Here is a 144,179-nt window from a genome sequence, read left to right on the forward strand (position 1 = left end):
AGTCTATGATGAATTTAATTTATAAGTAGAAATCTACCTCAAAGTAGAATTTGTCAAAATGTTTATGCTTGTCATGCACAGCATGCCCCAAATTGGTAACAAACCCTTAAATGTTAATCTATATTCGTCCATAGCTTTGTCTGTTAATTTTAAAGAAAAAAAGAAGAAGAAAAAAGACTGAGCTGATGGTGTGTAACCATTTCTTAGCTTTGGTTAATTTGGCAAGTGACTAGCTTCGCTGCTGTCTGAATCAGCCCCCATTAATGAAACTGTATTTCCTCAACAAGGTTAGCTTAATCCCTTTGTTTAGGATTCACTCATTCACTAGGATTACACATTTGTTATCATTCTTTTCTGCATATTTCAATTTCACATATCCACATATCATGTAATGCAGTGTGTGAGCAACTTTTGGTGACTGAAGGTTGTGCTTGGTTTGATGTTACACAGTGTATTGTGATCTTCTGCGTGCATCTAAACAGTATACAAACATAATCTGAGCATGAACACAAATGTGTGTCCAACATCAATGTTCTTTTTACCATCTTCTATTTCAGTATAGGAGTGGGTTAAAAAAGATTAAAAAACAAAAACAACAAAAAACAAATGAAATTCGTAGGGACGTGCCTACCAGATAAGCAGAAATGTTAAACATGACTCACAAAAGAATGACTAGTAAAATGGGTTGCTCCGGAATTAGAGTGATTCTTTCTTAAAAATGTGAATTATGGGGAATTTTGTCCACTCCAATAACAGGAAAAAAATAATAAATAAATTATGCCCCAAAATTACATTTACAAACACTGAGAACGTTCAGCTTACTACTGGGCTTATAAACCCTTTTTCAGTTGTACATTTCTTTCATGGGAGTTTGCCCATGATTAAAATTCAGACATCATGAATTAATACTTTTTATTTTTTACCACAGAAGATTACATGATGATCTTGTACATCTTGATTTAAAATCAGATCAGAATGAAGTCAGAAAAGCAAAGGCATTTGATCATAAGGGAACCAATCTGGTATGGAGAAGGGACCGGGGAAATATAACGTATCTGCTTCACACCAAGCCAATGCTTAGAATTAAAACTATATTATTTCTATGAATAGACTGTAGAGTATAGGATTATACAAGAGAAAGAGAGCAAGAGAAAGACAGAGAGAAACCATCAAAACAACAAGTTGCATGGAAATCACAGCAGATTCAAATGCATTTATGTAGTACACTACATAAATTCACATTGAACAGTTTTCATAGACATGGAACATGAATGAATTTTGCCATGTCACTGTGTTTTAAGGACAGAATGTAACATAAATATATCTGTCCCTGAAAATACAAACATATACAGAACAGAACAGAAGGTATTTGGTAGATTATTTTAGATAGACCTTTCTGAAATATATTTAGATTAAAATAATGTTCAGCAAGTGATGATGATGTTGACGATGACATGCCAATGTTGGCATGTCTGCACAAGCAGGGACATTTTGTGGCAAAACATAAGTATAACATTATTTATATAAACCAGTGTTTAAAAAATAACATATTTATTTGCCCCATGATGCAAACATGCATGCTATAGTAAATATGTGCTGCATGAATTTTGAGGAGACACATTTGATATCACAAGTTTACTAACCTCCAAGCTTTTTTTTTTTTTGGTAACACTTTTATTTTTTAAAGTGGGGCTTAACATTTAGAAACTATAAGTGTATTCATTATGTTATTCTTGTTCTTTAAACTAACAACAACAGTAAATCTAATAATAACTAACCCTGTCGTCAATATGTTTTATTTTATTTTTTATGCTAAATATGTGGCATGGTCAAGGTCATCAAGCTGCAATATTTTGTCTGTGTTCAACGTCCAGATTCACCATAGAGTAGGCCTACACTAATACCAGAGATGACATGTTGCAGTAAAGCAAATTAACCACTAGATGCCCCTAATAACCAGTTACTGTCCTTCATCGAGCAGAACATGTTGTGCTGAGTTCGCATGCACAGCAGATGGCGTAACATCACTAATAAAAAAATCACTGATTCCATTCAACGTTAAAAGGAGCAATTATTAGATTCCTGTCAGTCAAAAAATATATAATGGCAATATATAATCATGTCACTGCTACATTGTAAGCTGTGAAGATTTGTCTGGAGTATTTGCTTGAACAGATGAGGAGCTGTCCAGTAGGTTGTGGTCCTGAAATTGAGATGCAATGATAACATCCCCGCTAACATTTACTGATATTAATAATAATATTAAAAAATCTCTTAAATTCTTCTTCTTGGTAATTACATAAGTTTGATGTTGCTTTGTTTGTGAATGAAATTATATTACTCCCAGTATTGACATTTAAAATCTTTGCATGTCAGAAAGAATCTCCGCTTCCCTGTTACATAATACATGCAGTCCCATTCATAAAATAACATGTGATCAAATAAATGATCCATTTGGCCCATTATAGCCTTCTGTGATTTAATTATATCAACTATCCCACTTTAGTTAAATTACTTTACATCCTACACACTATAGTAGGAGTAGGGGGTGACAGTCATTTTGGGGGTAGATTGCACAGTCATTGTCCTTGTGAAATTTGTGTAATTTCTTGTCTATTCTTTTCCCAGTCTAATTTTCCGTGAAAATAAATCTTATATATATATATATAAATTATAATAATAAAAAAGTAGCCTATAAAGGTGAGCAAATACAGTCGGACACTAATAAAATAAACTGTCTAAAAAAATTATAATAATAAGAAGCATAATAATAAACTCCATAACATCTCAGAGAATTGCAAAAAAAATCGCACAGAGGACGTGTGTGTGTTTGATGCCATATCTCTTATTGAGAAACAGCAACTGCCAGGAATCTTTCTCAAGATTCAGCACGTCTGTCAAGTTCTTTGACAAAAGGTTTGTGGTCCTTAGCTGTTTCAGCAGCTCGCTCAATATTTTGAAGTTGAATTTTTAGCAAAGCACAGCCTGACGCTACTGGGAATATGGGCTTGACGTGTTAAATTAGCATAAAGACCAAGCTGGTGAGGAAACCACTTGAGGGGGTAGCAAACAGTGCGTCACATCTTTGGAAAAAAAAGAGGAGTGATTCCAAAGGAATCAACATGTAAGCGCATCTACATTGGGTGGCATCAATAAGAATACAGCTGAGGAGAAATGATGGCACTGCGTTACAGGTGAATTCATTTATCCCAGTTCATCCGAGATACAGAGTCCAACAATGACGGGAGGAAAAACAAGAAGGTGAATTTTGACCTCAGTGTGAGTTTTTGAGTTGGCGTCCTCACCCGAATCAATGACGGGGCATGATACTATGAAACAACACTGCCTGACAGCAGTCACGAGAGAGGAAATGCACGCGCAACGAAGGACTGCAGCGGCATGCGAAGGTAAAGCGGAAAAAGTTCGTCCGCGCGCTGAGGCTTGACTATTCCGGGAGTGCCTAACAACCCAATGTGCGTAGACAGTGCACTTTCTTTGGGAGAATAGCATTGCATAGAATAGAGTTAAGAGTCTTTTGCTGTTAAACTGAGAAAAGAGTGAATCATGGCTACGGGGGAAGCTGGTGGCTTGGCGCAAACCGCCGCCGTTAAGTTGTCAGAGATGGGCGAAAGAACTAAACAGTTTGGCACGGCAATCCAGGATCCAGAAAGACAAAGAAGGATTATTCTAGTTATTGTATGTGTGGCACTTTTGCTAGACAATATGCTTTACATGGTCATCGTGCCAATTGTGCCAGATTATCTCGCCCGTTTAGAGAGCGAATCAGAGCACGCGCATATAACGGGGAACTTTTCAAGCAACAGAACGCAAAATCAAGCGCAAAATGAGAATTTTGACGTGCAGATCGGCGTGCTTTTTGCATCCAAAGCCATTTTGCAGCTCCTTGTCAATCCTTTGACCGGAACATTCATAGACCGCGTCGGCTATGACATTCCACTTTTAATTGGACTCAGTATCATGTTTGTCTCAACATGCATTTTTTCCGTCGCCGAAAACTACGCTACTCTGTTCGTAGCCCGCAGCCTGCAAGGTCTCGGCTCAGCGTTTGCAGACACATCTGGAATTGCCATGATCGCAGACAAGTTCACGGAGGAGGCAGAGAGAAGTCGCGCGCTGGGTATTGCCCTCGCTTTCATCTCTTTTGGAAGCCTGGCGGCGCCCCCGTTTGGAGGGGTACTGTACGAGTTCGTGGGCAAACGATTCCCTTTCATTGTGCTTGCCTGTGTGTGTTTGGCTGATGGTATATTATGCTTGACTGTCCTCAAGCCCTTTTCCAGTAGGACTAGAGAGAATATGCCGGTTGGCACCCCAATTTACAAACTAATGATTGATCCCTATATAGCAGTTGTGGCAGGAGCTTTGACAACATGTAACATCCCACTTGCTTTTCTGGAGCCCACCATCGCCAGCTGGATGGAGGAGACCATGAATGCATCCCAGTGGCAGATTGGCCTCACCTGGCTACCAGCCTTCTTCCCACACATATTAGGTGTCTACATAACTGTCAAACTGGCAGCACAGTATCCACATTTACTGTGGTTTTATGGGGCACTCGGTATGGTCATCATTGGCGCTAGCTCCTGTATTGTGCCGGCATGCAAAACCTTTGAGCAACTTATCATACCCTTATGTGGCATTTGTTTCGGTATTGCATTGGTAGACACAGCTTTATTGCCGACTCTTGCTTTTGTTGTAGACGTCCGTCATGTGTCTGTATATGGTAGTGTGTACGCAATTGCAGACATCTCCTACTGTGTTGCCTATGCGCTGGGGCCCATTGTGGCAGGTAAAATAGTACATGACCTAGGTTTTGTGCAACTTAATCTGGGCATGGGTCTGGCAAACGTACTTTACGCGCCAGTCCTGCTGCTACTGCGCAACGTGTGCTTAATGAAACCGTCCCATTCCGAGAGAAACATGCTGCTTGAGGAAGGAGCCACAGGTCTCTACGATACCATAAAAATGGAGGAACGCCAAAGAAAGAAGCAAGGCTATAATTCATCTGGCAAATGTGTGCCTGTCGACGAAAATGGGACATTTGGACAATCAAAATCATACTCCGAAGAAGAGACATCTGAACCAGAATGCATATAGTCCGAGTCCAATGTCCTAGTTCATCTATCTGTTACAATCCTCTATAAAAACCCTCTGATGAACATAAATGTTTTTCATTAATTCACTACATATTAACCTATTTATGTCCCGAGGAGAACCATTGGTGAACAGCATACAATCCGAAATGATGTTACGCAATTTACTGAAAAGATAAGCTCAGTTAAATATATATATATATATATTTTCCATTACAAGAAATGTAAAAAAAAAAAAAAAAAAAAAGTTAAATGTTGAATTTCACTGTATAGTATTCCGCTGTATTAAGTTGTATTCAGGGAAATAAATATGGTGCAAAGATATTAATTATGAAGATGCGCGTCTACGTATTAAATGGGCCTGAATTTATTTCGCCGGTTTTGTGCTGTTATAAATAACATGCAAAATGTCACCTGACACAAAAAAAAAAAAAAAAAAAGAAAAGAAAAAGGAAACTGGTGTTATTCCTGCCTTTTCATTGTCTGTTTCAAGTATTAAATGTTTAGGGTGTATTTCTGGAATGCATTACTGTATTATGGCATATAATGCGTACATATCAAAATGTACATAATTAAAATCTGTGAAAAACAATTGTGAAACGTCGTGTTTGCTTAATCTGATTTCATACATCTACAAGTTCAGATTCAAACCGATAATAACCCATACATTTACATATCTGACTACATTGAAAATGTATGTATTAATTTATTTCGTTTTGATTTAGAATACGATTTATTAATTTTATTTACATGAATTTTTCTTACAAAAGCCTATACATTACTATTGATGGTTAGAAAGAAGTATTACATACTGATGAAAATAAATGTATACTTCCAAAAGCGTAAAGCCTTAAAAGCTACTGTCCTAAAAAAAATGAAATTGCAAGTAATAGTAAAATATCACGCATACAGCACTATAGTATAAATATAATATTGGTTAGTAGGTATGCACAAACACATGTTTTCATTGATTTAATGACATGGGTAGTAAAATTCCTGTTGCTCTGTAGTGAAATATAGATGAAAACTTTTCTTTCCACCAACAGAAATATTCGTAAATTAAAAGCAAATTAGGCCTATCAAAATAGACTTTAATGAAAAAGAAGTTAACAACACTTTTTACACAATTGAGGTAAATTCGAACATATTTAATACAGAAGAAAAAAATATAAATGCGCAAGGTTGCATATAAATCCATATTTAGTTTTAATTAAAGTATCGAGCGCTATCATGCGCGGACATTTTCTCCTGTCCGACATTTGGAATGGTGTACATAAATTTCGCTCAAGGACTCAACTTCAAAAAGTATGGGGTGGGCTGGCAAGATAAGAAGACATCGAGCGAATGGAGTTTGGTGGGAGGAGTCTGAGCAAGGTACCGCTCCTTCAGCATCCTTCCTAAGCAGCATCCTAAGGAGCTCTTGGCTTGCAATGAATGGAACGCAAGTATGCTACCTGAAACAGGACGGTCACCATTAACACCACGGAACTATACATCTGGATAAACCCATTGAGACACCTTAGGACTCGACAAGAAGTTTGCTTTTTTGGTGAGTTTTGTAAAATTAAAAAATATGTTATGAAAAGCCTCCTTTTCAAATAAGGGTTCCATGGAACTAGAAATGAGTACATTAATATTGACAGCAATATTAGGCAATAAACCACAGACCACTCTAACTGATGTGAAATCATGTAAAAAATCATGTTAGATTTTATGGATAAGATTATTCTAATCGTGAAGGGAAATTAGGCTATGTTGAAAACTTTGGATATTTGAATTGCAATGCAAAGCTTTTCCTCACACTTGTGTGCCTGTTCCAGAGGCAACAGTCAGTGGAATTTTATCTTGCTTGACTGAACTCTTCAACTTAAAGGATGCCAGTTTTGAAAAGGGAACAATCAAGAGACAAAGGAGATCCCAGTGTAAGCACTGTTTCATATTTGTATTTAAAAACATATTACATGATTGAATTGAATTTAATTGAAACAATGTTAAATGTATTCAAACTTTACCTTCTTTTAATAATCATATAGCATGCAAACTGTTGATTATAAATCTACAATATTGATCATATGGTGCTGCATGTACAATGTAAATGATGTTTTTATATAATTTTGTAGAAGTGGTGTTGCTTTACTTTCCTGGGTAGAGCCAAAAAGGGCAACAATTCTTTAAAATAATATTGATGTCCGGGCACACTTGAATCAAGACAGATTTACCGGGACACTATCAATACCCAAGGCTACTTAGAAAATATATATATATCTTCCACAAGAAAACCGATGCTATTGAAATATTATGTTGTCTCTGACATTCTGAAGAATGAATGAATTATTTGGAATAAATAATTTCTCAATATATCGGTTTAGGGCCTGCCTAAACTCCCAGTGCCTCCACTGCAACAAACCCTGGACAATTATCTGAAGTGCATGAGTCATCTGGTACCAGATGAAGAGTTCCGTAAGACAAAGACTATTGTAGAGAAATTTGGAGCACCTGGTGGGATGGGAGAATTTCTTCAGAGAAAGCTTCTGGAGAGAAGTGAGCGGAAAGCCAATTGGGTAAGGACTGAGCACTAATAAAAGAAAATTGTGATTTTGCTGAAAGTAACTTTGCTTTTAAAATTTTTGGTAATACATTTTTGAATTTTATTTATTTACTTATATTCCCCGTCTCTTTTGATATTTTTTAAGGTATATGACTACTGGCTAGAAGATATGTATTTGAATAACAGATTAGCACTACCTGTCAACTCCAGTCCTGTTATGGTCTTTCCCAAGCAGAACTTCAGGGCTCAAACTGATGCCCTCAGGTACTAGACTCTAGGGATATAGCAGGGTGCGCCTCCATCTTAAATCTTGTGTCAACGAATTGAACAAATGTAGACAAGGGTAGTTTTCAATGTTCACTCTTGTCTTCGATCTGAATTTTTCTATAAACAAAATGTCTTATAAATGACCCCAGCTCTATTATATTTCATGTCTTCATTGATATGAATCTGTTTAACAACAATGAGTTAGGGATATATGAATAGGGACTGCTAAAAAATGTCAAGACTGTAAAAATGCATGCATCATATATGATCTCATTCACCAACTGTTTACCTCCATATGGCTGTGTAATTGAGGGTCTCGTTAAGCAATACTTGATTTCATATTCAGCAGCATTTAATGTACAGATTAGTAAATGTGTAAACAAAGAGTCCCTCCCAGATCACCTTGATGTTGATTTCAGTCTGTATAAATATAGCTTATATGGGCTACAGTTATATACATTTATATTCATGATTTTTCTAATAAACAAAAAGTTCACACAAAAAAATAAATAAATACTTTCATCATTACCTCCTGTCATTCCAAACATGCATTACTTTTTTCTTGTATGCCAAATAGCATCCTAATAATTCAGCAAGATATCTCCTTTTGTGTTCCAAACAAGACAGAAAAGTCAAGCAGGTTTGGAATGGCATGAGGGTGAGTAAATTAGTTTATTATTTTATTAACTTTCACTTTAATCTAAATAGTTTAATTATTCTAAGAAACAGTCTTGAATTAGTATCTTAGTATCTCTCAAATCTAATAGCTTTGCTAATAGAACCCAATTGATTAAGTGTTGTTCTAAAAAAAATGGCACCTGGCAACCACATTCATTACCACAACCTCATTGCCTACCCTTCAATATGTAAAATGGCCTAATTTATGTTTATATTAACAAACTCTTGTATATATTTGTTCACCAGATTTGCCGCACATCTCATTTCTGGCATATTAGAGTACAAATCTCTCATTGATGGGTAGGTTATACCCTTTTCCTTTTCAACAAAAGAAAAACAGGATTTTTCCAATAACTATTATTCTGAACATGAACGTATGCTTTTTTTGCAGACATGCTCTCCCTGTAGACTATGCTCGGGGCCAGCAAGCTGGGGTACCTCTGTGTATGGAGCAGTATAACAAGGTTTTCACCTCCTACCGTCTCCCTGGGCCAAAGACTGACACTCTAGTGGCTCAGAAGAGCACTGTAATGCCTGAGCCAGAACATATAATAGTGGCTTGTAAGAATCAGGTAGGCAATACTTCAACTGTTAGTCAATCTTGGTGTGATCTGGACAGAATTTGGGAGTAAAGGAATACATGTAACAGGATTACATATTTAAAATAAAAAATATTTGTAACTGTATTCCACTACAGTTCAATGTCGTCATATCGTGAATATGACGACATTGAGGAACTTTCCATTGGGAACTTAATAGAGGAGATGCATAATGTTTCTACAGCTTAAAAAACAGTTTCAAACGGTTTGACAGATAAAACATAAATCCAATAAATACACCATTACATGCATTGTCAATGTTTTTTTGTGCTGTTATGATATTTTTTACAAGAAATGCTAACCAATGTTGCCTGTAACATCATATAGAAAGCTTCTGCCTCATTCTATGAACAGATTCCACATACGATCAGAAAAGGATGTCGTTGTGTACACTCTGTGGTTAACCTTGTGTAAATTGTCATTGAAACATTTAGCTTTATCACATTGGAGCATAACTTTATTTCTCTCGTAAGACCTTTGAGCAAAGATGTACTGCAAAAAATATTTTTGAAGAATTGAATATTGTTTTCTGTACAAAAAATAAAAATTATATATATATATATATATCCTTAAAGGTGCACAAAGTAAGATTTTAGCAAAGATTTAGCTGGCACTTACTCGCTTCATCGATCTCAGAAGTAGTTTGCGGTTTTGGACTCTATACTGACACCCATTGTCCTGAGTGCTGTCACTTCTTATCAAATGTGTTTATCATTTTTATTACTTTTAATGTGTTTTAACCATCTCATATTATACACATCCATTTAATGGACTATATAATATAATATATCAATATAATTCTTGTATCCAATCAAAATTTTTGTGCATTGTTGCGCTGCGCACTGAGACTGGACAGTCGCGACTTGCCACTTTGTGCCGGCACTTGGTGTTTTATGTCGCGATGCTTATCCGTGATCCGCACACAAAAACTTTTTAAAACAAGAAATATTTACTTTAGCAAAACTGCATAAAATACAAAAAAAGTTTATATATATATATATATATTGCCATTGCTGAAGAAGTAATCCAAAGTATTTAGATGAGGTTACTAAATCTAACGGAATATGTTACAAATGTTATTTTACAGCATGTACAATGTAATCTGTAGTGTAATACTTTTTAAAAGTAACCTTCCCAAACCTGGATCTGGACTACAATATAAGAAAATTATACTTTTCCATCAAGTCATTAATATTCAAGCTCTCTGACAGGTGCTCGTTATTTTGGTGACTTGTTGATGAAATCTTTATGCTTCAGTTCTTTCTAATTATCCTAATGTTTGTCTTAAAATGTCATAAGTGAAGTTTATACTTTAGCAGTCTGGGCTCATTAGAGGATGTTTGTCAAGTCAGTGTCAAGAAATCCTTCGCTTTATGTATAAAAATAATAACCTTAAAAATATTTTTTTAATCAATGTATTGTGTAAGGTAGGAATAAATTAGTACTATAGAGTACTATACCCTAAAATTGGACATATTGATGTGGAAATATGAGCTGTAAGGCAACGTACCCAAACTCTAGAGCAAAAGATCTGATGCTGTGGGATGCCATGCTATCATTTAATTTTCAAGCCTGTTCTGTGTTTGCAGTTTTTTGTTCTTGACGTGGTAATAAACTTCCGCCGGCTTAATGAAAAAGACCTTTACACTCAGCTGGAACGAATAAGGAAGATGTCAGACAGTGAAGAGGAGCGTCTGCCTCCTATTGGCCTCCTCACATCAGATGGCAGAACAGAGTGGGCCGAGGCACGCAGTGTACTGATCAAAGGTCGGACATCACTTAACCTCAACTATACAAGATGTATCTGTCACTAGACCAGCAATTTGATATTAAAGTTTTCAAGTTGCCCATAAGAAACTAAACAACTTGAGTTTATCTGGAATAGGGATCACTCTCCCCTATAAATTCCCCCGATAATACAGCAAGTTTTATACAGGTTAATGGAATTCACTCACATATAATGTAATACTATACACTCTGGTGCAGATTCTACCAACAGGGACTCTCTAGATATGATTGAGCGCTGTCTGTGTCTGGTGTGTTTGGATGACCCGACTGGCATTGAGCTTACTGACACCAGCCGAGCTTTACTGATGCTCCATGGAGGGGGCACTGACAAGAATGGGGGCAACCGCTGGTACGACAAGCCAATGCAGGTAGAGAACTCACAGAGAGCTCTTAACAAATGGTATGTGATTATGAAGATTGATTTTATTATTCAACTACTGTAACGATCTCAGTTTGTAATAGGTGCAGATGGATGCTGTGGTGTAGTCTGTGAACACTCCCCTTTCGAAGGAATAGTGCTAGTGCAATGTACAGAATATCTACTGAGATACATGTAAGTCAAATAATTCACTTAGTAATTCTCTTTTAATAGAAATGCATTTCAAAGTAAATCATGACTGCCCAGAGGGCACTGTTGGTTTGGCAAATTCAATGAATACATTCACATCTGAAAGAATCTGTAATAATGTCTTACTGCTTGTTTATTCTCACTAGCACTGTACAGTTACACTTATGTAATTTAAATGCCTATTTAAAGAGGCATAAAGGGATAGTTCACACAAAAATGAAAATGCTATGGTAATTTACTCACCCTCATGCCATCTGAGATGTGTATGACTTTCTTTCTTCTGAAAAAACACTTTTGAAGATTTGTAGAAAAAAATCCAGGCTCAGCAGGAACTTAGAATGGTTATTACATATTGTAGGTTAAAAAGCACAGATAGTCAGCATAAGAGTAATCCATCCTATCTCCAGCAGTGACATTAATGTCTTCTAAAGCAAATCGATCACTTTGTGTGCAAAAAAGAACTATATAGACACACTTTTTCACTATAAAAGATAGCTTTCAGTCAGGTGTTGACAAATGGCCCAATTTACCCGAGTGCTCCTGTGATACAAGCACGTCAATGAAGTGAAAAACTCTAATTAGTCATTTTGAGATACATTTACTGAGCACTTTATTAGGAACACTATTGTCCTAATAAAAGTTCCTGACGTGGTCTTCTGCTGTTGGAGCCCCATCCGCCTCAAGGTTCAACATGTTCTCTCACCTCTCTCACCAACAAGGCATTTCCGTCCACAGAACTGGCGCTCACTGGATGTTTTTTTATTTTGGTACCATTCTGAGTAAACTCTAGAGATTGTTCTGTGTGAAAATCCCAGGAGATCAGCAGTTACAGAAATACTCAATCCAGCCCGTCTGGCACCAACAATCATGCCATGGTCGAAATCACTAAGATAACATTTTTCCCCCATTCTGATGGTTGATGTGAACATTAACTGAAGCTCCTGACCCATATCTGCATGATTTTATGCATTGCACTGCTGCCGCACAATTAGAAAATTGCATGAATAAGTAGATTTACAGGTGTTCCGAGTAAAGTGCTATGTGAGTGTATATACGCGTACAGCCTGAGAACAGTACATAACCTAGTTCAAATACGATATGATGGCTATGATTGTTTTTCTAACAGGAGAGGCAGCCCTTCAAAACTGGTGAGAGCAGCCAGCATGAGTGAGCTTCCTGCCCCTAGACGACTGCGCTGGAAGTGCTCTTCAGAAATCCATGCTTTCCTTCTAGCATCGGCAGATAAATTACAGAGGTAAATCAACAAGACAGATGTTAAGCCAGAGTAGCAAGTTCTATCAGCCGGCTCTCAGGGAAATGACGTGACTGTGAGAAAATATTTGCAAAATTATATTACGTGGTTCCCTTATATATCATATCAGTTCTGAAGTGAAATGTCCACTGTGTGGTGCAAAAAAGAAGTTACATTTTCTGCAAAACAGATTAGGTTTTTGAGGTTAATACTCTTTTTAGTTTAAATTCAACTAAACCTCCCTACCCTAAACCTTAAATCTAATTGGACGAGGAGCTGGGTGGAGCCGGGCCGCACCCAATCAGGCAAATCAGCCAACGAGAGGGATAAAGCCCAGCAGGATGTGGCAGTTCGAGAGAGAGAGAGGGCCACACGCAGCTGCCGTGTGTGTGTGTGTGTGTGTGTGTGTGTTTATGTTTTTTGTTAAGTTTTCATTTTGTTTAAGGTTTAATCTCTCTTAAGTATCAAAGGTATTTTAAGAGAGAATAAAGGAAATTTATTTATTTGATTTAAAGGAATATATATATATTTTTTAAATATATTTTTGGTTCAGTACAAGTGCATTTGTGACAAAATGCTGAAATATTGGGTTACAGTGGGGCACTCACAATGGAAGTGAATGGGGCCAAACAAAGTAAAAATACTTGCGGTTTTAAAAGCATATCCACAAGATGTAAACGGTATGTGTGTTAACATGATTTTAGTGTGATAAAATCACATACTAACCTTTTCTGTGTAAAGTTATATCCAATTTTACAACTTCTTTACCATGATGACATAATGCTGTAAACTGTAAAACGATTGTAAAAATGATCATTTAAACAAATTTACAGCTCAAATAATATGAATTGTAACAGAATAATTCATATAAGTACTTTTAGAAAATTATAAGTTTCAAATTTTTGCCTTGAAACCCTCCAAAAATTGTCCCAGTGCCCTTCCATTGTAAGTGCCTCTGTGTAACCTCGATTTTTGCTTTTAAAAAAGGAGGAACAAGTATAAATTATTTTGTGTGGTAATCAACATTATGCCGTAATATTCCTTTAAGAGAGTTTATAAACAAAGAAGAATGTAAAGGTGTACTCAGTAACTTTTGTCTTTGAGTCATCTTGTACTTAAAGCATCATATTAAATCAATAGATTTCAGTTTCAGATGCCATTTTAGAAATGTAGTATTCACAGTCAGCCATGAGTACTTTAATCAGTGAGTAAAAGTGTCAAATAAAAGGACAGGTACTGAGATTAAGCAAGTAGTATTCAGTTGGTCATGTGATTCTAACAAGGCAGTCCCCATGTGCGGACCCTATCCATGTAGAATAAAACAACTTTTATAAGGTTACTGATATGACTGGAGTCTTCATTTTAATGTGAGTGCTCATGATTCTGTATATATTGCAAAATTATAATTCATGTCTTTAGGAGTAAAAAATAAATAAAATTACATAAATGAGTGTTTATAATTAAATGTTTATAAGATGCAATAAATGTTTTAGCATCTTTTGATTTTTTTACATATCTACTGCCCACAGACTTGTCAAAAATCTGGACATGAATGTCCACAAATTCACCGGTTATGGCAAAGAGTTCATCAAGAGACAGAAAATGAGCCCTGATGCTTATATTCAAGTTGCCCTGCAGTTTGCATTTTACAGGTTAGACTTCTCTATAATGAAAAAAAAAATATATATATTACTATAGAGGGAGACTTCATTCTTGACATTGTTTTTTTTTTTTTCTTTTGCTCACAGATATCATGGACGTCAAGTGCCAACGTATGAGAGTGCATCAATACGGCGCTTTCAAGAGGGACGAGTTGACAACATTCGCTCTGCAACACCTGAGGCCTTAGCATTTGTGAAAGCTATGACCGATAGCTCTAACTTCACTGTGTGTAGTTTGGCCTGTTTGCATTACATTCATTCAAATAAATCATATTGCCCAACATTTTATGTCAGTGCCAGCTTTTTTGTAGAATACAAGATTCAGCAAGATGCTTGCATTTTTTTTTTTTTACAGTAAAAAGATTCTACCCGTCTGCCTTTATTTATTTAGGAAGCTGAGAAAATGGAGAAGTTTCGGACTGCCATAAAAGCCCAAACCAATTATACAGTTCTAGTAAGTGAAACAGACTGCTGAATTTGAACCACAATTACCAAACTGTCCGTTAAAGTTATGTGTGATAGTTATTCTAAAACTGTGATTGTGCTCTACAATAAACATTGCTTCCACTCTGTGGAAACAGGCAATCACAGGAATGGCAATAGACAATCACTTGCTGGGACTGCGAGCGATTGCCAAGGAGCTGAAATTCGAAAAGCCTGAGCTGTTTTCTGATCCAACCTATGTCACCAGCAACCAGTTCATTCTCTCTACAAGCCAGGTTCTCTTAGAAGCCTCATTTAAATAATGAAATATATAACACCTTGCAATATTTACATAAGAAATTAATTTGTACTCCACAGTATATGCATATCATCTGGATTCGATTAGATCTAGAAAATCCTTTACATAGCTCTAGACCACTAAATCTTCGAATTCGAGTTCAAATTCAAGTTTTTATGTTTGCATAGGTCCCAACCACAGAGGAGATGTTCTGCTGTTACGGTCCTGTTGTCCCTAATGGCTACGGAGCCTGCTACAATCCTCAGACGGACCACATCATCTTCTGTGTGTCAAGCTTCAGTGACAGTGCAGAGACCAGCTCAGATTTGTTTGTGAAGGCTCTTGAGGGGTGTCTAAAGGAAATGCAAGATCTATGCAGGAAATGCCACTTTCAACCTACACCAGCTGACTCCACAGAAAGGAAGGAGGGAACCACGAAGGTAATAAAGAAAGGAAGCAAGTCATAGCAAGAATCAGGAACCACCCATTGGCTCATCCTACAGTACACGTTTGAGCCATGTGCTAGATGCAAGCAAGATGATTGAATGAACAGAGTTCAGATTGGGAGGGATTTAAGGAGTTAATATCTACAGTATGGGCTTGCACCAAGATAGTGAAGCTTATAAATCATATATACTGTCCAAACACATTTGCTGCTTTCAGAAAGGGTCATGTTGTCAAATAATACAGGGTTGGTTATGGCAAGAATAAGAATAATTTGTTGCTGCACAACCAAGCTGGTTGTAACTGTGTATAGCCCATTGAAAATAACTCGGAAACACATTGAGGCGTTAGGATACTAACCCTACTGCCACCTAAATCCCATCCCAACCAGCTGAGCAGATTGTCTAAGAGTGTATTATAGTTAACAGTGTCATAGGCACCTCTAAGATCAAATAATACCAGCACTGACAATTGGGCAGTATTTACTTAACATCATTAAGTATCTGTATGAAGACTGTCTCAATGTTGAAGAAAGAAAGCAGTCTGGAAACTGCCCAAGTAGCCATTTGAGTTCAGAATTTCAATTTGTTCAGCTGACTGACAACCTTATAACCTTGCCTATTAGATAGTGCAATACTTGTTTTCTATGCATATGATGTTACTATTATGAAAAAATATTCTATAGCGGTTTACAATCTATCTCAAATTATTTTAACTGTCATGTCAGAGTTACAATACGGCTATGGATGTTGTGAAGAGTCTTTGAATGACGGCTCTATACTACTGGATCAGAAGCTGCTGTCTTTGTCTTTGTCAAAGGTATATGTGTTTAGAAAAATATAGCAAAATAGGTCTATTTTTAGTCTGCAGTATTCATATTATAGTTTTAAAGTGCACTGTTCTGTATGTTCTATACATTTCTCAATGGGGCATATTATGAAAAGCATAGACTGAGATCCTAAAAATAAGCTAGTGTGAGTAATTAAAAGTGTGCATACATTTTAAAAGTACAGTATATTGTCTATTGTGCATTGGCACATTGCATGAATGTTGTATGTGGTTCCATTCTGTGTGTCTTGGTTTCCAATGCAATAATAGTAACAGGGGTTTTGATTTCCAACGCAATAGTAGTTTTTACCACTTTTAAGCCATGATGAAGTTGTAGTTACTATAGCAAACTAATAAATTTTTTTAAAGTTACAATTATCGTTATATATGTGAAAATACGCTTCTATGACTAATAAGAATTGACTGATATGCATTGCACAGTATATATCTTAACATAAAAAGGGTGTTAAACAAAATGTAACTGTAATATTATGAAACTGATTATTTCTTTAGTGTGTGTAATTTGAATATACTATGTGTTGTGTTGATAGTTGTAACCATAATTGTCAAAGCAGAAAAATACAAAAAAGGTTAATATTCAAAACAATTAAGACTTGAATAATGTATTTTAGCACTTTATAAATAAATTATATATATATATAATACTAGATAGACTACATACAAAAAGAATATTATAGCCTTAGCCCAAGTACTAGTAACAGGATGTGTAATTTGTACATTATAGCCTGATGTTAGGCATGGATACTGTACTTGAGGATGGGCAATGTTAACCAGAAAATAGATGTGAAAGCTAGGATGCAACAGAATGTACTTTGTTAAATTGTTGGTGAAGTGCTTAAACTGTAATGCTCTTATTTTTAGATATTTATTTTTCTAAGTTTGGGTTTTAGATATATGAAAAAATATATTTGTTCTAATTATGAATAACACTATATTGTATTGATGTCATTAAAACTACTAAACAAAAAAGCCTAAACATACACTGTTTATCAATTCATCAACTGGCTTTAATGTTTACTGTGACACAAGATTTTTATTTTATTTTTCTGTTGACAAAATAAAGGGCAACCACAACATAAAATAATTATATTCTGCTTTTACATTTATTTTACAGTTTGCATTAATTATACAAAGTGATCATGTTGATATGTGCCAATCAGGGTTGTGTAAAATTTAGAATTTCACATTAACTCCCTTTTAATTAATGAGTAGGAATTCAAATTGAATTGGCCATGCCCCACAGGAAGTTGAATTTGAATGATAGGAAGTGGAATTTACTGAATAGCAATTCAAAGAAATTCAACAGTCACACTACACAATTTCAATAATCTAAGACACATTTTGTGGCATAATTATTTCCTAATAAGTACAATACATTTTCTAACTTAAAGACTCTCTCTAAACAGTACAACCATACACTGTAAAATATGTCTGTAATTGTAACGGTAAATGACTGTAAAAATGCTACAGAACTGTAAAATTTACTGTAACACATTTTAATATATGTTAAAAGACAATACATTAAGTTTTACAAAAAATACGTCAAAAAGATTTACAATCAAAAAGTATGATTTTCCTGTATAATAAATGGTAAAAATTGCCATTGTTTAACAAGAGTATATGTGCTTTTTACAGAAAATTCTTCCTAAAATTACAGTAAAAAACAATAATCAGGCATTTCCACAATTCCCTGCATGACCCATCATATTTAATTATATTTCATGTGAATAGTTATGTTTCTTCTTATTTTTAATATCAGTTACATACATTGGGGTGTTCTGTTATATATTTAATTCGAATTGCAATTCTACATGCTTTTTGCTACCTCAAATTAATTGGCATTCATTCAGTTTTAAATGGTGCACAACCCTGGTGCCAATTACAAGTACTTTTCATAATGCATACACATTTATCCATAGCAACATACAAATGAGGAATGCCAAGTGAAAATGCATCTAAACTTGTAACAGTAATGGACTAAGTTCATCGGCGGTTATGAATCAAGTGCTCTCCTAAGGGTTTTGTCTTGAAGATGGAACTCTGCTGTTGTATTTCAGATTAGACTGTACAAACATTCACATATTATCTTTAAATGGACATACTTAATATACTGGAACAATCACTAATACGATAAAGAAGGAATGGAGTGTCAAGACAAGTCAGGATCAAGGAGAAGGCAAAACGCCATGACATTTTACCAGTCTTTTGTCATACAAAAGACATATGAATAGACAGAAAACGTTTAAAGGGGTCATGACATGAGGAATCAAATTTTCCTTGATCTTTTGATAAGTGGTCATTGTACTTAAAAACATACAGTACTGTAAGTTTCAGAACTCAAAACTTCCTCCTTGCTGCCAAAAGAGCATTTGTTGAAACCAAGCTGCCAAAACGACTCGTTCTCTACTTCCTCCACATTAGGATGTCGCACTGTTGTAGACATTTGCATCTGACCGCCTCCGCACAACACATCAACACCTACTTAAACTTTGATCACTTCTGCAGCCCCGCCCAGTAGCAGTAAGATGGCAAGGAGAGAGAGCAGGTCAGTGAAGAGCAGAGAGCCTATAAGAACAGTGGGTATTTACAGTTAAGTCTTTGTGACAGGGCGGAGGGCGGGTCGGGTTCTGATTCTGCACACCCGGCCCCTAATCGGGATAATTAGCCCTCAAGAGGGATAAAGGCTGACCGAAGACGGCAGTGCAACAGAGAGAGAGATTTATGGACAGCTGCCTGCATGTGTTTGTGTGTGTGTCTGCGTGCGTCTTTTTTTGTTAAGTTTATAATTTAAATATTATTTATATTGTCAAGCCGGTTCTCGCCTCCTCTCCATTAATCCCTTTACAGTCTTAAAGGAGAAACATCAACAAAACCCAGCTGGAAAGAATGAGGGTAGATATTTAAAAAATATATAACTGTTTTTTGTGCATAAAAACTTTACTAATGTTACACTGTAATCCTTAAAGTTGTCTTAAGTATTACTTGAAGTTTTTGACACAAAAAGTTAAGTTCATTGAACTTATTTTTCTTAAAAACCCATAGACTTAAGATTTGAAGTGATAATAACTCAAACTATTGAGTACAAAATTGAGGCTACGGGGAATACCCACAATCCCTTGCTGCTTGAATTATGTTTCCTTGGACAGAGGCACTTTTGTTGTATTATTTATGCTTTGTTGCAAATAAATGTTTGGTGTAATGTCACCATAGGGTGATCTGTCTCTCTTTGGTCAAGTTGGACCCTGGTCCCACTTTCTCAATTATCTTTTAAAAAAATATTGAATAACTGACCTAGAATCAGTTATCATCTATATTTGAGCTGTGCTGTTGTTTGATCTAATGTTAAATCAATTAAATTAAAATGTACAACAGTTGAAACCACAATATTCAAATTCAAATCTGAGTTAAGTCTACTTGCAGGTAGTTAACTCAACTTAAATAGTTAAGTTCACTCTACTTGAAAACCAAGTTAATTGAACTTAAATACTCAAGTTTTGGGCCACATTAATCAATGGAGTTGAGGGAATGAGTTTACTTAATCAAATGAGAGCAATTAACTTATTGGGGTTTTCAGGGTATAAGTGAACCTCAAGGAGAGATAATAAAATTAGAATAATAAAAAAATGACCTCTTTAATATTGAAGTTTTGACATAATCTACAATCATGTTTTCAAAGCACTAAGGCAGCTAAGATTGTGCGTAATTTAAAGTGATTTAGTTAAATGGACAAACTAAGCCTCTTTCTTAAGGTTCACTTCAAAGAAACCAACCCAAACCCCTAACAATCAAGACAAAAGAGGCAGTGTACTGTATAATTTCCTCATATGGAAGGGTTAAGATGCAAACCAGCAACACATTTTTTTTTCATTGAGTGCGTTAACATGCACGTTCTTACACTTATTATGCTTAATAAGCTGACAAAATGTGAGGTAATGTAAATGCAATAAACCGCATTCATTTATCACCATAAAGGCTGAGAAATGAAGGCGTAAAGGCCATCCTCGACTTCCTTTCAGATAGATATCAGGTGGTTAGAATGGGCAGCAACATCTCCTCATCACTGACCCTCAACACTGGAGCCCCGCAGGGCGGTGTTCACAGCCCACTCCTGTATTCCTTATATACACATGACTTTGTGGCAACACACAGTTCCAATGCCATCATTAAGTTTGCTGATGATATGACGGTGGTAGGTCTGATCACTGACAATGATGAAACAGAGAGGAGGTGCACACTCTGACATGCTGGTGTCAGGAGCACAGCCTCTCCCTCGATGTCAGCAAGACCAAGGGGCTTGTAGTGGACTTCAGGAGAAAAGACAGGAGAACACAGCCCCATCACCATTAATGGAAGAGAGAGTCAGCAGCTTCAAGTTCCTCAGTGTCCACATCACTGAGGAACTCACATGGTCCATCCACACTGAAGCCATTGTGAAGAAGGCTCACCAGCGCCTCTTCTTCCTGAGATGGCTGAGGAAGTTTGGAATGCACCACCACATCCTCACACGGTTCTAAACCAGCACTGTAGAGAACATCCTGACTGGCTGCGTCACTGCCTGGCAAGGCAACAGCACCGCCCTCAACTGCAAAGGGTGGTGCGAACAGTCAGGCACATCATTGGAGATGAGCTTCCCTTACTCCAGGAGATCTACACCAGGTGGTGTGTGAAAAAGCTTGGAGAATCATCAGAGACTCCAGCCACGGGCTGCTCTGACTGCTACCATCAGGCAGGTGGTATCACAGCATCAGAACCCGCACTAGCCGATTTCATGACAGCTTCTTCCCCCAAGCAATCAGACTTTTGAACTCTTGATCGCTCATGATACATCTATCAGCAATGCACTTTTATTAGCCTCAGACTGGTCTCACATTTTATTCTTTGTTTAATAACACACTGACAACTGACTATAAACTGACAGCTGAATCTCAACACAGCACTTCCTATTTATTTCCACTGATTACATGGGGGGTACAGTGTATTTTTATTGTATACAGTCTTCTTATTTTGTGTATAATGTATGTTGTATATTATTAGGTGTATATTGTGTTTTGTAAATCAGATGTTTATTGTAATTGTCATACTGCTATATTGCTTGGAACTGCACCCATGACTTTCACCCATTTTTGCCCTTGTGTTGTCATGGAGTCCAGTTCCACAATCCACCCCACGTCTTCCAGTCCCCACACTCGCTCACTATCCAGTTCCACAATCCACCCCACGTCTTCCAGTTCCCACACTCGCTCACAATCCCCTGAATATTAGTTTCACCTGCGCTGTTTCTGGACTCTATTTATACCTGCCTTGTTCATGTTTAGTTTGTTGGTTATTGTTTGCACATTAGCGTTCTTTACCAGCTCCCGTATACTCATCTAGTTATCACCCTGTTTACTCTCATGTTTGTTTGCCCAGCCCTGTTTCCCCCTGTTTGTTATATTACCTGATCTCCTGGCTTGTTGACCTGTACCCTGTTTTTGACGCTTCTCTGGATTTGCCCTTTTGATTAAGTCTGCCATTAAAACCTCTTCTGCATTTGAATCCATCTCGTCCTGATTCATCACAGAATAACCAACCCTCATTATGGATTCAGCGGAAAACCTACAAAGCTCCCTTGAATGGATGTGTACAGCGATTTCAGCTCAAGGATCTACAGTTGGAAGGCATGACCAGGCATTGACCACTCAAGGACAGCAAATCCAGGAGATATTACAGATGGTACGTGCTTTATCTGATCAATTAAACCCCGCACCTGTTCAACATGAATCTGTCCCAGTACCTGTAGAAATTCCTGACACGCTGCCGAGTGCTGCTAGTTTTTTACCTCCTGAGAGGTTTGATGGCTCTTCAGATAATTGCCGGGGATTTCTCATGCAGTGTAGCGTCTTTTTGCAATATCATCCCCATCTATGTTCAGACAGTGAGAAGGTTCATTTTTTGATCTCCCTGCTTGTTGGCAGAGCTAGACAGTGGGCCACTGCTCTATGGACAGCTAATAGCCCTGTTCTATCCTCGTATGTTCAGTTCTGTGATCAAATTGCCAGGGTATTCGATCACCCAGCAGCCGGGAGAGATATTGGTAGCCGCCTTATGGATATCAAGCAGGCGTCGCGTACCGCAGCTGACTATGCTGTAGACTTTCGCACCCTTTCCGCAGGGAGTGGATGGAGCGAACCAGCACTATTAACTGTTTATCGCCGTGGTTTAAAACCGCAGTTACAAATGGAACTTGCCTGCCGCGGAGAATCATTGAATTTGGAGGAGTTTATCCAGCTTTCAATCTCGGTTGATAACCTGTTGCGCGATCGCACATACAGACATCCTTCCAGTGGTTCCGAACGAACCGTGCGCCCTTACCCATTATAAGCCTCACCTGTGGAAGATGTTGCTCCACTTGAACCCATGCAACTTGGTGGCTCTCCTCTAACTCCCGCTGAGCCGAAGGAGGCGTTTAACGCCAGCACCTCTGCTTATACTGTGGTCAGCCAGGACATCGTATTGTTTCATGCCCTCTGCGGCCCCGTCTTCATCCTCCATGAGCCAGGTCAGAACCTCTGTCATTTTGGGCATTACTCAAAAGCAAGTTACGCTTCCCGTCATGTTGTCAGTTAACGATGTCTGTTTCTCCACTCCAGCCTTAGTCGATTCGGGCGGCGGGAATTTCATTGATGAACATTTGGTTCTGAGTTTAGGTATTCCCCTCTGTTCAGTTGAGCCGCCCCTCAAGATTAATGCATTGGATGGGCGCCACTTGGATCGGGTTCGATCACCCACCGTACGGTACCACTGGCGCTCCAGGTGGGCCTTTTCCATGAGGAAATTATTCAGTTTTTCATTGTTCGTTCTCCCAGAGACTCTGTAGTTTTAGGCCATCCTTGGCTTAACCTCCATGACCCCCATATTTCCTGGCGCACAGGGGAGCTGTCAAGCTGGAATGATTACTGCTTCTCACACTGTCTGGGTTTACCTGTTCGTTCAACCTCCGTGGAAAGTCCAGAAATTAAGTTTCCTGTATCCGTCCCCTCTGAGTATTCTGCATATGCTGATGTTTTTGCTAAAACTCCGGTTGCCCTTCCTCCACATCGTAGCTGGGATTGTGCCATTAATCTTCTTCCGGGGTCTCCCCTTCCTAAAAGCAGAGTGTACCCCTTGTCACTTCCAGAATCTAAGGCGATGGAGGCCTACATTGATGAGGCACTAAATCTTGGTATAATTCGTCCTTCGACTTCCCCTGTAGCATCAGGGTTTTTCTTTGTAGAGAAAAAGGACGGCGGACTACGTCCTTGTATTGACTACCGTGCCTTAAATGATGTCATGGTGAAATTCACGTATCCCTTGCCTCTTATCCACCCGACGCTAGAACTTGTCAGTAAAGCCCAGATTTTCTCTAAACTTGACCTCAGGAGTGCTCACAACCTCATTCGCGTCAGGAGAGGAGACGAATGGAAAACTGCTTTCGTCACCACTAGGGGGCACTATGAATACTTGGTTATGCCATACGGCCTCGCTAACGCCCCCTCAGTATTCCAATCCTTCATGAATGAGATTTTTCGAGACATGATCGATCGGTTCCTGATCATATACATTGATGACCTACTAATTTTCTCCTCTAACCTGTCTGAACACATGGATCATGTGTCTCGGTTGCTACAAAGGCTCAAGGAGCATTCCTTGTTCGTTAAAGCTGAAAAATGTGAGTTTCATCGTGCATCTGTCTCTTTTCTGGGCTATGTCTTGTCTGCCGGCACCATGAAAATGGAGACCAACAAGGTCTCAGTGGTCCAGTCCTGGCCTGAACCCAAGACGCTGAAAGAGCTTCAACGTTTCCTGGGGTTTGCAAACTACTATAGACGTTTCATCAGAAACTTCGGAACGATAGCCGTGCCCCTCATGACTCTGACACGTGGTAAACCCAAAACTTTATTGTGGACCCCTTCAGCCCAACAATCTTTTCAGGCCCTCAAGGATGCATTTACCTGTTCCCCGGTGTTGAAACAGCCTGATCCTTCTCTGCCCTTCGTTGTAGAGGTCGACGCCTCAGAATCTGGCGTGGGAGCCGTTCTCTCACAAAGGCACGGTGAGCCTGCTAAGTTATACCCCTGTGCATTTTACTCCCATAAGATGTCTCCCCCCGAACAAAATTATGATGTTGGTAACCGAGAGCTGCTGGCCATCAAGTTGGCCTTAGAAGAGTGGCGTCACTGGTTGGAGGGCTCTAGGTATCCTTTTGTCGTTTTTACCGATCACAAGAACCTGGAATATCTTCACTCTGCTAAAAGGTTAAATTCCAGACAGGCCCGATGAGCAATGTTCTTTGCTTGTTTCAACTTTTCAGTCACCTACCGCCCAGGGTCCAAGAATACCAAGGCCGATGCCCTCTCCAGGCTTTATTATAATGACTCTCAACCTACAGAGCCTGATACGATCCTTTCTGCTTCATGCCTTGTGGCCCCAGTTAGATGGGAACTATTGGAGACTATACAACGTGCCCAAAGGTATGAACCGGCACCACCTCAGACCCCCCCCGGACAAGACGTATGTGCCAGCATTGGTTCGTCCCCAGTTGATGCAATGGGTGCATACATCACTTTGTTCTGGTCATCCGGGTAACACTCGTACTCTAGAACTGCTCTCTAGAAAATTCTGGTGGCCCTCTGTGGCTGACGATGTGCGTGACTATATTCTGTCCTGTCCTATCTGTGCCCAATCCAAAACGCCTCGCAGCCTGCCTGCTGGACTCCTTCAGCCATTACCCATCCCTAACCGACCATGGTCACACATCTCCATGGACTTCATTACTGATCTGCCGCCTTCAGACGACTGCACTACCATCCTGGTAGTGATCGACAGATTTTCCAAAATGAGCCATTTGGTTCCTTTGCCCGGACTGCCCACGCCACCCAACTTGCAGATATCATAGTTAACCACATATTCCGAAACTTTGGCATTCCTGAAGAGATTACCTCCGACAGGGGAACACAGTTCACATCCAGATTCTGGTGTGCCTTTTGTGATCGACTAGGAATCCAGCTCAAGTTCTCTTCTGGATACCACCCACAAACGAACGGGCAAACAGAACGGCTGAACCAAGAAATTGGCAAATATCTCAGAGCCCATTGCTCACAGAACCAGACCACCTGGAATGCCTACCTCCCTTGGGCTGAGTAGGCCCAAAACTCTCTCATCAGTTCGTCCACCCGACTCACCCCGTTTCAAAGTGTCTTGGGTTATCAACCCCCTCTGTTCCCGTGGGAGGCCGAACCCAGTGACGTTCCTGCCGTGGATACCTGGGCCCAAAAATGTACTCGAGTATGGAGAGAAACCCATGATCGCCTGCAGCAGGCCACTCAAACCCAGAAAACCAAAGCTGACAGGCGACGCAGACCCACACCCATCTTCCATCCAGGCCAGCGGGTCTGGTTATCTACCCGTGACATCCGTCTCCGGCTCCCTTCCAGAAAATTAAGTCCCAGGTATATCGGTCCATTTAAGATAGTCAAAAGAATTAACCCTGTTACCTATAAACTTTTGCTTCCATCCCGCTTTAAACTTTGTCCTGTGTTCCATGTTTCCCTGCTCAAGCCAGTATTCTACAGCCCGATGGTTCCTCCTACGGCCCCTCAAATACCACCTCCTCCACTAGACATAGAGGGTCAACCAGCCTATGCTGTCCGGGCACTGCTAGACTCCAGACGAAAATTTTTGGCCGAAAATGGCACTTTCGGCACTTTCGGTTTTCGGCCGAAAGAGAAAAAAGGCCGAAAATATATACCTCCTCGCCCCGCCCCTCAGTGCTCTGATTTCAATCTGGATCGATCTAGCCCTTATCACGGCTGTTAGATAATTCCACAACGGCACTACCAAACAAAGGCCGACCATGTCAGCGGTGTGGAAATTCTTCAAAGTTTCTGATAAGGACATCAAATTTGCGATCTGCAGTGTTTATTCAGCAGAACTTTCAAGATATATATATACAGAATACAGCAAGAGATTCTACAGGAAAATGTCACAACTAGCGCAGCTACAACACAACTTGAGACGTATAGCTGAACTACACTAGAAGCGACAATCCCCTTGACTACGGTCGCATAAACAAAGACGGCTTTCCATTGCTTGCACGGATTGCGCACAGGTATTTATCTGCCCAAGCAGCAGCACAGAGAGAGAAAGACTGTTCAGTGCAGCATCTCATGTTCTTGATGAGCTTTCAGACAGGAGAGACTGTCAGAACGTTTAGCAACTTTTGTTCTTGAAGAGAAACCTGTCACTTGTACTTAAATAGAAAGCGGTCCAATATGATGTGAATAGCAATTACATTACACTTGTTCTTCACTTGAGGATACATCTGTCGTTTACAGTTGAGGTTGGATTTAGTTCAATTACTGCTGTTTTGCACAATCATTTTCACTTAAAGTGTACATACGTTTACATAAACCGAATAGAGCACTGATCTATATATATAATTATATATTATAGTTATATATAGATCAGTGGAATAGAGGCCCTCTGCCATTCTGTGTTCTGCCTGTTGTTTTAATTAAAATTACTGTTGCATATTTAAACTTTTTGACAGATGTTAGCTAAGTTCATTTCTTGACTCTTGTTTTGCATATAATAGTTTTCTAAAACTTTACATTATTTGGATAATTGTTAATAAAATCTGTAAATTAGATTTTTACAGAACTGAAAGAAGAATAATATTTAATATAGTTTTAATATATTTTTTGTCCAATTTTGGTGTTACTTTCAATAAAAGTGTGATTTATTTTATTGGTTTGTAGTTTTTAAATTCAGATTCATTAAATTCATGAAATTAATGAAAAAGTATAAAATGAATACAATTATACACAACATTTTTTTTTTTTTTTTAAATAGGTAAAAATTTCGGTTTCGGTTTTCGGCCAAGTGCATCCTGGATTTTCGGTTTCGGCCCAGAATTTTCATTTCGGTGCATCCCTAGTACTTGGTTGACTGGGAGGGCTACGGACCCGAGGAGCAATCTTGGGTGCTGTCGAGGGACGTCCTAGACCATGAGTTGAAGGAAAATTTCCACCTTCAGCATCCGGATCGACCTGCACCGCTTCCTAGGGGCCGAACTCCTCGTCACCGAGCGCGGTCGTCTGGAGCCGTCCGCAGAAGAGGGGGAAGTACTGTCATGGAGTCCAGTTCCACAATCCACCCCACGTCTTCCAGTCCCCACACTCGTTCACTATCCAGTTCCACAATCCACCCCACGTCTTCCAGTTCCCACACTCGCTCACAATCCCCTGAATATTATTTTCACCTGCGCTGTTTCTGGACTCTATTTATACCTGCCTTGTTCACGTTTAGTTTGTTGGTTATTGTTTGCACATTAGCGTTCTTTACCAGCTCCCGTATACTCGTCTAGTTATCACCCTGTTTACTCTCATGTTTGTTTGCCCAGCCCTGTTTCCCCGTTTGTTATATTACCTGATCTCCTGGCTTGTTGACCTGTACCCTGTTTTTGACGCTTCTCTGGATTTGCCCTTTTGATTAAGTCTGCCATTAAAACCTCTTCTGCATTTGAATCCATCTCGTCCTGATTCATCACATGTGTATATGGTTGAGTGACAATAAAGCCATTTGATTTGATAAATAACCCTGTAAACATGGGTAGATTTTTGCACATTACGCTGATTTTGTGTGCCATGTAAACCCCTTACCTGGTGTTCTTACCGGCTCATCCAATGTGCGCACATGTTGAGCGCTTGCCTCTTCATGGTTTGATGTCAAAAGTACAGAATAATACGATGATTTCAAATGCCTTGTAAATGCGGATTTCTTGCCTTGTCAGATTTGTTAAATAAGCTGATTTTGAAGTATAATCAGCGTATTTGTGTGCATGTAAACAGGCTCATTGTGTTGAGAGAAACTGAGATTGAGACAAAACATTTCAGAATGGCATATAATCTACAAAGAGAAACTGAAATATTGTTTTTGTATTGGAGGAACATTGCAATTCCAGTAATAGTGTTGAAATGACCAGTGGAAACTGAATTGGAAACTTTAAGTATTACTATAAATGTATAAATATGTCTAAAAAAAGAGAGAATTTAAAAATAGTATCAACTATTATATAAAATAAAATCTGAATGTCTGAGTATTTATTGATGGGTGGGCTAACTTGCATTTCTATGTGCTTGCTTCCTGTGACGTGTTTGAATGCTTTGTTGACTCTCAATGGTTACTATGGTGAACAGTACACACACACACACACACACACACACACACACACACACACACACACACACACACACACACACACACACACACACACACACTCAGTTTTGAGAACAGAGACATTACTTGTGCTGGCTTACAGATTAACTGATTTTATAACAGTTTAAAACAGTCTAGCGTTAAAGGAAATGCCTTCAAATTCAGTGGTAATAATACGATATGGTCCATATGCGTCGTGTGGTATTGTCATGCACAGGACATTTCGCCTGACCGGTTTACAAGGTAAACGTTCCAAAGATTTACCCTGATAAATACAGTGCAGATATTGTTTCTGTAATAAACCAGCTTATTATGTGATCTCCATGAGACAGTGTTAAATACATTAAGGATCTTTTCAAGTCATTTTTCTTATCTTTTTAGTTGACAAAGTTGGCCATTTAAGTTTAAGATTTTAAGTTTTATAAAGTTTACCAAGTTGGTTCTAAATGCACTAGAGGTGATGGCACTGATATTAAAACACAACTACTTGTTGAGCTCAGTCGATTAAAGTTGATTATCACAAAATATTATTTCTATTCGTCCCTCTTTAAAAAGAGAAAAATCGAGGTTACAGTGAGACATAATGGAAGTGAATGGGGCCATGTTTTTGAGGGTTTAAAGATAAATTTGAAGCTTATAATTGTTTTAAAGCACTTACATATATTTTTCTGTTAAAACTCATGCATTATTTGAGCTGTGAAGTTGTTTAAATCATACGTTTTACAGTTGTTTAAGGGGTTTGTTGACATATCATCATGGCTACAAAGTTGTAAAATTGGCTACAATTTTACATAGAAAGGGTGAGTAAGACATTTTATCACACTAAAATCACGTTAACAAGTATATTGTTTATGTCTTGTGGCATTACCTTTGAAACTGAGTATTTCATTGTTTACAAAGTAGTCCCATTGACTTTCATACAGTGGCTCACTGTATCCCAGATTTGAGCTATTTTTAAAGAAAAAGAAGGGCAAGTCGAAATGATTTTGTGTGGTGATCAATATTATGCCACTATGCTATTGATTGAGTTTAACTTGTATTGAACCCCGAATACTCCTTTAACGTTACAAACGCAACTAAACGAAAATAACAGCGAGATGTAGCACAACGTTTAAAGACGTCAGTCTCTTGCATGTTTTTTACATACTAGAGAAAAAGGTGTATAAAAAGCGCAGATTAGCACAAAAACGTGTTTAATGTGAATGGCCCGTTACGTTTCCACCCTTCCCTTCTAGCGGCCCTAAAAGACGCTGGCAACCAGTGTAGCCTTGAGGAAACAGATGACTGGAATATTGTACAGCTCAGTGTCAATGGAGAGTGCGTCTACATGTGCAACATTACAGACCTTGAGTTTGGTAATTTGCGTCAACATTTAGATACCTCTGCATTCTGAGATCTGGATGATACGGGATGTACTCATATCTTTCAAACTCCTTTCAAAGGGGGTGATGGACGACTTGATCCGCTGTGCAAGGAGGCAATTGACGCAGTGAGGGACGCATTCTGAACATCCGGACCGTGGCTCACAACCAAGCGAGCTGCCTACCTAGACCGCATTTTTGAGTATCATGCGCACTGTCCGAGTCAGCTGACTATGGTGCCCTAAAATACCATCTACTGTATATACAGTATAGGCAGAACTAGGTTTGAGACAGCAGATGTGAGCACACAGGTAAATGTTACATTATATAACCAAACAAACAGCCATTGTGGGTTAGTGACACGGTTTATTGCATCACTGACAAGGAACGTACACCATTCATATTCATTCAATATATGATATTGTTACTTTTTTCCCAGAAATCTGTAATGTGTGAAGTGCTAAAACCTGTCTAAAATCTTCTGCCCTTTACTATGTAACATTAAAAAACTATTTCTATTTAACTTCACTATTAAAGTGTCTAAATGTATATAGATTATTGCATAGACAAATCAAGTACTTGCAATTTGATTAAATTACATAAAAAATACTCGTAATCGGATTACAGTTATTTCCTTATTGATTACATGTTTATTAGGGATCATCGGTAAATTGTTCATTAAATGGAATTTGTTTTCTTTTTTAAAATCTTTTAAATTTTTCACTCAGTCTAACTACAATATATGTTCAGAAAACTTTTTGAGTGTTTTTGGTAATTGGAAGAGAGGGAGGGTTGTCAAACTGCACACAGATCTGATCCTCATCATTAGCCAGCTGAAGATGGAGTGGTCTAAACTAGCATTTGATCATTGCATGTACAGAGATAATTTCACTTTTAAGGTGACACAGGAAAAAACATCACTGTCTCTAAACTCTGTCTTCCAAAGGTTAAAATTCTGTCAACTGCAAAGGATTCAACATCAAATTTAAAGAGGCATTTGAAGATATGTTAGCATGTTTTCTTAACCTAACTACTGATGAACACTTTTTAAGCATTATTTATATTGTCACTACGTATGGAAGGGTATTGTCCATCAAATGCATCAAAATGCCCAAATACACATCATTTCATATTCTCAATGTAATACAATTGCATTAGCAGCGTGGAATATAGTTTCATGAATTGCTTTTGTACTCACCTTCAAAATGTACTTTTGCTTTAGTGATAACATTGAGGCCGTTTTTTTGTGCCGCTGATTCCGAAATATAACTGGTCTTATCTCTAACCACACAAGGATGGCGCTTGTAAATTGCCAAAATTACATGACCACATTTGTGTAACGCACCCCGGGAATGTGTCCATATTTCTAGAAACTTCAGTAAGTAATGCAAGTGACATTAAATTAAAGAGTTAGATTGGAGGTAATCCAAAAGTAATCGGATTAAATTACCCCAAAAATTTAATCTGTGAGATTACGTTACTGACTGCAATATTTGTTAAGTAATTTGTAGCCAGTACCCAATTACAATTCATAAGTAATCTGCACAGCACTGCCACGCACAAGTAAAAGTAAATTTTTAGTGTTACTTATTTCAGCTTGAGCTTGTTTGTTTAAAAGCAGTGTGCTGACAGTAACATTTCATTGAAAGATATTGCATTAATACACTAACAATTGTGTTTATTTGACTGATGGTATAAATCATTTTTTTTTTAATTTTTAATCATTTGTTTCCCAGTGTTTATAGCATTTCAAAGTGTTGATGTTATAGTTGTTCTAATTCCCACAAGCCTAAAATGCCAAAAGGACCATCAAATCTAAAAAGGAAGAATATTTTGTGGAAGCTACAGAGAATATTGCCCCTGCCACAGAGAATATTTTTACTTGTCTACACGCCATCTGTTTTACATCTCAGGATGAAGCCAAGTGTGACAGTTAAGAACGACAAATAAATGAATAAGAACACGGATTACTTAACACAGTTACAGGAATTCTGGTGCAAATCTACACTTCGATAAATCAGCTATAAGGGATTTTTGCTCAAATTGACACAAAACAGTACACATATTGTTATGTTCTATATGTATGGATGTAATTGAACAATTTATTATACTTAGGTTAAAATGGAAACTTTATTAAAAAATCTACCACATACAAAATTGTGCATTGATAGCGAAACCTACATTATATGTAATCATTTCTAAAGTATTATTTTAACATCTGACAGCATAGCATCAAAAACTCCTGCCCTTGAATGCCTCAAGGTTAAAAGCAGTGTCCAAGAACCTCTTTAGCTCAGCCAGATGAGTGAAATTGTTGCCTGTGGCAGGGGCTGCAGCAGGGTCATGGCCAACATACCTAAGAGCGAGTGTAAACATTTCCATTTGAAACGTATAGATTTGTTTTGGCTGTACCATATCTATACCTGAATCCTGACACTCACCATATTGGATTCTTGTTTGACAGCACTGTGCAGAAGTGTGGCCTTACATAGTCATAGTAGCCCATGTTCTTATGCTCTTCTTGACACCATATGAGTTCAGCGTTGCTATACTGCTCAAGCTCAGCCTTGATGAGGTCAAAAGGGAACAGCGATATCTAAGAGGGGGAAAAGTACTTGATTTTGAAAATGTTTAAAGGAATAGTTCTCCAAAAAATGAAAATTCTGTCTTCATTTACTCAACTTCATGTTGTATTAAACCCATATGACTTTTTCTTTCATAAACCACAACAGGAGATGTTTATCAGAATGTTCAGGCTGCTCTTTGCCAAAGGGGACTGCGGCTGAATATATAAATGTACTCGAATGAAAATTATATTTGAAAGCTAGGGCAGAGTAATTTTTTGTGAATAATTACATTTGGTCTGTTTCCTAAACAAAGTGGCAGTATTGCTTCAGAACACTTATCGTACTACAACACATAAGTCATATGGACAACTTAATTCGTGCTTTGTGCCATTTTTAGAGCTTGACAGCAGCAGAAGCTAGGGCATACTGCTGAATTTCTATTTTTGAAATTTTCTTCACTATACTTATAATCAAGTAACCATGACAATAACCTGTTCCAATCTGACAATTGCAACATCCTCCTCCAAGTTCAGCTGTTTTGTCTCTTTTGCCAGCTCATAGTAGACTTTGCCAGTGCAGAAGATGACCCTTTTGACCTTTCCTGGGTGTATGGATGCAGGACCATCATTTGGAATTATCCTTTGTGATGTTGTCACTGCAATATAGATACATTAGATGTGACCCAACTTTGGAGTCCACAAAAGCTAAAAAGAGATTAAATGATGAGAGAATTAATCAAATTCTCTCATCATTTACTCACCCTTATGCCCTTTTATGCTGTCTATGTATCTCCTTTTTGGAGCTTGAAAGTGTTGGACCCCATTGACATGACTTGCACTGTATGGATATATTTACACCATCTCCATCAAAATATATTCATTTGTGTTCTGCAGAAGAAAGGAAATCATACGAGTTTGAGATGGCTTGAGTGAGAAAATATTCAGAAAGAATTCACATTTTTGGGTGAAATAATCCTTTAAGGTCATTTTAGTGATAAAATGATTTGTACCTGTGATCAATTCATTAAAACTGGAGCGGGCCTCATGCAGCCTCAGTAAGGACTTTGGTGTGAAAATAATCAACTGAATATGGATATGAAAATGTAATAAGTCAAATGAAAACACTATTTGAAAGTTGAATTTAGGACAACAATCAACTTGGGGAAACTTTAAAAAAAGTCTAAGGGATACAAAAAAAAAACCCCACAGCTGTGAATCCAAGCAAAACAATAAATTAAGAGCACTTTCATACAAAACAAACAATATCATCCCCAGACGCTCACAGTTTAATTTGCTCAGGAAGAGATTTTCTCATGCTCCATAAACCTTTGCATTTATCTTCAAGAGGGAATAATTTTAGACAATTATAGTGGCTCCGAATCAAAAGAGCGTGGGGAGATACTTCAAACTTTCCATCAAACCTCAGTCGTGTTTTACGTTTATAAAATCCATCAAAACTGCCACCAAGCCCTTTGCTGTTTACCAGAGCAGCTGTGTTATTAATCTCATAGCTCATAGGTCTAAATCTATAAACAAACTTAATACCAAATATAGCACCAAGTACTAGAACTCTCAAAATGAGAATTACAAATTAATATAATTATTTGGTATAATAAATATAAAAAATAACTTCATAATAAAATTTCTTTGTTTTACTTTTTTTTTTTAAATCCTTAACCTTTCTGTTTATTCCCATGTTCAAATTAGAATTTGAATCCCTGATTTTAAATGTGTTCTCAGACTTCTGGACACTACTGTATATTATATCATGAATCATGTAAGGACAACATTTACATCATACAGTAATTCCAATCAGATATTATAAATGCTGAATACACATAGAAGCGAAAAAGTATTGTCTTACTGGCTTCCTGAATGGTAACAAAATTTGCCTTCTTAACACATGAAAGTACCTGGCAGGTGTTGAGCAATTGACCACAATCCAATTACAGACATAGAGCTGTTGGACCTCGAAGTCTCAATTGAATTCCTGAAATGAGGAAAATAAAACATTTTAAATGTTTTAAAAGCTCATTAAAGTGATCTATTAATAAAGCAGTTATTTGCGCATTTATGCAGATTTGTATAATATGTAAAATTATATTTTAGAGATGCCAATTTTATTATTTGCATACAGTTATACAAATTAATATATTATAATTAATGAATATGTTAATATATCAGAGAACAAGATAACACAACATTGTTGCCGATTATGATTTTCACATTAAAAAAGACATCTTTGATAGCAAAAGGATATTAATGAATTCATTTAACTTCTGTTTAGTTAGTTTAATCCATACTCTGTTTAATGATTGCTTCTTGTAAATACTGATCAGGGTAGTAGTTGGTACCATTCATGTGTTTAACCCTAATCTCCTGCCTTTTGGACTTACATACTGATAGACTAAAAAGGAAAGCAGTGTTAACAAGGCTACATTAAAAGGGATAGTTCACCCAAACATGAAAATTATTAAATTGTTTACTCACCTTCATGTTGTTCCAAACCCATATGATCGTATTTCTTTTGACAAATAAAAAAAAAAAAAAATAGATTTTATGATATTCTTTTTTTTTTTTTTTTATGGAAAAATTATGCAATGAAAATGAATGGTGACTGAGACTAACAGAGAAAAAAGAAATCCTTATGGATTTGGAACAACATGAGGGTGAGTCAAATTTATCTTAATGTTCATGTTTGGGTAGACTATTCCTTTTAGCATCAAACAAACTGGAAATCAGAAAGTTCCAGTGAAGTGCCTACATTTTAATCTCCCTGTGCCATCAACATGAGGCATTGCAGGAAAGGCCACTTACCGGATAGCGATCAGAGTCATCCTTTGTCGTGGATTAATGGGGCAAAGGCAGAAATACTGGGAGTTAACAACCATAACTGATTAAATTATACATGATATTTATGCTGCTGTCTTATGTAATTTAACTATATGCAAGTGGAGAAGCTTTAAGAAGAGCTTTGGCTCTAATCGAGTTACAAATACAGTTGTCCAAGTACAGTATATTTGCTGTATGAAGGTGTTTAATGTATTCTGTTTACCAACATACAGTTGAAGTCAGAAGTTTACATACACTTGGGTTGAAGTCATTAAACAATTTTTTTAACCACTCCACAAATTTAATATTAGCAAGCTATAGTTTTGAAAAAAAGGACTTTGTGAAGATTCTGGAGGAAACAGGTAGACAAGGATCTATATCCACAGTAAAACGAGTCCTATATCTACATAACCTGAAAGGCTGCTCAGCAAGGATGAAGCCAATGCTTCAAAACTGCCATAAAAAGCCAGACTAGAGTTTGCAAGTGCACATGGGGACAAAGATCTTACTTTTTGGAGAAATTACCTCTGGTTTGATTAAACAAATCTGGAACCTTTTGGCCATAATGACCATAGTTATTTTTAGAGGGAAAAAAGTGAGGCTTGCAAGCCAGAGAACACTATCCCAACCTTGAAGCATAGGGGTGGCAGCATCATGTTGTGGGGGTGCTTTGCTGCATCATGGCATCATGAGGAAGCAAAATTGTGTGGATATATTGAAGTAAAATCTTGACATCAGCCATTAAGTTAAAGCTCGGTCGCAAATGGGTATTCCAAATGGACAATGACCCCAAGTATATCTCCAAAGTTGTGGCAAAATGGCTTAAGGACAACAAAGTCAAGGTACTGGAGTGGCCATCACAAAGCCTCAATCTGGTAGAAAATGTGTGGGCAGAACTAAAGCCTGTGTGAGCAAGGAGGCCTACAAACCTCACTTAATTACATTAATGCTACCAATGCTATCAAATACTAACAAATTGTATGTAAACTTCTGACCCACTGGGAATGTGATGAAAGAAATAAAAGCTGAAATAAATAATTCTCTTGACTATTATTCTGATATTTCACATTCTTAAAATAAAGTAGTGATCCTAACGGACCAACAACATGGAACGTGTTCTATGTTTAAATGTATTTGGCTATGGTGTATGTAAACTTCTGACTTCAACTGTATAAGTTGTTTATTTACAGAAAATATGTATGCCTAAAAATATTGCCTATATATTAATATTACCTAAATTAAAAATGCTATTGCATGTGTCAATATTATTGTAAGTGCACATTATAGAACATCTGTATTCATACAGTATGTCAAGAATAAGGTGGCATGCCATCAGCAAACACACAATTTCCTCCATTCCATGGGGCAGCAGAAAAATGATTCCATTGTGGCAGACCCACTTGGCCTGGCCTGCAGAGATTAAGTGGTCTATGATGCACTGGGCTGTGTTGTGGAAGTCACCAAACTGAGCCTCCCAGCACACCAGGGCATTCGGATTAGCCATGGCAAAACCAAGCTCAAAACTTCATTCACATAAGCATGTCAGAATACTCAGTCACAAAAAAAACATATATAAAACTCAACTGTCAAAAGAATTGTGAATACGAACATTGCAAAAAGACACATTAATCTGTAGTGGTATTTGTCAAATTCGTTCTTTACGGGCTGCTCATTTCTGGAGGTTATTTTACAGATGCAACTAGATGCAAATTGAGCACATGTGTTTCTTACCCAAAACCCCATACTCAGACAGAGAGCTGTTGGATAAGGTGTAAAGAGCCTGATTCTGCCACAGATGGTTCATTGGAACACAGAAGAGCTCATCAACTTCCTGATCATGCAACACATGGTGACTGAAAATGCCACAAATCATATAAAGCACAAGTCAGGGAAAAAAACAACTGTCATGGTTCACTCACCTTTAATTAATTTTTATTGTTTTCCAATTAATTTCCAATTACTTTTCCAGTCGTTCATGATAAGGATTTTAAAAAACATTGGTGAAACAATACAATAAGTTTCTACAAAGTTAACATTAGTTAATGCCTTACATATCATAAACTAACAATACTTTTACACAGCATTCACTAAGCTTGGTTAATGTTAATTTAGGAAAATACAATTGTTCACCGTTTATGTTATTATATAGTGCATTAACTAAGGTTAAAGGAATATTCCGAGTTCAAAAGTTAAAGGAATAGTTCATCCAAATTGTTTTTGCTAGAAATTATTCTTCCTGCCCTGTAGGGGGCGTATGCATGAAGAATGTGAATCACCAAAAACACAAGAAGAAGAAAGTGAAAGTTAAAGTGGAGATTGACTGAGCTGGGAGGAGAATTTATAGTAAAAATTGATTAAATAGAGATCTGTTTCTCACCCACACCTATCATATCACTTCTGAAGACATTGAGCGTGTTTACGTGCACGTTCTTACACTGGTTATGCTTAATAAGCCAACGACACGTCCGGTCATGTAAACGCAATAAACCGAGTTCCTTTATCGGCATAAAGGCCATAAACGGCTTATGAATAACTCGTTTGATGGGTAGATTTTTGCACATTACGCCGATTTCGCATGCCATGTAATCACCTTATGCAGTGTACTTACCAGCTCATCCAACGTGTGCACGTGTTGAGTGAATAATGCGATTATTTCAAATGTCATGTTAACGTGGATTTCTTGCCTTGTCAGATTTTTTAAATATCTGATTTTAGAGAGTAATCAGCATATTTGTGTGCATGTAAACGGGCTCACTGGATTACTTTTATGCTGCCTTTATGTGCTTTTTGGAGCCTCAACATTTTGGAACCATTCACATACATTGTATGGATCAAAATTGTATGGATTCTTCTAAAAATCGTCATTTCTGTTTTACTGAAGAAAGAAAGTCATAGACATGGCATATGGGTAAATGATGAGAGAATTTTCATTTTTGGATGAACTATCCTTTAAGCTCAACAGACTGCATTTGTGGCATAATGCTGATTACAACAAAAATTATTTCGACTTGCATGTTCTTAAAAAAAAAAAAAAAAAAAAAAGCAAACATCAGTTACAGTGAGGCACTTACAATGGAAGTGAATGGGGCCACTTTTTGGAGGGTTTACATTACATTTACATTTAGGAGACCCTATTATCCAAAGCAACTTACAAATGAGGAACAAAGCAAGCAATTTGTCATACAAAGTTCAACAACATCTACAGTGTTGTACTGCCAAGCTCTCAAGGTGGCTGGAGTAGTAGGTGCTAGCGCAGAAGAATGAGACAGACTTATTATTATTATTTATTTATTTTAAGGCAGAAATGTTAACTTACAACTTTATAAAAGCACTTACAGTACATTAATTCTTCTGTTAAAACATGTACTATTTGAGCTGAAAAGTTGTTTAAATCGTAATTTTTACAATCAGGTGTGTGTCGCTAAAACCGCAAGCAGTTTGGCTTTCTTAGACTGTATGAAGTTGCCAACATTAGCTGCCTTTCTAACGATTTGGCTATGCCAGTCACTGTGGTCCAGACCCCAGATTGATTCCACATGGAGCCAAAGACATCATGACGACAGTTGCGCCCTCTCATCATCTCTAGTGAGCAGCTCGAAAAAACAACATTGCTCTGTACATCGTATCTGATCTTTCTACGCGGCATTCATGAATATATTTCTCTAGGTCCGAACATGTTTCAATTATGCCCTGTCCCGCTCTGCATGCGTTGCCTCTTTTCCCCGCATGCGAGTAGACATGAGAAGCTGCATAAGTTAAAGTGGTTCCAGAGTACCTTTAAACCATAATGTTCTTTTCCTTTTAAATGTAGCTTTATTAATAAGCATGGTACGAGCCTTTAATAATAAACAAATAGATTTCTGTTCTAATTTTGTGAAATTAATCAGATGTCATGATCTCTGGCATGGATGACAAGGAAAAACAATTAAATTCTGTAGTCTAGTCTTTCTCACTTTAATGAAAATATAAAAATGGTCCATTCAGATTTTAAATTTTCAAATTTTTCTCTCAGGGGACACCCCCTGAACCCCCATACAGTGTCATTCCTCAGTCTCAAGAGCTTCTATGCCCCCATACTAGCTATCTGAATGTAATGAAATTAAAAATAATTTGAATGTAAAAACTCTATTCTGTAATGTGGCTTGTGTCTACTTTTAAAACAGTATATTTTTCAGGATGTTTATGGACTGGCTTGAATCACTTCCATTCTAACTGTAACTGTAACCATGATTTTAGCTTTTGAATAAGTTAATAACAGGGACAAGTTAACAAGACAATCGTAATTATACCACAAATGCTGTCAATTGAGCTTAAGTTGTATTGAACCTGGAACTTTTCTTTAAATAATGACTGAACAGTGGCAGTTAGAGGCAATGGCATTTTAAGGTATCTTGTCTTAAAGGAACGTTCCGGGTCCAATACAAGTTAAGCTCAATTTACAGCATTTGTGGCATTATGTTGATTACCACAAAAATGCATTTTTATCTAGCCCCTCATTTTCTTTTTTAAATTAACATTTTTTATTGATTGATACAGTAAACAAAGAAAAGCAAATATATATATATATATATATATATATATATATATATATATATATATATATATATATATATATATATATATATATACTATATATACATACACACACACACAGAAACAACATTTAACCCTCAACACTAACCCTCCCCTCTCAATCCCCAACCCCATCCTGACCCCCAACAAAAATTACTGTGGTCACACATGACTATGTACACACAATTTTTTTTAATAATAATAATCACACACATTTATAACTATACTCTCTCTCTCAACTGCCCCTCCCCGAGTGTCACGATCCCTTGTTGTCTGTCCCGTGTTTTCTGTTTCACTGATCACGTTCCATGTCACGTTTTCCTTGTTGTCCGCCCCGTGTTTCACTTGTCTATTGTCATGCACTACATTTCCCATAGTTCCCTGCCTTCATCACTGCCCATGCACTTCATGTTCTCACCTGTATGTCGTTTAGTCATTAGTGTGTCTGTGTATTTAAACCCTGTTTGTTTCTCCATTCCCCTGTCGGTCTTTGATGTATGTAGATGCCTGGTTCCCGTGTTTTCCGTCGTTGTTTTCCCGCCTGTTAACTCCTTGTGTGCCTTTCGTGTTTTTGTTTTACTTTTTACCATTGTGGATGTTTCATTTGTTCGTGTTTTTCCGTATTGCCCTTGTATTTCAATAAAGTCCCGCTGCATTTAGATCCTCGCCCCTCGTCTGCTTTCCTGCTCACCTACAAGCATAACAGAAAGACTGACCAAAAAATGGATCTAGCGGCGGTAATTAACTAACTGGCCCAGGCAGAGTTGACCATTCGCTAGTACTCACATCTCTTCTCCACTGTCGCCATCTACACCGGGTTCGACGGCGCTTCCCTGAAATCCATCTACTGGATCGGGTTACCATCATGCCGGCGGAGGGAAGCGCCAGAACCCGGAGAGCACACGTGAAGGGAGTATGTGAGTCTCGTGGTAGAGAAACTCACTGCCGAGGAACCACCCCTCTTGATTCCGGCTTTCGAGCCAGAGCCCACGCCTGCCATGGTCAGTGAGCCAGCGCCAACGCCTGCCACGGTCAATGAGCCAGAGCCCACGCCTGCCACGGTCAGGGAGCCAGCGCCAACGCCTTCCGCGGTCAACGAGCCTGAGCCCACGCCTGCCACGGTCAACGAGCCTGAGCCCACGCCAGCCACAGTCAGCGAGCCTGAACCCACGCCTGCCACGGTCAACGAGCCTGAGCCCACGCCAGCCACGGTCAGCGAGCCAGCATTGCCAGCCTCGTCCGCCCGGAGGAGGAGGAGGAGAAAAGGAAAGGCCTCTGCCATCCAGCTTCTGCCTACCTCTGCCAAGCAGCCAGCGCCAGTAGCCTCGACCGTCCCAGAGCCAGCGCCATTAGCCTCGACCGTCCCAGAGCCAGCGCCTGTAGCCTCGACCGTCCAAGAGCCAGCACCAGCAGCCATGACCGTCCAAGAGCCAGTGCTCCTCGAGCCTTCCAGGGTTCCGCCTCTCAAGTCTCTCGAGCCTCCCAGGGCTCCTCCTCTCGAGCCTCCCAGGGCTCCGCCTCTCAAGTCTTCCAGGGCTCCTCCTCCTGAGCCTCACAGGGCTCCACCTCTCAAGTCTCTCGAGCCTCCCAGGGCTCCTCCTCTCGAGCCTCTCAAGCCTTCCAGGGCCCCGCCTCTCGAGCCTCCCAGGGCTCCGCCTCTCAAGTCTCCTGAGTCTTCCAGGGCTCCGCCTCCCGAGCCTTCCAGGGCTCCGCCTCCCAAGTCTCTGGAGTCTCCCAGGGCTCCTCCTCCTGAGCCTTCCAGGGCTCCGCTTCTCAAGTCTCCCGAGTCTTCCAGGGCTCCGCCTCCCGAGCCTTCCAGGGCTCCGCCTCCCAAGTCTCTGGAGTCTCCCAGGGCTCCTCCTCCCGAGCCTCCCAGGGCTCCGCCTCTCGAGCCTTCCAGGGCTCCGCCTCTCGAGCCTCTCGAGCCTCCCAGGGCCCCTCCTCTCGAGCCTCCCGAGCCTTCCAGGGCTCCGCCTCTCAAGTCTCTCGAGTCTTCCAGGGCTCCTCCTCCCGAGCCTTCCAGGGCTCCGCCTCCCAAGTCTCTCGAGTCTTCCAGGGCTCCTCCTCCCGAGCCTTCTAGGGCTCCGCCTCTCAAGTCTCTCGGGTCTTCCAGGGCTCTGCCTCCCGAGCCTTCCAGGGCTCCGCCTTCTGAGCCTTCTACGCCATCGCCTCCCTCGGCTCCGCCTCCCAAGCCTCCCTCGGCTCCGCCTACGCCTTTCACGGCGCCGCCTCCCAAGCCTTCTACGGCTCCGCCCACAGTGTACCCCACGGCTCTGCCTGCCTCTGCTCCGCCCCCAGGGTCTCCTGCGGCCCTGCCTGCGCCTCCTTCGGCGCCGCCACCCAAGTCTTCGACTGCTCCGCCTCAGAAGTCCTCCTTGGCTCCGCCTCACGCGGCTCCGCCAGCTCCCCCAGTGGCCACTCCTCCTCCCAGGCTCCCTAAACCTGTCCCTGCCCGGTCGACACCTCCCTGGCCTCCTAAACCTGTCCCTGCCCGGTCGATGCCTCCCAGACCACCTAAACCTGTCCCTGCCCGGTCGACACCTCCCTGGCCTCCTAAACCTATCCCTACCCGGTGGACGCCCCCCAGGCCACCTGACCCGTTCCCCGCCTCAAACCCCCATGGACTGCCTGTCGGCCCTCTCGGCCTCTCTGGTCTGCCTGTCCGCTCCTTGTGCCCCCGTGGACTGCCTAATTGCTCCTTGTGCCCCCATGGACTGGCTAATTGCCCCTTGTGCCTCCTTGGTCTGTCTCTGTTTCCCTTGTGCCCCCTTTGGTTTATCTGTTTTCCCCCTTTTCTAGCCCCTCTCTCCTTGAACATTTGTTTATTTTTGCTATTTTTTGTTTCTTAGGACCGTCTGGAATCCGGTCCTTTTGAGGGGGGGTTATGTCACGATCCCTTGTTGTCTGTCCCGTGTTTTCTGTTTCACTGATCACGTTCCATGTCACGTTTTCCTTGTTGTCCGCCCCGTGTTTCACTTGTCTATTGTCATGCACTACATTTCCCATAATTCCCTGCCTTCATCACTGCCCATGCACTTCATTGTTCTCACCTGTATGTCGTTTAGTCATTAGTGTGTCTGTGTATTTAAACCCTGTTTGTTTCTCCATTCCCCTGTCGGTCTTTGATGTATGTAGATGCCTGGTTCCCGTGTTTTCCGTCGTTGTTTTCCCCACCTGTTAACTCCTTGTGTGCCTTTCGTGTTTTTGTTTTACTTTTTCCCATTGTGGATGTTTCATTTGTTCGTGTTTTTCCGTACTGCCCTTGTATTTCAATAAAGTCCCGCTTCATTTAGATCCTCGCTCCTCATCTGCTTTCCTGCTCACCTACAAGCATAACACCAAGAGCCCTTCAAGAATGCCAAACAGTTGCCCCATTTCCCAACAAACAAATCCAAGTTCCCCAGTCTTCTAGATGATACTTCCTCGAAAGCCGCCACCCTCCCCATCTCCGTGCATCACTCCTGAAATGGGGACGCTGCAGCCGACTTCCATCCGCTTAAAAAAATTTGTCTGGCGATCATAACACTGGTTAAGACCCAATTTTTTATGTGTTTATTCCTTATATTGATGACCGCCCCATCTCCTAAAATACAGAGTCTGGGGCAAAATGAAATTTGAGTGCCCAATACGTCACACATAAAACTCTGAACCTTCAACCAAAATTCTTGGATCTTAACACACCACCAAAAAACATGGGTTGTGTCTCCATCTTCTGATTGGCAATGCCAGCAGGTGGGTGCGACTTTAATACCAAGCCTATACAATCTAGAGGGGGTCCAATAGAATCAATGTAAAATTTTGAATTGCATAAGGCGCACCCTTGCATCGCTAGATGCAGACTTGGCGTTTTTTAGAATCCTAGCCCACACTCACTTCTTCAATACCAAGTTTAAATCTTTCTCCCATAATCTCTTGAGAGAAGTTGAAGCTCCATCCCCCAGACTCTGAATTAGCAGGGAGTAATACACTGATGCCTCATGACCTTTTCCAAGTAATCACCACTCCCAGAGTATCTGCCGCTTTAGGGGGGTGTATGTTACTCCCAAAAAATAGTATAGAGCAGGTGGCGCAGTTGTAAATACCTACTGTAACATAACTTCTCTGATTAGTTTGATAGAAAGGCTTTGCAATGGCAAAATAGGGGCAAGAAAATCCTGTTCAATACAAAACCAGGGAGAGGCTCTCTATTATTATCATAATAATAAAACAAAATGGAGTGGTGGTGGCGTAGTGGACTAAAGCACATAACTGGTAATCATAAGGTGGTTTTTAGATCCCCACATTGTGTCCTTGAGCAAGACACTTAATCCAAGTTGCTCCGGGGGGATTGTCCCTGTAATAAGTGCACTATAAGTCGCTTTGGATAAAAGCGTCTGCCAAATGCATAAATGTAAATGTAAATGTGTATTAACCTTCCTCACAATCCACTCTGACCAGCAGAAAGGGGAATTATTAATACATAATTTTGGGTTTAGCCATATGCTCAAGGCAACATTTAAATAAATGTCAGAATTAAGACACTTTTGTCCATACCGAGTGCAAATGCGAGATAACGTGCTGTAACATATCTTCTCTGATTAGTTTGATAGAAAGGCTTTGCAATGGCAAAATAGGGGCAAGAAAATCCTGTTCAATACAAAATCAGGGAGTGGCTCTCTATTATTATTATAATAATAAAACAAAATCTTGTGTAGGCCTAACCTTCCTTTGTGAATCGGCCTATGCAACTTACTGAAATGTAATCTGGGATGTTTAACATTTCAAATGAAGGACTTTGCTATTCTATCAAAATGCTTGAAATAAGAGAGGGGGACATCTATAGGGAGAGACTGTAGCAGGTAGATGCATTTTGGAATACAATTCATTTTATTAATATTAACCTTCCCAGTCATGGATCATAATGAAGCCCACCTGTCAACATTGCTCGAAAACTTTTTTATTAAAGTGTCAAAATTAAATCAGGCAAATTTGCTGAGAATAAAATACCCAAATACTTAATGCCCTGTTTGGGCCACTGTAAGGTGCCCAGGTGAAAAGCTGTTACCGGGCACTTCACTGCCAGAGACAAAGCTTTGGATTTAGACCAATTAACTCATTAGAAATGGAATTAATAATTATGTGGAGGCAAGGCATAGATCTAGTAGGGTCGGAGATGAATAATAAAATATCATCTGCGTAAAGCAAAAGCTTATTCGCCACACCTCACACCACCACCCCTGGAAAATCCTCCTCCTTTCTTATCGCGGCTGCTATTGGTTCCATGGCAAGACAGAACAATAATGAGGACAGAGGGCAACTCTGCCAGGTGCCCCTATCCAGAGTAAAATAATCTGAAATTAATTCATTCGTTTGTAGCTCCGCTACCGGGTGTCTATAAAGTAACTTAATCCAACCAATAAAAGTATTCCCGAACCCGTACATTTTCTAAATCTTAAAAAGATAATCACATTCTATCATATCAAATGCCTTTTGCAAAAGAGATACATTAAAGCACCAATGATTTCCTTTTCTCCATATGTGGCAACAACTTTAAACTCACCAGGGCATGATCTGAGACTAAGATGTTTCCAATTGAGCAATCAACAATGAAATGAGGGACTTAGATAAAAAAAAAATATTTTCTAGAATAAATCTTATGAACGGATGAAAAAAAATCCTTACCAGATGGGTTAAAAAGTCTCCAAATATCTGTAAGAACAAGATTTTTACACATCCTGTGAAGCATCAATGTTGCTCAAGGGGTCTTACACACTTTTGCTTCACTATGATAAAGGACTGAGTCCATCAAAAGATTAAAGTCCCCTCCCAATATTATATCATGAGGGGCACCAGCGGCATGCAACTTCCCTTCAAGATCTATACATTTTTGCTAAAACAATAATGACTCTTCCTAATTTATCTTTTATCTGTTTTAGATAGTTGAATTGTAGATGCTTATTTATCAGTATAATGACTCTCTTGCTCTTACTTGAGCCAGCATTAAAGAAAACATTCAGCTTCCTGTGGGGAAAGATGCATTTCTTGAAGAAACACTTCAGCATATTTCTTATGCTTAAGAAGAGAAAAAACCTTCCTTCTTTTTATGGGCTGCCCCAACACATTCACATTCCACGTGGAGAAAGACAATCCACTCATATTAACATTTTGACATATTAGAAAAAATAGATTGTGTGTCAAAAACTAAATTATAAAGACCACATTCCAACATTAGTGCAACAATCGAATCCCAAAATCCCCCCGGAACCAGACAAAGATACTTTTTTTTTAAATTAACCCCATGCACAACACCGCCAACTGGCGTTCATCCCTCTAAACTCCATGTACACAGTCCATGTATGCCTACGACAGGATTGCTCAAGTCCGGTGTTTCTATACAAATTTTGTGAGACAAAATTACACAACAAAAGATAATCTATAAAACAATCTCCAGCCAGTAGGTGGAATAAACACAAAGAACATGTAGATTCATCCACATACCTGTCCCTAAGGTGTGTTCCTCCACAAAGCAAACTCCAGCTGCCATGCGGATCCAGCACAAAAAAAGGTGCTCAGTTTCCTCGGACAGTCGAACTAACTTTCAGTGAGCTGGCCCATTCGCCTGCTACATGAGAGCAACAAATGACCTAATCACTCCAATGACTTGCAAAAAATACTCCACAAAACAAACTCCAGCCAATAGGTGGCATAAGCACAAAGAACATGCAGATTCATCCACAAAACTGTCCTGAAGGAGTGTTACTCTACACAACATACTCTAGCCACTAGGCGGAACCAGTACAAAAAGAAACAAAATAGGTGCTCAGTTTCCTCAGACAGTCAAGTGAATGTTCAGTGAATCGGTACAATCGACTGCAAAATGAGTACCACAAAATAACTTACTCCATTGACTTTATGAAGGACATCGCTTGCTGGGGACATGTGAATGTTTTACGGCCATCCTTAGCATCTATTCTCAATTTTGCCAGGAACATCAGTGCAAAAGCGACCTTCCATTGATGTAAGAGTTTCTTCCATTCCTTGAATTGATCACGTTTCTCTCAAGTCAAATTTGCCAAGTCTGGGAACAAGAAAATGCTATGGTTCTTCCAAGAAAGCCTTCCTTTACTCCTCGCTTTTTTATCGGATGATCTCAGAAATTTGGCCAGAATTGATCGGGCCTGTCTCCCACAGCGGATCACCGAGCCGGAACCCTGTGAATTCGCTCTATTTCCAGCTTATGGCCTGTTATGTCGAGCAGACTCGGAAAGAGCCCATCCAGGAATTTCACCACATCCTGACCCTCTTCGGCCTCAGGAATTCCAACAATATGGACGTTATTCCACCAGCAATGATTCTCCATGTCCTCCAACTTCTCCCAAAAATGCTCCAAATCCACCCTGGTCACTAGCGGATTAGCTGATAATTCCAAAAATGTCCGAACCTCGCATTGCTTTTAAAAAAAAGCAAAAACCAAGGTTTCAGTGAGGCACTTACAATGAAACTGAATGTGGCCAATTTTTGGAGGGTTAAAACACAGAAATATTAAGCTAAAACATTTATAAAAGCACTTACATTAATTCTTCTGTTAAAATGTATGTATTATTTAAGATGTACAGTTGTTCAAATTGTAATTTTTACAGTCATTTGAGGGCTTTAGGGTTTGTTGACATTACATCGTCATGGTAACAAAGTTGTAAAATTGGCTATAACTTTACACAAAAAAGGTTAGTAAGTGTTTTTAACAAAAAAATCATGTTAACATGCATACTGTTTACATCTTGTGGCTATTATTTTGGAACAGAGTGCATTTTAATGTTTAAAAATTGGTGCCCATTCACTTCCATTGTAAGTGACTCACTGTAACCCAAGTTTTTGCTTATTTAAAGAAAGGTTTTATTAAGTTTTGTGGTAATCAATAGTATGCCACAAATGCTGTTGATTTAGCCCACTTTTATTGAACCCAGAATATTCCTTTAAGCCTACTGTTGTGTCAAACCTCAAAACTGAGTCACTCTAACTTTTTTTTTGTCCAATCAGAGGCCATGTGCGGCAATGGAAAGAAGTGCTGGGATTTAAGACAGGCGATGTAATACGTTTTGCTGGGTTACTCTGATGCGATGTTCAAACCAGCCATCAAATCCAGTGCGATAAGACAATCCCTTAGTCCCTTAAATATTACAGTAATGATGTCCTGTGCAGGCCATCTCCAATTCCAATGAGTACATAAGTACTGCATAATAATTAAATACTATTGGTCACATCTGACAAATGCATACTACGGTACTCTGTTATATGCCCTTCTGAATTGGAGAATTTAACCACAAGCAATATGTTCGGGCTAATTGGGATCTGTTTGCTATGCTCATTTAATCACAATAGTGAGGTCAAAGGTGGCTCTTTAAATTAAAGTGCACTGTCCCAGTGGGGCAGCCCAGGAAACTTAATCTTGGGAGTAAACAATTTCCTCTGTGCATAAGCTCTGTGTTTGTTTCATAAATCAAGGGACCAGAGCACAGTATTCAGTGCATTCCCAAACACAGTAGACTGAATCAATTACTCATCACCATTAACTCCCTAAGTAACAAGCAAAACCAGCAGACTGGAGCACACCAATATGTTCATTCTTCCAGCCTTGGCATGAGATGGGGAGAAACAAAGATAGCACCGGATACATCCACTAGCTGTAAATCTACTTCAATAAATAGGCTCATAACACACAGAGGCTATTTTGCTGACATTTTAGCTTTATTGTGTTCAATCAAAGCCTCATTGTTTGCTAAGCAAAGCAAAACCATCCAGTGGAGCCCATTGAGGGAAAATCTAGATGTCAAATTTGTAAATAATGCCATGTGAGGTGTGATAAATTCAGCTGCGGAGGGAGTATGCTGATGTCTCATAGTTTCACTGAGATGTGTACGGTTTCAAACAAACAAGTCAGAAACGAATAGATGTGGGATGTATGTGTCTGTACTACTGTGGAGTGGCATCAAATGGGTTTCCTTCAGAAGCAGTACCGTGACGGCACCATGTGGATATCTTTTTCTCCCTTTCCCAGAGGATACTGTCAGTGTGCCACAAGCTGACGTAATTTGTCAATGAGCTGACATTTTTTGCTTTTAATGGAGCCAAAAGGCAGAAAATATAAACGTGGTTATTTTTAACAAATGGAATCTATACTGCTCTACAGTTACAGAATACAAAAAGCCTTCATATGACTTTTTTCTTCCATTGAACACAAAAGGTTGATGTTCACCAAGCCTCAGTCACCCTTCAGTTTCACTGGTTAAAAAAAATTAAATACAATGAATGTGAATGGTGATTGTGACTAACATACTTCTGAACTATCCCTTTAAATTTGTAAAATTGGTGCCAAGTTACAACCTGCTGTGGTACAGTTCATGTAAACTGTACACGTAAATGTACATTGCACCTTTTTGTCCACTTTGAAATTAATTACAGATTAAATTGAATAGAAATGGCAAAAATGTCTGTCAAGTTAAATGGCAAATAAGCTGTTGGGCTCTATTTTCGTAAGAGCGCAAAGCGCAACGTGCTAAGACCGTGCGCAACATCTTATCCTATTTTTGTGAGAGCGCTACTTCTAAGTGCAATTTTCGTGCCAGTGCAAAGCGCAAATGGCTGTGGGTGAGAGTGTTTGCGATTCTGTGGGTGTAGGCGTGCAAACTGTGTGTGTACTGTTTGTAAATGACGTGGCACAAAGCGCAACTTGCCATTTTCCTAAGAATTTGGTCATTGCGCTAAGACATTTCAATACCACCTCTTAACTAAGACCAAATTCAGTTCCTGCCTTTGCAGTTTGGAGATTTCACCAGAAGATACAGTTTATGTCCAAATTCTGAAAGTGCAGAACATCAAATAATGTCCTTTACGATCGCTGTTGAAGCAGTTTGTTGAATCAAAACATTATGAGATTTGTGTTACATTTTCTAGAGGTCATGGTTTTCTTTGTTTGTTTTTTATTATTATTATTATAATTTTTATTGTTGTTTTGATTAAGTCACTGCAAAAAAGTCCTGTAGAAGGAGAGCGTAAAATGCTTAGATTTGGTTTGATTTTTTTGACCACTTCATTATTTTGTTCGATGTAAAATTTCAATTCAGAAATATTTTTGGTTGAATTTTTTCGTTTCAATAAATTAATAACATTTTTCAAAATCAATGTCGACCAGTAGAAGTGAAGTGCGTGCCGATACAATCAATGTTAATACTTGCCATGATTTGTGTGTCAGTAGATGAAAATGATTAATAATACTAATAATTTATGGGAGTCTATAGCCATATCCTGAACCATATTATTAATGCGTATAAAATAAATGTGTCCCATTTAACAAGGATGCACAAAATAATGTAAAATCATATTTTTATTCTTCCAATTCATTGCATACAGTCCATTTACACTACCAACGTCTTATGAATGTACTGTCTTTGTTTTTATCTCTGGTGCTTGACAGGGAATGGACTGTACTGTATAATAGAATGGAGACAGTGCCAGAGAAGAACCTCCATTGACCCGATTAGCGCCCGAGTTAAGGCATTGCGTTGCGCTTAGTAGACAAAAGATAGGGCCAGTTATCTTTTTTACAGTGACATCATAAATTGGAAAGAGGGAGTGGCTAGTTTCTATGAAAATTGATTGAATGTCTTACCTAAATGTTCCTCTTTCCACATCTTGTCCACTCTGCCAGGGCCCAGTCCACTGTGCGTTTTGCAACCATGTCAGCTCGGCCAGGAAGGATAAGTGACAAGCCTGAAACAACACAGATGCAATATAGAAAAAATATAGAAAGTATACAATATATATATATATATATATATATATACTGTCTATATGTGTTTTTATAGAAAGTCACCACAACCACAATTTTGTACTTTTTTTGTGTAACACTCTAAATAAATATACTATATTTAATAAAATAGAAGTAAATTTTATTAATCTTGTTCCACTTTTACTACAAACAAATTCAATAGAACATTCTTAATACTTTATATACGTACTGTATTTATTTCCTTTTTGGCAAAGACTGGTCATTGTGTGCGTGTGACAACAGTATAACAAGAGTTATACAAATGTTGACTGCATGGGTATGTGGCAAGAAGAATAAAACTGAAACAAAGAGAATGATATTTCTGAGGTAGACAAGATTGATAGATTGATATTACTGAAAATGTGTTAACTGTGATAAGAAACAGGTTAGTCTTTGGAAAATTTTGGAACACTAAGAATATGAGTCCTATTTCTCTCTCTCTCTCTTTTTCAAATATTCATTGGAATAATTGTCTGCTTCGAGGTTACAATATGTGATACCATAATGTGTGAAACTGTCTTAGATGCATTCTACTGTCACTGCTTTTGAGAGGGAAAAAACAATTGATGAGAGCTTGCAAATCATGAAGTCAATCCCACAATTAGTTCTGGCAGGTTTTTCTTGCAGAATATCCCACTGGACTGATGCACCGCACTGTGGTGGGGAAATGCTTTTGCCGGTGGGCTGGTTTGATACTCTGAGGTAGTTGTGCTTAAAGGAAGCTATAAAGAGTTTCGCTGGAGGGCTATGGTGGTTAGGGTGATTTAGCAGAATTTAAGGCTGCCAGACTGGAGTCAGCTCCTTAAGTGCAATGGTCCCTTAGTGCTAGTCCATCAATCCCCTATAGCTCCCCTGTGTCCGCTGTTCATTGAGTGAAAATTATGACCTGTGTGGAGCAATGAGACAATCATATACCACAGAAATGCAAGCATCATCTGTCAGGGTTTTGCTGATGTTCCACACCATTACCACCATCATCCTGCAATGCTTTGATGTCAGTTTCCAGTGCTTTTTCTTTAGTGGTGAAAGCTTATGAGCATTTAAGATATGCTGTGATCTCCTGATGATGAACTGATGTATCGTCAGGAGTGCTGGAACTGGAGGGGCACTGCCTACAGACTGTAATTTGTTCTAGTTTTAAATATCTGATATTATTTAAAACAGGTAAAGATTGTCAAGTAATGTCAAACAGGTAGAGTCTTTCCACTGACCCGCAAAATTTCTGGGCTGATAGAAATAATTAAAAGTTAATGAGAGTGTGCTCAGATGAATATTTATAGTGTTATGTCTCATAATTGTACACTCCAATGTAAGGTAACACTGTTTAAACATTTTAATTTCTATTCATATCTTGATGTTAAATTGCTGATATTACAGTTTGGACATATCAGAAAAGAGCAAAATAATTTTTATGATGTGAGTTAGGATACATGTGCTTACAATAGCAACATCAGCACAGCCTAATTAATATTCATGCAAATGTATCTTGAATTATAGGAGGGGCCTTTGGGACTCCACAACAATTATTAAATCTAGGTGTGTAACGGTGCTTCTTTTGCTGATGTAACACCTTAAAGCATTTCTAATTAATTATTAATTTGCCTTTGAACTAATGCTTCTATCCAAAGGGACATTCCCCATGGAGCAACCTGGGAATAAGTTCCTTGTTCAAGGGTAAAAGTGTGATAGTTCAGGGATCAGCTCTTCCAGAATTTGAACCTACAATTTTCAGTGACCAGCGCAGAGATTAAACAACTAGGTTACATCACCCACAATCTAAAAGATCATGCTTTTACATTTGGGATGGTCAGGAAATAATTCATTAAACATTGTCATACATTTTTTGCCACAATACTCTCCACTATGAATGGTGAAATCCTTTAGATGGACTGAACTGGCTACCTCACCAGTGTTCTTGAGCACCTCTTCGTTTAGTCCAGTGGGAGGGCAGCTCATGCTCTTTGGTTCTCCATCTGGTGTGAAGAAGTCTTAAACACTGTTAAATACAGTGATATCATTATTGCTGCTTCATATTGTGCAAATTCACTTTATATTTTTACTGAAGAGCCTGCCATCTAGGGTCTAAAATGAACTTTTTACAATTCCATAAATATTTCTTATTGAAACTGTATTTTGCATAATTCTTTTAATAAAAATATATGTGTGGTTTTTAAACTCCGGGAACTTTTAGCCCTGTGTCTCTTTAAAATCTTTTTCATACTCTCACTTGTTTGTTGTTGTTGATGTTGATGTTGATGTTGTGTGTCTACTTTTTGTCATTCTTTTTTGTCATTTGTCATTTTTATCATTGTTTTCTGAAAGTCATGAAAAATACCACAACAGTGAAATATTTAACATAATCTCAAACTCTGTATTGTGTTAAACAGAATTCTGTATTTTGAAATAAAATGGCAGACTCCTTTGTACTGCTAAGGCTAGGCTGATGTATCTTACAAACACAAAATGAAATAATATGTTTACACATATGCATCATTTGGCAAAATTACAGCTTGATTTGAAATTATGCTCAATAAAATATTTACTTTGACTTTTCTTATATTTCATCACTGACACACTGGTCGACTTGGTTAACAAGTACACTAACTTAAAACTTTAAAAATAATTTTCACACAATAAATATTGAAATTGTTTATGTTTATTTAGCTCTTTGTTTAAACAAACATAGTTTTAAACTTGTAATCATTTGTATTTATTTTGGATTTTCAAAATCCAAAGTCTGGGACAAGGCTAAAACAGTAAAATCTACAAAACACATTTGCAAAGTACTTAAATAAATGATGAAGGCCTGGTAAAAAGTAAAAGTTTTAATTTGACCTTCATGTAAGAAAAAGTTGAAATCTGTTTAAATCAAAAATCTAAAATTAAAGTGCCCATACATGTTCTTGGGTTTATTTAGCTGTTTTTTGTTTTTGTTTAGCTAAGGATTTAAGCATTTCAATGTAATAACAAAATTCCATCAAACTGAATTGTGTAATTCTTAACTAAATTAAATTATTAAAACTTAAAAAAATAAAATATTTTTGTTTTATATATATATATTGTGTTAAATATTATTCAATTCAATTTGAAGCAATTTTGTTATTAAATTAAAATGTGTGTACTGCTAGTCTCTGTCTCTCAGTAAAATGGAACTTGTCATAAATACATGAAGACTCGTGATTTTGTTTGAAATATTTTAGTTTTCCACATTTGTGCCGCCACATGGAAATCAGGAGACAATAATATTTAGACATCCTAGATGAACTTCTAATGGGAAATTTTCCACTGAGGTAAAGGTTGCTAGAGGATGCACAAGTCGCAATATATTTGTATATATTTCACTCATGTCACTTACATCAGTGAGGTTCAGACTATCATTTTTGCAATTTGACTTAAACTTAGTGAGGTTTATTTACTTGCTAAAGCCCATTTTTAATCTAATTTGGTGCTTGGTTTGTGTTCATTTTAGACCCTGCTGCCACCTATAAAGTCCTCATTAAAGGGATCATTTACCCCAAAATGAAACTTCTGTCATTATTTACTCACCCTCATGTGTTACAAACCAGTTTTTTCTATCTTCTGTGCAAAACAAAAGGAGATGCTAGGCAGAATTTTAGTCTCAGTCACCATTTACATTCATTACATCTGTTTTTCATACAATGAAAGTGAATGGTGACTGAGGCTAACATTTTGTGATCCACGGAAGAAAGATTTTTTTCATTTTTCTTTTAACTTTATCTTTCATTACCTGGCCATGGTGAGTCAAGTCAGTGTCGAATGTGTAGGATCTTCTCATCCTTAGAGCTGGTGTATGCCTCCTCATAGATCTTGTCATATTTAGCAAACTTCCTCCTGAAAACAATTCATAGTATAGCGAAAGCCCACTTCTATCCACCATCTTCATAAAAAACTCAGACACATGACACATTTGTGACAAGTTATTAATTAATGATTCATGGCACCTACTGTATGTGCTACGGCATTGAGAAAACCGTGAGATTCAAGTTCCAATTTATTCTCTGAGTGAAATCCCCTGAGGTTTGTCAGCAAGTGAAGAGTGACAGGGATGCAGTTGTAAATAAAACAAGCTGTCGCTGGGCGAGACAAAGTGTCAGCTAGCCGCACTGGAGGAATAGTTCGGTCGGAGGATTGTGGTTTCTACGGCAACGCAAATCTGAGGGTAGTTCTGGGGGATGGGATGGGTAGCTCTGAGCCCAGGGAATGAAATCCTGGGTCAACGGGTGAAACATGAAACATGTCATCACCAGAGTGAAAAGATAAAAGGAGTTTTCAAACATATGTCAATTTAACAGCATTTTTCCGTTTAGAGGTTATGCGGGAACAGGACCTGTTGTTGAAATTAGCTCAGGCAATTTGTCAGCTTCAGAAGTTGTATGGAAAAGTTCAGTACTAATGCTATGTATGAACAGAGGCATAAGATTACTGTTTTGAACACGCACAAGGTTAGGATGCTCTGGTGTAAGAACGATATACAAACTGCACAGGAAACCCATCACTTATTAATAGCCCAGGAAAACAACAGATGTGGAAAGGATTGTTTAGCTTTGGTTAAAGTGATCAATTAGGATGCACAGTGGGAGTAATAACCCCAGGTGGATGTTTCATATTACAAATTAAGGACATATGGGCATTTACATATTACATGATGACACAATAATTAGATTTTCATAGATTGAGACACAAACCTCAAACTCTTGCAGTGTTACCACTCCCTCAGAGATGAGCTTGTCTGCGTACTTCTTCAGCACGTGTTACTGTTTGCGGATCTGCTTGTACATGAGGGGTTGAGTGAACATGGGCTCATCCAACTCATTATGTCCAAACCGCCGGTAACACACCTACACAATACACAAGTAACATTGATGCACACAATATACAGAGGCTCCAAAACCATTTGGACAATTTTGGCCCCTTAATTCACATTTAAATATATTTGAATTTTATTGCATTAGATAACAAAGATATCAAACTCATCAAACTCAAGATATCTGAGTCATTTTTGCAATTACTTTTAACCAACTGGTTCCAAGGTTATATAAAAATGACATTGTTTTATAATCTGAAGCCTAACACTTTCTTAAAAGGGCTGTCAATCAATTAAAAAAATGCATAAATTAATTACATGGAGTGCCAATTAATTAATTGAATTAATCACGATTAATCACATATATAAATATTAGCTGAGAAAGTAAATAACAAAATAACAATATTTTTGAACAAATAACAATAATTCAATATATAATGATGAAATAATTATAAATAGTTATATTTACATAATAAAAATTAATACACACATATATGGGTATATACCATGGTCTGTTCGAATACTCAATGCTGATTAGCTGGAATGTGTGCAGTTCAAACCCTTGAATGCACAGGTAGTTCACATCACAAAACAACATCATCAAGTCATACAGTGCAGTCTTAAATTCAACTGAGAATTGCTACAGCACAGAAAAGACAATAGTGTTCATCGATCAGCCCTGTATTAATCAGCCATAGTGATTGTGATTAAATTATCTTTTGACATTCAGCTGTTTTGCACAGAGGGGGAGAAAAGTTAACCAGGACCCATTAAATGCTTCTTCCGCTGTCCGGCAAGACGATTTATATATTAATATGTAAACGTAATCTGCACTGCTCAACATGTGCTGCTAGAGCTAACAGCTAGAGTATGCCCTGCTATCATGGCTAGGTGTGTGCTAAACAATTTTAAATGCACTTCGCAAAGGAAACCACACTATGCATCGGGTGGTTCTTTGCATCCTCATTGTGAATTTAAAATAATTTTACGCACACCTAGCCATGGATTATCCTTTACATATATATATATATATATATATATATATATATATATAATATATAGATATATATACAGTATGTGTATACTGTATATGTGTTTGTGTGTGTGTGTATATATATATATATATATATATATATATATATATATATACGTATATATAAAAAATAGTATTCAGATAATTAAAATGCATTACAATGGTGTGGCAGAGGAGTTAACCATTGATAAGACAATACAAAAAGTGACTTTAGAATCTAATGTATTGTTTATTTGCATATTATTAAACATAAGACAATCATTGGCTTACAGTTCACAGCAATTCATTTTGAAATTGAATTTGTAAATCAGTCTTTTATCAATCAGTCAATCAAGACAGATTATTAGGGGTTTTCTAAGGACCCGTCAATGTACACCTGCATCAGACGGATGCTTTTGGAGTGTCTTTGGTTGCATCACATCATAAACAAAACATTTTAGGTCACTGTGTCAAGGCAAACGTAGTTTAATAATTTGAAAAATACGTCTTGAGATGCCTAAATTCAGATTTGCGCTTCATCAAGCTGTGTTATTAATCCAAGAATGCTTCCTCATACTGTGCTGTTTGCTGAAGGGTTGGTTTGTTCTCTGTATAAGCTGAGTGTTGCCTATACAGCTGAAGTTTTGCTTACTGCCCCCTGGAGAAAACGGGTGGTACTTCAAGCTTGATTTGCTCAGGAATCTTCCTTATTATGGTCCATGGGACGTGATTAATTGCATTCATGTTTTAAACGAATTATTTTTTACATTTTTAAATCGCACTGAATTAAATTAACAGCCCTAATTCTTAAGATTTTTTTGCTTAAAAAGTGTGCTTGTGCTATATTTCTTAATAAAATCAATGCCACTTGGTTTAACATTTTGTTATCGACTGCAATATAATGTGCTTTTCTGCATTCATAACAATAGATAGGATTCTACATGATTCTATATTGGAACATACCACTACTATTTTAACATTCAGTGATATTTCTTGTGAGAAGTAGGATATGTCTTCACATTATTTACCAGGTCTATCACCACATCCTTGTTGAATGTATTCCTCCATTCTACAGCAACCCTGCACACATACATCACAGCTTCTGGATCATCAGCGTTGACATGGAAGATGGGTACGTTGACCATGCGAGCCACATACTTTGGGTAGGGAGAGGAACGTGCCATTCGGGGATCTGTAGTGAATTCAATCTGGCAACAGAAGATAACACTCATCAATCTAAAACATACTGAAAGGTCAGGGTTTAAGTGTTTGTGAACAAACACATCCTAATCTCCACTTGCTTAAATTAGTCCTCTGGTTTTAAACAAGTCAATTCTAATAAGAAAAGCTGATGTTCGATTTTAACATGATTATTGACCACAATGTGGATGGTGCCATGGATGGTATATGAAGAGAGTACACTGAGGTGAAAGGTTTCATAGAAGACTCCCTGACTAGCAAATGCAGCATCACCACGAATGAGAATGGACATTACCTAGGGGACACAAATGCAAGTTATATTCTTCTTATTTAAAAAGACAGTTCTTGGTTTGTGTTCATAAAAAATCAACATGAAGGAGCCTTCATACACAAAAGATATGGTTATACAGTATTCTGCAATGGTTCATCTTAAAGGGGACATCTCATGAGGAACATCATGGTTACTGTTGTAACCCGAGGGAAGGAATGAGACATTGTGTCGAATGAATTGACACAAGGGGTCTTCCTGGGGCGCCAAACGTACCTCTGAACCTGAGAAAAGGCCAATGTTGACACAAGGGGTCCCATATAAAAATGCCAAGCACTGACCGTGTTACATGAACTGCCGGGACAGGTGCAAGCAGGCTACTGCGTGCTAGAGGCAACTGAGTCGGCTGCACGTAGCCTACCCAATTCCCCAAAGAGGTGTCGAATGCAGACCTTAGGTTCCCCGCACCCCTGGGGGGGGGGGGAACAGGCGCTACATGACTAGCATGGGAGCAAGCCCGGCAGCTGCGCCTTTTGTCTCACTATGTCTCTCACATTGGACGTGAAGTGGCTGGGGCTATCTTAACGCTATGAAATGCATCGGAGAAGGCGGTCTTTCCCGGTCCTATTCTTTCAGGGGGAACAGACCCTGCGGGGACCACATCCTGCCCAGTCTAGGGGGAGGTAATATGTGGCAAATACACCACGAGGGTTGTGAAGCCATACGTGGGAAATGGCGCGGTGGTAGGTCCAGCCTAATGAGGGGGGACTCTACAAGCACGGTGACTGGGGCAGCGGGGCTGCCCAAGGGAAATGCGTGTAAGCCAACAGGGGGACCGTACCACGGGAAATACATCACGGGGAGTTTGCCTGAAAAGGGAACTAAGCCTGTGGAGCCCGACCCCAGTACAGAGCACCTGTGACTCATAGTGGGTCTGGCCGCGAATTGCTCCGGTGAATTTGCCAGCCAGAAGGCTAGGGAGGAGAACATCCAGGGAGCGATGCTTAGTGGCAAACCTGGGATAGAAGCCGCACTGGATCAACTTGGTGAAGGGCGCTGTGTGCAAGCGGAACACCCGGTTGGTTGTGCCGTGTTACCGAGAGATTGCTGTTGCACAACCATTCGTCTCCGAAGAAAAATTCTGACTGGCACTCGCTGCCCAACTTCCCTTTATACCCGTATGTCTGGGGCAGAGCATGCAAATTCTGTCTGCCAACTTGACATTGGCCTTTTCTCAGGTTCAGAGGTACGTTTGGCATCCCAGGAAGACCCCTTTTGTCACTTTACTCGACACAACGTCGAGTGAGTAACAGAAGGGGAATCACATTTTCTTTAATCTTTTGAGATAAAAGAGCTTGGTGTACTGTTTAATCATAGGCAAGGCAAGGCAAGTTTATTTATATAGCACATTTCATACACAATGGTAATTCAAAGTGCTTTACATAGAAGAGATTAAAATAAGAATAAAAAAAAATAAAAAAATAAGAATAATTGAAACAGTTTAGAATATAAAATAAAATAGAGTACAAACAGTCGGACACACAGTGGCACAGTGCTCATTCAGTAAATACACAGCTAAACAGATGTGTTTTGAGTCTGGATTTGAATGTGACTACTGTAGGAGCACATCTGATCTCTTCTGGAAGCTGGTTCCAGCTGCGGCTGGCATAATAGCTAAAAGCAGACTCTCCTTGCTTGTAGTGAACCCTTGGTATTCTAGCTGATGTGATCGTAATGATCTGAGTGATCTGTTGGGTTTATATTCAGTGAGCATATCTGCAATATACTGAGGTCCTAGCCCATTGAGTGATTTATATACCAGTAATAATACTTTAAAATCAATCCTAAATGTAACTGGGAGCCAGTGTAAAGACCTGAGGACTGGTGTGATATGTTCATATTTTCTGGTTCTGCTCAGAATCCTGGCAGCAGCGTTCTGTATGAGCTGCAACTGTCTTATGGTCTTTTTGGAAGGCCAGTGAGGAGTCCATTACAATAATCCACCCTGCTGGTGATGAAAGCATGCACAAGTTTCATGCACAAGTTTCTAGGACTTGACTGGAAACAAAGCATCTAATTCTTGCAATATTTTTCAGATGATAGTATGCTGATTTAGTTATTGCTTTGACATGACTACTGAAACTAAGGTCTGACTCTAGAGACACACAAAGATTCCTGACTTGATTTTTAGTTGTTTGACCCCTAGCGTCAAGGTATGCATTCACCTTGAGAACTTCATCTTTTTTTCCAAACACAATGGCACAGTTTTGTAAACTTTTTTTTACTGTAAACTTTTTAAAATTATTTATATTTGTACATATATTTACTTTTTCTATAAATGTATATTATATTATATATTAATCTATATTTATAATTAATTTATCTTTTCTATATTTTTATTTCTGTATTGGCATTTTATTAATTGTAACTAAGATGCAAAATTGACTTTTTCTAAATCTCTGCGACTTTCTGATGTGAGACAGACAACTACATCAACACTTGACCATCCAAGTTTACACATCAATGACACCGATTGGGTGTTCAGAAACTTGGACCACTCAGTCATGGTGAGGTTTTAAGAAGAAAGCAGAATAGATTATATTATTCCTTAACTCTAGAACAACTAACGATTTAAATATGTAAAATGTGTAAAAGTTGGGCGAACCTTGTGCCGTTTCAGGCTGTGTGTAGCACCTTCTGCTCTGCATATCCTTCTACCGATCCTATAGAGTGGCGGAAGTTTATTTATACTAAGGTACCTGATAATTTCAGTCTGACCTGAAAGGGGACCAAAGCACTTTTGCTCATTTCACATGTGTAGGGGGCATTTCTTAAAGGCGCAGCAAGCAAAAACCGACTATACATTTTACTACTGTAACATTATAAGTGGACCTTAAGGATTTAAAAAAATTGTTTTTTATTATAAATATGTATTTTTCTATATGACCCCTTTAAAAGATCAATGTAATCCAGGATACCCTTCTCCCTTCAGTGTCTCCTCTGTAGAACTGTTCTGCCTTGCCTTGGTCATGCCCTGAACAACAGGGTCCACTGCCTCTCAGTGAGAGGGGTTAGCCATCAAAGACAGAGTGATATTCTTATCTGTTTCCCTGTTGATTCATTCGTGGTACATCCCCAAATGATATTTCACATCTCCAGAACCCTAGAGAAGAGTAAAATGAAAAAGTACAATAGGAGGAGAAGAAATATCCAACGAAATTCGATATGATGAAATAATCTATGATCAGATGAAATCGTATATTACCTCAACTGCAGCCTCAAGTCTGGGATCAAACTGGCAGAAAACATGGTCCAAGTCTTTGCGGACTACATTGGCCAGTCAGTATGTTCAGTCGACCCCTGTGTGAATCAGAGGTTGTGTTATTATTGCTTGGGTGAACTCATAAAGGTAGGATGAGATTGAATGGACCAGGTTTACCTGTGAGGCATGCCCATAATAACACTTTCTATACCAGCTTCACTGGACTTATCAATGATTGTCTTCAGGGCAGGGAAAAGTACCTCACAGCCTTCCAAACCAAAGCGCTTCTCTAAAGACCATTTGTGAGCTAGAAAATCCTCAAATCTGGAACAATAAATCAAGCTTCCATATAAAATTCCTCCAAAGAGCAAAACATTTTTCTGATTTGACATTATATATCTCAGGGTGTAAATAAGGTAGCTCCAAAACTGCTATTGTTTTGTTCCCAATCATGTCAACTCTAGCTCAGTAAAAGTTTGTGTTGATACGACAAAGCAATCAAAAGTTATAACATTACAAAAATTATTTATCCTAGTGTCCAAAAACATTTCCATATTTCCAAAAGCCTCTCCAAACAAATAAAATATATTTTATTTTTATATATTTATTAAATATATATATCTTTTGTATTTTATGTTCTATTTATTTTTCGTTAAGTTATTAGCAAAAAATATTTAATGGTGAATCGGGCTATCAACCTTCAAAAAGAACAAAATAACACCACAAAACCACTGCTAAAGAAGTCAATACGACATGCACTATTTTCCAAGTCCTCTGACATCCAACCAGTGCCATAGTCATCATATTTGATTTAGGCACTGCAAACAGGCTTAATTATTAATTATTTAGTTTGATAGTGAATAACAACTGAAATTTCAGTCAGTTTCGCTCAAAAAGTGAGCATGTGGCTTCAGAAAACTTGGAATACATAGTGTATATTGTACTTGGAATATATAGTGAATATAGTGATAGCTAAGAGTCACCATTCACTTTTATTATATGGCAAAAATCAGTATGTTTTCATATTTTTCATTTGTGTTCCATGGAATAAAGTAAGTCTTAAGGGTTTGGACCAAAATTAGAGTTAATAAATAATGACAGAATTAAATTTTTGGAGTAAACTATTCCTTTTTGTTCCATTCACAAAGCCACCGGAAATCACTCATTTTCAATGAGAGATGGTGATTTACGTCGACATAAACAGCTACTGTGATGTTGGCATGTCTTATCCAAATTATGGTGGCATTTGGGACAGGGCTAAAATCAATGTTAATGTCAAATTTAACTAAATTAAAAAGTAAAAATACTCTATTTGAAACACACATTTTCCCTTCACTCATGAAAAATTATAACCATGGCTTGCTGAAATGCTGTTGAAGCAGGGCAAAATTAGTCTTCAAATCAGGAAAACAACTTTTTCAGGATGGTTACCATGCTGAGCAAACCAGCCTCGCTAGTAGGGTTCTCTTCACTCAGCCAGAAAATGTCATGATTCCCGGAGTTTCTAATTTCTGCCGGATACACTGGCATTGCTCCATATTATTGATAAACATGAATTCCACCCCAATATGACAACAGTAAGATGTCTGAAACATTCAAAGCAAGTTCATTATAATGTACACATATGCTCATTAATTGGATTTTATGCATTTATGCATTCATTATGTATAATTAAGTATAATTAAACACCATAATACAAGATAAGTGATCATATTTGCCAAAATGACATCTTTTCAGAATAGCTGAATGCTAAGAATTAGTGAATGTCACATTTGAATCAGCCCAAGCACAAAACCAGCTAATGGGGAATGAGTTAGGAGTGTTTCCACTCAAATACTAGGTGATATCACAGAAATCCAGCCAGTTCCCACCTCAAGCCTGTGTATGATTGCTCTCAGTGGGAGTGTGCTTTCATTTCCCCCAATAACTGTGGTAGTGGCAACTGAAATGTCTTATCCAGATCAGATTCTTCAAAGCCATATGACGCTAAAGATTAAAGAGGAGAAACGTACAGTATTCAAACCAAAAACAGAACAGATAATGAGATTGAATGATTGAGGCTCTTTTGAATTATTTAAATTTGAATTCAATTGAATATAATCTTTTGAAAATGATTGAAAATAACTGTGCACATATAAGGTTGGTTAGCAATTCTCATGCCAGTCTCTTGCTAATAAGTGTTATGGTAATACCCTGGAAACAGCATGGTAGTGTGATAAAATATTTTAAATATTTATTTATGGTGCTCACACATAAATTAGATTTAAAACATTTCTTTTTAAAATAAATATAATGATTTACAATGTCTGAATGGCATATTAGACATCATATGCAAATTCTAATTTACATTATTATCAATTGTTAGTTAATGGTTATAATGGTTAGTTAAAAAGTAAAACAAAACCGTGCAATGCAGGCAAGCACGGTGGTTTGTGATGCATCCTATTGATAACACTGGGATCTATCTGTAAGACTGGGTCTCCTCAAGAGCGGAACACACACAAGAGGAGACAGGTGCAAATGTAATTAAAGCCACAATACAGATTAAGAGGGTAGCGAATGGAAAGATACATCATGCTGAAATTAAGAGCCGTCTGGTACAATATACGCGCTCATTAGCTGTATTGGGAAAACCTGACCTGACCGACACGGTGAAAGTATGCGGAGGGAAAAAAGGCATGTTTTGAGAGGTCTTCTCCCTGGCTATTACGTTCTCTCTCTCTCTCTCTCTTTCGATCTGTTGTGAGAACATGTCCTACATCCTTCTATTTTGCTGACACTAAAGGCAATAGGACCCGACAGGAGCAAAGGGGAAGATTTATGGCCCTTTATCTCAGATAACATTAACCTGTGCTTGCGATTCAGTCTGGGGCATAGCTCTCCCCTCCAGCCCCTGTCGCTGTCTCAGACTGGGGAATCTGTAATAGCTGAATGAGGAATTGTTTGGCTGACCACTTACACGTCTACACCGCCTAAAACCAGACACATACACGCTCCCTCTCTCCCTTACCATTAATCTAGTGCTATAAGTCACCAAATAACCAAAATGCAAGGACTGGTACAAGCAGTGTTATTAAACTTCATTACAATAATCTTGATCCTTATATAATATGAAGTGCTATCAGCTCTGATTATGAAGCTGGGAAAGCAACTTCCAATGGCTTTCGGAAGCTGTGAGCTAAACCGAAAAGACTGATCTAAAAGATTAAACACAGGAACTGCACAGCAACAATTTGATGTCAACAGAGAATGAAAATATTCCATACATTCAACATATTTTATGGCTAATATTAAGCATTTTAATGATATTGCGGTCACAATCTGTCCTTTGATGGATGGTCCAATAAGGGTGTCTTCACTTTGCAATAAAATAGCTTTTTTTCAGTCATCTCCAACAATCTAATTTTCCTTTCATAATTAAAAGGAAGATGTTTGCAGCGGATGGGCGCAGGCTTGTTGCTACAGAGACGTATTAACATAGTGGTTGGGGCTGGCAAGGTCAGTCACCAATAACATTATACAGAACTTGGGTAGTAGCTCACACTGCCAAGTAATGCACTCTGTAGTTAAAAATAAAGAACTGTAGCACTGACACTAGACACAACAACAAAGACAAAGATTGTATGTGTACACAATATAAAAAAACTAAAATAAATATATACATATTTTTAAAAGCCTGAAAGCTTTAATATACAAAATAGTTTGCAATAATTAGGAGAGTTTCTATATAAAGTGTATCACTCAGCAGTTGCAGTATTGAATGCTGGTGTGATCCACACAAGAGAGGGGGTGGCTAGCAGAATATAATAACACTCTTAAGGATGAGCCCCAAGCAAGGAACCACATCAGCATTTATGTTTTTAGAACAAAGAGCTGTTTTTAAGTGGGGCAGTGTAATTATGGCTGAGGGACAGAAGAGATATCAACAAAGGTGTGAGTTATGATGTAAAATATGAATACATATAGGGTACACTGGGGCTAAAGGGGAGGGGGGATACATTCCTGTTTATAGAATATTACTGGAGCATTACTTATTACTTACTGGAGTTTGTGTAAAAATAAATAACAAGAGAAGACTGTTTTGGTAAAATATAAAATATTTTTTTAATTGATTTCTTGCTGTTGAGTAATTAAAAAGCTTATTCAAAATAACCACTTCAGAAAAAATGTATGATATATATTGTTAATTTCAATCACATTTGGCATTTCATAACATCTCATGTGTTTTTTAAACAAATGAATGTCTAAAGCAATTGGATCAGTCAAGTGTGAGCCCACTGTGAACATTCTGCATAAAAAATCTATTGACCCCACTTAATAAAAAAACTATGTTTTATGGGGGCCTTTAGACATTTATTTATTTGGCAAGTAGTCATGCAATTAGATGGATAATGAGCAGTCAAACAGTAATCTTCACAAAATCAGTGGGTCTGACGCGAAATGGACCGAATGGGCAGCGATAAGCTAAAATGTGCACAGCATTATGCAGAACGGACCAAAAAAACACCCCGGGCCAGGCCTAAAACCCCATTGTACCCTTGTGGGGAATATTCTGGTTGGATATCTCACCCAGCTTGTCAATGGATGTGATCAAATCTGAGGGAATGAAGGAATCCAGATCGACAGCAAGAGGGTCCAGCCAAGCCACATGGTGGCCACGTAACTAAAGGGAGAAAAATGCATATGAGAGAGATGATTAAACTGAATTTGGTATCCCCATAACCAAAGCAGAGTTTAAACACCCATCAAAAACAAAAGCACAACTGGGCAAGGAAGTGCATTCGCTCAGTTATAGTATAGCTGACCATACAAGAACCAGCGTGACATGACTAACAAATCTTATAGGAATTCACACTAAGTGTATCATACATTCCCAACAGGCTGACAACAGGAAAGAGGAAAAAAAATGTTGGCTTTGCCAAAAGACAGAATTTAATAAATCCCTACGATACTTCATCTAATTAATTAGAGGAAGCAGGGAAAATGTAACCACCTGTTTTGATTCAAGCAATCTCTTTGATATTTTCATTTTCGAAATGGAAATAAGGTCTAATTAGGTTAGAATTAATCACGTGATTTGCATAACTACACAGGGACACTATAAAATGTATGGATTTACAGGCGCCTCTTTGATTTGTTGTGGTCCCCTTCACACCAGTGCCAATGCTAGTGAATACGATTTCTTTAGTTATTTTTTGTGCATTCTTTCAATAAAATAATGTAAACTTTCTCTTAGATTTTTATTTAGCTTTTAGATCCTATGTGTAACCCAGAGTGACTCAATTTACCTGTTATTCTCTGGTAAGAGTGTGCACTGCTAAATGATCCGCCACCAGCTTTTGTGACATAGCAGGTGTCTGGGACATGCCTCGCCCTTGGAACAGCGTGGAAAGACGCTTCTTCCTGTTTCCTCTAGACTGCTGGCTTTGGTGTTATGGAAGTATGCATCCCAACACTGTTACAAAAGGGCATATTTCAAAATGTCAGATTGTCTTATTAAATAAAGGGTTATAAATAAGGGTTTAAAGAAATAGTTCACACACACACACACAAAACAAATTAAAATTATGTCATCATTTACTCATCCTCATGTTGTTCCAAACACGTATGACTTGTTTTATTCCATGGAAGACATTAAGCAGAATGTCCAAGTTGCTCTCTTCCATTCAATGAAAGTGGATGAGTACAAGGGGCTGACAAGCTCCAAAAAGGACACAAAAAAAAAAATCAGAGAAATAGCAAATATGACATGTGTGCTATATTCTGAACACATTCAATAGCTTTGTGTGAGGAACAGACTAACATTTAAGTTGCTATTCATTAAAAACCTTGCCTTGAAATGCTTGCTTGACTTTGATGGTCACCAAAGAGCAACTTAGACATTCTGCTATTAACAGATCCTTTTGTGTTTACCAGAAGGAAGACAGTCATACAAGTTTGACTATATGATAACAGATTTTTATTTGTTTGTGAACTATACCTTTAAGGGACATTTGAGGTTAAGCTATTTTTTAGAATGTATCTTTTGGAGCACAAGGAGGTTTACAGATTGGGAACATTACATAATATGAGAAATTAATGATAGTATTGCAGAGATGCCTTAGCAAGCATACTAGATCTCTGAAATGGGACATCCAGAGAGTTTGAGTGCTTTTAGTAGATGTTCACTGCACCTCATGAACGTTTTTGTGATCCTCCAGCCAAGCGTAGTACATCTCCACAACGTAGCTGGAGCTGCAGGCCGCCAATGAGGGCTTAGCAGTCCCGGTTGAACAGTTACAACTTGAGTCAAAAACTCGCTTCCCTGAACCCACATGCCCCCTCATCCATTTGCTACTGCTTCTCAGGGCACTAGCCAGGGGCCTCAAATTACTGATGTCTGCAAATTTCAGTAGATAGGAAACAGAAAGTTATTAGTACACAATCAACGGTATACTAGATGGTATTTGTTCTTAAAATCTACCATAACTAATAACTTGGAGTATATCTTGTAACTTTAAGGAATATTCCAGTTTAAGCTCAGTCGACAGCATTTGTTGCATAATATTAATTACCACAAAAAATAACTTTGACTTGCTCATCCTTTTATTCAAAAGAAAGCAGAAATCTGGGTTCCAGGGAGGCACTTACAAATGGAAGTGAATGGGGCCAATACATAAACGTTAACATTTCAAAAGTATAGCCACAAGACATAAACAATGTGTGTTAATGTGATGTTAGTGTGATAAAATCGCTTACTAACCTTTTCTGTGTAAGGTTATAGCCAACTGAACAACTTGTAACAATGTAATGCAAACAAACCCCAAAACCCTAAAATGTCTGTAAAAATGATGATTTAAACAACTTTACAGCTCAAATAATGCAGAAGAATACAGAAGAATTAATGTAAGTGCTTTTATAACACTATAAGCATCGTATTTTTGCCTTTTAAACCCTACACAAAAATTGGTCCAATTCACTTCCATTGTAAGCGTCTCAATGTAACCTCGGTTTTTGCTCTTCTTTTTTTTTAAAGAAAGGGAGGAATGAGTCAAAATAATTTTTTGAGTAAATCAACATTATGTCCAATGCTGTCAACTGAGTTTAACTTGTATTGAACCCAAAATATTCCTTTTATATTTATTTATGATATGTATTATACTGCATTCTATTATGCAAGATATTTTCAGATTTGTTATAATTTATAAGATTGGTGTGTATATTACAAGATTATTTACCCAATTTTTAAATAACATTTAAAACATTTTTGAAGTTAGAGATTTCAACCTAAAAAGAACAGTTTAGACCAGCAAATTGCTTAGTGCTTTTCTGGCTACCTGTAGAAAGAACCTTTTACCACTGTCTCTCTTTCAACATCTCATGCTAATTCCTGAAAATGTTCCTCTTTGATGCTTTATGTCCTCCTCGCTATATGGATGAGCTCATTGGTCTTTTTTTTTAACGCAAGATTTTTGTCCGTAATTAACCTCCATACTGGAGCCAAAAATATACTGCAGCGCTGTGTTAAAGTGCTCAATCTACAGTATATGTGCCTCAAGTTCCGGCAATTTATGGCAAAGTCTTGTAGACAAAGCTCGGCCTTATCTCAACCTTTTGTTGACAAGTTGATTTGAACAGCACAAACCCATTTTCTCCAATCACTTCCAATTTCCGATAACCCAATGCGCATTTACGCGAGGCAAATATATCAGCGGTATTATATATATGTATCGTAAAAACGCATCGATTGGACGGGGTTGTTTACAACTGTTCCGCAACACACATCTAGGTTATGTTACCGCAACGTCTTTCAGTGTAGCATCTCTACGTCATAACAAATACAATTCACCTTAAACTGCGCGCGCGGAGACGATCCGCTTCCGTTCAGCTGCGGTTGGACTCTGGGTCGAGTGTCTTTTCTCTGTAGGCTACTATAATCTCGTCAACGTCAAATCCGTCCCATAATCCGCATGTATTGTAGGCATTGAGCGCGGCACTGCAGTTCAGTCCTTGAGCTCAAAACTGCATCTATTAACGCAGCATAAAGGTTTACGGTAACAATATTTTACTTTTAAATCAATCTTTGAAAGTTATATAGCACATTTAGATATTTATAGCTCGAACAACATCAACTCCAATGTACACACATCCAGGTACCTAGAATATATAGGCACAATAAAGCACCTGTGCTGTGAGGTGACTCTGGAAGTGTTTACAATTACAGAGCAGGGTGACCAAACTATTCATACTGAAGGGGAAAAACATATCTTAAGACACTTAAAGATCACATGCTTACCTGAATGCTCATATGACATGTGTTGCACTTGTTTAACGTAATGGGATTTATAAAAAGGTTTGTAATTATAGTTTATACTATATTACCGGTAGTCAATTTTCTAAAACAGATGTAGGCTGGGAAGGATTGGGAACAGATAAACATGCTCTGCTCTTGATAAAGACCCATGTTATTCTTCGAAAACCTACCATGTTCTCAATGCGTTTTCCTTTGGTATTTATAAAGATTAAACAGCAATTATAACTTACAAGTATTAAATCTGGCAAACACTGTTTAAATGGGTCAAATAAAATATTTATAGAAATTACAAACATCAAACAAAGTTGTGCCGGGGTCTGATAATGAGAACATTGATATTTTCAGTAACATCTGATTCTTAATCATTTCAGACAATTAAGCTTTTTAAAATTTTCTGAGGGGTTGTGCAGAATTCACTTGAACATGCAATTTCAGTTATCCTGTTTGATGTTCTTTTGGTTGCTGGAATTTACAATCTAAGCCTTCCCTCCCCCATAGTACTTTCAAACTAGCTTCATCACTCTTAGTGGCCAACAAACAGAAAAAGAAAGCATTGCCATCTATCGTCACTGAGTCACTATAATGGTACTATCAGAAGTGTACATGATTAAACTTCAATGTTAAGAGAAAAGGTGGGAAAATGCATCAGTTCAATATGCATTCTGTTCAACCATTTAAAGCAAATTCGACTCTTAATTAGAGTTGTTAACAATACTGTATATGCACACTATAGAGTAGCACTATTGATGCTATAACCACAAAAAGTGCCACGTAACAAATTTTACAGCTGATTTGAAATATGTTCTTTGATTGTAATTTGGACCGTTTTGGACTGTTTTTCCCCCATTCAAATAGATTGGAGCTGCTCTGGCATGACAGGAAATAGCCTCCTGAAAGCAGTGAACTGAAAGACTTTGGTCACTCACATGCTCGTGCGGATCCAGGGTGAGCAGCAATATCCTGACAGTTTAAATGGCCTGGATCGCCTGCTTGGATTGTCACGGACTGACCATCATGATTTGTGAATCAGGAACATTTGATCCTGAAGTTTTGATTCTTGCTGATGGAATACACACTTCAGAGGAAGATATTAGATGAGCGCTTGACAGAAAGAAAACGCTGGATTTTCGTGAGGTTTGTGAATTACATAGGTTTAAACAGATATGTGCATGTTAGCAGATGGAATGTGATATTAGTTTTATTGATATTTGCATTTTTATCATCAGACAAGACAGTTAAAAGTTACAGGGAACTTTTGAGGAGAGAGAGGAAGAATGAAACAGGCGAGCACTTTAACATTATGAGCTCAAACGTGTCTGCCGCAGCTCTGATATGCGGACCCTTTAAATGACACTGTGTTGCACATCGGTCTATTATTGTAGTAACATGATGGCACATAACAACAAAACAAACCATGACTGGCCGTTTACATGTCTCAGTCACAAAAAATCGGCCAAACAGGAAAATGTATCGGCAGATGCTGATAATTAAAAAAAAGTTAGAATATCGGCCGAGTTATTGGCCTCTGCGATATATCGGTCGACCACTAGTAAAGACCAAGTGATTTTCAACACAGATATGATCACATTGCTATGAAACGTTCAAATGGATTCAGATTTCAAACCGATAGTGTTAACTCAATATGATTTTTACTGCTTGCTCAATTAACTTATTTAAAATGAGCTAATGCAAAACAATTCTTTAGCATTTGGTCTCAACTTAATTCCATTGTTTACAATCCATCTGTGTTCACTTAATCCAATTGTGTTGGAACTATGTGAACAATATTTGTTGCTTCAATGCATTGTTGAAGTGAAGAAGGGGATTTCCAGCTCCTAGCTTTCTTTGCATGGGATTGGATTTGGAGAGTAAAACGTAAAATTAAGTTTTATTTTTATGCATTTCTACAAAAATGAAACTAGTCGGTGACTTATTTTGGTGTTTAATGTTCTGTAATGTTGGGATTTTTTCCCCCAAAAAAGTTTCTTTCATTTCAATTTTTTTTGTCAAGTTTTACAAATTGTTTAAAAACGTTTATAGCATTTTATAAAAATAAATACATAAATAAATAAATAAAATGATTTAATTACTTAAAAAATTTAAATAATTTCCTGGCACCTTACTTAATTTATTTATTCATACATTTTTAAGTCAAGAACATCAAGAAGTTTTCTCATGTTTGCACTAAATGACCTGAACCAAAATGTACCTTCTCATTAAAATGTCAAAATATTGATATTTAATGATATGACAAAATAATTATTTGTTTTTAAATCTTCACATACAGTCTTGTGGGTCTAAAGATATCTCTGTTTTATGATTTTTGTCACATAACAACAACATTTCTACCTACAGTACATGTTGGTTGCACCACAAATGTTTTTCAAATATTAATAATAATATTTTTAAATAAACAACTTTCACTGGATTTAAAAAAAAAATATATATATATATATATATATATATATATATATATATATATATATAATTAAACAGACTATTCAGCTATATGCAACTCATGCCAACATTTATTTATTCCAAAATTTCAGCTTTTAATGAGACTTTGATTTTCTTTACTGTCTCCGGTCAGTATTTTACTTTACTGTCTTCAAGCCCCAGAAAAAAAAACATCAAAATGCCTTTGAACTCAGTAATTGAAAACATATTCATCATAGAAGTGGTGTAAAGAAATTGCTTTGTGTGAGTTGCATTTGTAATGTATTTTTAAATAATTATTAGATGCAGACAAAAAAATTGCGTCACGTCATTGACCTGGTTATCATTGAGTAGAAGAGTGGAGCTGATTGTTAAGTCAAGGTTGGGTACATTACTACTGAAAAATCAGTGTGTATTTCTTTTCTCATGAAGTAAATACTGACGGATCATAAATATAATGATTGATTGGGTTCTGTAAACTCTCAGCAGCACCACACTTGTTATACAGCACAAAAAGATTTTTGCAATACGCTGGAACCAATGTCCACAAGTTAACCCCCCAAAAAAAAAACTAAAACAAATATACATTTCACAGGTTCATATTGTGCAAGTTATTAAAATGAAACATTTACATTTGTCTCTACAACATCCTTTTTTGTATTGCTTTTGATCAACAAATGCAAGAAAAAAAACGGCCTAGTAACCAAGAGTAAGAAAGGTCATGCAATTATAAGTGAAAATGCCATTTTGTTGCTCTCTGACTTTAGCTCTTGAAATAAATCCCTTTCGAGGCATCTTATTAAAGGAAAGTTATTAAAAACATTTGTTTTGCTACACTGTGCAGTTCTTTCTGAAACTATTGTTGACAAGGCAGTACTTCTTAATTAATGTGGACAGTAAGTGGTACTTGTGCGGTACTTGCAGCAATTAATTGATAAACATGTTCAGAAGCATTTGCAGTTGATTAAGACCAGAAAGAGTCTTACAATCAAAAGAGAACAATCAGCTAAAGTAAAATTAGGACTATCATTTAAGACCTATGTAGAGTCCAAAAAAATGTGCTTGCTTTTGGTGACTACACACTGTATTAGCATAAATGTAATAAGTCATGTAAAAAAAAATATATAAATCACAGGCACATTCTGTATGAATCTACATAATGCTTGATACATCTTTAACCTCACAATAACAAATACCATGGCAAAGACTGTAAGGGCAATTTCTCATTATAACTTGGATGCATGGCATTGCATTTGTAATTGAGCATAAATAATTGAATATTTAATAAAGCAAATGCAACATATTAGCTCTGCACTGATCTATGCATCTACTCACTTATTGTACTGCAAGACTGTTGCACTGTTTAAAACAAAATATGGCCTGTGTGATTTATGAAGGTCTGATAAAGCTTTAGCATGTTTTTTTAATCTAAGGTGTCCTTGGAATGCTTATAGCCAGACACAAGGAACTTATAAAAATGAAATACTATAAAATAAATAAATAAAAAAAAGCCAGTTTGTCATATTTACATAATTAGATATTAGATAGATGACTGCCATCTTGAATTGGGCTGGCTGGTTGCAATATCCACAGAGGAATTTGTTCTGAAATCTGAGGTATGCAAATGTTTCTGCTAAAATGTAAGAATGCATACACAAGTAAAAGTGAAAAGATAAAGCAGACATGTGTCAATCAACCATTTTAATGATCAAATTATAATAAAGCACACAACATATCAAAATATTCTCTAACTTTAAATATCAACCCCATTTCTTAAAGGTACCTTTAATCAAAACAGTAAAAACCTTGAACATAATGAATTACTAAAAATGCCATGCAGAGACTATATCCTTTATGCTTTCCCACAATTTGATAGTGCAGCAATTTAATTTGTGATTATACATTTTTTTCAACACTTAACATTTCCTTTACATGTCTTTTATTATCAAACATTGTTAAATTTGAAAATGTCAGCAATACTTTCCCATTCCAACTATAGCAGAAAAAGAGAGAGTCGGAGAGTCTTGTGCAAATACTTTTCAAAATCAAGTGTCACAGGGGAACTTAATGTCTATTTAGAGGTTTTCCATCTGACCACAGGAGAGTTTTTCTTGCATCAATTGACCAAACCTAAATTATATTCAACAGACAGAAGGACTTACAGAAACCAGTATTGCATTTGCTGTACATCCAGTCCCCTTACTCAAAGTGACTTACACTTACTGGTAGAAAAAAAGGCATAATGTGCTACCCTACATATATCACAGAAAATCATCGAAATTGTCTTTTTAAAGGAGAAGAAAGCACCAAGGCATTTTAGACTGTGTAATATTAGTTAGTCGTTGGTCAGCATTAATGGCAGTCTGCAGGAGAGGAGCAAGACTCAGTGGGCAAGTGGCTGTTGCTCGGGACAGGGTTGGGGTCCGGATCTGTACTGACCTGCTCATAGATGAATCCATACAGACTGACGTCAGGCCTCTGGGCATTTTTACTCACCATATTAGAGTACTGCTTTAAGAGGCCATACAGTGTGCCTGAGAGACAAGAGAAAAAAAGATTTGAGGAATGGTGAGCATCATGGCGTCTGTCGCATCCAGAGCCATTCATAAATCACAGAGCGCAAGGGTTTACTGCTCACTCCACTTTAGTACAATAGATGGCTGAGAGCGTTTTCTCAAAAAGGTTTCAATAAATTACAAACAGTGGGGTCAGTAGAGGCTGAAACTCACAAGATTGAACAGGCCAAATGGTCTAATTTAATTATGTAAAACAAATGGCTCCATGTTGTCGCATACAAATGACCACTATTCTGAGGAAGTCAGTGGTTCTCAAAATGTTGGGCAGAGGGTGGTGTGGAAGACTGACCCATTCTCAAATCTCGTTGACTTTCACAAATTCAGAAAAAAAATTGCCAATACACGCAAGAACCAATAAGTGCAATTTCTTTTCCTCAGCCTTTTCTCCCAAGTCTTGCTTATACTTTTGCCTGGCACTGCAGCGTGTCCAGCGACGCCCCACGACGAGGGTGAGAAATTAAAATTTTTGGGTGAGCTACTACATATTAACATTGCTCCTGCAGCAGTATCACATTTTATTTATTCTATTTTGGATATTTAAAAAATATATAGGCACAATTACATTTTTCTGGGGCTTAAAGTAAAAAATGTAATGTCGTGCAAATGTCCGGAGACAGTAAAATTATTCAGTCTCATTAAAAGCTGAACTTCTTGAAAAAATAAATCTTGGCATGAGTTGTGCTGAATAATCTTTTTATTATTATCATTTCATTTTTAAAATTAAGTGAAACAATTTTATTTTAAAATATGATTATTCATATTTGAAAACCATTTGTACACCAAATCAGAGTTATGTGGTGCAACCAACATTAGATTAGATTCAACTTTATTGTCATTGTGCAGAGTACAAACGAAATGCAGTTTGCATCCAACCAGAAGTGCAAAAAAAGCAGAAAGGTGCAATGTGATATTCAAGTGTAGACAGGTGGTGCAAAGGCAGGACAAGAAATATATTGCAGTGTTATAAGAGCAGGATAAATATGGCTATGTAATATGAACAGTGTATGAACAACATGTACAAATATGTGCAATGTAGTAGCAGTGACATTAAAAGTAGTAAGAATAATATAGATATATGCAAAATATATAATAAGAAAAACAGAGTAAATATGGATATTCTGTATGAACCATATAGACAGATATGTACAGCTATGTGCAGTGTGGTAACATTATAAGAGCAGTAAGAATAAGTGTATGTGCAGGATGAATAGTATGAAGAGCAGTAGAATATGGCTATGTATAGGTGTACTTACAGTATGTACATTTTAAATAAATAAATAGAACAGAATGGGTGGGATAGGGTAGTGCAAATTGTTGGGGGGACAATCAATTGTCACCGGGATGCAGAGCTAGAGCATTTCTACCAACATGTAGGTAGAAATGCAAGAAAATGCAGTTACTCTTTTAAAAGCATTTTCTTTTCAGTCATTCTCTCACACACACACACACACACACACACACACACACACACACACACACACACACACACACCTCCAAAGTGGCATTTAACTGATCACAAAGTATAGTCAGGACATTACTGATGTAAAAAGCAGCACCTCCACTATTTGATGTTTTTTTTTTTTTTTTTATCTAGACAGGCCCCATTTCCAGCAGCCATGACTCCAACACCTTATCTTAAGTAATCATGATAAATTGCTAATTTGGTATGAGAAAATCACTTGCCATTATATCAAACACAGTTGAAAGCTATTTGGTTAGTTAAATGAAGCTTAACATTGTCTTTGTGTTTGTTTTTGAGTTGCCACAGTATGTAATAGACTGGCATGTCTTAAGGTCAATATTAGGTATAAAGTCTATACAATACTTAAAATTGCCAAAAAACTGAAGATTTCATAGAAAGGTGTACATTACAGTCTTCAAAGACAAAGGAAAACCAGCTCTAACAAAGATAGAAAGAGATGTGGAAGGCCAGATGTACAACTAATCAAGAGGATATGTACATCAGACTCTCTAGTTTGAGAAATAGATGCCTCATGTCCTCAGCTGACTGCTTCATTGAATTGTACCCGCTCAACACCAGTTTCATGTACAACAGTAAAGAGAAGACTCAGAGGTGCAGGCCTTCTGGGAAGAATTACAAAGAAAAAGCCACTTTTGAAACAGAAAAACAAAAATAAATTGTTAAAGTGGGCAAAGAAACAGACATTGGACAACAAATAATTGGAAAAGAGTTTTATGGATCTTAATCCAATTGAGCTTTTGTGGGACTGTAAGGTGTGTAAGAAGTGCCCGACAAGACAGCCATATCTATGACAAGTGCTACAGGAAGTTTGGGGTGAAATGTCACCTGAGTATCTAGACAAACTGACAGCTAGAATGTCAAGGATCTGCAAAGCTGTCATTGCTGCACATGGAGGATTTTTTGATGAGAATACTTTGAAGTAATTTAAGAAGTTCTGAAATTTTTTTTCAAACTGTAATAATAATAATTTTTCACGTTATTAATGTTCTGACTATACATTGTGATCAGTTGAATGCCACTTTGGTGAATAAAAGTACCAGATACGTTCCATAAGAGCGAAACCTGTACATCATTTCAAACATTTGGCCACCAGTGTGTGTGTGTGTATGTGTATATATATATATTAGACAGACAGACAGACATGTATTCCTTTTGACCAAAATTAAGTCATGGGCAAACATGTTCTGCTGCCAACAGAAATACCGATCAGGAAGGGTGTTCACATTTATGACCTCTTAAACGTGAAAAGAACCAGACTAAATAATTACGAAAAATTCAAACATAAAAATAATTATTATGAAACAGCAGCATATTTATGTAGTAACTGCATGTGCTAATCTACACATGCTAATGCTACACTGTGCAAAACACAGCTATGTGGTCCAGTTAAAACCTTAAGCCTTTTATTTTGACGGAACATGAAGGAAGACATTTGATTGTAGTAGAGTTGACAATGGCCTTTTACTGCAGAGAAATGCTCTCATCTACTCTTCTTTCCACAAAACTCGATGATATGGAGTTATTTTAGATTTGGACAGTAACTTTTAGCAGCCAATTATTTGGAATTAAAAAACTTTTACAATTACATAATCTTGAGCTGTAAATATAACGCTCTCATCTCATTAGCCTCACGCGTGCTTTGAGTAGAAAACAGAGCTGCGCACATGTAGTAAGAGCAGCAAGGAGCACTACTAGACTATATATTTATCTTTATGAAATCACAGACTTTGCGATTTGTTAATCACACTACGTCAATTGTGATTTCAATTTTTTTTACCGATTAATCGTTCAGCCCTACAACAAAACCAAACAAAAAAAAAATAATCACAAAAACCTACAGTGGATTATTAAAATGTTTATCATGTAAATCAAAATAGTCCAAAAATGGACCACATGTAGCAGGCCCCTTACCCACAGTGATATGTCTATCTTTGAGAAAGCTGTGCAGGTCATGCACGTCAGTCATGAGTCCTTCATCTCCAAATGTGAAGTAGGCCACGTCTCTACCTGCCTCAGCAGCAGCGATCAACTGCAGCAGAGCTGGAAGGACAAATCAAAAAGGTTGACAGTAAGCAACAGTTCCACTGAGCCTAAACCATACACACCATTTAGGAAGCCTTTCATTTAAACCAATGGGGCAATGCAGATTACCCCTCACACCCCTTTTAGTACAAGGAAGTTTCAATCAACCACTGCATAATGATAATACATTCTCGGAGGAACCGCTACCATTTCTGATAGCTGCTTAACCCAGATGACTAAAATACAACTACATAGTGTGGATTCTTTAGGTTTGTAGCTGTAGAGAAAATTATTGACATCTTATTTGTTTATAAAAGGTAAATAATCCATGTCTAACAATCCCTATTAAGGGACTCAATATTAGTCACCCTGATTCAAATTGAGTCTAAAGATTTTAAATATTTAATGAGGTTGAATGCAGCCCACTGATGAATGAATATTGTTCAAATGAGAGCAACCAATTACAACGGGTAATCTGTAGTATAACCAGCCATAACATAAAAACTAAACAGATAATATAACTCTAAAATAACTCTAGATGAATTTACTGATAGACAACTCATTAGGCGCACGCACGCAAGCACACAGATTTCCAAATGCTTCATGGTTTCAACAATGATGAACTATCAAGGACTGGAATAAATCTCATGTATCAGACTTCTATACTTACAATAGAAAACAATCAGATGGCAAATCACAAGCTTGCAAGTTTAAATATATGGATGAGGCTTGAAAATAATATGTTGCACTTTTAATGGAAAGTATAAATGTGTCAGCTGATCAATAACAGGAAAGTGGAAAAACATGTCTTAGATAAAATTTTTTTATAATAGATAGACAAAGAAACAAACAAAAATACAAAACAAAAACAGCTGAAAGTCTACTTTTAAAGTTAGGAGGTTGTTCTTAAATTCTTACCTATCTACTTAAACTAGTAATGATAATTCAGAAATTACATGGATTATTTGTCTACACTACTGTCTAGTCGTGTTGCATCACTTTGTGAGGAACAAAATATGATCAATGCACATTATTTTGCATTCTCCAACCTGCACATACCTTTGAGTCTTGTGTCACCTCCAAACACACCGCATCCCCAGTTCCCTGTAGCAACAGCTGACAGGTTCTGAGGGTCGACACCAGGTCGCATGAATCCGCAGTATGCCTAGGAATGGAAAACAACCTTATGTCATTTAGAAACAAATGCAAACACATAATAATCACCATAGAATGGAAGAAATTTGACAAGACTTGTGTCATGAATCATTAAATCCACTAAGCAACACAGACTTGGAATTCCAGGCAAGGTTAAATAGAATCAAAAGGTCATAAGAGCATGCCAAAGGTCAAAGATTTTCCTTTTCATGTCATCAATGTGAAACAAACCCTCTTTCCTGCATAATTTGGGATTGAACCATCTGCTGACCTTGTTGAGCTCTCGGGTCATTTTCTCAGGTTGAAATTGTTCCATGAAATGTTTATACTTCAAAGCGTCCAAGGCCACAATCTCTGTGCACCTCCTCTGCCAATCATCCCTGAGCACAGGAAAACATGTTTTTTTTATTGAAGCGTTTCTTCATTTTTTTCTTTCCTTATTTTTGCTTAGAGCAATTAAGACACTAAAGTTGAAATTTGTGCAGTTACATTTATGATAGCTAGCTACATTCTGAAAGTAGGGATATGAGAGGTATGCTTAGGGTTAGGTTAGTTATCCATAATTGTTCTTACCTCGGCGTCTCATCTTTGTGGTTTTCTTTCCATCTGTAGCTCTCTGCATATCCAGAGTACTTACTATATTGTTCTGTGCCTAAAGGAAGAGAAAATAAATAAAACAGAAATTCATAAGGGTTTTAGATAATTCTGAGTACAATTCAGAGAAGTTATTCTGTTGACACAAAGAAAGAGTCATGACTAAACTCTCCAAACCATCTATGCAAATCTGAGAACTAAATTTACTCACAATGATTTAGGTTTTATGATGACCTGTCACTTTATAATAATTAAAACAATTAAAACTACTTTAAGAGCAACTACTTGGTTAAACAGGGCCAGGCTGTTCCATCTGTGAAAATGCTGTAGTACCTCTTAATCTGCTACACAAAAGCATGTCCTGATAATGAAACCATTATTTACAACTCGTAAGTGTGCTAGGTCTTTTTACAAGACAAAAATGACCAACAATTCACAATCATAATTTTGTGTGTCTGTGGAGGGTTCCATAAGTAAAGATCCCACTAATATCTCCATAGACAAAATACAAATTCTAGAGATAACAAATAAACTTTTCAAGACAGACATACCATGATCTCAGAGGTCATTTAGTGATGGTATATGCTTCTGTCGAAACAAAGTCAGTGTCACAAGTCCACTTAACTTAAAAAAAAAAACAGAGTCTCTATACTCTCAATAAACTTTTTTATATTTCAATATTTTGCAATTAACTTTTAATATTACACTTATAGACATTAACTAATTTGCAATTCTTCAAGGGATGAGTAGTTCATTTCCTAAAAAACTGTTAAGTATACAGTCTTGTAACTGTCTTTTTCCAAACACTTTTTGTTATTTATTTTTTTGCCTATAAACAAACATTTTGGTTTTATTAATCTCAAAGCTAGTTGGTTTGCTTCAAGGCTTAGATCTCTGTTCAGAATAATTGTTTTATGCATATGCAGACAATCAATGTAAAAAAATAAATCTTGAATCAAGGCCGCTAAAAAACTGGATGCATTTAAATATAACTCTTATTGGTAAGGTAAATTGGCTGGAACTGTCAAAGCAAGAACACAAACAATGGAAAACAAACCCAAGTATTACATTTCAGCTTTCTTAGTGGACCTTTTTACATATTGAACACAATTTTCCTTCTTTAATGTGATTTTTAATTGCATAATTCTCTTCCTTTCAGGACACCAAGCTTAAACAACTTTTATAAAGTGACCAGATCCAGATGTACATAAAACCTCCAGAAATTGGCAAAACTCGCACCACTCATCAACTATTGTGAATACCTCCAGAATCCTCTTCTCTCACCTTGATCCAATTTGTGTTTGTGGCCAGTTTCAGTGGCACTCAGACAAAGAGCAATCACAAGATTAAAATACAGTCCCCATACCAACGCCTCAGCATTTCTGCCAACTCTACTGACGCAGAAAGAGTGCATTAAGGAGCCTGTGTCATGATGCATTACTGGCGGGATATGATTTGCTGCAAAGGCGAATTGCAGTGCAAAAGAAACAGAGATGACGATGAATATTTCGTTTGTTGTAATAACTGTGATGGAATAGCTGGATCCATTAGAGTGGGCTGTGCCCGCAATCATTCATTGTGGCCAAGAGGTAATACAGTTAAGTGGAGAGAGGGGCAGTAGGGGTGAGAGAGACAGAGAGAGAGTGTTATTGAATGAAAGAGAGAGAGATGACTAATATCTGAGATTGATTCCATGTGAAGGTATAATGTAACAGGGTGGAAAGCTCCCAAGTTCACGTTGACTTTGCTAGTGAGTTATAATTTTGAAAATCAGCCTCAAAGCTCTGACAAAGACTATTCAATTGTGTGCAACCACTTCTCGCACCATAACAAGGGATGGGAATCGAAAGAAATTAACGATTCTGGTTCCTTAACGGTTCCATTAACATTCCTTTTAGTTTTATTTTAATAGTTTCATAAATTATTTTAAAATACCACTAATTACAACCAAACTTATAGGGCCTCATTCATTAAAGTAGTAAATAGTAAATCTAGGAGTCAATTTGGAGTTATTTGCACATAAAATGAACCTTCCCAAAAACTTTCTGCCAGATTCACAAACGCTTTGTAGGGGACATGTGCACGTTTACTCACAATTATCATTATCTACGGCTATAAAAATGGTATACATAAGGAGGGCACCAGACTCGCTAGTAAATGCTGTTACCATCTTTGCAGAACAGTAATGAAGTCATTTGAGGAACTTCTGTTATTGCATGTTTTTTTGGTCATCGGAGGCTCTTTTATGAATCAAACAGTTTGGAAGTCAATAAAATGGTTTGACATGAGTGTAAAAATGTTCAGTTCATGCCGGAAGGAGGATGTCTACCACCATGAACCTTCTCTGGTTCAGTTTGCAGCCCATTGCCAGTGCCATTTGTGAAACTTGGCAGGTAAATCCTGATTGTAACAGTGATACACTTGCAACTGGAAGAATCTTCAGAAAAATGTACAGAATGCCTGAAGAAGATCTTTGACCGAAATGCTGTAAGATATTACAGATTAGCAGCTATATGACAATGTGCAGTCTTTTTCTTTTTTTTTACTGTTGTTTATGAACGCACCTGTCAGCGATGTGTTTATGGTTTAACAGCATTTGCATTGCCCATACGTTATCAACTGAATACAATTTACCAATGCCTATACTCAATTATGAGACCTCAATTATAGAGCTCATATCAAATAAAACAAAATTAAAAAAAGAATCCAACCAGTCACGTTAGATGCTATTAATTTTTGTAGAGAAAATCTAATGTAAATGGCATTTTTCCATGAACCTTTTTCACCGCATATCAAGCACTTCTGCTGGAAAAATGATAAGCAGAGTTGGGAAAAAAATATATAAGCTACTTTGAGAAAAAAAAAACATTCTAAATACATAGTCTTTTGTTTAAAAAGAAAAAGCTTTTTTTCCTCACTTTTTTACTAATTAATATTATTTGTTATGGTAAATTACACTCATTTAATTATTAGTTAAGCTTTTCAGTACTTATTTAATTACACATTTATCCAAATGTAGTCAAGGCAGTTTGCCTGAATTAACACAACACATTCGGATGTCTTACACACTGTCTGTGTAATGTTTTGAAAATACAAAAAGTTTAATAAATCCGAGAATTTGTCAGAATGACTTTGCAAATGATTTACACAAAAAAAATCATCCTGCTCGCATTTCATGAATGAGGCCCATAAAATGTACATTTAAGCACACATTGACGAATCAACAACATCCAGTAATCACTCTGATTTAAAACTCACAAGCCTTAAGTACACATAAAACAGTAACAGTTCTTTGTACAAAGGCTGAAACAATTAGTCGACATTATCGAAAATGTCAGCAAAAAATTATTGTCGACAAAAATTTTAGTTTGATCTCATTTAACATAATATGAGATCACATTAAACTGTAAGGATGATACGTGAGAGCAGCACTGCATTTCACGCCTGACTGAGGAGAGGAAGAATTACACAACTCACAGTCCAGATGCACTCTAAACCTTCCAAACAGCTTCAGGTGATGTAGATCACAAAGTATTAGGGAATTAGTAGGGAATTATAAAAAAAAAAAAATTAAATACATAAGCACTCTCGTTGTGGAATAAGCGGAGCTGGAGCTCTTTAAAGGAATCACCCCGGCATTACATCTTAAATGCAGTTATACACTCACCTAAAGGATTATTAGGAACACCATACTAATACTGTGTTTGACCCCCTTTCGCCTTCAGAACTGCCTTAATTCTACGTGGCATTGATTCAACAAGGTGCTGAAAGTATTCTTTAGAAATGTTGGCCCATATTGATAGGATAGCATCTTGCAGTTGATGGAGATTTGTGCGATGCACATCCAGGGCACGAAGCTCCCGTTCCACCACATCTCAAAGATGCTCTATTGGGTTGAGATCTGGTGACTGTGGAGGCCATTTTAGTACAGTGAACTCATTGTCATGTTCAAGAAACCAATTTGAAATGATTCGAGCTTTGTGACATGGTGCATTATCCTGCTGGAAGTAGCCATCAGAGGATGGGTACATGGTGGCCATAAAGGGATGGACATGGTCAGAAACAATACTCAGGTAGGCCGTGGCATTTAAACGATGCCCAATTGGCACTAAGGGGCCTAAAGTGTGCCAAGAAAACATCCCCCACACCATTTTACCACCACCACCAGCCTGCACAGTGGTAACAAGGCATGATGGATCCATGTTCTCATTCTGTTTACGCCAAATTCTGACTCTACCATCTGATTGTCTCAGCAGAAATCGAGACTCATCAGACCAGGCAACATTTTTCCAGTCTTCAACTGTCCAATTTTGGTGAGCTCTTGCAAATTGTAGCCTCTTTTTCCTATTTGTAGTGGAGATGAGTGGTACCCGGTGGGGTCTTCTGCTGTTGTAGCCCATCCGCCTCAAGGTTGTGCGTGTTGTGGCTTCACAAATGCTTTGCTGCATACCTCGGTTGTAGCAGTGGTTATTTCAGTCAAAGTTGCTCTTCTATCAGCTTGAATCAGTCGGCCCATTCTCCTCTGACCTCTAGCATCAACAAGGCATTTTCAGCCCACAGGAATGCCGCATACTGGATGTTTTTCCTTTTCACACCATTCTTTGTAAACCCTAGAAATGGTTTTGCGTGAAAATCCCAGTAACTGAGCAGATTGTGAAATACTCAGACCGGCCCGTCTGGAACCAACAACCATGCCACGCTCAAAATTGCTTAAATCACCTTTCTTTCCCATTCTGACATTCAGTTTGGAGTTCAGGAGATTGTCTTGACCAGGACCACACCCCTAAATGCATTGAAGCAACTGCCATGTGATTGGTTGATTAGATAATTGCATTAATGAGAAATTGAACAGGTGTTCCTAATAATCCTTTAGGTGAGTGTATTTAATGTGTTATAGCTTTAATAAAGATAAAATAATACAGAAATAGATCATATAAATTACTACAAACTCTGAAACTGTAATTTCTCTGTGCAGTCAGCACCTCTTCTATGAGTTCTAGGAGCGTGAATGTCCCGATCTAAGGGGGAGAGATTGAAACTGCACCCAGCTGATGTACACTCTGTCGAGCACACGCACTTAATGCAGCCTGATTATAACGTGATGGCTCGTGACTTATTGAATCATAATATTTGTGTCACTGTGTGCTTCTTATCGTGAAGAAAATTGACAATATGCAGCTTTATTAATAAGAGAGTGTTTTTTTTTTTTTATGAGTTAAAGATGGATTGAAGTGAACAGAAAGGTGAGAGAGGGTAGTCTTCACTCCATTATTAAACTGCAACAAAAAAAAGTTTTTGATTCATTTTTGTTTTGGCTTGTCTTCCGATATAAATATCTAAAACTCCTTTAAAACAACGTACATTTTCATTAACAGCTGTACTGCAGAAGAAAAATTGTTATGAAATTGCAGCAGTGATAAGGAAAGAGCAGCTGGTCACAATCTGTAAAGGAAGTGGAGATAGAAACTGATGTGTTTGCAATGTATCAGATGCAGGACACTTACTCATGACCTGGGCTCATCTCCAGTGCTGCCACTCAGTCAAAGAGCACAGTTCATAAAGGAAGAATAGAGTGATGGAGAAATCGTGTAGAGATGAAGATGGAGAGGGGGAGGGAGAGAGCGAGAGAGAGAGAGAGGGAAGAGGGAGAGATATGTAGTGTAAAGAAAGGGGGGTGTCACTTAACGTGTTGACTGAAACAGTGAGTTGGAGGGTGAAAAATAGGGCAGTTCAGCTTGAGAGAAATAACAGGGCTGCCCTGAGTCCAGCGTGAATCAATGTAATGGATTTACGTTCAAATTGGATGAGGAAAGGTGGGTGTTAGAGTGGAGCCCAATGAATACAGAAGCCTCATTGAGGAATGGCAAATTACTTGTGGTGAAAAACCAGAGGTCTTCTACTCACTACATGAGTAGTGTTAAAGAACTGTGATTATAGCCCAGATATACTTTATTAGTGTGAAAGAGAATTGAATGATAACAAATCTGATCTCATTCTAATATGGTATTTTATTACTCTTCACTATCGTACTGTGTGGTCAAAACACAGACAACAACTCTGCCATACAAAGCCAGGATGCATTAACTACACAAACAATGAAATTAAAATTTTTTGTCTAGCCAAGTATGAATTACAAAATAGTTTCAGTCTGCATTTCTCTGAATCATAGCATACCGGAGATCCGATTTAGGACTTAAGTATTTTTGTCTTGTTTTCCAGTAAAAATATCTGAACATCCTTTAAACAAATATATTTAATTGAGAATAAAATGAGATAAGAAAACAAGTCTTGTTCTCAAAGATATCTAATATTATTTTATTTAGGTTTATGCTTAGGAGGAAAAATATACTTATTATAAGGTGCATTTTCCTTGCCCCATTGGCAAATAGTTGTTCCTTGTTTTAAGCATTTATCTAACAAAATGTACTAAGATCTGTCAGAAAACATGACTTATCTTAGCTCATTTCACTTCTCAATTGAAAGTATCTTGTTTTAAAAGATGTTTACATATTTGTTTTACTGGAAAACAAGACAAAAATACAATAATACAAATATTTTGTTACAGTGAGCATGACTGTGTCTACCGGTGTCATAAGCTAGGTTTTGTGCATTTTCAAATTGCGCACAAGAAGATATCCTGAATGGAAACGTTTAATATGAGAATAAACTCTCAAAATTCACATAAACTTTTATATGCTAAGAGGAGGTGGAGTTTTGCAAGAATTAAAATGTGCATTAAGGTGATGGAAACAGTTTTTTCACAAAATGATGATGTGTTTTACTTTTGACCATTCGATGTGACTGGCCCAATGAAAGGTCCAACCTTGGCACTCAATTCTTCGTGGATTACCCTTGGCATTCAGAAGTGTAACCCACAGCTAGTTGCTCCAATCCACAAATGCTCCAATCCTGGAAATATAACTCTCCTTGAAGCAAGGAGGTCATTCAGCTGCTCCATCAAGATAAGGCAAGCTCCTTAAAGATAATGTTCATGACGTAGTGGATGGAAACACGCAACGTTTTGAATTTTCTTTAGTCGAATTTGTAGAAATACACTTAAAAAAAGCTAAACATTTAGATGGAAACCAAGCTAATCTTGCTTGTGTGACATTGCTAGATTATATAATAAACTATAAGTTTATCTAAGAATAAATATGTAATATTTGCCCAATTTTTAGAAAACAGGTGTTTGAACAGCTAGGAGGGAGGAACCAGGCACTTCAATGGTGGGTGACATCAATCAGACAGAAACATGTGAGTGTGTAGAGCACAGACGGAAGGGAGGAGTGAACGGTTGCATGTTTGTGTGTTGACCTGTGATGATGAGGCACTCGTTGTGGTCCAGAGCTTCAGTGAAGAGGCGTGATACGATGAGCTCAGGGTTGATGAGGAAGCGGATCTCCTCCTGGACCAACCCCAGACCTGTCACCCCTCCACCCACCAGCCTGTTTGCAAAGTCCACCTGCAGCACAAACATCCAGAGAGAAAACATTAATCAGCAACAAACAGCCCTGATCAGTTGCTCTAAAAGGTCAAAATATCTTCACAATTTCACCCTTGAACACGGTGAAAAATGATGTTACGGTACAGAGATTTACTATTCTCGTCTGAACATTCAACTGGTCCAACTGTGAGGAAGGTTGTTTGCCCAGAATGTCACAAGAGATTATAGTTTCAGGTAAGTGACAGGCAGCTAAAATGCACAGGGGTGAAAAATAGAGTGCTCTGCATGGCTGTGCATAAAGCTAAAAATGAGGATTAAACTGGAATTTAGCTTTTTTTAAGTAGTCAATTTTTCCCCTTAAAAATATGTCTCATATTTGTGACAAACAGCACAAGTCTGTGTCACTCACAGCTCCATATACAAGATTACACAATCTTTATCTCCAAGGTCACGTTCACACTAATTCTGTATGTTTTCACTTGATTCCCCTTGATTTTGCAACATTTACACCTCTCATTCATACAAGAACAACATTTTCCACTACTGAAAATGGAGACTTTGAAATTGCTCTCTAGTACCTCAAACTTCGGAATGTGACATTTTTGTGACGGGTACAGTTCTCTTACGAGAGGTTCTCTCGTATTGCGTAAGCTAGCTTACGCTACAGGAAAGATTCATCTTTTCTGAGATATTGAAGCCAAAAAATTATCCTTAATTTTGTATCCATTGTCAATGCAGTGCAGCAGCTGCATACCTAGAGCGGGCTAGCTAGCGAGCTCATTGGTTGCTCTGCGGCAACTGCTGCAGCCTATAGACGAACTTGAGTGAACTCACATCCAATGACGAGGCCCGTGCGTCACTGTATCAAAGCCCGCCAGAATGGGCGTGGCTAGAGTGCATATAAGCGTAAGTTCAGTAGGCTGGAACCCTGATTTTCATCTATTCAGCGAGCTCTTCGCATCTCTGAACTGCAGAAGCCGCGTCGCCGTTCGAGGGGCATCTAGCAAGCTTGGACAGCGCTCGAAGAAGCCGGCCGTCTTCGCCACCTTCAGCCATCCTGCGAGATACGGCATCCGGTGACGTATCCTTTTTAGAGCAAGCTAGTTCCTCAGCGAACTTCACAAAAAGAGCAACGAGCGTCTTTTTAAAAGAAAAAAGAGGCGCCGCTCCCAAAGGCTGCCGGAACCGGTGTTAGAAGTGACTACCTCGCCGGAGCCTCTCCCTCGAGCCTCGCTTTCACCCTCCCGGCCCCCACGGGATGCGCAGTTGCCGCCCGGCGGCGCACTGTGCCATCTCGGATGACGAGGCGGAGGATAAGGGCTGCTGTTCCATCATGGCTTCGGACAGCGAGGAGTGCTGTCCGAAGCCTCCTCCTCGGCCCAGGAATCCAGCAGGACCCGTGCCGGAGTCGAGGAAGAATTAACGCGCCTCCTCACACAGGCCGTCGACCGCCACGGGCTCGAGTGGTCACCGTCTGATAGCCCCATGGCCCATTCCAGTGAGAACAGATCTCCCCCGGCACCGCCGCTCTGTTTTTCCCTTCCCAATATGTGCTTATGTATTACACACACACTGGCCCGCACTCTTGCCGGCCAAATATTATTCCCCCACTCACAAGGGCTCCCCCGGATCCTCCCACCCCCGGGGCTCATGCAGTGGATGCTTGGCGCGCATGGCGTTGACAATGGGTTCCCATAGCGTAAGCTAGCTTGCGCAATACGAGAGAACCTCTCGTAAGAGAACGAATCGGTTACCTAACGTAACCTCGGTTCTCTCTAGATGAGGGAACGAGTATTGCTTAGCCGGCCGTGCTCGCGCCACGAGCGATTTTCGCTTCATTCAATGAAAACCAGGGTTCCAGCCTACGAACTTACGCTTATATGCACTCTAGCCACGCCCATTCTGGCGGGCGCCTGTCATTGCACGTGAGTTCACTCAAGTTCGTCTATAGGCTGCAGCAGTTGCCGCAGAGCAACCAATGAGCTCGCTAGCTAGCCCGCTCTAGATATGCAGCTGCTGCACTGCGTTGACAATGGATACAAAATTAAGGATAATTTTTTGGCTTCAATATCTCAGAAAAGATGAATCTTTCCTGAAGCGTAAGCTAGCTTACGCAATACTCGTTCCCTCATCTAGAGAGAACCGAGGTTACGTTAGGTAACCGATTCGTTTCACACTATGAAGACGGTGTGATTTTGTTTCTCATATTTTCGTTTAGTAGCTAAATGCGAGGCATATTCCACATGTGTCATCATATGGAGAAAAATTTTAGATTTTTCACAGAGGCAAAGCTATTAGATGCTAGTCTTCTAAATAAAAAAACAACACAATGTGAAGCAATGGTCACAGACACCCTTCTGTTGCATGAGTACATATACACACACACAATTAAAAAAATACAGCCCCTAGCAGTATAGTTCTTAATGATGTTACCTGCCAACTGTAATTTTAGTCACTCGACAAATTTGGCACTTGGCGAGTGTTAATACTGGACCGTGTGTACAGTTTCTGTGCATGGGAGACATTTGTGTATTATCCTGGTTTTTGGATAAGGATTTTTAGTATGATAGTTTAGGATTACCAATGCGTCCCATTTAACTGAGTCGTTAGAATTGTTTTTTGTCTTTGTATGTTGATAAAATCTCATAGCCTGCATTGACACATTTAGGATTCCGGTGGTTTCTGTCCACTGTTATACTGCAGGTTGCTGCCAAGGCCAAACCCACTCCCTCTGTATTGAATAATGGATCTATTAAGGATTAGCCATTAGCCACAGAGGTCAGATAATTCTAACAAATGAGTTTGCATGTTCACAACTTCCTGGATGACTGATTAATCTGTTGTCTAATTTAATTATCTTGTGGTTGCAAATATACATATTTAAATGTATGATCCTGTGTCATACCACTGTAAATCATACAGCATAAACTAAGGTATGTACCCTTTTTGATTTATTGACAACATACACTCGAGATGGCATGGACTCCACAAGTTTGTGCAAAATCTGATGATCCATGTTATTCTAGCATGAGAATGTTTCTAAAATCATCTAGTATGCTTCAATTGAAGCAAGGAAATCAGACCTTCGGTGCAATGTAGTTAAAGTGATAGTTCACCCAAAAATGAACATTTTTAACATTTTAAAAAAATTTACTCACCATTTCTTTATTGTTTTTAAAATACAATTTAAGACTTTTTAGACCTTTTTCCAAGACCTGAACAAATAAAAATAATACCATATCCCCATACCAAAAGAAATCCACACAATCTCAAAATAAATCATGTATCACAGACTCTTATACAGGCAGGGGCACACATTAAACATGGCTTTAACATTGCTCATCAGTAAAACAGGGTAGGCAAGTTTAAAATACTCAATACCTGTTTTCCACATTTATATCACATTAAAATTGGTTTATGTCCCATTATATAAATAAATACAAATTAGAGGATTCTGCTGATACAATAATGTTTTAATAATAATAATAACTTTTTTTAAATTTGTAGCCTATTTTCAATGTTCTAAGTATTTCCTTTTTATGATGGGGAGGGCCAGACAGAAGCTACAAGAGTCCAAATGTAATCACATTTCAGATGCAATTTATGGTGCAACCAAAATACCAATAACTAGGGGAAAAAAAGATTGGATTCACAGAGCAGAACTTTTAACTTTAAAGGCTGAAATACACAGGAGACTCTTATTCTAAATGTTTTGCACTTCACTGCTTCCAGATACTCATTCAAACAGATAAGGGAAATAAAAAGTGCACTCCTACAATGATCTACAGCATATTACAATATAAACAATTACAAGTAAACGTTATTATATTTCATCAACACTATATCATCATCATCAATCATTAGTGATCGCAAATTTCAGATATGGCCTAATGATTGTGAACTGCTCTGAAACAGCTGGAAACACTCACAAGCACCCACATGCTTGGAGAAAATCCAACTGTGCCTTGTTTTCACTTTGAAGGATGCAGCACATGCGTTTATTTTATTAAATTGTATTCTTTTGAAGTTTGATAATCACATTAGTTCATATCACGATTCCTGTCTTTCCGCCTCCAAATATAAGACCTCTTTAAATTATAATTAAGACTTTAATGTATCATAAAATATTTTTAGACTTTATCTTACCTTAAATTTGGGAAAAATTTATTTAAGAATTTTTAAGGATCTGAGGGGACCCTATGCTGAACACACATATTTTAGAAGAATATTTTATCTCTTTAGATCCTAACAATGCAAGTGAATGGGTAAAAAAAACAACAAAAAAAACATAAAACACAGTTTCTCACCTACACTTATCATATCACTTCTGAAGACATGGATTTAACCTCTGGAGTCTTATGGATTACTTTTATGCTGTTTGTGTGCAGCAGAAGAGAGAAAGTCATACACATCTGGGATGGCATTGGGGTGAGTAAATGAGAGAATTTTCATTTTAGGGTGAACTAACCCTTTAACAGAGTAAATGTCACAAACCTGCTTGTATAACTTAGAAATAGTGCAGTATGTTAAATATTTCTTATTAATTTCTTTATTTGTTACTTAAACATTTACATGTTGTTCAACACCCTAAAGCATTATGTTTTTAGGTTTTGAATCCCAGGTTTTACAATTTTGAACCCCAGATTTTCAAAGCAGACTCACAACTAAAGAACCCCACCATATATTATATACATAATGTGCAATATTACTGTACAGTAAATAAGCATTCCAGTAAATGTTTGACTTGTGGAACTGTTCAATTTTTTGTCAAATGCATTTATTGAAATGCATTTTAATTTTTAAAAGGACCAGGGAAGTGTGAACAGCAGTATTAATATAGGCCCAGGACAGCTTTGAAAAGGTAAACAGGGGAAGCATTGGACCCCTTTGAGGCTGTGTGTTTGCGGGCTGTCAGGCCAGGCTCACTGGGCCACAGCCTCCTCAGTGAGATGGAAAAGAAAAGGGGAGGGAGGTTGGCAGGCTGCCAGATGATCTCGCTGATCAGGTCACTCAACTCCAGCTCCTACTGCCCCATCTCTCCTCAGCACCACTGACAATCTGTCAGCCTATCCCACCCTTCCAGAAACATCCGTCAATCGGGCAGGCAGGACCCCGGGCTCCTGGGACCTCCCAGGACTGTTCATGTGTGCCCATCAGCTGTCAGGGTGTGGCCTGCCCCAACCAGGGAGGGATGGGAAGAGGAGAGTAGGGCAGAGGACCCTGGCAGTCAGACTCTGCGATGAACCAAAGCAGTGCAGGGAGGGATGTGATCGGGCCGAGGGATCTGCAGAACCTCAGTCATTCAGGTCAAGATTGTGATGTTTTTGTTGTTTTGTTTTATTTCATTGCACGGTGCTCATATTGGGCACTGCTGACAAAGTCGTCTCACCTAGACACCCAAAGGCCAGACTAAGTCTCAGATGTGTTTGAAAGCTTTAATAACTTTCAGTTTGTGGAAAACATGCTTTAAGATATTCACTCAATGCTGGAATAGGACACATTTCAACTTAATTGGCATTGAAAATACACTTATATTTGAGTTTAATTCTCAGATTGGAATTGGTTGTTACTGTAATAAATATGATATTTGTTGTTATTCAATTCACAACACTGCAACAATGATTTCACCAAATATATTCAAGCCCTCAGTGTTACAAATGTTTGAAACCAATGATTTATCTGGTTTCCCACACCTTTTGAGCAATACATTTCCATTAATTTTCCAGTTGTTCATGATTACTGAATAAAGATTTTTTTTTAATCATTCCATCACAAAGAGTGATTTCTACATTTACCACTGAAATTTCGCTTTGAATAATTTTTCAGGCCTCGAAATCACAATTTTAATGTCCACTGATATTTACAGGTTTTCCAAAGCCCTGTTTATTCAAGTATAATTTGCATTAAAATTGATAAGCAACAACTATGCAATTATGTCTTCTTTTAGAAAAAAGGATGACAGAAAAGGTCTTCGGTGTCATTCAAAGAAAGAGCTCATACCTGACAGATGTCACGGCAAAAATTACTCATGTGTGACATTCTCTCACCTGAAGCATTCCATAGCCCTGATCCTCTATAGTGCCCTCACAGGTGATATGAAGACAGGTGAGCTGTGCCTTGGAGCTAAGGATAAAAAAAAACAACAACAATTGCATCAAAACACTACAGGCAAAAAAATAAAATAAAACTTACTCGTACTATGAAATAATGGCATCATAAAAAATATGGAGAGTGGTTGATTCTATTGAACTAGAATGTGCAAGGTTACAATCTTGACTTCAAGCACTTTGAAATATTTGAATAGCCATTTCAGCAGTAGGAGATTTCTAATAAGCAAACTGGCCTACATTGCCAATGAAAATAATTGGCTAAAGTGATTACACAGTGCCATTTATCAAGAACACATTGTTTTGAAGGAGTAAACTATGCAAGTGAACAACTTTAAATGTCAGGGAGCCTTTTTTTCCCTATATGCATTTGTTTTTTAGAACTATATGTTATTTTCTATAACATATATAACATTTAGCACTATATGTTATTATGTTAAGCATGTAAACTTAAGTACCTTTCCCATTTCGGAAAAGTGCTCAAACTCTGTCTCGTGAATGTCACAAGGCCTGTGGGCGCTGAAGAAAGTAAAATAAGAAATCATTAAAAAAAACAATAATAAAAAAGTAATAATAATAAAATATATATTAAATAAATTATATATATTTATACATTTAAAGGAGAGAAAAATCTAAAAATAACATGTTTATTAATATGTCAGATCAATGCATACACAATGATTATAACACAATAACAACATCTAAGCTTTAAGTGGGTATTTATACTGTTCAGCATGTCTGCTTTCAGGCTTACTTGATTCAGTGACTCTTCTGAAATAGCACAGCAGAGTTTTGAGTTTCTCAATCTTACGTGGGAAGGAACCTTCAAACAGCCTAGAAAAAGACAGAGAAACACAAAAGTGTTTATTCTGTCCAGAAACAAGCAAATTTAATCCACACAATGTTCATATTCTTATAATATATTCATAAACGGCTTTGAGAGGGAGATGTTTAGTTCATGAAGTCATTGTGACATCTATGAGCTTCAACAAAAACTTCGGCAGGTTAGTGCATCATTCTTCAGTACACGTGAGTGGCAAGAGGCCCCCGTGTGATCAGACTTTGCCGCTCCATCTCACAAGCCCAATTAGCTCAGCACGTTTCCCTGTGATGGACTCTCTTTTCAGACAACAATGATGCAGACCCATGCCTGCAGGCTCAGTACTACGCTCGTGTCCCATTTCACAAAAGACACAGAGAATGAAACACTGGTTCATTCCCTTAAAGACCATTAGAGAACTGCAGGCTTACTTTTAAAAGTTCCAAATAGCAAAAGCCTTAGAGTGATCTGCGGTGATTCCCCCCCAACCCCACCAAATGGCTTTTTTCTATTTAGAATACTGCAGTATTCAATCTAACCACCTTCCTCTTGCATTCAACTTTCTTATCACTTGATGTACATGGAATAAGCAGGAAAAAAGGGTTGAACAAATGAAATGACAAAATCTGATGCACTAAATGCCCTTAGGAAGAAAGACAGAGTACTCGTTTATTGAGGCTTTCTACATATAGCCTTGATGGTGGAGCTGATTTTATGTTATGTAGCCTGCAAGGCAACCTGTCATTGATGGAAGATAGGCACTGAATGGGGAGATCATTTTTTGTTAGAAACAGATTGCTGACCTTTAATATGTGGAAATAAAAACATAACTATATTAAATTAATATATTTGTAACATATACAACAGAGGAAAAATAATCTATAAATTTGATTCACAACAACATGACAAGCTAGGGATTGCTGGGGCCAAACTGACAAAAAAATCCCAGTACCTGCAAAACTATTACAATGAATGCAATGGATGTATGACAAAAAGCCTACATGAGCAGAGGCGACAAAATCACAATCAGACCAAATTCAGTGGCTCCTAAGAAAGCTGTAATCAATCTGAATCTGAAACAGTGACAGTTATTCAAACCTCATTTATGGATCCAGGTTAATAGTTTTGCAGGTTTTCCACAGAAAACCAGGCTTTGATGTGCGCATTTCGAAACTAAAGTAAATGTATCTTCAGCCAACCTATATGTCATTTCCCAGAGGGCAGACTTTGACAGGTGTGCCAAACAAGCAATCTCTAAATTGCCTGGTGCTTGATAGCGCCAGTGCTCAAGCCAATGAGTAAACTGATGGACAGTCACTCAATTAAAGTGGGCTGCACCATAAAGATCTGCACGTCCTCTGCTGTCTAGCTGAAACTTGTTTTCTGCTGCATGGCTAAAGAAAATAAAAGTACTGTGGCAGTACTATGGAAACGTGATTGTATCAGATGTTAATATAAAACAATAATGCTCAACAATAATGATGCCACCAAACGAAATCATTACACGTTTACATGATTTTAAAATGAAAGGATTTACCAGCGTTATGGCATTTACCGAAACTACTGTATGTTGTCATGACATCCGAATTCTAATATAGGATATATTTTACACAGATAAGTGATTTGATGTTAACACATACATACATACATGCATACACACACACACGAGGGATCAGTTGAAAAAAATAAATTGTGTTAAACATTATGTTATAAATGCAGTCAACTGACTTGTGTTGAACTTATAACAATATATTGATAAAAAAAATTAAAAAAAATAAAAAAAACATTTAAATGAACCTTTAACTCATAACAATATATTGATAAAATTATTAAATGTATTTTAACTTCAGTGGTGGAGCCAGTTGGTATATCTGAAATACTGACCTGCCCACAGAAAAGGTTCTTATTGTTGAGCCTTATAATACTTTTTTATTATTATGTCACTGTACTGAATGATCACCGTATTTACATACCATGATATTTACATGGTACTTTAAGAAATTCAAAGAACACCGTGGTATTCCAAGAGCATCTCCAAAACAGCAAGTCTTGTGGGGTGTTCCCAGTATGCAGTGGTTAATGCCTACCAAAAGTGGTACAAGGAAAGACAACCGGTGAAACGGCGAAAGGGTCATGGGCGCTCAGGGCTCATTGATGTGTGTGGGGAGCGAAGGCTAGCCCGTCTGGTCCGATCCCAGAGAAGAGCTACTGAAGCACAAACTGCTGGGAAACTTGTGTCCAAGCATTCAGGTGGATGATACTTTGAAATGTACCACCTACCTAAAGATTGTTGCAGACCACGTACACCCCTTCATGGCAATGGAGGATAATGCACCCTGCCACACAGCAAAAATTGTTCAGGAATAATTTGAGGAACATGACAAAGTGTTCAAGGTGTTGACTTGGCCTCCAGATCTCAATCCGATTGAGCATCTATGGGATGTGCTGGACCAACAAGTCTGATCCACGAAGGCCCCACCTCACAACTTACAGGACTTAAAGCATCTGCACTAATGTCTTGGTGCCATATACCACGGGACACCTTCAGAGGTCTTGTGGAGTCCATGCTTCGATGGGTCAGAACTGTTTTGTCTGCACGAGGGGGACGTACATGATATTAGGCAGGTGAGTTTAATGTTGTGCCTTATCGGTGCATATCCAAGAAAAAATGGTAATAACATGCTACTTGGTTGCAGAGTAGGATGCAGGCATGCAGTCTGAGTCCCTTCCATGTGTTCACCTGAATGCCCAATTAGGCTTAATGCTGATATCAATTTTTATCTAGAGCACTTTACTTATGTCCAGCAGGGAAGATAAAGCCAGAAAAAAAGCAATGGCTGCAAATGTACCGGTAAGCCAAATGTACTATACAGCCTCCTAGATATATAGAGGATCTAAATATACGTACTTGAAGTGCCTGGGGAATCAATAGCCATCTCAGCATGACAGAGTAAAACCGAGGGCTTAAATGTTCTTCTGCAAGCAAGCGTTACGATGAGCCACCAGCAGTTCTCTCAAAAAGATTTTTAAAGGATTTAATTTTTCTCACTATTTTCCACCTTTATTTTTTTACCTGCATGAAAACGACTTCATTTAAGCAAAGAAAGATGACACCTGTCTGGTGCAAGTGCCATATTAATTACGTTTTACTCAGGATTCATACAATCCTCACCAAAATTGGTCAACATGATGCAAAGCCATTGTAAATGCTAAATTACAAACAGATTTTGATATCTCGAACGGTGTAGCCATGGCGAGGCAATACATTTATGGTGAAAAAAGGGAAACAGGAAGTGTCTCATGTTCTGTGTGCATTGACAGATTTAGATCAAACTTGAGCAGTGCTTTGGTCATGTCGGCTAATCGCATTGATGTGGCTATTGTGGGTCACAGTCATAGCACCACCAACTGAGAACAGGAAGAGTGACATTTTGTGTGACTTTGAAATAGTCCTCTAATATTTACCCTCTCAAATGCATGCGCCCACTATGCTTTGTTTTCCTAGAGCCACCAGGAGGCGACAGTGCCGTAGTGCTTGGGCCTGTCATCGCTGTTTGCAGCTATATTTAAAATAGAATTTTAATGTTACAAGATTTTTTAAAAGACTTTGTTTTCTTTGTCCACAACAGGATGCAATGAATACCATATAGTTATATGTTATATTATTACAAATAACAGCTCTGGCTTTAAAAAAAAAAAAAGCATTCCATTTAAAACTAAAGTGCATGAAAAAAAAGATTAAGGGTTTTTTATTTATAGATGAGACGTCTTATCTCATTTTCATGAGAGCACTAATTACAAGTACCATTTTTTTGCCAGCGCAAAGTTCAAGTTGGCATGGGTGGCTGCGGGTGTATGCGCACAAACTGTGGGTGTACTATATGATCATGAAGTGCACAAAGCGCAATTTTCTATTTTCCTGTGAAATAGGTAACTGCGTTTAGACGTTTCAGGTCTTATCTCAGCTCAAAGTCTAAAGTAATTTCCTGCATTTGCAATTTGGTGATTCCACCAGCAGATTGTAATAAAGTTAATGCCCAAACTCTGAAAATAAAGTGGAACATAAATTATGTCCCTAACAAAAGATGTCCCTCTAAAGGAGCAGAGGGACAAGATACGGTGAAATTCCTGGATGGGCTCTTTCTGAATCTGCTCGACATAGAAGGCTATAAGCTGGAAATCGAGTGAGCTCACAGAGTTCCTGCTCATCGATCTGCAGAGGGAGATCAATTCTGGCCAAATTTCTGAGATCATCCGATCTTGTGTTATGCGAGGAGTAAAGGAAGGCTTTCTTGGAAGAACCACAACATTTTCTTGTTCCCAGACTTTGCAAATTCTACAAGAGAGAAGCGTGGTCAATTCAAGGAATGTTTACACCAATGGAAGGTCACTTTTGCACTGATATTCCCGGCCAAATCGTGAATAGATGCTAAGGATGGCTGTAAAACATTCACATGCCCACAGCAAGCGATGCCCTTCATAAAGTCACTGGAATGAGCAAGTCATCTCATTGTACTCACGTTGCAGACGAGTGGACTGGCTCACTGAACATTCGCTTGAATGATTGAAGATCCTGCATGCTTTTTTTGTGCTACCATTCCCTCAGTGAAATCTGCTGGTAGTGAAATATTTACCTCAGCCATTGATATTAATAATGCTTTTAAAGAATTCTATCTTGATTTCTATAGTTCCACATCTTCATCTACTGATGAGGATATTAGAAACTTTGGAACCATTAGAACTTCCTAAACTGAGGACTGAGCAAAAAAATTATCTTGATTCTGAGAAAAACTTGGAAGCGCTTGGCGAGGTAATTATGGCCTTGCCTACAGGCAAGTTTCCGGGGCCAGACAGCTTTGCAAATAATTTTTTTGAGATCTTAAGGTACAAAACTTTTGCTAAGTTCTCAGGATACAGAGTTAATTGGTCTAAATCCAAAGCTTTGGCTCTGACAGCGTACTGCCCAGTAACAGATTTTCATCTGGGTGCCTTCCAGTGGCCCAAACAGGGCATTAAGTATTTGGATATTTTATCGCCAGCATATTTGTGCGATTTAGCTAGGAGTTCATTTTGAACCTTTAATAAAAAGATTTGAGTGATGTGGGCAGGTGGGCTTCATTACATTTATCTACTGGGAAGGTTAATGTTATTAAAATGAATTCTATTCCAAAATTCAACTACCTGCAGTCACTCCCTATAGATAGTAAACATCCCAGTTTACATTTCAGTACGTTGCAAAGGTCGATTGACAAAGGTAGGCTAGACAATAGGTACGCTCAGTGACCTATATGAGAGTGGAGTATTGAGATCCTTTGAAAATATGGTTCAAAATTTTGGGATTACCAGGTCTAAATATTTTAGGTATTTATAGCTGAGCCACCTACTTTGTACTATTTTAGGGAGTAGCATACACCCCCCTAAAGCGGCAGATACTCTGGGAGTGGTAATTACTGCTTTTGGAAAAGGTCAAACAGTGTATTACTCCCTGCTAATTCAAAGTCTGGGGACTGAGCTTCAACTTCTCTGCAAGGGTGCACCATATGCAATTTAAGATTCTTAAATTCTATTCTGTTGGACCTCCTCTAGATTGTATAGGCTTGGTCTTAAAGACCCACCTGCTGGAAATACCAATCAGAAGATGGGGGCACAACCAATGTTTTTTGGTGGTGTGGTAAGATCTGAGAATTTTGGATGAGGGTTCAGAGTTTTATGTGTGGCTTATTTCATTTTGCCCCAGACTGTGTATGTAGGCGATGGGACGGTCATTAATATAGGGTATAAGTACATAAAAATGGGGTCCTAGCCAGTGTAATGATTGGCAGACAGGTCCTCCATAGGGGAGGAAAGTCAACTGGAGTGCCCTCATTTCAATAGTGGCACACAGACATGGGTAGGGGCATTTGAGGAGATGTAATGTAGAAGGCAAGGCAGCCAAAATTTCTTTTATAAAAAAGGGACAGTGGAGAGGGATTTGTAATTTTGAATGTATGTGTGCAACCTTTTCGTTTTGGAGGTGTGCTTTTTGTGTTTTTTTTGTCTCTGATTGTTTTCTGCTGATTTGTTGTATAATGTGATTCCACTTGTCTGTTTGGCTTGTTGTATGGAATCAATAAAAATTGTTAATAACAAAAAGAACTAAAACATCTCCATGCCTCATGAGCTCTGACTGGAGGGGGATCCTGCTCATCAGAGAAAGACATTCGAGGCGGCACGGTGACAGAAGAGAGATGGATTGCCACTCACTTTGCATCACTCTGTCTTGTATCTCATTCATTTGTTTTAATCATCCTGTAAAGGCTTGATTTAAGTACTATGCCACATGAGTGGTTTTGTTGTGGCGCCGTAATTTAAAAGGGGGGAGAAACTCCCACACGTGGTCTCCTTTACCTGTTAACGAGGAGTTGCAAAATCAACTGAAGTCTCGTTTTCAACATCAGTCAAACTGTCACAGTCTTGAAACTCTTGCAGGAACAACACAATTTAAAATCCTTGAAGTAACAAATCACCCAAAACACTTACTAATCCTCGTGTTGTTCCAAACCTGCATGATATCAAATGAACTTCATTGGAAACAAAATGTAATCTTCATCTACGTTGAAGCTATGAAATAGATGACAATAGTCGCATAAACTGAAAAAATGGCCACTGATGGAAAATGGCATTAATTCTGTAGCAATTGATATTAAATCTGAGATTTGATAATTTGATCTGAGAGCTACAGTGGTGGGTATCATTTTTGCATGACATTTCAAAATTCAAAATGGCCAAAATAAAAGCTCCAGGTGAAGGTGAAAATATAATGTGACAAACCCATATTACTATTGTGTAAAACAATTCTAATCCTCAATCATAATAATAATAAACAATTTAATACTATATTATAATAATAACCTTCCCTGGGTCCCACAATAATAATTCAGTATTATAATAAAATTCAACTGGTTTCCAAACAAGTAAGTGAAAGAAGTACTTTTAGTTGTATAGTTTTTGCACACCATTTTCATTCACAAGAATGTTTTAGTATGTTAAATTGGAGCATATAAAACAAAATTATTAAATACATTTCTTCCTTATGTTCATTTAGTGAAAGACATACCTTCATTGATTTTTATTTCATGCATTAAACACATTGAATATACTTGGCTATAATAGCTCTGATATACATACAAAAAAAAATCAATTTATAAATGTAAAAGAAATATAAAAATGTCCAGTGCGATTAAAATCAAATTTTGAATTTATGAATGAGTGAGAGATTAAGAGGATCTTTCACTAAATGTACTACCTCTAGCAAGCCTAAACATGCCGAATTAAGGAGATAAAATTCATTGTAAAGGTAATAGAAATGGACTACTAGAAAATGGGAAGCATTATTAAATCAAGTCGTGACTTACCTCTATCTGAATCTAGCCTACACATTAACTGAAATTTGGATGGAAAACTAAAACCTCAGACAATCAATAACTAGACCTACAAATATGTAAGAGCTCTCTTGAGAGGCACCACAATCTTGTACAGAAAGGACATAGTACCTGTAAAAATTGATCTCAGGGTAGTTGAAGTACTCAGACTTGCGTGAGTTGCGTCTGGGAAATGTACAGAAGAAGGCATTGGCAAGAAGGCAGGCAATTTGTTCCTGTGACATGGTCAAGGACTGATTCATCCTCATCTTAAGCAGCGGGATTGGCTGTGGAGGATGGGAGGGAGAAGCAAAGATAATTAGTTTAGCAATTGACCAAACAGGGAGACAAAATTACATTAAGCAAATGGCCAGGAGTAATTAAGGTGCCCTGCTGTATTCCAGCATCAAGCCAGCAGCATTTGCGCTGAGGGTTATCCATCTCTACTTATTGGACTTAAAGACTCTTAAGGGCAGTAGAGATGACTAATCGATGCAAACATTAATAAAACGCACATAAATAAAGAGTGTGGCTGAGCAAGGACAGACTAAAGACATTACTTTTTAAGGGGGAAATTCTTGACTTTCTGAAAGACAAAAGCTTGAGCAGGACCATACATAAATGCTTTATATGCACGTAAGAATCCTCATTTAGTATTTAAATGTCAATGTTATCATTTAGCAGACACTTTCATCCAAGGCAAAGTAGTTGTGTTGCATTCACTTGTGACACATGCAATAACCAATGGCATCAATGTTGCAAAACCTGACACGACTTTGTCTGAACACGCAAACAACATTTTAAAGCTTCGGAGGGGAAGATTTTCAGGGAATAAAGACAAAGATTTTGCCTGTTCCTTACACAAAGCAATCACATGTCTTTAGAAAACGTAGATATATAGAGGACAAGTCAGTTGCACTACTTTTATGGAGCTTATTTGTCCTTTTTGAAGCCTTTAAATAGGCTATGGAAATTTGGGGAAATAATTCCTCAAAAGTGGGATCCCTTAATGTGTTTTTATTTTTGTCATCTGTCTACATTTATTTATTTATTCTGTCTTTTAACTTTCAGTTTTCTGTGAACCACACATGTATTCCTAACTTTAATTGCCCTGTAGAGATTAATAAAGTTGTAAACTAAACAGTTGTTTTGATAGCAGAACACAGGCTGATGGACGGCTTAATTTAGCTAACATTAGTTCAGGTCCTAATGAGGCTGCTGCTGCTCATGTGGAAGTGTCCTTCACCAGTCACTGATTTTACACTGCAGCACTTGGGTCCTATTGACCTTTACCAGTCAGACATGATTAGTACATTTATCTACTTTTATCCAAAACCTCAGAGCCTGTCACAGCCTGTGAAAGACAGCATGCTTTTGTGTATACACTTTGTGTGTGTTATTTGCCTTACCTTGGTGCAAATCTTGGGCACATTCAAAGTCAGTTTCACCATCGCTGGCAATATAATGTCAAAGAGATACTGCACTTCACAATTCTCCAGACCCTGCAAGAGAGAGGTTTCATTTTTGTTTTCTAGATTTGCTACAGATTATTCACTTAGTTGCATCACAGAAATAAAGAAACAGGTTTTTTTTCCCCAATTGTACCCACTGATAGTGCCATTTATTTGCTGTCTGCATCATTTTAGTGTCCGATTCACAAAAAGAAATAATGCAAATCCAATTAGTTTTTGCTGAACATAATTCACATCTTACATGATGGTTTGGAGTACTAGGCTGTAAAGAATGTAGCAGACTACAATTATCTGGCATACTTAACTGGGACTGCCCAATATCACTTCAACACTGCAATTCTACTCGTAACAATCAATAAAATCTTAGGAGACTTGTGCCACAGTAGACCTTCTGTCGGTTCTGACCAGACAGGATATCCTCCACTGTAGTACCGCATTGATGAGCCTTGGGTGCCCAACACCCAGTCGCCGGTTTGTGGTTTGTCCCTCCTAAGATCACTGTTGGTAGGTACTCACCATTACTGACTGGGAGCACCCCATGAGACTTGCCTTTTCAGAGAAGTTCTGACCCAGTTGTCTGGCCATAAAAATGTGGCCCTTATCAGGTCTTTACTCCTGCTCATATCTCCTGCATTAAAACACACTGACTACGAGAACTGATTGTTCGCTTACCATCTAATCTTACCAGACCTTGACATGTGGCCTTGTTAGGAGATGATCAATGTTATTCGCTTCACCTGTGAGTGGTCATAATGTTTTGGCTCACTGGTGTTTGTCTGGATATATGCCCAGTTTTAAATGACTGCTGCCATGATCCATTCTAAAATAAGAATAATATGCAAAGGAGTTGTGTTTGTGTGGATAAGATTGATAATGACTTAATTTGAAGACATTTAGTGCTGGGTTAAGATGGATTACAAGGGTTAATGAATAAGACACAGGTTTGTGTGTCCCCCTCAATCTTATGAAAGCCTTCAGTGCAATGATACTTTTGTTCAGAGAACAATTCATAAAATTGACCAATACCAATTAAAATGTTGACAACATTACTATGTTATATCCTCAAACTAATATACATGGGGAAAAAAAATCAAATGTCAACTGTCTGGTACAGAATAGAATAAATAATGAACACGTTTCTGTATCAATTTCTCTTTTCCTGGGGCCTTTTTCACCTTCTCCTAAAACACCATTTAATGGAAAACAACTGTCAGAAAGCAGAGCCATATTGTTGAATAAGACACTTGAACCCAGCTGTCGTCATGTCATAGAGAGCATTATCCAAGTGTCATATAAATCAAAATGATTGGAAGTCATGCTGTCAGGATGACATCAATAGGTGAAAAACAATATTTGCATCCAGGGCTGCTGGCTCTCGGCAACAAACCAGGTTGCTTTAAGCTTTTGAATATAAAATGCATAGAACAAACACTTTATGCACATTGGTTCATTTACATTTATGCATTTAGCAGATTGCATTCCCTAGGAATTGAACCCGCAGCCTTGGCATTGTTAGGAGCATGCACTACCAGTTGAGCTATATAAACGTATCAAATGCAGGTTGATCACATTAAATGCAGTTTTTTTTGCCTCGGGCCTCCACAAAACTGTACTCAGGGAGTTTCGTAAATAGAACATCTTTGTTTGTCAGTGTGGTCAGAAAAAAATACTACTAATATCCGGAGAGGCAGTAACAAAGCTTGATCTATTGTACAGAGGTTATTAAAACATAATTGTGAGATATTAGTGGAGCTCCCACAAGTGAATGATATCATGGAGGTTGAAATAAAGTTGAGAGTGAACACCCTCACTGCACTTTTTGTCTCAGCAAAATACAGCAAATCACAGACACCATAGATCTCGGATCAAGCAAACAGCACTGCTTTGCAATATTCCATACGAAGCAGGGGGTGTCAAAACCCAAAGGCTGGCTCAGCAACCTTAAATAAATAAATATGCTACTGTTTTATCATCACACAGATTTACAACACACTTATTTACAAATATATTGGCTGCGATTGGCAGCATGCTCAGTCATAGACCCATTTAATCAAGGTTAAGGGGCATGCTCGGCTGATTAAATGGGATTCCTGGAACACATGCAAATGGGTTGAGGAAGGAGAGGCACTGCAGGGCTCTTCTGACCGGGAAGCCTCAACTCAAAATTTAACCAAGGAGCATTTATATGCCCGCAAAGGAGGCCTGACTAAATGCTGTCATAAGTAATGACCTGCTTGACATCGTAAAGTGCTCCTCTGGGTCTAATGAGTGAGGAGAGCTGACAGGCACGATGGGTCTGAGCTGAGGTTGCAGGAGTTAGATCTTACTAAATCAAAGTGCCTTCCCCATTCCTCCTTATCCTGCCCAACCAGAACCTGTTAGATTGTATTGTTAATCTTTCAACCAATAAGAGTGCTTGGGGTGTACAAGGTCATTATTTTATTGCTTGTTGACTTGTTCGTGTATAAAACTGAAATAAACAACTGAGATTTCGTCACTGACATTATATTACATATACATAACAAATCAGTCACTGTTGGGAATTTCTTTTTTAAGACTTTAGTATTTTCCACAGGGGTGTGTAGGAGTAAATCAGACCCAAAAGGAAAGAAAACGTAGTCTCAGCCTCAGACGGCACACTCTTACCACCCACAGTCCATTTGCTAATTGTCTGATTCATACTGCACACAAAATTGTAAAGCACTTTCCGTTTCTGGCAAGCTTTAACCTGATTGGCTAGCTTTACATAACTTCCAAGAGTAAGGACACACAGATTTTTTGCACACAGATCAGTGCACCTGGAAACAAAGTCTTGTTTAAAAGGTACCAGGTTGATACTTTGATTGTTTCGGAGGATAAAATAACCACTTCAGAACAAATCACTACTTTAATTTTATTTTCCATGTACTTCTATTATTGTGGTATAATCTATTTCAGATAAAACCGCACTAAACAGCACGTAAAAACAAAACAAACTGTCGTTGGGCACTTTACATGACCGTCAGACTGCCTACACATCTTAGTGGGTTGGTCTTGGCCAGAATAAGTTGCAATCTGTATCAGGCCTTATTCTGTTTAGTCAAAGGTCTGGCTGTGCAAGACTAAAGAAAGCTAAATTGTATCATCATCCTTATGATGTCAAAGTTTAAAAAAACAACTAACTACAATTGTCTAAGGTCTTATGAGTAAAGTCCAGTGTTTCAAATGTCTAAAAGGCAGCTCTTGTGAAAACAGTTCCACTAATAGCTTGATTTATTTTATTTGCACTCTTTTGCTGGTCAATATGCTTACAAAAACACACTGTGTAATGGTTGCTGGGAATTCCCTCCCTTCAGAGACAGTGAAATGAGAGGGTTGCAGATGTGAAGGCATTTGTGGAGGGCTAGTAGAGTTCTGTGCACTGAGCCAGCAGTGTGAATTTATCAGAGCCCACTGCTTTGACACTTTCATTTCAGGGTAAAGCTGAGGCTCAACTAAAATGTATGACAAGACAGGCTCTAATTTGTATTTGCCTCTTTCCACAGCCATTACACCTCCGCTGTCAATCTAAACTGCACAGGCTGTTCATTGTGTGACAATTAGCCCAACTGGCCCCTGACAGAATTTTAATATCATCAGAGAGGCTTTCCATTTCCACATGATATGGGGATTGTATAGTGCTACATCATGGTTAAATATGGTTGCAATCGATTAGAAAATGCAACACCCACCCAACTGCACACATAAATATCAATATTTAAATAAAAATCATTCTCCATAAAAATCATTTTACAGAAATTACTGGAGTGGATTTCCACTGGTATATCAGGTACCAATCCTGGGAATTAATACATTTAAATGATCATACTCTTTAGTGTATAAATGACACCAATAAAACAAACAAAATTAAAATCTCCATTGATTTAAATGTGGCTTATCAGCCGATTCCGTTTTCTAAGCTTCCATTCCCCATGCCCTCTAGGAAGACCACTTTGTGGTCCATAGGAAACAGTTATTAACTTATAGCATTTGTCATCCAATTAGTCACACAGGCAGTTCCTCTACAGTAAGTGGAAGGACTTATATATTTGATGGTTTATGAGCAAGTTTTAATCCACACATGCACTCACAAATAACAATATCTAGCAAACCATTACAAGACCGCATATATTCACTACAGAAATTTCAAATATTGATTAATTGATTACTAAATATAAAAAAATTTAAAAAACACCATGATTTTTGCAGGCCTGATATTTCAAAGTTTATTATGATTAAACCCTAGATGATTCCTTGCCCTGTTATGCAGACCTGTGGTCCTGGAATCTATAATCTCCAGTAAAACATACATTTTTAACTTTCAGTCCATTGCAAACACACATCCTTCTGACTTGCTACCGTTGTCAACTAACCCACTGTTTATGATGTTTCTTTTAATATCTTCCATTGAAAAATCTAGTCTGACTTACCAGTGCCCTCTGTTGATGATAAAGGGAACTAAAGAACTTGCTTGTGCAACATTGACGGAAAGCATTTAAATGAAATGTTTCTGCTCAAAATTATAAATGTCTAATATAGCAAAGAACTATATAAAGAGTTCCCATACCATATGAGCCACACATTTTCAAGATTTTTCCAGTCATTCATGATTAATGGATATATTTGTAGAAATCATTTGAGAATGCACACACAATGAGCAATTTCTCTCACATTATATATTTTAGAGGTAAGAATAACTCTAATTTCTAGTGGTCGACCGATATGGGTTTTTTAATAGCCGATGCCGATATCCAGGGAGCAGGGTGGCCAATACAATGCTGATATATCACACAATTTAATATAGTAAATAACAAAAATAATATTGCTAAAAAATGAATACATTCTTATTTAGCACTATATTTACACAATTTCACACCAAACTTTAACTTTGTGAAAAAGAATCTAAAAGACATATTGTATTTTAAATGGTAGAGAAGCATTTACTTCTGATGTTTATTTTGTTATAAAATTGTCTTTTTTTTTTTTTACACGGAGAAATTGTTAATATATTAGGAAGAAGGAAATAACAGTACACACAGTAGTTCAGTAACCATGGATAGCATGTCCCCGTTAGCGGTCACATTTTCTCAAAAAATACCAAATCAAACCAATTGCACATACAGTGCGTTAAGTGTTTTTACTTTGTAGTTGCTGGATCCGCAGGGCTGCTTGCAGAGCAGCACCAATCTCCTGACAATTTAAATGCTGGATTGTCACAGACTGATCATAATGATTTGTAAATCAGAGGAACTTTTGATCCTGGCTGATAGAATATGCGCTTCACAGGAAGATATTAGATGAGCTTTCAATGGGAAGAAAATGCTGGCTTGAGGTTCATGAATTACATCTTTAAAAAAGATATCTGCATATTTGCAGATGGTATATAATAGAAGTTTTATGGATATGTGCATTTTATAATTCGAAAAGTTACAAAGAACTGTTGAGGTGAGACTGTTACATGAATACGTGCTTTCAGAGATACTGGATCTGCTGGAGTTGTGTGAGGTTGGTTTATTACATCCATTTAAATGAGATATTTGCATATGGTATATTATGGTGCACCGATTGATTGGCCACCATTCTAAATTGGTCGATGTTCATCTTAAATCCGTGATCGCCGAATCGTGCCTAGATTTATGGCCGATCTTTTTGCAGCATGCAGGGAATCACACTCCAATAAATGAGTGCTTGCTCAGCCCTTGAAGCATGACAAAGTGGCCTCTGGAGGGTGAGATGTAGGCAATTCTAAGCATTCACGAATGTAAACTTTAAGACATGATGTAATTCACATGAATAGGTCATTATGTTTTTAAAAATGTGTAAGAATTACAATGTGTATGAATATTATGTTGCCCATTACAGCAGTAATTCTGACTTGACACAGTTTTATGAGTACATACACAAATCATTATGTCTGTGTATTACTACTGTATGATAATAAAGCTAAAAAAATTAATGAAAAGAAACGCTAAAACCTGTGCACATTTTCTCTTAATTATAAGCAAACGTGATGTTCAGAAAGCTTACATTACATTAAAACCTTATATTACCGGCAAATTGTAAACTCTTGTTTTATTATGCAGTGCTCCGCTGCTGTGGCACAATGAGCCCAATGTCTGAATGTGTTTGAAGTGGACACAGCTCCAGCTGACTATTGACTATGCAGCTAAAATATATTTTAACTAATTGAATTTTTAATGCCTAATGTCTCAAATAAGTGTCATATGAATGAAAGAAATGAAATTTCAGCTTTAAAAAATTAAAAGAAGCAACATACATATTTTATCAAAATGTAGACGAGGGACACATGGGATGAGTTTGCCATAACTTTTTATTAGCACTTATTCAGCAATGTAAATTAACTTTATAATTTTATTTGGCTCGCATTTTAGAGGACATGTTCTAATATGCCTCTTGCTGCTGCTGCTGGAGAAAGAAAAAAGTATCCGTCTCTCTCCTTCTACCCCTTTGAGCAAGTTTTATCGCGTAACAATGTTCTCATGTTCCCCCTCCATTGTTTTAAGTTTGAACTGCCCCTTGTGTTGGAGCTATTCGATATTCGGGTGTGTCGCACTGCTCCATCGTCCAGACCGCAGTCTGGGCCTACTCTTCATCCCAGTGCTATTCTGCGAGTATTCCAATTTAAATTAGATTAATGTTGGTCACAATACCACTAATAACAGATATAACCGTTTAACCTTCAATAACGGCACAGCGTCTTCATGCATTTGCTTAATAATTAGTGATTTGTGTTACAGCAAAATGCCAAAGACAGCAAACAAATCATAGATATTAATGATTTCTCATTGGAGCAGTTTTAGAGCTTGAAATGGATATGTTTATTATTATTGAATGTATCTCAGCTATGTGTGATGCTCTCATTGTTTTTACTGGTTGCCAGTATGTCACAATGACCTTTTGATATTGACAACAGAACTATTCATAAACGTTTTCAAGACGCATGAAATATTAGCAATTCACAATTAATGTAATTTTGGAAACACTTAATAGAAAGGTTTCATTTCTTTAACATCAATTAATGCATTAGGTATCATGAACAAAAATTGAACAATATATTTTTTACAGCATTGACATTTATTAAATCATGATTTTGGTTAATAAAAATACAATTGTTCATTGTTAGTTCATGTTAGTTCATAGTGCATTAATGTTAACACTAATACAACTTTATTTAAAAAAAAAATATTAGTTTATGTTGCAACTAAAGTAATGTTAAATAATGTTAACAAATGAAAATTTTTGTAAAGTGTTACTTTAATTTTACTGTTTGGGGCATAAGCATATAACTTGGAAAAGTGTGGCAAAGGGCACAAATTTCCTGATCAGTGCACCACTTTAACATTATGAGCTCAAATATGTCTGCTGTGGCTCTGATATGCAGAACGTTTAAATTACACCGTGTTGAACATCAGTCTATTATTGTAGTAAAACAATGTCACCTTACAACAAATCGAACAGTGACTGGTCATTTACATGTCTCAGTCGCTTTACATGCAAGCAGGTGATTCTCAGTGCACTCAAGAAACAAATTGGTCAAAGGGGAATATGTATCGGCCGATGAAGATAATTAAAAAATTCTGAATATCAGCCTTGTGATAAGTCGGTTGACCACTACTAAAATTTCCATGTCTTTTTAAGATTGTATTAAGTTCCATTACTTTTCCAGGCCTGGAAATGACCATTTTAAAATCCCCTAATATTTCTATGTTTTCCATGACAGTGGGAACCTTATATAATATTGGGAATATTTAAAAAAAAAAATACTCTCGCCTACACAATTTAGAGACAGAGCACTAGTACAGATCCATAAAGAACCTTTACACAGCATGCATGTGTGGCACTGGCATACTTAACTACAGCTGCAAGCAATGTCAATGACACCACATTGATTCAGTATGACGATTAAACCAAACAAATTTTTTGATGATTATAAGACTGTGTTTAGCGTAGGCGAGCTATATCATGACGAGATTTCTTTAACTCTAGGGTATGCATTCATTCAGTAGGCACAGCCCTGAAGGGTTGATGTATGCTCACCAAACATATTTGTGCAGTAATAAATAAAGGAAACAGTCGAGAAATGGAAAAAACACTAAGGAAAACAAAGACACATCATGGCTGAGCCAAAGAGCAAAAGCACAGCTCAAGCTCTTAAGTGGACAGTTAAAGGAGCTGGCCCTCTCAAGCATGCTTCATTAGAATGAGGTGCACTTTGCTAATGGCTTTGATTGGCTCCCTCATAGATTTAATGGCTGCGTTAATTAAATTGGATAGAGCCATAAAAAGATACAGACAGCTATTGATTTATACAGTTCTGAGATTATTCTATCAAAATCATTTAAGCACGGAGGAAAAATCTTGAGGTCTTGGCCGAAGCTAATAAGTACAAGAAAAGCACGATAGCACAGAAATGGCTTTTGATTAAAACTTAAACACTGTAATTTGTCTTGAGAAGGAATAAACTCATAGAACTAGGTTTGGTGTAACTTAGTGGTTACATATGTGGGGTAGTTACTAGGGATGTGCACAAGAAATCGAGTACTCGTTTTGCACCAGCAACTCGACAATTAAAACACTACTCGAATATCACAAATTGCTTTTCCTTTGCCAGCTGTAAGCAGCGCTGAATACTACACTTTCCCCCTTGAATCTCTCACCAAATCAAACAGCAATTAAAAAATGTAGACCACTGGGGGCACTCCAGAAGTGTGCAGTCGAAGGTGTTGGATGAGGAAGATTTGATGCCGTCTTTGGCCAAGTGTGAAATCTAGTGTGACAATACCATTTTGTTTCTTATTGCATTCTACTCTATTTGTAAACAGCTCTAGTTAAAGTCATGCAAACGAATGGACAAGGATCTGCGTTACATTTCTGAACACCAACAGAGCACATTTTATAAAAAGTGAATTTTCTGAATACCAACGTCAAATTATAATCATGCGATAGCCTTTATGTAGACTTTGTGTGCACATTATCCTAATGCTGTCAGTATTAGTTGCTATATAAGCTCCGGGTGAATGTAAATGTTTGATTTTTTTACTGTAATTATTACAACAACAACAACATTTATATAACAGAAACGGAACTGGTGGACAACATTTATTGTCAGCCCACTGAAAATTATTTTTCAGCTACAAGTTTTATACCTGAAAACAAAATTTGGGCATAAACTCTATGTCTACCCTTTGTCGTATTCTTTCACTCTACCCATACTGTGCAGCGAAACTGCAAAATGATACACCAAACTAGCAAAGATACAAAACAACGTGTACTGACAAAAAAGCTGTCAACTGGCCTACATTTAAAGGGATAGCTCACCCAAAAATGAAAATTCTCTCATCATTTACTCCCATGCCATCCCAGATGTGCAAGACTTTCTTTCCTCTGCTGAACAATGATTTTTAGAAGAATATCTCAGTTCTGTAGGTCCATACAATGCATGTGAATGGTGACCAGAACTCTAAAAAGGAAATGTATTATCAGCATAAAAGTGATCCATAAGACTCCAGTGGTTTAATAAATGTCTTCTGAAGCAATCATGTTGGATTTGTGTGAGAACAGACCAAAATATAACTCATTTCACTGTTCATCTTGACAGCTGTCTCCTTGACAATTATGATTTCAAGCTCGATTACACTTTCTTAAGAGCTAGTCTAGCAATCTGCGCATGTGTCAAGCACTAGGAAGTATAATCGAGTTTGAAATCATGATTGTGCCTAGAGAAAGCAATGACAAGATGTAAAGTGAAAAACCACAAGTTACATTTTGGTTTGTTCACACCTAAATCCAACTGGATCACTTCAGAAGACATTAGTTTAACAACTGTCTTATGGATTACTTTTATGATGATATTATCTCCTTTTTGGAGCTTTTAGAGTTCTGGTCACCATTCACTTGCATTGTATGGACCTATAGAACTGAGATATTATTCTAAAAACCTTTGTTGGTGTTCTGCAGAAGGAAGAAAGACAAACACATCTGGGATGCATGAGGGTGAGTAAATGATGAGAGAATTTTCATTTTTTGGGTGAATGCCCTGTAAATCAAGCTCTTTGTGGAATAAGATTACTCAACCTCATGTGCTCTCAAGTCATCTCCCTATTAGGCCCACCATCAAGACTAGCTTCTGGCTATGTGCAAGACTGTAGCCCATCTGTTGAGTGTGTTTATTTGCAGTAAACAGGGTCCTCATCTCCCTGGCTTTCCTCTGCCAGCTGCTGCTCGTTATGCTGAATGCCCACCTCTGTCTTAATTGACTAGTGCTGGATGCAAAAAGATCCCCAGGGACGAGGTAGCAGAAGGGGCAGATGCGGACTGCTTGGTGCATATCCACTTGGAGGCTAACTTGCTTCTCTTTGAATGAAGAGTGTATGCCAATAAATTCAAACCAGTCAGATTAAACAATCAGGGAGCCTTTTTAGTATCATGGGGCCTTCTGGTCCCACAGTGACACATTGCAAGAAATCACACTTAAGGACTTAGTGCTTTCTCACTTCATAAAAGCAACAATATTAGGGCTTTAATTATACAGCAGCTGTAACGTTTTGCAATTATATTACAGACCGTCAATACAGCGTCATGGAAAGAGGATTATTTGTAATAGGCCTATAATGGTTTATTCTAGGATTGTCAATTAAACTGGCTCCACCTATTTATTACACTTTTTACATTTTTATTTATTCTCTTTTACTGTGAAAACATAATTTGATGTTGAACTGAATTACTCATTATCTGCTCATGTACAGTTTGTTTAAACTCATTAGTGGTTAGTGCAAGTTGTAGATTTAATTGATTACTTGCCGATTTAGTTTACATTCATGATACTATCAAATGCAAAACAACCATCAGAATGCATATTATCTGGGACACTTTGAACTATGTTGATTCAGGGTATGTCAATTGCTTATCCAGCTCATTTAACACATAATGAAATATCAGTGCAAATACAATGGACATAAATATTTTGGTCATCTCTGAAAAAATGGTAACTCATAAGGAAACTGTCAATCTGTGTTTTCAGAAAAAAAGTGTTATGTCTTACTTCAGTGCAGAGAACGTTCAAAGCTGTGAAGTCCCATCTTTTAGCATGTGCTATGTTGTAACTCAATATTGCCTCCTGTAAAATGGAGATAAAAAAAAAAAAGTTATTTTGGGGTTTTTAAAAGAAGCATACCATCTACATTGGCAAGAAAAAGAATGTGAACCCTTTGGAATTAGCTGGTTTTATGCATTAATTAAGATGTGATCTCACCTTCATCAAAGTCACAAGTATAGACAAATACAATGTGCTTAAACTAACAACACAGAGACATTAATAATCTTTCATGTCTTTATTGAACACATCACATTAAACATTCACAGTGCTGTGGAAAAAGTAAGTGAAACCTTGGATTCATTAACTGGCCAATCCTCCTTTGGCAGCAATAAGATCAACCAAGTGTTTCCGGTAGCTGCAAATTAGACCTGCTCAACTTTTGGATCATCTTCTTTACAGAACTACTTCAGCTCAACCATATTCTTTGGATGTCAGGTGTGAACGACTCTCTTGAAGTCATTTCACAGCATCTATGTTGGGTTAATGTCTGGGCTCTGACTGGGCCACTCCAAAAGGTGGATTTTCATTTTTGAAGCCATTCTGTTGTGGATTTACTTTGATGCTTAGGGTAATTGATGATTAGATTCACTGTCCTGCTGCATCACCCAACCTTACTGAACTTCAACTGGTGCACAGGCAACCTTAAATTATCCTGTAGGATATTTTGATAAACTTTGGAATTCATTTTCCCCTTGATGATTGCAAGCATTCCAGACCCCAAAGGAGCAAAGCAGCCCCAAATCATGATGCTCCATCCACCGTACTTCAACACTGGGATGATGTTTTCATATTGGTATGTGGTGCCCTTTTTATGCCATATGTAGTGCTGTGTGTTCTTTCCAAACAATGCAGCCTTAGTTTCATCAGTCAACAAAACATTTTCCCAGTAGTGTTGTGGAGTGTCAAGGTGGTCTTTGGCAAACTTCAGGCATGCAGCAATGTTTTTTTGTTGGAAAGCAGCAGCTTCCTTCATGAAGTCCTGCCATGGACACCATGCTTGTCTAATGTTTTCCAGATATTAGACTAGTGAACAGATATGTAAACCAGATCCAATGATTCCTTCAAGTCTTTAGCGGTCACTCTAGGGTTCTTTTTTACCTAATTGGGCTTTATACGGTGTGCCTTTGGAGTCATCTTGGCTTGACTAGCCACAGTACTAAATCATCTCCATTTATATTCAATTTGTCTAACCGTGGGCTGATGAATATCTAAGCTCTTTCAGATAACTTTGTAACCCTTTCCAGTTTTATACAAATCAACAATTCTTGATAGTATGTCTTCTGAGATCTCTTTTTTTTTTTTTACAAGGCATGGCCCAAGTCAGCAAATGCTTCTTGTAAATAGCAAACTTCGAAATGTTTGAGGGCTTTCTAGAAGTCAAAGTAGCTCTAACCCACACCTCCAATCTCGCTTCAAAATTGGATGCAGGTTTGCCAACTCCTGACATCATTGATGTATTTAGCCTAGGGGTTTCACATACTTTTTCTCCAACATACACTGTGAATGTTTGAATGATGTACTCAATATGTACAAGAAAAAAAACAATAATGTGTGTGATATTAGTTAAAACAGATCATGTTTCTTCATTATTGTTACTTATATGAAGATCAAACCAGGTTTTAAGACAAATTTACACATAAATGCAGGTAATTCCAAAGTGTTTACATATTTTTCCCTGCCATTGTGCCATGTATAGTAAATTTTACAATTCAAACATTCCAATGTAAATATTTAGCTGCTTTTCATATCTTATGCAAGGAAAACCACTGAATCACATGAACAGATGTTAATACTATCATATTGTTGAAAGAACAAGATTTATATCACAACAGGAGAGGGATCCTATACATTTTGGAGCAATTCTGCCACCCTATGTTGGTATTCAACACATTCATTTAGCACAACTCTTTCATTTTGAAATGTTATATTTACATTTTGCCATTCAGCAATACATAAGATCTCATGAGATTTCCACCAAACATGTTAAAACCTACCCTAATATCAAGTGAACTTTTGCATCCACTTTGCAAAGCAGAACAAATCAACTCCCATCGACTCAACTTTTGCAATCCACTTCCATCCTGGAAAAAAGGGAAACATCACTATATTACAATCAATTCATATTACACTTCAGAAATATCACCAGCCAGTCAACATAAGTCTAGTCCCATATGTAATATAAAGTCAATACAATTTATACATTTTGACCAAAAGGAATTTTCAGTCGCACTGCTATATGGCATGCAAATAGCTCGTCAAATTAAGATTAATCTAAAAAGAAGAGGTCACCTCATTCTCCACAGGAAAAAGGTTATTTTCTGAACAAGGCATCTTCACGGTCATATCATCCCAGGAATCTCTGAATTTGCTTGGATAGGGAATGGGGACTTCACCTTCTTTTAGCAGGTCTGTCTATAAACCAGAGACACTCAGAGTCAATTTAAAAGGCTTTAACAATTACAGTTTCACCTCTGAATCACTACAATGTCGTAAACAGGTCAGAATGTCACTGAAAATGATTAAAAACAAATTCCAATGTTAGCTACTTGTAAAAAATAGTCCTTTTAAAAATTACAATAGTCTACTATCATTTTGGATCACTAAAACGTTTAGATCATATTCTTGGTAATTGTGATGGAAAAATATATATGTTCTTTAGGGCCAATAGACGGATTATTCACCACTTCAGTCCAAATCCTTTCAATGAAACATCAAAACACTGAGTTCTATGGTGTGCAGGCACAGCAGTGAGCTGCTTGGACATCCACAGCCCGATTAGACTCATACTGACAGGTTGCCCTTAGGCGCTGTCCGAGAACATCACAATGTCACTGCGAGTGCTGTAGAAACCATGGCTTACCCTGATGAGTACTTCGTGATTGTCTGTTGCCCTGAGGTGTGGTAGGGGCTTTCCACACTGAGGCATTCTTCTAAGCTCCTCTACAGGGGTTCCAAGCCATTTCCTCTCTTTCTGCCCAGCCAACACTTGCCCACTAGAAAGAAATTTCAAATTATGATAGAACATAACAAATTATGTTATTTACATTTTATGATTTTTAGATCATATTTCCTGATTATTTCATTTCAAGCACTTTCAAAATTAAAGTAACAGTTCACCCAAAATAAACATTCTGTCATTATTTACTCACCCTCATGATGTTCAACATCTCTGTGCCATTATTTCAGTGGAACACAAAAAGATAATTTCTGAAGAATCATTACACAGCTATTTTCCATACAATGCCAGTGACCACATCTTAGATTATCAGTGATTAAAAAAATTACATTTTAGAATAGTCCTTACATAAAGCTATCAAATGGCTTCCTAAGACTTGGAATATAGAGGCATGAGTAGACTACTTTGACTAGATTTGTAGTCATTTTTATTGCTTTATTTCAGCTTGACAGAAGTGAACACACTGAATTGTTGTTGTTTGGAAAAATGTTGCACAAAGATTTACCCAAAATGTAATTTGTGTTCCAAATAAAAAATAAAAAGTATATAGGTTTGAAACAACAGCAGTGTGTGTAAATAATGACATCAATTTTATTTTGGATTAACTTTTCCTTTAAGTAAATACACAGACAAATGTCAGAAAACATACTACCTTGCAGAAGCAGATGTCTGTGTCTGCTTACAGTCAGGCTCTTCCTTAACAGGACTTTTGGGAACAAAAGCACCAGCACTACAATTGTGCACCTCTGTATCTTCCGTTTCCATGTCTGTCACTTCAGATTTTTCTTTGATGTGGTCTACAGCTTCAGAATTGGGGAATTGGGGTTTGGACTCCAACATTGGGCCAACCCCTATAATAGAGCCTTGTGAGTCAGAGCAAGCAGAGGCATTTTCCTCAGAGTATCTGGGCAGAGAGGCTTTGTATGGTGGGCTTTCTGGGCTCATCATTTCCACATCAGGAAAAGGTGTGTCACTTGCATTTAGGGATAAACTGAGATTTGTTTTTTTCTCTGTAGTCGTGCAAGTTAGCTTGCCCAGCTTGTCATCTGGTGAGTTTGATTCAGAGGCCTTTTCTCCATTGCTTGGCTTTATCTGATTGGCTGCATCATTACCGAGAGTGGCATCTCTGATGCCCTTTGAGTCCATTTCACAGGATTGTATTTCTGCCATCTTAGTGTCATCCTGCTCCTCTTGTTTTCTTGTGAAATCACACAATTTATCGCCATCTTTCATGGCTGCTTGAACGCTTTCCTTTCTTTCACACTCGAAAGACTTAAGAAGATCACTTCTTGCATCCTCAGACTTTGTATCAGCACCATCATGACTGGCAAAGAAAACAAACACTTATAATAATCTATCTGAGATAATCAGTCACACGTTTAAAAAAAAAAAGAAAATCCACTAACCTGTTCAGTTCTTTCTTAGATTCATCCATATTCATCGTAAACACACTTCCAGACAAATTACCTCCTGTAATATGCAAAGTGATTATTAAAATGAAATTGAAAGCTACATCTGTGCCATATCTCAACATAAAAATAAAAACCCAACCACAGCATTCTTTTGAGATGAGCCAGAGTAATGGACGGATTGCAACATAACTGTTTTTGATAGAGCTATTGCAAAAAGCTAAGCATGAAAATAGCATTTCAAGGGAAGCAGGTCAAATTGTATGCTATCACCTTCAATTTCTTCTTATCAACTTTACAATCTGTCAAAGCAGCATCTTTTTCACCTAAACTATTATGACCTATAGATATTTCAACTGCTAGATTAGAACAGATCGCATGCTGTATTTGTTTAGGAAGGAGAGGTATGTGTTTCCAGAAAGTTGTGAATTGCTAGGCTAGCTGAGTGATATAAAAGGCATTGCGTTCATTTCTAGACTAATATATCGGCCTTGAAGATCATCTAAACGTTATTGTATTAATTTCTTCGATGGCTTTATCTTATGCATATCTCAGATCCAGATCTTCACCATCAGAGCAAACAATAACTCAAGCTAAATCACACATCTGCCAGTTAGCTCAAGCCTTAAAACGTCAACACCAATCCTGACATCGCATTCAGTTCAAGTGCATTATAACTACACGTTATTTGACATTATTATTGCTAGAAAAATTGTGACAGCCCTTAAATACTGTCATTATATTTGTCTTCAAAACCGGTTGATTTCACGGATCAAACAATCATACTTGCACTCTTATTCTGCTTTGTCTTCGTATCCCTGTGCAGCTCACACTCATATTCGAGCTCTTTTCCAGCGGACGGGAAAACAGCACCTATTTACGCAAAGACGTTTGCATTTTATCTACACATTAAAAGACAGAAAACAGAAAGGAAAGCTGGTTAAAGGAAAGCATCACTTCCGGGTCGTGAAGTTGCCCGCTTATTGGGTATATTCTTGTCACGTGATGAAATGAAAGCCACTTTCTTGATCTCATGCTCAACAAAAACGTTTGACAGGGAAGAAAATAATATTCAAGCTGTTGTGCAAAAATAAATAAATAAATTAATAAAAATATTGAATATCTGGTTACAAAGACATATTTCCATTTTTGTAGGAATTTTATTTTCAAAGATGGAAGGAATATCATGATTAATTTACCCAGCATATTCATTAGCGGTACCAGACAGGTGTATTAAGGAAATCATCAGAATTCATTATAATTTTATTTGGAATAAGCAACATTTGTTTCGAAAAGGTGACATGGTAAAATTAAACGAAGAAGGAGGGATGCATATAATTGATTTTGGGGTTATGAATGTATTTATTAAGTCAAGATGGTTACAAGCGTTTGTAAAAAATGAACAAAATGGTTTATTCTTCCTTTTCATCTTTTCCGAAGGGTAGGAGGAATTTAGTTTCTTTTAAGATGTGATTTTGACCCATTAAAACTGCCTGCTTTTCATATACAAGTTTCACTATATTGGAAAATGTTACAAGCATAATTTTACTCCACATAATGCTATCATTTGGAATAACACTTGTATTTTACATAAGAGGATATCTTTATTTTATAAAGACTGGTTGGAAAAAGGAGTTTGGGCTGTAATGCATTTAATGGATGAAGATGGTAATATGTTAAGTTACAATAATTGTTAGATCAAATTTTATTTGGATTGTTCATATAGACAATATTTTTTTAGTTGTCAAAGCTATTCCTGTAGCTTTGAGGAATTTAATTAAAGGTGTATTATAATATTCATCTGTAATAGGCTACCTATATCTGTTGATAAATGATTGACAATTATAATTTCTTGGATGATGAGTGTAATAACATAAAATTTTTTTTTTTTTTTATCTCAAAGGTTTTCAAAAGTTGACACAATCAAAGTTAGAACTAGATATTTGTCATTTCCTTTGTTACCTAAAATGAATTAAGTATGCTTAAAAACATTTAATAACATTTATCCATGTAATTGATATCTAAGAGTAAGGTTTATGTACATTCTGTCAAAAAAGATACTGAATCTCAGGAACATCTTTTCTACAGGAAAAAAAAGGACTTCTAGCTAGTCCCAAAATTGATAAGACCTTTTGGGACAGATTGTAGTTGAAGACAAAAAAATTGATACTTGCCTTTGAGTATCATATTGTTAAATTTGGTATCTTTATTCAAAACAAAGAGGTTGAAATTTTGTGTAATAATTTGTTGATTGTAGCCAAGTTTTATTTACACAAATGAACATTTGTTAAAGTTTCTCCATGTTTTGAGGCATTTAAAAATGATTTTTTAAATTTTATTTAAATCCTTAAAGCAATTAAAAAAGATGTGTGCCTTAAACTCTCTAAATTACTGGCAACATATATGATTAACCCACATGAAATTAAATGTAATTCATGTTATAATTTGCTTTACATGTTTTGGTATTATTTAAATTGTATTTATTTATTTTATTGTTATTTTTCTTGTGTTTATGATATGCTGCTTGGACTTATTGTTGATGTGTTTAACAATGATAATGCCTTTTTGTTATTTGAAAAGATTTAATAAAGTTTAGAGGAAAAAAAGCTGCTTCTTTCTGAATCTTAATATGTGGATATGCATGTGTATTCATGAAAGCTATATTTTATAATATAGCGATCATATTATAATATATAAATATATTAGTTATAAGAGGATAATACATTTGGTGGGTCAAAAATTGTGTTGCAAATGTATCGGATATTTTGTAACTTTTTTGTCTCCTCGGGGCGTCTTGCGCCCTCTTCCGTTTATTATTCAATATAAAAGGAGTATTCTTGGTTATATACAAATTAAGCTCAATTGAAAGCATTTGTGGCATAATATTGATTACCACCAAAAACAATTTTGACTTGCTCCAAATATCTGGGTTCCAGTGAGGCACTTGCAATGGAAGTAAATAGGGCAAATCCGTAAATGGTAAAATCACTGTTTCAAAAGTGTAGCCACGAAGTAAATGTCACGAGCCACGATGTGTGTTACCATAATTTTAGTGTGATAAAATCACCTACTAGCCTTTCTTGTATAAAGTTGTAGCCTATTTTAAAACGTTGTTGCCATGACGATGCAATGTTAACAACCCTAAAACAACTGTAAAAATGACTATTTAAACATCTTTGCAGCTCAAATAATAAATGAGTTTTAACAGAAGAATGAATAGTTTCTGTCTTTAAACCCTCCAAAAATTGTCCCCATTCACTTCCATTGTAAGTTTCTCACTGTAACCTTTTTTTTCTTTCTTTTTTTTTAAGAAAAGGAGTGATGAGTCAAAATAGTTTTTTGTGGTTATCAACATTATACCACAAATGCCGTCGAGTTAGCTTAACTAGTATTGAATCTGGAATATCCCTTTAATTAATTTATCACTTACTAAGGGGATCACCCTTTTCTCCACCATCAGAATTGTTCTGATATAATTCTTTCATGAAATGAGGCATGATAAGCATGTGGAAACCTGTTTTATTGTTATAGTTCATATTTATTATATTTTACTTGGTGCAGTGTTTTATTCATTATTAGTAATCAATTTACATTATCAATAAAGTAACTACATTGACTAACATCATTATTATAATTATTAATATTATCTAACTGAATGTATTTCACTAATGTGATCTACAGGGGCAGCTGATGTTACAAGATACAAGAAAATACAAGAAATACATGAAATACAAGAAAATGTTTTAATGAATAATGAACAACAAATGAGTAGATACATCAGAATTCACTTTGAAAATGGAGAGAAATGTTGTAAATGGTTAGTTCTGCTTCTTATAATCTTATAATTCTACAATAGTACAATATTACAATGGTAAACTGTACAAATACATTTCTATTCATTAACATTGCTTAGCATTAAATATCATGAACTAACAAAGAACAGTAATTGTTTTACAGCATTTTTGATCTTCATTAATGTTAATTAATAAATATAATATTGTTCATTGTTTGTTCATATTGCATTAACTTTATGTCCTTTTTTCTTTAAATCTCTACTTTTCACATTCTGAAAGTGAATGTGGAGATTTATAGTAAAAAAGGATTTAAATATTGATCATATTGCTTCTGAAGATATGGATTTAATCACTGGAGTCTTATAGGTTACTTTTATGCTGCCTTTATGTGCTTTTTGGAACTTCAAAGCTCTGGCCACCATTCACTTGAATTGAAAGGACATACAGAGCTGAGATATTCTTCTAAAAATATTTATTTGTGTTCAGTAGAAAAAATAAAGTCATACACATCTGGGCTGGCATAAAAGTGGGAAATTATAAGAAAATGTAAATTTTTAGGTGAACAATCCCTTTAACCAAAATTTGTAAAAATCTGTAGAAGTAATGTTAATTGTTAGGTCATGTTAACTAGTGATTTATCTGATGTTAACAAATACAATCTTATTGTAAAATGTTACCATTGCAATAATGTTTTTTTTTTACATTAATCAACTTTTTGCATATTTTAAAAAAAAAACAACAGATGGCTATCAAAAATCAATCCAATATAGTGCAACTTCTAGCAGTGCTGTAAACCGTTAACCCAGCTTAGTCCACAGAGGAGAAAGAAAATAGCACTTAAGAGTTTTTGCACTCAATCCTTTGGAGAAAAAAAAAGAAAAAAAAAAGAGTAAATACATAAATGCAATTTCTACAAGTTAACTATTTACTGTGTCACAGGGCAGGTTCGGTTGACTGCTTTTGAAATTCAACTAAAATGGCTTCACAATTTTCATGGAAATGTAGTTCTGAAAGAATAAAATGAAAAAGTTTAGGCAAAGCACACAATGAAGTGATTCTTGCAGGTATTTTGAGAAGCGAATTTGAATGAATTTACTTGTAATAATACTTGGAAAAGACTTACAGGGAAGGAATACAGGAGTATTCCGAGAAACAGGATCACCAGTATGAGAATAATGAGTCCAATGAAGAGCCATTTGTATCTGCGCCATATGATGAACTTCATAGTCTTACATGGATTTGTGAACCAAAGGAAGGATGTATCTGGGCGGCTGTTGGAACACATTTAAATTATTGTCACATCTTCAAATCAAGCAAGATACTGAATTATCAAACAAATGATATTCAAAAAACATGATATATACTTTGGAGGATCTAGTTTGGGGTTCATGTTGGGTTCATCTCTTCCTTTCCCAGCTGGCCTCTCATCAGCCTCCTTCTCTGCAATCACTTCCAGAGTCATCTCCACTTTACCCTAACACAAAGTGAAGGGTCTTTAGCAACATTAACTTACTTAGTTATGCATCTTATTTTTTTCCATATGCTTGAAATCTATACTCACAGCCAGGATTTTTTTGCCATCTTCCTCCATGGCGCATGGCCACCAGCCTCTCACTGACTTCTGGGCGAAGAGTGATGTATGAGGAAGGCTCTTGCCAGTTTGTGTTAGCATGCTTAAAGAACACTTTTCGGGGGTCTTTGCAGGCGGGATAAGGTGAAGCAGATCCAACTCCACTGTGCCTGTTTGAGAAAGCTGTGCCATTAGATATTTGATTGAGCACTTGATTTCCAAAGACAAAAATGTGTATGCTACGAAAGTATATTCTTTCTAGAAGGGAATCATAAAGTCTGGTGGCTTTATATATTGGTTTGAACCAAAACTTTCACCTAAGTAGTCATCCAAGGAGAATTTGTCATTGTCCCAGATCTGAATGATCAGTTTGGGAGGGATCCTGAACTCCGTTTTGTCGAGACTCCAGAAGTGTTCCTTTTAATCAATACAAATAAGGTTAATTATCATTATTAATAAATGTAATTTGATATAAAAACTATTTGTTTCAACACTTTTATAAAGCACTTACCTTTCTAGACACAAGGCACAACTGTTCTGCTGGTAAGTATTCAAAGTCAAAGACATATCTCCAGTTGAAATTTCCATCTCCATCTAGAGACCTGTAATGGACATCAGTTTTCTGCTTGTCCTCCTCCATACCTGGCATCCATCTATAAATACAAATAACAACAGTAACTCAGTACAATTATGTTTTATAGATTAACATATGTTAACGTGAACTAACAATTAACTATACTTTTACAAAATGTATTCATCTTTGCAAATAAATGTTTAACATTAAAAGCGTATTGAAAAATGTTTTATTGTTCATTGTTAGTTCATGATACCTAATGCATTAACTAATGTTAACATATAGAACCTTACTGTAAAGTGTTATCATAAAACTAGATACAATGTATTAGTGATTATATAGTGGATCAATTAAATTATAACATGTACAGCCATATTCATATGCAGTGTGTTAAAGGATTAGTTCACCCACAAATTAAAACTCAGTCATTGTTTACTCAACCCTGTGTTGTTATAACCCCATAAGTCTTTTTTTTAACACAAAAGGAGAGATTGTGAAAAAATATTGTGCTCAGTGATGTCAAACAATGACAGTGGTGGTGACAACCACTTCAAGCTTCAAAAGAATGCAAAAGTACAATTCAGAAGTCTAATCAATTATTCTGCGAGACTCGTGATTGTTATGAAAGCAAACAATAAGGTTTGGTGAGAAACAAAATTAAATTGATTGTATTATTATGTGAAAATGTTCACTGACAGTTGATCTCCTGTGCTTGTTCATGATAGGGAACGAGAGCAACAGTTCACGCAGCCTCCATGCGACTTTGGGGTGTTTGAGCGAAAACTTGTTTTGTTTATCTAAAAACAAGTCTGCAACAGAGGAAAAAGAACACAACACAGCGGCATACAAAACAGAGAACAGAACTTACTAAACATGTCTGAAGAGTTTGTAGTTGAAGAATTTATGCATTTATATGCCCAGCCTTATTTTTTACAGAGTACTCAGAAATCATACAGAAACATAGGAGGCTATGGCAAACAACACCTGATAAAAGGTATATTTACTATGGTAATAAGAGTTTTTGTCCTAACAAGCAGTGATGAGCAACGATACATTATATCGGTCACTTGTTTTCTATTTTCAACTTTACATGGGTAAAGCAGGCACTGGTCCAAAAGCATAAAAAAAAATAAGGCTGGGCATAGAAATGCATGAATTCTTCAACTACAGACTCTTCAGACATGTTTAGCAAGATCAATTCTTGTTGTGTATGCAGCTGTGTTGTATTCTGTTGTGTCAATCACTGTGGAAGACCTGTTTTAGATAAACAAAAAGAGTTTTCACTTGAATGCGCCGATGTCGTGAGGGGGCTACGTGAACTGTTGCTCTCGTGCTGTTACAATGAGGGAGGTGACAGGAGCAGGATCTAAATGCAGCTAAAAGTATTTAATCAAATAAACAAAGTACAGAATAACGGGATAAACACAGGAACAAAGAAAACATCCACAATTGGAAAAACTCAGGAACAAAGGAAACATAAACAATGGGCAATACACAGGAAACATCTATGATGGGCTAATACATGGGAGGTCAAACACATACAAATAACAAAGAGTGAGCAAACAACAGGGCTTTAAATACACAAAGACCAATAAGGTGAATGAGACACAGGTGAGAATCAATCAAGGACAACTGGCAGTGATGAGGGCAGGGAATTATGGGAAATGTAGTCCGGGAGGAACAGATGACAGAGGCAAAACACAGGGCAGACAACAGTGAATCGTGACATGTGCCCTATCACGAACGTGCACAGGAGATCAATGGTCAGTGAACATTTTCACTAAATAATACATTCGATTTTAGTTTGTTTCTCACCAAATCTTATAGTATGCTTTCATAACAATCATGAGTCTCATAGAATATTTTATTAGACTTCTGCATTCTTTGAAGCTTGAAGTGGTAGTCATCTTAAACTGTCATTTTATGACATCACTGAGCACAAAATGTTTTCACAATTCCTCTCTTTGTGTAAGCAACAGACAGAAAGTCATACATGGTTATAACAAGTGTTATAACCATGAATGACTTTCTGTCTGTTAACAATGACTGAATTTGTATTTTTTTTGGTGAACTATCCCTTTAATATTATCAACAGAGCAATTACCCTTTCACATAGATGTCACTCATGTTTTCTCCCGTGATGCTGGTTTCATCCAGGATGACTTCAGTTGTATTCCAAATGATGGCTCGTAGTAAATATCTTCAGTGTAAAGAGACACATTAGTACAACAATCACACACAGTTATTTCACAAATGTTACAGTGTGAGGAAATGCAGACAGTACTTTTTAGGTTTGCGAGGAGTGATGTCACACATAGGTCCTGGAATACCAATGTTTTTGGGGAATATTTCAACCCACATTTGAATTTTCCCCTGCAAAGATAATACAGACATGAGTCATACAAACCGTCCTTCTGTGATAAAAAAATTTGCTATAGAATATATATGACAACAGCTGGAATTACAGTATAGGGACTGACCTGAGAGAGAGTGGGCTGGTAAGTGCTGTACAGGGTTCTAGTCTCAACATGCTCCGGTACAAGGCCTTGCTTCCTCAACACATGCAGGCAGATTCGCTCCTTAGCTGGGCCCAGATGTGGGTGGATGCTTTTGTTGGCCTCTATGAGCAAAATCATATCAATAAAAGAAAATTTCCTGTGTTTTTACCACACATACATTGTATTACCATGATAAAAATGCTTATAGAGCAAAGTAAAATTGCTGCAAGTTCGGCACAACAGAAAAAATGCAATAACTTAGGGTTTCCAAACCAATGAATATCCTTGACTTTCATGATTACTGGATATTGATTTAAAATAAATAATTTAATAGACTTTGTACTTAGAGCAATTTCTAGCCCCTGAAATATTTCAGAGCTGACCATACAGTAACTAGAAAAAACCCATATTCACTATAGAACTTTCCATGCATTTCCTATTTAAGATTTTAAGATTTATTTCTTAAATGTTTTTAATAAAAAATAAGAATAATAAGAATAACAACATTATATATAACATCTATCTATCTATCTATCTATCTATCTATATATATATATATATATATATATATATATATATATAGTATATAGATATTTCATATAGTCCTGGTGAATATACATCTACATTTTATCCCCTAAGGATTTGCCTTCAGGAGTAATTCCTAACGTAAATGGATGTCACTGTTGTAGTAACAGCAAATTGTACCTTGTTTTAGTACCAGAAAGATACCAAGTTTATATTCAGTTCATATTTAGATCTGCATCATGTTGAGGTCCAGATAAAATCTAATGGTTTAATGGAGCATACCCAGTTCATCTAGCCTGTACTCTCGTCCTCCAAAAGACAGAAAACTGCCATCATCTGCGATTTGAGGAGCGGGGATTCCTCTCAACCTGGCAAGATTCTGTAGGATCTGAGATGGTTTGAACTGGTCCCTCCACTGGTTCACACCAGATCTGTTCCATACACATTAACACACACACACACACACACACACACACACACACACACACACACACACACACACACACACACACACACACACACACACACACACACATGTTGTGTTTCCATGTTTTATGGGGACATTCCATAGACATAATGGTTTTTATACTGTACATACTTTATATTCTATCCCCTAAACCTAACCCTACCCCTAAACCTAACCCTCACAGAAAACATTCTGCATTTTTACATTTTCAAAAAACATAATTTAGTTTATTATTTATAAGCTGTTTTCCTCATGGGGACCGACAAAATGTCCCCACAAGGTCAAAAATTTCGGGTTTTACTATCCTTATGGGGACATTTGGTCCCCACAAAGTGATAAATACACGCACACACACACACACACACACACACATAAATATGTTGAGTAATAGTTTATATGTCTCATAAGATTCAACTGCAATGAAAAATTAACCACTAGTATAAGATAAAAACTTACACACAGTAAGATTTAGGGATGCCACAATGTGAGCCAAACCGAGAGAGAAGTCGATTCTCAAGGTCTATCACTGTTTCTCCAACCTTCTCATCAGAACTGAGCAGGTCAAAATCATAGACGGAAATCTTCAAGTCCTTGTCTTGTGGAATGTAGCAGCTCATTTCAAACAATCTATGAACATACAGTACATCATGATAAAATAGTTATAAGTCTCACTGGCAAAATTTGAAATGCACAATTATCTGTAAGTGAATGTATCAAATTTCACATATCTTCATAATCTTACCTTCCAAAATCTGGATTTAAGGTGTTTGGTTTGTAGTGATCTCTGTCATCAGTAATTTTCTTCCCCAGAGAAATCCTTATGTAAGGGTCACACTTAAAAAAAGAAAGAAAAAGGGAAAGTTGGTACATGTGAACTCAAAAACACTTACTGTAGATATGTGATATTTTGTGAGCTATGTAAAAATCTCTTATTGTTTTACTTCTGAAATAGCTTCAGTAGACTGCTCACCATGCCATTGTTGTCTTTGGGCTGCAGGTCAAGACAGCGTATAATGTAGATTCTGACCAGGCACTCCTGAGGACCACTCTCAGGCAATACCCTAAACTGTCGAGGTGGGTCTGAGACATTGGGGTCATCCGATAAGGGATACACACGAAATGACCCCTGTGAACACATTATACCACATTAGTAAAGACTAATTGCTTCAATCTTTCAACTGAGTAGGAAGGGGGAACTATGCCTTTAATTATTGGCTTGGTTAGCTACATGACCACCAGATGGCAGTCTGATATCATTTATACTTTTATGTTGCTACATTTTCCCACCTTACCACTGTTTAATGTAGTCACATGCAGTTGGAAACTTGCAATTTAGCAATTTTAGCTTTCAAAATGTTTACATTATTAAAAGATACAGTAATCCAGTAGGGGAACAGTTCCTTCCAAACAACCTTCTGATTAGGTGACTTACACAAGGTCACAATAGTGATAGGGCAGGTTTGTTATAGCAGTAACACTACAGTTGTGTTAGCAGCCCAGAGCCTTAAAGGGATAGTTCACCCAAGAATGAAAATTCTCTCATCATTTACTTACTTTCATGTCATCCCAGATGTGTGTGACTTTCTTTCTTCTGCTGAACACAAAGACATTTAGAAGAATATGTCAGCTCTATAGGTCCATACAATGTGAGTGAATGGAGACCAAAAATGAAAACGGCAGCATTAAAGTAATTAATACGACTCCAGTGGTTTAATATATGTCTTCTGATGCAATGCAATAACTTAGGGTGAGAAACAGATCAATATTTCTATCCTTCTTTACAACAAATTCAGTATGTGAAAGTGGAATGTTTTACTATTAATCTCTACTTTACCTTTCACATTCTGAACGTGAAAGTGGAGATTTATAGTAAAAGAGGACTGAAATGTTTATCTGTTTCTCAACTACAATTATTACATCACTTCTGAAGACATGGATTAAACCACTGGAGTTATATGGATTACTTTTATGCTGCCTTTATGTGATTTTTGGTCACCATTCACTCGCATTGTATGGACCTATGTAGCTGAAATATTCTTCCAAAACTCTTCAGCAAAAGAAAGAAAGTCATACATATCTGGGATGGCATGAGGGTGAGTAAATGATGAGAGCATTTTCATTTTGGGGTGATCTGTCTCTATAAAGGGAGAGGTCAACCAACATTTTTAATTCTATCAGCAAACCCATACAACTGTCTTTCTTCACTGGAAAACATAAGGAAATGTTTGGCAGAGTGTTTTTGCCTCCATCACCATTCACTTTCATTGTATGGAAAAAACATGCACTGAAAGTGTATGGTGACTGAACCTATTTTGCCTGACATCTCCTTTTGTACCATGGAAGGAAGGAAGTCATATGGCTTTGGAATTTCATAAAGCTGAGTAAATGATGACAGAATTGTCATATTTGGGTGCACCTTTGCTTTAATGACGAGGAAACCACCACCACATGTAAAAAGTCTCTCAATTCACAAGAAAATGAAGCTCTGTGAATAGTTGTGGCTTTGTACAGTAAATGACCACATGGCCCCGACTTGCCTTGAATTCTCCCACCACAGATGGGTCATCCTCCTCATCCTCAGTCTTGCCCCTCTGCAGTTTGAATGTATTGCAGAAGTCTGTTAGACCTCTGAATTCTGGAACAGCCTCAAGCTCAGTGTCATAGACCTGAAACAGACACAAGCTTTCAACAACTTCGTATAACAATGGCTGTCCTATAACCAGGATGTATTCCAACATCTAAACAGGATGGTAAAAGCAAGCAAGTAAACTCACTGTTAAAGTGTCATAACCCTTTTGTAGATAAGGTCCACACTTTTCATGCTCATTAATGGAAGCATAGAATTTACTCCACCAGTCCACGGTGTCCTCTTCCTACAACAGATTGTAGTGTAATAAAACTAAATTTTGCTTACAATGCTGTACCAATCTGTCTGCAGATAGAAAAATCTATTTAAAATTTTCAAAAAGAAGTGTGAAAACATTGACGTTTTACAAAGAAAATGTCAGTGTAATTATTCTGAAGACCAAAAAAATTATCTCTCTGTACCTGTCTAGCAATGCTGGGCATTCTGTCTCCCATATCGATGACTATGTCTCTAGGAGCTGATGCCATCATGGCCACTGAGACAAAAATTATATACCAGATACATTTTACTGTGCATCAACAGCCAAATAATTTAGATTTATGTTCTTGACAGACTATTTCTTAAACAAAAGGTGAAATGTAATTTTACCCCTGGCAGACATGGCCACCTCTGTGGTGCCTATGTAAGGATCACATCTGAACTCCTCAAGGGTGTTTATAGTACACTGTCCAACAACTGGTTTTCGACCAAAGGGCCTGTGGTCAATGACTTTGAGCACAATGGGTGGAGTATACATCTCATCTTTAGGGAGAAGCTGAAAAGAGAGACATTTTAAAGATTTTGTTTGTCAAAAACAAAGCTCAATTGACTAACTCAACATGCTTACAGAATGTGTTTTTATAATGCCTAATTTTGTGCATTATGACTGAATCAAAAACATACATCCTGAAGCAATGATGATTTATAGAGTCCAGGGACACATGCCCTTTGAAGATAACTAGATTTGTAAATAAAAATAAAATAAAAAGTTTTTGCCTGCCCATGGCAAAAACTATCTACATTTGTTGTTATTTGCAAGTTATTTCAGCTGTACTACTTCATCTTTTTGCAGCTGTTTCTATAGGTTAGCAAGAACTGTACCACTTTGAGAAACAGGACAGATCCCGGGAAGTTGGGATTTTTCTTGATGTTCTTGATGATGGCAGTTTGAACAGCCTGTCCTCCACATTCAACTATAAGACTAGGGGAAGACACTGCAGCCAACTGATATGCCTTCATGTTCCTTAAACCCCAAGCCAGGATCTGTCAAAACACAGAGTGAGACACTTGCAGTAATTCTATTTGGTTTAGTATGACCACTAGGGTAAATGTATTACCTCAATTGCAGTGAGCTGCACCACAGGCCTGATCCCCTGAGGAACCATGTACAGATTTGCTCTTCTCCGAGGTGGGACTAGAGGCAGGTTAACTTCATTTGCCTGAGGTTAACAGTGAACAACATAGTGGGTACGACAATCTGAATGGTACTGTGGTTAACATGATACCTCTAATAGCAACAGTTAGTCACTAGTTAAAGCGTCTACTTGTATCTTTCAAATGATAAGAACGAGTCATTGTGTGACCACATAGATGACAGCAGATACATATATACATAAAAAGTACATTAATACATAAAATATTTTGATCTAATATTTCAAAACATTTTAATAACAAACCTTATCTTTAAGCAAGAGTTCTGCTGCTATCAGCATTTCTCCAGCATTTCTTCCCTTCATGGTGATGGGGAACCACAGGAGTTTAGGGGTTAATGCGATCGCAGGATTCAGCTTAACCAATGTAGGACATATGCATCTGCCCATAGCCTCGTCCTTCCCCTGCAATACACCCATAGATCAAGAACACAACATAAAACCAGCCATTCACGTTCATCCAAAATCTACAGGAAATCTAGGATGTATGTATTGTCCTCCTTCATGGTGCTTCTGTTCTTGAAATAATAATCTATAGCCTATATGATACAAATCTGCTTATTACGTTTCAAAATACAGAAACTTCTAACCAGAATCTAAGGTTTTTTATGAGTTAGGATAGAGATTCGTACCACTTGGTCACTATCATAAACTTCCAGGACGACACTGGGTGGGTTATGAGCAATTGTCTGAGGTTCCCCATAGATTTCAATGTCATCAAAAATGAGGGTCTGGTCCCATGTGGGGTTGAGGTTGGACTTGATGACCTCTGTGGTCTTGCTGACATGCATGAAGGACACATGAACATAGGGATCTGTAAAAAATACAATGCAAATGATCAATCAAGCATAAGCCATTATGGACAAATTACATAACCTCTTAATTTCAATGATTTTAATCAGATTCCTTACCAGAAAAGCTGTCTTTGTCCATAGGAAGAAGATTCTTGGCTTGATAGACATAAACTCTGAGATGGTAGATGAATGACTCTGTTGAAGCACATGATGATTTGGGTAAAACATCAACAGTTTGTATTCTATCACAGAGTAATATGTCTCTCTATGTGTCTTGTAAGCAACTGGTACAGTATAGTAATGTGTCTTATGTGTATAGTCTTGTATATAAAGTGATGTAGAATATATATAGCCATGTATATATACTGTATATACAGTATACACAATATATATATATATATAGTATGTTCAGTATATACACACATTTATATATATATAAATGTGTGTGTGTGTGTACAATGATGTTAAAAAGAATTTGCCTCCTTCCAGATTTTTTTATTTTTTATACTAAATTGTTTTAGATCTTCAAACGAGATATAACATAAAACAAAGGCAAAACAAATGATAGTTTTCAACAGCAAGCAAATGATTCCGTTAACTGGAGATCAGTCTTTCACAACACTGTGGTGGAATTTCGGCCCATTCAAGCAGAATTCATGTTTCCCTCAATTACATTTACATTTACATTTATTCATTTGGCAGACGCTTTTATCCAAAGCGACTTACAAAAGAGGAAAAACATCAGCGAATCATCTTAGGGAGACAGTGGTACGAAAAGTGCCATATTACAAAGTTGCACTATCATCAGAATAGTATACAACACAGATTTAAGTGCAACAAGAACTGGTTTTTTTTTGTGACCGGTTAAGTGCTTTTGGAAAAGATGTGTTTTTAGCCATTTTTTGAAGACAGAGAGTGAGTTAGCTTCCCGGATTGAGTTGGGAAGGTCATTCCACCACCATGGTATGATGAAACTGAAAGTCCGGGAAAGTGTTTTGGTGCCTCTTTGTTTTGGTACGACAAGGCGATGTTCCTTAGCCAACCGCAGGCTTCTGGTGGGAACGTAGCTCTGCATAAATGTTTTTAGGTATGCTGGAGCAGACCCAGTGACTGTTTTGTATGCCAGCATCAGGGCCTTGAATTTAGTACGTGCATGAACCGGCAGCCAGTGGAGAGAGACAAAGAGTGGTGTAACATGTGCTCTCTTAGGTTCATTAAAGACCAGACGTGCTGCTGCATTCTGGATCATTTGGAGAGGCCTAATAGCACATGCAGGAAGGCCTGCAATGAGAGCATTACAGTAGTCCAGTCTAGTTATGACAAGTGACTGAACGAGCAGTTGTATGGCATGTACAGAGAGGAAGGGTCTTATCTTCCTGATATTGTAGAGTGTAAATCTACATGATCTTGCAGTCTTTGAAATGTGGTCTGTGAAATTTAGCTCATCATCAATGGTTACCTCTAGATTTCTGACCGTTTTGGAAGGTGAAACTGTAGTTGGACCCAGCTGCACGGTGATGTTGTGTTCAACAGCAGGGTTGGCTGGAAAGACAAGGAGTTCGGTCTTGGCTGGGTTGAGTTGAAGGTGGTGTTCCTTCATCCAGGCCCAAGAGGCCCTCCTCATCAGTCGCCGCTCCTTCATGTGCCCTGCTGCACCACATACACCACACCCCCAGCCAGCCGGAGGTGACGAGTCTCGAGCACAGCCCAAGAGGCCCTCCTCATCAGTCGCCGGCCCACCTTATGCCGGGCACGCAGAGCAAGGTAAGTGCTTTGAGGGCTCCCTCAGCGCAGCTGTGAGGCCCCACCCCCAGGTACACAATGATGCAGTAGACGGTACGTTTTTAGGGAAGCATGACTTGATCATCAGGTTCCTGGGAGGCACGAGGAGGTTGAATCCTCCTAGTCCATACCTCTTCCCTCACTCCTTGGTCCTCTGGGCCTTTGTAGAGCCCCGTTTGAGCCCAAGAGTCAGTCGAATTAAAGGCTGTCTCATTAAAGACCGCCCTCTTGACCACACTCACTTCCATTAAGAGGGTCGGAGACCTGCAAGCGTTCTCTGTCAGCAAAACATGCCTAGATTTTGGTCCGGAAGTCTCTCACATGATCCTGAGACCCCGACCGAGCTATCTGCCCAAGTTTCCCACATTCCTTTTAGTTGGAACATGGTGAGCCTGCAAGTGAAGCTGCCCGGGAGGAGGCAGACCTAGCCTTATTGTTGCTGTGTCCGGTGCATGCTTTGCGCATCTATTTGGATTGCACGCAGAGCTCTAGATGCTCTGAGCAGCTCTTTGCCTGCTTTGGCGGAGAGCGGAAAGGGAACGCTGTCCCCAGACAGAGGCTTGCCCAATGGGTCATGAATGCTTTCGTGCTGGTTTACCATGCCAGGCCGTGCCCAACCCTTCATATAATACAAGCACACTCTACAAGCAGTCTGGCATCCTTGTGGGCCCTGGCCAATGGGTCCTCTCTAGCAGACATCTGCAGAGCAGCGGGCTGGGCAACACCCAATACCTTCGTGAGATTTTACAATCTCCGGGTTGAGCCGGTTTTGTCCCATGTTCTTTCAGGTACGGACAGGTAAGTTTCGTAATGCGGTGCAGCTGGCCGGGTATACCGCTTGCATATAGTGCCTTTCCCCTCCAGGAGGTGAAGCTGTGTGCTCTTCTCTCCCAAGCGAGTACACAAACCGTGAAATCTGGATGTCCTTCCTCCCTAACCCTCTGGCTCGCAAATTCAGTGGAGGAATTCAGTAGTCAGACCCAGTACATGTGCTAACGTGCCCTGTACTGGGGTAAGTGCTCCACAGGTGTCAGTTACCCCGGTAACCTCCTGTGATGTATCTTCCACGGCATGGTCTCCCTTTGGTAGACCAGCGTCTCCCTTGGGCAAAGCACTCTCTGCCCCGGTTGCTGTGTTTTTAGAGCTCCTCCCCTTCGAAGGACAGGAACTATTGCCGCACCCCTTCCATGTGCATATTTATTTTTTTGCCACATGTTTACCCCCCACTTCTGGGGTAGGGTATGGTCTCCGTGGGCCTTTTCCCCCTGAAAGAAAAGGAAAGGAAAAGAACACCTTCCCCGGCACATTTAATGAGTCGAATCTAATACTCTGTGGAGAGCAAAAACTTGGAGAGAAAAGGCCTGGCATGGCCTGCTCCCATACTAGATACAATTTTCATTGGCCTTTTCTCAAAGATTTGAAGGTGTTTTGAAGCTCCCAAGAGCGACCCCTAGTGTTACTACATCATCACAATGTCTCGTTCCCTCCATCATGGAACAGAGGATTTAGGGATTTATAAAATAAGGGGGGAAATACTTTTTCACATAGGCCCATTGTATTTGTATTGGATACCATTTTTGATTTAATAAATAACTTTATCATTTAAAAACTGTATTTTGTGTTTACTCAGATTGCCTTTGCTTTATTTTAGATTTTGTTTGGATTTTTTAACTATTTAGTATGAGATACATTATATACAAAAACAGAAGAAATTAGGATGGGAGCAAAAAAATTTCACAGCACTGTATATATATATATATATATATATATATATATATATATATATATATATATATATATATATATATATATATATATATATATATATAACAATATAACTAAATATATAACAAAATAAGGACTTCATTTCATTCCAATAAAGCATTATTTGAAACAGTTCTAAAAGTGGACCAACTCCTAACTGTTTATCACAGTGTAACATAAAAAACTATTTGAAATACCTATTAAAATAGTGGTAGCATGTTACAATAAGGTTCCAATCATTAACATTAGTTAACTTCCTTAGTTAACATGAACTAATAATGAACAATACTTTTTATAGCACTTATTAATCTTGGATAATGTTAATTTCAAAATACACACACACAAAAAAACATGAACTAACATTAAACAATTGTATTCCTATAAATGAACATTAACAAAGATTATTAAATACTGTTAAATAATATTGTTCATTGGTGTACAATTTATGGGGGGTGTCCAACCCAATGCTGTGAAGGGGTGATTTGCCTCCAATACATTCGGTTTATCAGAGCGTCAAGCGACCCCAGCAGAAATTAAATATTGTGTCTCACTAGACACAGTCAGTGGCTGACAACATTTGTGATTTCGGTCTGTAGGTCTGTTACCCGCACACAACTTTCATATATGGAGTCGGTGAAGATGTTAAAGGCGTCCATAAATATTATAAGTTGTTTTTTTCAGGGTGAAAAAAGCAGACAGTCATTTCAGATGAGCAGGTAAGAACTGTAATTTTCAGAAAGGGTTAACATTTTTCTGAAACTCATTTAATGTGTGTTGTTGTTATTCTTTGTTTTATCTCATGTCCAGATTGTCAAAAAGGAAGAGGAGGGATGTGTAAGTCTCTGAGATAATCAGTAAAAGGAATCTAGTCCTTTAATCAGCAGGAATGAATAAACATGACTCACTGTCAAATCTGCAAAACACAGTGGGTGTGTTGGCACCAAAGAGTTTAGTTGATGTGTCCTTTTTGCTGCCTTTCTCATCTTCATCTATTACCTAAAAGCAAAAAACAATATGTGAGGAAGTGCCAGCTTTTCAATAAATTCAATTTCCTTTAAACATTTGTTCCAGATTAATTGAGTGTGGCCATGTTTAATGTAGTTTAGGACCCAAACTACCACAAACCAAAGGAATGCTCCAAAGACTAGAACTAATCATATTAATCTTGTTGTGTGTCATAGACAAATACATGAACAATAAATCCAAGACTGTCTCCTAATCAAGTAAAGGCACTGGCCAAAGATAAACATATTTCAAAAATCGAATTAGCCTTTTCTGCTCTGACAATTATTGAAGGGAATTAATGGCCTAACCAAAGCCCCCTCCAGGTTAAAGATAGCCGATGCGCCCACAGTGCCTGCTGGTGCCATTTTCCTCCTCCAGCGTCTGCGGCGAAATGTGTCTGACGAGCGCTCCTTCCTGTGGAACTTCCAACCGATCAGTGATGAGTATTCCCAGCCATCACCCAAGTCTTTCCTCTGTTGGGAAAATGTTTTGCCAAATTGTACCTTAGTCAGAAATTTTGTAAATCATACAGCTATGCATATTATAAACAATATTTGACCAATGATTTGCAGTACTTTCAAACCACAAATTAACTTTTCAAAAAACTGTGATGACAAGCGATAAAACCTCTTCTATTTTAATCTAATATTTTGTCCTAACCTTCCGTGACTATAACAGGAGACTTGTGGCAGAACGTTTTGTCAAGACTCAAGTCTTGGTTTAATTTTTTGCAGAGTTGCCCTAGGTGAAATCTAAATGGTCCAAAATCCTGCGGCACATGTACATTAAAGTGTGAGTTGTCGTTAAGCATTTCCCCTCACCTCTAAAGTGGGAGAGTCTGCTGTCTTCCTACGGGGTCGGACTAGTCTTTTCCTGCGATGGATGTGGTACATTTTTTCTGTTGCGCCCCAGGACCTGGGCTTATCGTCAGGGGGTATAGTGACACCATATTCCCAACCTGGTATTCAACAAAAACAGTGGAAAAACAAAGACATTGGAGTGGTGAAATCAGCTCCCACATTTAAGACATCATTAACCACATTTGCATAATCATGATAATATGTGAACTACAATTGTGTATGTGCATATTAGTACATCTGACACCTAACAGTGTAGATGCAACATCACGTAAAAACAGACGTCCTCAGTTACTAATGCCATTGTAGGAATAATTATTTGTAGATAGCGGTGATTAATTTATTTCAGAAGTGAAAGCAATTACAATGGATTATTGCGATAAAGCTAGTGATATTCAGTCTGGTGAATGTGAAACCATCACCAAACTGTATGTAGAATAAAGAAGCCATTTTCTCTAAGACTGATATGACCAGTCTTCATCTCATGTTGAGTGTAAATCATTTTTAAACACAATTTTTAAAATACAATTCCACTATTACTATTTCTTTCAGTTTAAAAATGTAGCAATTAGTAAAGAAAATCTCTGAGTGCACCTTTAAACACCCACCACATCAGATTAGCCAAACCACTATTCTATGAGTGTGGTGCAATGGTTTTGATCCCTGACCTTTCTCATCCACTGCCCTGTTGCTGTCAAAATTCCATTCGTCTTCCCAAATCCAGCCTTGGGGACACTCCACTTCATCAGGGCTTTGGGCCTTCTCTCCATTCTGCACAGAACAAATCCCATCACTCAAGACTCTGCCAACAACTGTACGCTACCTGAATGGTCCAGGCATTGATTGAAGAGCATGCTTACAATATGCTTTTAAACAACATCTTTCAACATCATGAGTAAAAAGCAATATAGTGACAGTCGTGTATGGAGTGAAAATGTGCTTAGAGACATCTCGCCACGTGACCAGTGGAAAGATCTGTTACTTCAAATTTCCATACTAAATTTACTAAAACTCAAACGTGAATTCCTGTTGAGTGTATGAATTCCCAGTCTACAAGGAAATTGGTTTATTTAAATAAAAGCTTTCATTTGTAATTTGACATTGAACTTTATTCCTCGCTGTGCCAGCATGCAGTGCTCTTTCTCTCACCACATCAGTGTAAGGTTCGGCTGCAGGCTTCCAATCTCCACCAGGGAAACGAGTTTCGTTTTGATAGACCTCATCAGTGAATTCTGAGTGCCCTGCATCAGCCTCTGTAAGTAGACTGAGACAAATGCATAACAGTATGTTTTTTTCTTCTGCTGAACACAACCAAAGATTTTTAGAAGAATATTTCAGCTCTGTAGGTCCATACAATGCAAGTCAAGTCAAGTCAAGTCAAGTGGTTTTTATTGTCGTTTCAACCATATACAGTTAGTACAGTACACAGCAAAACGAGACAACGTTCCTCCAGGACCATGGTGCTACATAAAAACAACAAAGGACCAACACAGGACCACATGAGACAACACAACGAAATAAAATACCTATATAAAAAAAACCTACATATACCTATATAAAGTGCACGTGCAAACATGTGCAAAAAGTACAGGACAGTACAACAAATTTCTGACAATGAACAGGACAATAGACAGTGCAGCGCCGACCAGTACTCAGTAGTGCAAAAAGATGACAGTTTCTAAAAATGTAAACATAACATACTATGAGATAATGTTCTATGCACATAGCAGTTATTGAGGTAGCAGACAGTTATAAAGTGACAGTTATTAAAGTGCAACTCAGGACACGTGTGTGTCAAACCAGTCTCTGAGTATTGAGGAGTCTGATGGCTTGGGGGAAGAAGCTGTTACACAGTCTGGCCGTGAGGGCCCGAATGCTTCGGTACCTCTTGCCAGACGGGAGGAGGGTAAAGAGTTTGTGTGAGGGGTGTGTGGGGTCGTGAAGTGAAAGGGTACCAAAATTATGAAGCTCCATAAAAAGGCAGCATAAAAGTAATCCATAAGAATCCAGTGATTAAATCCATGTCTTCAGAAAAGATGTGATAGTTGTCGGTGAGAAACAGATCAATATTGACCTTTTTTACTATAAATTCTCCTCCCTGGCCAGTAGGTGGCAATATGCACGAAGAATGCAAATCGTCAAAAACAAAAGAAGAATGTGAAAGTGAAAGTGGAGATTGATATTAAAAATTATTTAAATATTGATCTGTTTCACAATCACAATTCATATTGCTTCTGAAGATATGGATTTAATCACTGGTGAGTCTTATGGATTACTTTTATGCTGCCTTTATGTGCATTTTGGAGCTTTTATAATTTTGGTACCCATTCACTTGTATTTTATGGACCTACAGAGCTGAAATATTCTTCTAAAACACTTTGTTTTGATCTGCAGAAGAAAGAAAGCCATACACATCTGGCATGGAATGAGGGTGAGAAAATTATAAGAGAATTTTCATTTTTGGGTGATCTATTTCTTTAAAGCAATGGTCAAATATATAATGAATATAGATATTAACTGAAAGGTTCTCAGGACAAGGATATGTTTCACAGATGTCAGGTTGGGGCAATTGTGTCCCATAGTGTCCTGCTATTGTATATAATTAACTGTATAATTTTTCCTGGGCAGCAAAGGTGGAAATGTTCAACAGCTTTTTTTTTTTTAACCAAGACAATTGACCTTCAAAAATAAACTTATCCAGAGAAATACTGCCAAAAACCAACCTAGCCCCTATCTCTCACTTCTATCTTTTGTTGTATTTGTAAGCACAAGCATACCTAAAACACTCACATACACTTAAACATACACTAAGCATACAGACAAGGCCATAACACAGTTCAGGGCAGGGAGTGGGGTCAGTGTGGGAAGCTCTGAAGAGTGAAAAATTACCCAACTGTATAAAACACAGAGCAGAGAGAGCCAGGCAGAGAGAGTATATTTATGCTAGAGCAGGAACAACTATGGCTCTATGCCAACTACCCCAGTTTCCTCTGATTGTGTTCAACAAGGAGGTATAGACTCTTACTAATTGTACTTATACGACCAAGTCACTCTCTCACGCAGACTTTTTGGCTCATTTCTCTGGCTTAAAGACCCTATGAAATCCAAATGTGAGAATGTCTGCTTTTATTCTATTAGCTTAGTCTATTACCTTTGAAAGAATCTATTTGGTAGTGCACTCCTACAGATTGACTAAACTACCTTTTAGCAGATATACACATTTAAAATATATATTTATTTTCTTCAGAGAAACAGGACCACAAATATTGATGACTCAGTCTGCACTACACTGACATTTTTCCAATCAAATGCTGTCTAGAATGAGGATATCCCTCCCCCTAATACCACCTGCAACCAACTAGCAAGTAGCAAATTATGGTTCATGACACTGATGTAACTAAAGCACTATTGGCTATTTTTTTTTAATGTGATGAACCCTTCAAAATGTCCTGCTTAAAGGGATAGTTCTCCCAAACATTTTAATTATCTTGTCATTTACTCAAACTCATGCCATCCCAGATGTGTATGACTTTCTTTCTTCTGTTGAACACAAACATTTATTTTTAGAACAATATCTCAGCTCTGTCATTGAATGGTGGCCAGACCTCTGAAACTCCAAAAATCACATAAAGGCAGCATAAAAGTAATCTATACAACTCCAGTGGTTTAATATGTCTTCTGAAGTGATACAGTTGCTTTGGGTGAAAAACAGATCAATATTCATATAATTCTTTACTATAAATCTCCACTTTCACTTTCAGAATATGAAAGGAGAATATGAGACCTACAGAGCTGATATATTCTTCTAAAAATCAATGTTTGTGTGCAGCAGAAGAAAGTAAGTCATATACATCTGGGATGGCATGAGCATGAGTAAATTAATGGAAATGAGAATTGTCATCAAACTTCCTAGTTCACTAAGTTCCTCAATAGTCAACACAGGCCAGAAAACTGAGCTTATCAAGCCATTTCCTTTTTTTAATGATGGATTAAAAGGGGTTGGCAAAGTTGATGAATTAAAAAAAAAAAAAAAAAGCAATACGCAATAATCACAATAATAATCATAACAACAACAACAAAAATATTCATCTTCATTCAGATACTTGTCATTCATACAGTACAGTATGTATACATTTTGTCAGTTATCATAAGCTTACCAGCGCTCTGGGTCAATGAACCAATCTCCTTCCCATTCCCAGCCCCGAGGCGGCATGAAACGTTCCTGCTTCAGTTTTATCTTCCCCGTCACATCTGAAAACTTGTGGCGGACGACTAGACCTGTGGTTCCCCACTTCCCAAAAACCTGAGCCTGGTTTTCATACTAACAAAAGATAACACAGAGAGGCATAGTGTTTCTAAGGGAAGTCCCACACAACAGGCTACAACATAAACATAACAACTGCTATATTACAACGGTTTTGCTTCAGTGTCCAATTAAAAGCAAAACTTACCATCTCTGCATATACACTGAATATTCCCTCTGCAAAGCTGTTGAACATCTTCTCATGTGCAGAAAGACCCAGCCACATGTTCACACGCAGCTGCACAGGGATCTTGAGACCATTGTTTTTGTCCATTGGGTACTGGAAACAATACACAAGTGCCCTTTTTATTTGTTTTTGCATTATTTTCTTGATTTTCTATTTTTGGGGGCCTTTTTATAGTACAGTGATGACAAGAAATGATGGGGGAACGGGAGTGGGAAAAGTTGTGAGCTGAACTTGCATCACCTGCGTGCGCGCTAACAACTGACAAAGTCTTGATTTAATTCAAATGAAAAAAGATACATTTTTCCTCAAGTGAGCATGTTCATAATCAGGCTTCAACTTTTTTTGTGTGTACAATAACAACTGTAAGACAACAGATGGGAAAACAAGTGTTCCTAGAGTGCTGCTATTTAGTATAATGCTTGACAACAATATATGGCAACAATATAACTTTCATTTCAATGTTCCTCTCTACCTTCATGAAGATGGTTTGTGTCCTGCCGCAGTACTTGCCGATGGCCTGCTCACTGTGGGTGGATAATAGCACCTGATTGGCTGGTATACGTGCATAGGCCACACGTTTCTCTCCTCTCAGCATCCAAATGATGACATCAGGCATGCTGTTCTGAGGCTGAGTTGTGAATTTGAATAAAAATCTTATGTTATGTACATTCGACTATAAAATCCATGAGTCCAAACATTGAAAAGGACTAGTTTAGTGTCTAATAAGACAGGATTTAAACCTCTTCTGTGATCTGTTGAAGTCGTTCCAGCCAGTCCTCTATATCAGCCATAGTGGCTTTGACATCAACTGCCTCGTCCCTCATGCGAATGGCTGCCTCTTTGACACTTGCCATGGTGTTGTCACGCAAATTCTTGATCTGGATATCAAGCTCTGTCAGGTTTGGCTTACTCTCCAGATTTGGCACCTTGTAACTAATAGCAATGGTATCCAAGTTAATGGCATGTCTGACATGGCAGGCAAATCAAGTAGCAATTGAGAGCTACACAATCAAAATAAAATTTAAGTCGCAATATGTCCTAGGTGATTATTAAACTGAAAAAGACCACCTTATGGGCTGTTCACACCAGATGCATTTTTGCACCCATCTGCCCTGTTTTATAATCAGTTTATTTGATTTTATTAAGTGAAAACACTCTAGATGGACGTGACTTTATCTCACTGTTTTTCCAGTGTCATGCGCAGGAGCGCTGTGTTTTGAAAACGCATCTCAAGACACCTGCATTGTGTCTAGCTTTTTGCTAGTATTGATGACAGAAATG

General features: G+C 37.7%; 6 protein-coding genes across 8 annotated transcripts in view; 3 read left to right on the forward strand and 3 right to left on the reverse strand.

Annotated features, from left to right (window-relative positions):
* Positions 1–3,174: 3,174 nt before the first annotated feature.
* Positions 3,175–5,648, forward strand: slc18a3a (solute carrier family 18 member 3a). Its single transcript, XM_052151647.1, has one exon. It carries the CDS (start codon positions 3,565–3,567, stop codon positions 5,113–5,115), a length of 1,551 nt encoding a protein of 516 aa, XP_052007607.1. The 5' UTR covers positions 3,175–3,564; the 3' UTR covers positions 5,116–5,648.
* Positions 5,649–6,545: 897 nt separating this feature from the next.
* Positions 6,546–15,720, forward strand: chata (choline O-acetyltransferase a). The gene is made up of 15 exons (XM_052151626.1): positions 6,546–6,660; positions 6,932–7,033; positions 7,481–7,672; positions 7,805–7,923; positions 8,851–8,904; positions 8,996–9,176; positions 10,793–10,970; positions 11,190–11,359; positions 11,444–11,544; positions 12,686–12,814; positions 14,341–14,463; positions 14,560–14,705; positions 14,868–14,926; positions 15,054–15,191; positions 15,382–15,720. Exons 2-15 carry the CDS (start codon positions 6,986–6,988, stop codon positions 15,658–15,660), a joined length of 1,917 nt encoding a protein of 638 aa, XP_052007586.1. The 5' UTR covers positions 6,546–6,660; positions 6,932–6,985; the 3' UTR covers positions 15,661–15,720.
* A 13,084-nt stretch (positions 15,721–28,804) lies between these two features.
* c20h10orf53 (chromosome 20 C10orf53 homolog) lies at positions 28,805–30,668 on the forward strand. Its single transcript, XM_052151723.1, has 3 exons — positions 28,805–28,963; positions 29,956–30,075; positions 30,163–30,668. Exons 1-3 carry the CDS (start codon positions 28,870–28,872, stop codon positions 30,225–30,227), a joined length of 279 nt encoding a protein of 92 aa, XP_052007683.1. The 5' UTR covers positions 28,805–28,869; the 3' UTR covers positions 30,228–30,668.
* Positions 30,669–32,249: 1,581 nt separating this feature from the next.
* Positions 32,250–69,343, reverse strand: ogdhl (oxoglutarate dehydrogenase L). The gene is given in 23 exon segments (XM_052150457.1): positions 32,250–32,437; positions 32,523–32,677; positions 33,140–33,303; positions 33,658–33,730; positions 34,512–34,624; positions 37,211–37,332; positions 50,728–50,797; positions 52,706–52,843; positions 54,604–54,700; positions 55,556–55,714; positions 57,721–57,900; positions 58,059–58,187; positions 61,139–61,180; positions 61,183–61,323; positions 61,426–61,500; positions 61,502–61,520; positions 61,600–61,746; positions 62,854–63,008; positions 63,294–63,358; positions 63,361–63,408; positions 65,992–66,085; positions 67,596–67,801; positions 69,251–69,343. Coding segments are annotated over 22 exon segments (2,463 nt in total). The 5' UTR covers positions 67,749–67,801; positions 69,251–69,343; the 3' UTR covers positions 32,250–32,313.
* Positions 69,344–73,755: 4,412 nt separating this feature from the next.
* Positions 73,756–119,679, reverse strand: parga (poly (ADP-ribose) glycohydrolase a). Of its 2 annotated transcripts, none has more exons than XM_052151668.1 (18): positions 119,514–119,679; positions 118,721–118,784; positions 117,967–118,638; positions 117,219–117,351; positions 116,648–116,770; positions 116,353–116,439; positions 114,305–114,379; positions 103,162–103,254; positions 101,885–102,039; positions 94,287–94,366; positions 93,991–94,051; positions 93,473–93,548; positions 87,296–87,443; positions 79,961–80,039; positions 79,659–79,767; positions 79,292–79,397; positions 78,122–78,250; positions 73,756–74,685 (listed from the first exon to the last, which is right to left on the reverse strand). In XM_052151668.1, the coding sequence occupies exons 2-18, from the start codon at positions 118,753–118,755 to the stop codon at positions 74,504–74,506; spliced, it is 2,343 nt and encodes a 780-aa protein (XP_052007628.1). In that variant the 5' UTR covers positions 118,756–118,784; positions 119,514–119,679; the 3' UTR covers positions 73,756–74,503. The 2 variants fall into 2 exon arrangements, with proteins under 2 accessions (XP_052007628.1, XP_052007627.1); XM_052151667.1 differs by having other exon boundaries at positions 73,758–74,685; positions 119,510–119,679.
* A 2,789-nt stretch (positions 119,680–122,468) lies between these two features.
* Positions 122,469–144,179, reverse strand: part of myofl (myoferlin like) — a 46,899-nt gene continuing 25,188 nt past the window's right edge. For both annotated transcript variants that reach the window (XM_052150889.1, XM_052150887.1), the window contains exons 23-53: positions 143,639–143,831; positions 143,371–143,526; positions 142,860–142,991; positions 142,566–142,729; positions 139,558–139,672; positions 139,077–139,179; positions 138,373–138,509; positions 137,860–138,024; positions 137,452–137,542; positions 133,118–133,195; positions 132,839–133,020; positions 132,453–132,611; positions 132,114–132,215; positions 131,878–132,039; positions 131,386–131,551; positions 131,199–131,272; positions 130,925–131,023; positions 130,688–130,816; positions 129,121–129,276; positions 128,893–128,984; positions 128,607–128,777; positions 127,967–128,115; positions 127,142–127,281; positions 126,946–127,034; positions 126,766–126,861; positions 124,599–124,740; positions 124,405–124,504; positions 124,079–124,257; positions 123,882–123,991; positions 123,641–123,788; positions 122,469–123,524 (exon numbers count right to left, since the gene is read on the reverse strand). In XM_052150889.1, the coding sequence (XP_052006849.1) occupies positions 123,489–123,524; positions 123,641–123,788; positions 123,882–123,991; positions 124,079–124,257; positions 124,405–124,504; positions 124,599–124,740; positions 126,766–126,861; positions 126,946–127,034; positions 127,142–127,281; positions 127,967–128,115; positions 128,607–128,777; positions 128,893–128,984; positions 129,121–129,276; positions 130,688–130,816; positions 130,925–131,023; positions 131,199–131,272; positions 131,386–131,551; positions 131,878–132,039; positions 132,114–132,215; positions 132,453–132,611; positions 132,839–133,020; positions 133,118–133,195; positions 137,452–137,542; positions 137,860–138,024; positions 138,373–138,509; positions 139,077–139,179; positions 139,558–139,672; positions 142,566–142,729; positions 142,860–142,991; positions 143,371–143,526; positions 143,639–143,831 (4,015 nt within the window). In that variant the 3' untranslated portion in view covers positions 122,469–123,488. The remainder of the gene's footprint in view (positions 123,525–123,640; positions 123,789–123,881; positions 123,992–124,078; positions 124,258–124,404; positions 124,505–124,598; positions 124,741–126,765; positions 126,862–126,945; positions 127,035–127,141; positions 127,282–127,966; positions 128,116–128,606; positions 128,778–128,892; positions 128,985–129,120; positions 129,277–130,687; positions 130,817–130,924; positions 131,024–131,198; positions 131,273–131,385; positions 131,552–131,877; positions 132,040–132,113; positions 132,216–132,452; positions 132,612–132,838; positions 133,021–133,117; positions 133,196–137,451; positions 137,543–137,859; positions 138,025–138,372; positions 138,510–139,076; positions 139,180–139,557; positions 139,673–142,565; positions 142,730–142,859; positions 142,992–143,370; positions 143,527–143,638; positions 143,832–144,179) is intronic.

The sequence above is a fragment of the Xyrauchen texanus genome, chromosome 20 (genome assembly GCF_025860055.1).
Source record: "Xyrauchen texanus isolate HMW12.3.18 chromosome 20, RBS_HiC_50CHRs, whole genome shotgun sequence".
Taxonomy (NCBI): Eukaryota; Metazoa; Chordata; class Actinopteri; order Cypriniformes; family Catostomidae; genus Xyrauchen; species Xyrauchen texanus.

Bases quoted from the DNA above. Each gene is read 5' to 3' on its own strand.
- slc18a3a (XM_052151647.1), top strand. From the start codon at position 3,565: ATGGCTACGGGGGAAGCTGGTGGCTTGGCGCAAACCGCCGCCGTTAAG.
- chata (XM_052151626.1), top strand. From the start codon at position 6,986: ATGCCAGTTTTGAAAAGGGAACAATCAAGAGACAAAGGAGATCCCAGT. The intron at 14,464-14,559 runs GTTAGACTTCTC...TTTTGCTCACAG, and splicing joins CTGCAGTTTGCATTTTACAG to ATATCATGGACGTCAAGTGC. The intron at 14,927-15,053 runs GTAAGTGAAACA...CTGTGGAAACAG, and splicing joins AAACCAATTATACAGTTCTA to GCAATCACAGGAATGGCAAT.
- c20h10orf53 (XM_052151723.1), top strand. From the start codon at position 28,870: ATGCCTTCAAATTCAGTGGTAATAATACGATATGGTCCATATGCGTCG. The intron at 28,964-29,955 runs GTAAACGTTCCA...CTTCCCTTCTAG, and splicing joins TCGCCTGACCGGTTTACAAG to CGGCCCTAAAAGACGCTGGC. The intron at 30,076-30,162 runs GTAATTTGCGTC...CTCCTTTCAAAG, and splicing joins CATTACAGACCTTGAGTTTG to GGGGTGATGGACGACTTGAT.
- parga (XM_052151668.1), bottom strand. From the start codon at position 118,755: ATGAATATGGATGAATCTAAGAAAGAACTGAACAG. The intron at 116,440-116,647 runs GTGACCTCTTCT...CCTTTTTTCCAG, and splicing joins TTTTTCCTGTGGAGAATGAG to GATGGAAGTGGATTGCAAAA. The intron at 94,367-101,884 runs GTACTATGTCCT...GTCTTTTTCTAG, and splicing joins CCTGAGATCAATTTTTACAG to GCTGTTTGAAGGTTCCTTCC.